The sequence below is a fragment of the Oncorhynchus nerka genome, linkage group LG17, assembly GCF_034236695.1.
Source record: "Oncorhynchus nerka isolate Pitt River linkage group LG17, Oner_Uvic_2.0, whole genome shotgun sequence".
Classification (NCBI taxonomy): domain Eukaryota; kingdom Metazoa; phylum Chordata; class Actinopteri; order Salmoniformes; family Salmonidae; genus Oncorhynchus; species Oncorhynchus nerka.
The window spans coordinates 9,712,637-9,851,657 of record NC_088412.1 but is presented as its reverse complement, the minus strand read 5'-3'; the positions used below and the strand labels follow the sequence as shown (position 1 = coordinate 9,851,657).

General features: G+C 44.3%; 5 protein-coding genes across 13 annotated transcripts; 3 read left to right on the top strand and 2 right to left on the bottom strand.

Annotated features, from left to right (window-relative positions):
- Positions 1 to 18,600: 18,600 nt before the first annotated feature.
- On the top strand, positions 18,601 to 55,238 carry LOC115144679 (caseinolytic mitochondrial matrix peptidase chaperone subunit X). 4 transcript variants are annotated; one of them, XM_065002937.1, is made up of 15 exons: positions 18,601 to 18,925; positions 19,384 to 19,452; positions 21,839 to 22,005; positions 23,200 to 23,317; positions 23,485 to 23,639; positions 25,869 to 26,025; positions 31,216 to 31,257; positions 34,942 to 35,118; positions 36,348 to 36,512; positions 37,631 to 37,719; positions 44,722 to 44,886; positions 45,714 to 46,013; positions 51,047 to 51,139; positions 51,391 to 51,497; positions 53,126 to 55,238. In XM_065002937.1, the coding sequence occupies exons 2-15, from the start codon at positions 19,398 to 19,400 to the stop codon at positions 53,205 to 53,207; spliced, it is 1,872 nt and encodes a 623-aa protein (XP_064859009.1). In that variant the 5' UTR covers positions 18,601 to 18,925; positions 19,384 to 19,397; the 3' UTR covers positions 53,208 to 55,238. The 4 variants fall into 4 exon arrangements, with proteins under 4 accessions (XP_064859009.1, XP_064859011.1, XP_064859012.1 ...); XM_065002939.1 differs by having other exon boundaries at positions 18,601 to 18,938; XM_065002940.1 differs by lacking the exon at positions 18,601 to 18,925 and adding an exon at positions 18,976 to 19,224.
- A 1,606-nt stretch (positions 55,239 to 56,844) lies between these two features.
- Positions 56,845 to 81,519, top strand: LOC115144678 (filaggrin-2-like). The gene is made up of 7 exons (XM_029685688.2): positions 56,845 to 56,919; positions 57,309 to 57,454; positions 57,930 to 58,066; positions 58,238 to 59,216; positions 59,594 to 59,764; positions 62,302 to 62,403; positions 81,292 to 81,519. Exons 2-7 carry the CDS (start codon positions 57,314 to 57,316, stop codon positions 81,424 to 81,426), a joined length of 1,665 nt encoding a protein of 554 aa, XP_029541548.1. The 5' UTR covers positions 56,845 to 56,919; positions 57,309 to 57,313; the 3' UTR covers positions 81,427 to 81,519.
- Positions 81,520 to 83,712: 2,193 nt separating this feature from the next.
- Positions 83,713 to 103,339, bottom strand: LOC115144676 (protein regulator of cytokinesis 1-like). Of its 5 annotated transcripts, XM_029685685.2 has the most exons (16): positions 103,162 to 103,339; positions 102,323 to 102,455; positions 100,596 to 100,718; positions 99,938 to 100,171; positions 95,093 to 95,263; positions 91,637 to 91,786; positions 91,047 to 91,194; positions 90,620 to 90,756; positions 90,329 to 90,424; positions 89,988 to 90,134; positions 89,348 to 89,458; positions 88,852 to 88,965; positions 87,488 to 87,646; positions 84,296 to 84,333; positions 84,133 to 84,190; positions 83,713 to 83,802 (listed from the first exon to the last, which is right to left on the bottom strand). In XM_029685685.2, the coding sequence occupies exons 1-15, from the start codon at positions 103,170 to 103,172 to the stop codon at positions 84,181 to 84,183; spliced, it is 1,782 nt and encodes a 593-aa protein (XP_029541545.1). In that variant the 5' UTR covers positions 103,173 to 103,339; the 3' UTR covers positions 83,713 to 83,802; positions 84,133 to 84,180. The 5 variants fall into 5 exon arrangements, with proteins under 5 accessions (XP_029541545.1, XP_029541544.1, XP_029541543.1 ...); XM_029685683.2 differs by lacking the exon at positions 84,133 to 84,190 and having other exon boundaries at positions 83,716 to 83,802; XM_029685684.2 differs by lacking the exons at positions 84,133 to 84,190; positions 84,296 to 84,333 and having other exon boundaries at positions 83,714 to 83,802; positions 103,162 to 103,337.
- A 1,255-nt stretch (positions 103,340 to 104,594) lies between these two features.
- On the bottom strand, positions 104,595 to 113,869 carry LOC115144675 (transcription factor PU.1-like). 2 transcript variants are annotated; one of them, XM_029685681.2, is made up of 5 exons: positions 113,578 to 113,869; positions 110,635 to 110,728; positions 110,131 to 110,378; positions 107,320 to 107,482; positions 104,595 to 106,208 (listed from the first exon to the last, which is right to left on the bottom strand). In XM_029685681.2, the coding sequence occupies exons 1-5, from the start codon at positions 113,608 to 113,610 to the stop codon at positions 105,889 to 105,891; spliced, it is 858 nt and encodes a 285-aa protein (XP_029541541.1). In that variant the 5' UTR covers positions 113,611 to 113,869; the 3' UTR covers positions 104,595 to 105,888. The 2 variants fall into 2 exon arrangements, with proteins under 2 accessions (XP_029541541.1, XP_029541542.1); XM_029685682.2 differs by having other exon boundaries at positions 110,179 to 110,378; positions 113,578 to 113,866.
- A 3,351-nt stretch (positions 113,870 to 117,220) lies between these two features.
- On the top strand, positions 117,221 to 124,490 carry LOC115144674 (transmembrane protein 178B-like). Its single transcript, XM_029685680.2, has 4 exons — positions 117,221 to 118,315; positions 119,155 to 119,268; positions 120,671 to 120,808; positions 123,427 to 124,490. Exons 1-4 carry the CDS (start codon positions 117,919 to 117,921, stop codon positions 123,687 to 123,689), a joined length of 912 nt encoding a protein of 303 aa, XP_029541540.1. The 5' UTR covers positions 117,221 to 117,918; the 3' UTR covers positions 123,690 to 124,490.
- The last annotated feature ends 14,531 nt before the right edge of the window (positions 124,491 to 139,021 follow it).

Sequence of the window (139,021 nt, the reverse complement as noted above, 5' to 3'; positions counted from 1 at the left end):
CATTGTATAATACAGATTTTTAGTTTTATGTTTAAAATTGTACAAATTTCAATGATATTCTGTTATAGGCTTTATAGGCCTCTTTTCAAGAATATCCCTCTTGACACTTCTTGTTCCTCAGAGAGAAAACAATTCCCTCTAGTTAGTTAGAACATACAGACAAAAAGTTCCCCCTTATTTATAGAATTGTCATGATGTAGGAAAAGGATAATACCCACCGCTCTCATCCTGGACTGCCCCAGAGTAGTCTGCCGCTAGCCTGGCTACAGTTTGTGTCCGTCTCCTGTGTAGCCACTCCTGTGCCCCTGTTTCTGCTCCTGGTTGGTTTTAAAGATGATCAGTATTCTTTTATCTGATAAATCACAGGCATCCAAGCTGTTGAATATCAACTTACCGGTTGCTTGGTTACACTACCAATTTAAGCCCTCAAGTGCCGTTAAATGCATGAACCTCTCACCAAAAAGACTGCCAAAGCAAAACAATAGAGCTATAGTGAAGGGCCTGGCTACCTTTTAACTGGAAAAGTATACCCCAAAGTGAACACAAAAAAAAGACTTCATGTTGGAGATTATAGAGTAGACCTGGTCTCTCAAGTATGACCGTAGGTCTTTCATTTTGATTGAAACAGGCTCACTTAACCTTCAAAAGAAAGCGAACCACCGTATAATTCATCAACTGAAGAAAGAAATAAATTAAACAGGTCAGACTGACCCAGCTAATTTGAGGATAACAATAGGGTTTTTATCCAGCAAATTTACAACAGAAGAAATGTTAATACATTTGCCCCTGTCTGTCAATAAGTTGGAGAAGGGAAAGACCTACCTAGTCAGTTATACAACTGAATGCGTCTTGCGCATTTAACCCAAACCCTGTGGGTTTGAAAGGTGCATGAGGCTGTCTTTCAGCACCCAGAGAACAGTCGGTTAACTACAGAACTACAGATTTTTTACCTTGTCAGCTCAGGGATTTGATCCAGCAACCTTTCAGTTACAGGCCCCAATGCTCTAACCACTAGGCTACCTGCCGCCCTTAGATGTTGATAGTTACTCAGCGGTGATATACAAGCTATATACAGCAGGGCACAGAGACAGTCAATTGAAAGTAAAACACAGTTAAACAGAGAGCGAGAGAGACAGAGAAATCCATGTAGTCTAACCTGCAGGGTCATTCCAGTTCACTCCCTCTGAATGCCTGATTCTGTCACTGATTAAGACATGGTCTTAATGATGCTGGAGGCTTTTGTGTCATGGCCAGACATGGCACAATGGTGGAGAGGGAAAAGGTATTTGGCATCTTCCTGGTTGCCATAGAGACTAGGCATCAACTTAGAGAGGGCTTCTTGAGAGAATACACTTAAGAATGTTCCTATAGTTCTTGGCCCGTATTCACAAAGCTTCTCAAAGGTAGGAGTGCTGATATAATCGTATTTAATATAATCTGAGGCTAAATTGATCATATCACATATCATATTTTGTGATATAACAAAATAGAACTTCTACAATCCAGTCAGGATAACCAAATTGCTTCAGAAGATAGTCATTTTTTTTCACAACTTGTTTCTATGACTTTCTAGCATGTCAAGCTAACTTACAGAGTAGCTATAGCTAACTAGCCAGCTAGCTTTCTAGCCGTTCACCTTACATTGTTTAGCTTAGTAGCTAGCTGGTTGATGTTTTCCTTTGGTAACCAGAGCAGATGAAATCAACATTCACCTCCACAATTGCTGTTTACATTGATATCCATGCTGAATGAAGGAGTTCTGGGACCTCATTGGCACCCTTAACTTTTTCATTTAATTTAAGAGGGAATTTCACATCAAAATGCTTTGTGCAACTGACTTAGAGTTAAGGAAACTTTAAGGGAAAAGATGAGAGGAAAATGAACTTACGGTGTTTCATGCAACCTGGGCCATGATCCTGTATTGATGTCACTTTTTAAATCCACTTCAATCCGTGTTGATGAAGGGGAGGAGACATGTTAAAGAAGTATTTTTAAGCCTTGAGAAAGTTGAGACATGGATTGTGGTGGGGGGGGGGGGGGGCATTCAGAGGGTGAATGGACAAGACAAAAGATTTAAGTGCCTTTGAACGGGGTATGGTAGTAAGTGCCAGGCGCACTTTTTTTTCACGGTCAACAGTGTATCAAGAATGGTCAACCATCCAAAGGACATTCAGCCAACTTGACACAACTGTGGGAAGCATTGGAGTCAACATGGGCCAGTATTCCTGTGGAACACCTTGTAGAGTCAACATGGGCCAGTATTCCTGTGGAACACCTTGTAGAGTCAACATGGGCCAGTATTCCGGTGGAACGCTTTCGACAACAGCGTCCATGCCCTGACAAATTGAGGCTGTTCAGAGGGCAAAAAAGTGGGTGGGTGCAACTCAATATTAGGAAGGTGTTCCTAATGTTTTGTACATTCAGTGTAGCATACTAGACAACACAAATCATCTAAAAACACTGAGAAGGTGTTCAAATACAGCAAACACGTGTTCCAACCATTACTATGAGCCGTCTTTCCATCAGCAGCCTCCACTGATATATATGTATATATATATATATATACCAGTCTAAAGTTTGGACACACCTACTCATTCAAGGGGTTTTCTTTATTTTATCATATTTTCTACATTGTAGAATAATAGTGAAGACATCAAACCTATGAAATAATAACACACATGGAATCATGTAGTAACCAAAAAAAGTGTTAAAGAAATCATCATATATTTTATATTTGAGATTCTTCAAAGAAGCTACCCTTTGCCTTGATGACAGCTTTGCACACTCTTGGCATTCTCTCAACCAGCTTCATGAGGTAGTCACCTGGAATGCATTTCAATTAACAGGTGTGTGTAACGCTCGAAGAGTGATGGGTGTGGAGTCAGGCGCAGAGGGCAGAGGAAACGCTTTATTCTCCGTACAGTAACAGCGCACAAACGGGTGACGCCGAAACACAGGCGCAAAACACTCCAACAATGTACTAACTGGTACGTACGCTGTACAGCGACAATCCCAACAAAAACCAGGAACACTCCTTGACAAAACAGCAAACAAGCCCGCACGTACCCAGGCGGGCTAATCGAACTTAAATAACCCCAACCCCAAAAAAAACAACAAGGAACAGGTGAAACCAATTAGACTAAACAAAACGAAAAGGGGAGAAAGGGATCGGTAGCAGCTAGTAGACCGGCGACGATGACCGCTGAGTGCCACCCGAACGGGAAGGGGGAGCCACCTTCGGTAGCAGCTAGTAGACCGGCGACGACGAGCGCCGAGCGCCACCCGAACGGGAAGGGGGAGCCACCTTCGGTAGCAGCTAGTAGACCAGCGACAACGACCGCCGAGCGCCACTCGAACGGGAAGGGGGAGCCACCTTCGGTGATATTCGTGACAGTGTGCCTTGTTAAAAGTTAAACAGTGCAATTCCTTCCCTTTTTAATGGGTTTAAGCAAATCAGTTGTGACCAGGTGGGTATACAGGTAGGGGTGGTATACAGGTAGGTATACAGGTAGGGTTGGTATACAGGTAGGGGGGGTATACAGGTAGGTATACAGGTAGGTATACAGGTAGGTATACAGGTAGGGGTGGTATACAGGTAGGTATACAGGTAGGTATACAGGTAGGGGTGGTATACAGGTAGGGGTGGTATACAGGTAGGGGTGGTATACAGGTAGGGGGTGGTATACAGGTAGGGGGTATACAGGTAGGGGGTATACAGGTAGGTATACAGGTAGGGGTGGTATACAGGTAGGGGTGGTATACAGGTAAGGGTGGTATACAGGTAGGTATACAGGTAGGGGTGGTATACAGGTAGGTATACAGGTAGGGTGGTATACAGGTAGGGGTGGTATACAGGTAGGTATACAGGTAGGTATACAGGTAGGGGTGGTATACAGGTAGGGGTGGTATACAGGTAGGTATACAGGTAGGGGGTGGTATACAGGTAGGTATACAGGTAGGGGTGGTATACAGGTAGGGGTGGTATACAGGTAGGGGGTGGTATACAGGTAGGGGTGGTATACAGGTAGGGGGTGGTATACAGGTAGGTATACAGGTAGGGGTGGTATACAGGTAGGTATACAGGTAGGGGTGGTATACAGGTAGGTATACAGGTAGGGGTGGTATACAGGTAGGTATACAAATAGGTATACAGGTAGGGGTGGTATACATGTAGGGATGGTACACAGGTAGGGGTGGTATACAGGTAGGGGTGGTATACAGGTAGGGGTGGTATGTATACAGGTAGGGGTGGTATACAGGTAGGGGTGGTATGTATACAGGTAGGGGTGGTATGTATACAGGTAGGGGTGGTATACATACAGGTAGGGGTGGTATACAGGTAGGGGTGGTATACAGGTAGGGGTGGTATACAGGTAGGGTGGTATACAGGTAGGGGTGGTATGTATACAGGTAGGGGTGGTATACATACAGGTAGGGGTGGTATACAGGTAGGGGTGGTATACAGGTAGGGGTGGTATGTATACAGGTAGGGGTGGTATACATACAGGTAGGGGTGGTATACAGGTAGGGGGTGGTATACAGGTAGGGATGGTATACAGGTAGGGATGGTATACAGGTAGGGGTGGTATACAGGTAGGGGTGGTATACAGGTAGGGGTGGTATACAGGTAGGGGTGGTATACAGGTAGGGGTGGTATGTATACAGGTAGGGGTGGTATACATACAGGTAGGGGTGGTATACAGGTAGGGGTGGTATACAGGTAGGGATGGTATACAGGTAGGGATGGTATACAGGTAGGGATGGTATACAGGTAGGGGTGGTATACAGGTAGGGGTGGTATACAGGTAGGGGTGGTATACAGGTAGGGGTGGTATACAGGTAGGGATGGTATACAGGTAGGGGTGGTATACAGGTAGGGGTGGTATACAGGTAGGGTGGTATACAGGTAGGGGTGGTATACAGGTAGGGTGGTATACAGGTAGGGTGGTATACAGGTAGGGATGGTATACAGGTAGGGGTGGTATACAGGTAGGGGTGGTATACAGGTAGGGGTGGTATACAGGTAGGGGTGGTATACAGGTAGGGGTGGTATGTATACAGGTAGGGGTGGTATACATACAGGTAGGGGTGGTATACAGGTAGGGGTGGTATACAGGTAGGGGTGGTATGTATACAGGTAGGGGTGGTATACATACAGGTAGGGGTGGTATACAGGTAGGGGTGGTATACAGGTAGGGATGGTATACAGGTAGGGATGGTATACAGGTAGGGGTGGTATACAGGTAGGGGTGGTATACAGGTAGGGGTGGTATGTATACAGGTAGGGGTGGTATACATACAGGTAGGGGTGGTATACAGGTAGGGGTGGTATACAGGTAGGGATGGTATACAGGTAGGGATGGTATACAGGTAGGGGTGGTATACAGGTAGGGGTGGTATACAGGTAGGGGTGGTATACAGGTAGGGGTGGTATACAGGTAGGGGTGGTATACAGGTAGGGGTGGTATACAGGTAGGGGGGTATACAGGTAGGGGTGGTATACAGGTAGGGGTGGTATGTATACAGGTAGGGGTGGTATACATACAGGTAGGGGTGGTATACAGGTAGGGGTGGTATACAGGTAGGGATGGTATACAGAAGACAGCCCTATTTGGTAAAAGACCAAGACCATATTATGACAAGAACAGCTCAAATAAGCAAAGAGAGACAACAGTCCATCGTTACTTTAAGACATGAAGGTCAGTCAATACAAAACATTTCAAGAACTTTGAAAGTTTAATCAAGTGCAGTTGCAAAAACCATCAAGCACTACTATGATGAAATTGGCTCTCATGAGGACCGCCACAGGAAAGGAAGACCCAGAGTGACCTCTGTTGCGAAGGATAAGTTCATTAGAGTTACCAGTCTCAGAATTTGCAGCCCAAATAAATGCTTCACAGAGTTCAAGTAACAGACACATCTCAACATAAACTGTTCAGAGGAGACTGTGTGAATCAGGTCTTCATGGTCGAATAGCTGCAAAGAAACCACTACTAAAGGACACCAATAATAAGAAGAGACTTGCTTCGGCCAAGAAACACGAGCAATGAACATTAGACTGGCGTGAGCTTTGCTGGTGACACTGTCTGTGATTGATTTAGAATTCAAGGCACACTTAACCAGCATGGCTACCACAGCATTCTCCAGCAATACGCCATCCCAACTGGTTTGCACTTAGTGGGACTATCATTTGTTTTTCACCAGGACAACGAGCCAACACACCTCCAGGCTGTGTAAATGCTATTTGACCAAGAAGGAGAGTGATGAAGTGCTGCATCAGATGACCTAGCCTCCACAATCACCCAATCTAAACCCAATTGAGATGGTTTGGGATGAGTTAGACCACAGAGTGAAGGAAAAGCCGCCAACAAGTGCTCAGCATATGTGGGAACTCCTTCAAGACTGTTGGAAAAGCATTCCAGGTAAAGCTGGTTGAGAGAATACAATGAGTGTGCAAAGCTGTCATCAAGGCAAAGGGTGGCTACTTTGAAGAATCTAAAATCTAAAATATATTCTGACACTTTTTTGGGGTTACACCATGATTACATGTGTGTTATTTCACAGTTTTGATGTCTTCACTATTATTCTACGGTGTAGAACATAGTAAAAAATTAAGAAAACCCCTTGAATGAGTAGGCCTGTCCAAACTTTTGACTGGTACTGTATATACAGTATCTTCGGAAAGTATTCAGACCCCTTTGAGTTTTTCACATTTTGTTAGGTTACAGCATTTTCTAAAATGGATTAAATTGTTTTCTTTCCTCATCAATCTACACACAATACCCCATAATGACAAAGCAAAAACAGAATTTTGGACATTTTTGCTGATTTATTACCAAATAACCTTGGAAATATTACATTTACATAAGTATTCAGATCCTTTACTCAGTACTTTGTTGAAGCACATTTAGCATTGATTACAGCCTTGAGTCTTCTAGGGTATGACGCTACAAGCTTGGTACACCTGTATTTGGGGAGTTTCCCCCGTTCTTCTCTGCAAATCCTCTCAAGCTCTGTCAGGCTGGATGGGGAGCGATGCTGCACAGCTATTTTCAGGTCTCACCAGAGATTATCGATCGGGTTCAAGTCCAGACTCTGGCTGGGCCACTCATGGACATTCAGAGACTTGTCCCGAAGCCACTCCTGCGTTGTCTTGGCTGTGTGCTTAGGGTCGTTGTCCCATTGGAAGGTGAACTTTCACACCAGTTTGAGGTCCTGATCGCTCTGGAGCAGATTTTCATCAAATATCTCTCTGTACTTTGCTCAATCTTGGTTTCATCAGACCAGAGAATCTTGTTTCTCATGGTCTGAAACTCCAAGAGCACTGTCATGTGCCTTTTACTGAGGATTGGCTTTCAATTTGTTATTATGGTGTATTGTGTGTAGATTGCTGAGATTTTTTCAAATAAGGCTGTAGCTTAACAAAATGTGGGAAAAGGCAAGGGGTCTGAATACTTCCTGAATGCACTGTATATATATATATATATATATATATATAATGGTGTGTATAGACAGTATATGAATAGGAAAGGTGTGTACAGTACAGAAGTAGTATTTATATAGGATGAGCCTTGACTAGAATACAGTACATATGAAGTGGGTAAACCAGTACAGTGGGGCAAAAAAGTATTTAGTCAGCCACCAATTGTGCAAGTTCTCCCACTTAAAAAGATGAGAGAGGCCTGTAATTTTCATCATAGGTACACTTCAACTATGACAGACAAAATTAGAAAAAAAATCCAGAAAATCACGTTGTAGGATTTTTTATGAATTTATTTGCAAATTATGGTGGAAAATAAGTATAGTTGAAGTGTACCTATGATGAAAATTATAGGCCTCTCTCATCTTTTTAAGTGGGAGAACTTGCACAATTGGTGGCTGACTAAATACTTTTTTGCCCCACTGTATGTAAACATTATTAAAGTGACTAGTGTTCAATGACTATGCAAATAGGTCAGCAGTCTCTAAGGTGCAGGGTAGAGTACCGTGTGGTAGCCGTCTAGTAACAGTGACTAAGGTTCAGGGCAGGGTACTGTGTGATAGCAGGCTAGTAACAGTGACTAAGGTTCTGGGCAGGGTACTGGGTGGTAGCTGGTCAGTAACAGTGACTAAGGTTCAGGGCAGTATACTGGGTGGTAGCTGGTCAGTAACAGTGACTAAGGTTCAGGGCAGGGTACTGGGTGATAGCAGACTAGTAACAGTGACTAAGGTTCTGGGCAGTATACTGGGTGATAGCAGACTAGTAACAGTGACTAAGGTTCTGGGCAGTATACTGGGTGGTAGCAGACTAGTAACAGTGACTAAGGTTCTGGGCAGGGTGACTGTTTAACTGTCTGATTGGCCTAGAGATAGAAGCTGTTTATCAGTCCGAGCTTTAAAGCACCTGGACTGTCTCCCCCTTCTAGATGGCAGCAGGGTGAACAGTCCGTGGCTCGGGTGGGTTCTTGATGAAGCTTCTTGGCCTTCCTGTGACATCGGGTGCTAAAGATGTCCTGGAGGGCAGGCAGTGTCCTTGGCACAACTACAGAGGGACCTACTTGGCTGAAGAAATGTAAAATGACTCAGGAAATTAAAGTCAAACCACTAATTGGGTTTAGATTAAAAGCTCAATGAAAGAAAGACAAAATTCCCTTACGTTGATTACTTTTTGCAAATCTAATCAGTGTTCCACATTGATTCAACGTCAATGTGTTAGATTTTTGGGGTTGAAATGACGTGGAAACAACATTGATTCAACGTCATCACATAGATTTTTGGGGGTTGAAATGATGTGGAAACAACATTGATTCAACGTCATCACACAGATTTTTGGGGGTTGAAATGATGTGGAAACAACATTGATTCAACGTCATCACATAGATTTTGGGGGGTTGAAATGACGTGGAAACAACATTGATTCAACCAGTTTTTCCCGAGTGGGAACTGATTACCCTTAGAAAGTGAACTGAAGCTAATGGTTAAGTTGTTATTGTAATTTGATCCCACTTTTCCTCTTTTCTTTCTGTCTTTTAGCTCAAGTTCCTGTTGGATCTACAGAATGCAACAGAACAAAATGAATTGGGTCCTGTTGGATCTACAGAATGCAACAGAACAAAATGAAGTGGGTCCTGTTGGATCTACAGTATGTTATTGGGTAATTTGATCTACAGTATGTAACAGAACAAATGAATTTCCTCTTTCTACAGTATGTAACAGAACAAAATGAATTCTGTCTGTTTTATGTAACAGAACAAAATGAATTTCCTGTTGGATCAACAGAATGCAACAGAACAAAATGAATTGGGTCCTGTTGGATCTACAGAATGCAACAGAACAAAATGAATTGGGTCCTGTTGGATCTACAGAATGCAACAGAACAAAATGAATTGGGTCCTGTTGGATCTACAGAATGCAACAGAACAAAATGAATTGGGTCCTGTTGGATCTACAGAATGCAACAGAACAAAATGAATTGGGTCCTGTTGGATCTACAGAATGCAACAGAACAAAATGAATTGGATCTACAGTATGTAACAGAACCAAATTAATTGGGTCCTGTTTGGAATCAACAGAACCAAATGAATTGGGTCCTGTTGGATCTACAGAATGCAACAGAACAAAATGAATTGGGTCCTGTTGGATCTACAGAATGCAACAGAACAAAATGAATTGGGTCCTGTTGGATCTACAGTATGTAACAGAACCAAATGAATTGGGTCCTGTTGGATCTACAGTATGTAACAGAACAAAATGAATTGGGTCCTGTTGGATCTACAGTATGTAACAGAACAATAGGAATTGGGTCCTGTTGGATCTACAGTATGTAACAGAACAAAAAAGTTTATTTCTCATTGGACAGCTGGTGTTAAAAAATAAAAATATTCACATCGCCCCAGAAATAAATTTCCCTATTTTCATCAGATACCTTATCCAACATTTCACAAATTCCATCAAAATATTTAACATCAGCACTAGGTGGCCTATAGCAGAAACCAACTAGTATTGGTTTCGAATGTGGTCAATGCACCTATACCCATAGCGCCTCTAATCCATTCAACATTAAGTCCTTACATTGTTTAGCTGGAGTATGACTCTGGATGTAAACTGCAACTCCATCCCCCATATCTATTTCTGTCCCTCCTGAACAAATTATATCCATGTATAGAGATCTCAGCATCGTCAAAAGAGTCCAAGCGAGTCTCTGATATTGCCAATACATGAATATTTTTTGACTGCACTAGACAGCATATGTCATGTATTTTGTTCCTTAAACTGCATATATTCAAGTGAGTAATGAACAGACCTTTCTTTGGTAAATATAAGTATTTATATATCTAAACAAGAATCGGCAGTTGTAATCTGAGAGAGACAAACTCAGGCTGTGTGTGTGTGTGTGGGGGGGGGGGGGGGGTCGCACCTCCTTACTCCTTGGGAGGGACAGTGAACAATCAATTTGTCATACCTCATATATACTATGTCACCTCGTTCTCTTGTAGCCTTCTTGGCCGATATTAGTTCCTTTCTTCTTTGACGGACTGAATCAGAGAAATCCTCATTGATGAAGAGGAAAGACCCTTTTAAGGCGATTGGATTTTTCAAGGACTGCAAGCTTATCCTTGAACCTGAAGAATTTCACTACAATTGACCCGGGTCTGGTTCCATTGGCACCACTATTGCCCCCTGGTTTCCCAGACCGGTGAGAACATTCCAGCTCAACCTGTCGATCCAATTGTAGCTCCTCAGAAAACAGCTTTCGAACTTTGTCCTCTGATTCAGTACGTCTCACTATTGGCTCTCCTAGATACCATCTATTACAAGATTATTTCTCATTGATTCTCCATCCAGGTAATCAGTCTTCCCAGACATGTTCTGTAGGCCCTCCCTGACTGTGGTGACCTTGTTCAGTAGGCCCTCCCTGACTGTGGTGACCTTGTTCTGTAGGCCCTCCCTGACTGTGGTGACCTAGTTCTGTAGGCCCTCCCTGACTGTGGTGACCTTGTTCAGTAGGCCCTCCCTGACTGTGGTGACCTTGTTCAGTAGGCCCTCCCTGACTGTGGTGACCTTGTTCTGGAGGCCCTCCCTGACTGTGGTGACCTTGTTCTGTAGGCCCTCCCTGACTGTGGTGACCTTGTTCTGTAGGCCCTCCCTGACTGTGGTGACCTAGTTCTGTAGGCCCTCCCTGACTGTGGTGACCTTGTTCAGTAGGCCCTCCCTGACTGTGGTGACCTTGTTCAGTAGGCCCTCCCTGACTGTGGTGACCTTGTTCTGTAGGCCCTCCCTGACTGTGGTGACCTAGTTCTGTAGGCCCTCCCTGACTGTGGTGACCTTGTTCAGTAGGCCCTCCCTGACTGTGGTGACCTTGTTCAGTAGGCCCTCCCTGACTGTGGTGACCTTGTTCAGTAGGCCCTCCCTGACTGTGGTGACCTTGTTCAGTAGGCCCTCCCTGACTGTGGTGACCTTGTTCAGTAGGCCCTCCCTGACTGTGGTGACCTTGTTCTGTAGGCCCTCCCTGACTGTGGTGACCTTGTTCTGTAGGCCCTCCCTGACTGTGGTGACCTTGTTCAGTAGGCCCTCCCTGACTGTGGTGACCTTGTTCAGTAGGCCCTCCCTGACTGTGGTGACCTTGTTCTGTAGGCCCTCCCTGACTCTAGTGACCTTGTTCTGTAGGCCCTCCCTGACTGTGGTGACCTAGTTCTGTAGGCCCTCCCTGACTGTGGTGACCTTGTTCAGTAGGCCCTCCCTGACTCTAGTGACCTTGTTCTGTAGGCCCTCCCTGACTGTGGTGACCTAGTTCTGTAGGCCCTCCCTGACTGTGGTGACCTTGTTCAGTAGGCCCTCCCTGACTGTGGTGACCTAATTCTGTAGGCCCTCCCTGACTGTGGTGACCTTGTTCTGTAGGCCCTCCCTGACTCTGGTGACCTTGTTCTGGAGGCCCTCCCTGACTGTGGTGACCTTGTTCTGTAGGCCCTCCCTGACTGTGGTGACCTTGTTCTGTAGGCCCTCCCTGACTGTGGTGACCTTGTTCTGTAGGCCCTCCCTGACTGTGGTGACCTTGTTCTGTAGGCCCTCCCTGACTGTGGTGACCTTGTTCTGTAGGCCCTCCCTGACTGTGGTGACCTTGTTCAGTAGGCCCTCCCTGACTGCACTAGTTTGTGTTTACCTTGAAACTTTTGGTCACGAGCACCCCCCCCCCTCAGCAGAAAATATTGAAGTGTATATTTAAAGGTGTTTCATGCCATTTCAAACATTGCATCTAAATTGTAGTTCTATTCTATCCATATTTTCATTTCATACCCATAGAATGCATTATAAAAAACATAACATGCTCTAGAAATGTAACTAAAATGGAAACTACATTTGGGTGTTTGGATGCAAGATGCAGTCCAGGTGAATGATTACTATATTTGGATGGCTGAACACTGTTGAGGTACCTTTGGCAAATCTTAATTTAGATATTTTTTTTTTTGGGGGGGGGGGGGGTGGGGGGGGAATATAGTGATATACTGTAAATGTGTTATTTAGTGCCATTTATCCATTTGCATATGTGCTTCAGGTCGGGTTGTCCAAGAGTACAAGAGCATTACATCCTTACCGAGCAGCAAGACCATTGACATCAGGAAATTCTGCCAGGGCTGTGGACCTACCGTTTACAATGTGGATCAATGTATTGCCACAATGCAAGGAACTCCAAAGTTATGTAATCGCTTCTTTTTAGATGTTGTCAATGTTGACATAACATGTATAAAGCATTATAACTTGTTAAGTTGTTATAACTGGACCTATATATATATATTTAAAAAAAAAACATTTTACCCCCTTTTTCTCCCCAATTTCGTGGTATCCAATTGTTAGAAGCTACTATCTTGTCGCTACAACTCCCGTACGGGCTCGGGAGAGACGAAGGTTGAAAGTCATGCGTCCTCCGATACACAACCCAACCAAGCCGCACTTAACACAGCGAGCATCCAACCCGGAAGCCAGCCGCACCAATGTGTCGGAGGAAACACCGTGCACCTGGCAACCTTGGCTAGCGTGAACTGCGCCCGGGCCCGCCACAGGAGTCGCTGGTGCGCAATGAGACAAGGATATCCCTACCGGCCAAGCCCTCCCTAACCCGGACGACGCTAGGCCAATTGTGCGTCGCCCCACGGACCTCCCGGTCGCGGCCGGTTACGACAGAGCCTGGGCGCGAACCCAGAGTCTCTGGTGGCACAGCTGGCGCTGCAGTACAGCTGCAGTACAGCGCCCACTGCGCCACCCGGGAGGCCCCTCTGGACCTATATTTTATTCATTTTATTTGGTAGATGTAAGTTGAAAACTAAGATCTTACAGGCACTGGCCATTGAGAATGCCCTCTACCACAATCTGACACATCTCTTTCAATAACTCCAAGATATATTTCAAGTTTGCCGCAGACGAGAATGAAGTGTGGGTCAAAATGTCTTCGTATAGCGATGAAACCATTATGTTTGCCAAGTTAGACCATAACAGATGATCTGTGTTTGTTATTAACGCGTCCTATCTTATACTAAAAGCTGGGACCTCGTCTTGAATCCATCAATAACCTTGGCCTTGTTGTCTGGAGGAGACACACATATTGTACGATATGAGGAGGAAATTACAGTCCTAAAAAAGCTTTAAAGTTCGATGGTGATGGATGTGGAGATCAGGGCTGTGGACAACGATGTCGTCCAGATTAGACTGCCACCCCAGCGAGGATGGTGCTCATCACCTTCTGGAAGCAGCTGGGGGCGGAGCTAAGTCCAAAAGGGATGCGTGTGTATCTGAACACACCAGCATGTTTTGACAAAGGCTGTGAGGTCTCTGCTGGCTGGGTGGAGGGGCACCTGAAGATAACCCTGAAGCAGGTCGAGCTTCGCGGAGACTGTGGAGCCATGAAATTGTGAGGTCAGCTCCTCGGCTGTAGGCAAGGGGGACTTATCTGGGACAACAGCCTTGTTCACGGCACAGAGATCCAGACAGGTCCGGATTCCACCAGACTTTTTTGGTTGCGATGACCAAGTTTGTAATTCAGGGGGCAGCGTTGACTGATGCCTGCCTCCAACTGTGACTGGAGATATTTTGAGCCGATCCAAGCGCTCTGAAAATCCTCTGTATGAGGCAGTGAAGGAGCAGCACTGTCCTCCGGCATGTCGGAGATTCTAGAAAAGTGTTAAAACGTTCAAGACAGTTATTCCTGGACTGGAGGTTTCGCCAGACATGGCGAGGAATGGCGCTGGTGGTGGTAAAGCTGAATTCAGCCATCTTCGTCACCAATGTTATATCTTGCTTAGCTGTCAAAGGCACATCTGCACAGTTTCACATTGTACATCACACTGTCATTAAATGACATCTGACACTCATTCTGACAACCCATTCGTTCATCCATAAAGCTGCACACTGTCGTAAACCATAACAACGTACAGTACGACGAACAGCACGTCGTTCCATACATAACAGGTAGTATTGTGGAGTAACTACAATGTTGTTGATCTCAGTGTTCTCCTATCCAAGCCATTAAACTCTGTAACTGTTTTAAAGTCACCATTGTCCTCATGGTGAAATCCCTGAGCCGGTTTCCTTCCTCTCTGGCAACTAAGTTAGGAAGGACGCCTGTATCTTTGTAGTGACTGGGTGTATTTATACACCATCCAAAGTATTATTCATAACTTCACCCTGCTCAAAGGGCTAAAAGTGTTTTACCCATCTACCCTTCTTTGAGAGGCATCGGAAAACCTTCCTGTTTTTTTGTGGTTGAATCTGTGTTTGAAATTGACTTCTCGACTTACAGATAATTTTATGTGTGGGGTACAGAGATGAGATAGTCATTTAAAAATCATGTTATACACTATTATTGCCCACATAGTGCAACTTATTATGTGACTTGTTAAGCATATTGTTACTCTTGAACTTATTTAGGCTTGCCATAACAAAGGGGTTGAATACTTATTGACTCAAGACATTTCAGCTTTTCATTTATTATTCATTTGTAAAAAATCTCGAAAAACATAATTCCACTTTGACATTATGATTATGGGGTATTGTGTGTAGGCCAGTGACGCAAAATCTCAATTGAATCCATTTTAAATTCAGGCTGTAACACAACAAAATGTGGAGAATGTCAAGGTGTGTGAATACTTTCTGAAGGCACTGTACATTTGGATCTCAGACCAGCCAATGAATGGAATTATGGGAATTATATTATCATAAAAACAAAACGTATAGTCATAAACCTAATGGTATTAAAGAAACTACCCAAATTGTTTAATGGCTGTGGTAGAAAAATATGAAGCATTCTGCCTATGCCTTGTGCTTATTAATGATGTGATCTGTTTATTTGTCATGAAATATATATATTTTTGTACAATATGTAGCATCCAATGTGATATGTTTTCTCATTCATGTTGTACAATTACCAATAACCATGTTTTTGTATTTTTCATCTTTTACTGTAAACCTCTAATTTGTACAGCTGTAAATCCACCCCTCATTACCTTTCAAGGTTTGACAATGCAATACTAAGACTGTATCAGGTCAAGAATGACATAATGCATGATTTTATTTCACCTTTATTTAACCAGGTAGGCAAGTCGAGAACAAGTTCTCATTTACAATTGCGACCTGGCCAAGATAAAGAAAAGCAGTTCGACACATACAACGACACAGAGTTACACATGGAGTAAAACAAACATACAGTCAATAATACAGTAGAAGAAGCCAATTCTAGATTTAACTTTGGCTAGGAGATGTTTGATGTGGGTCTGGAAGGAGAGTTTACAGTCTAACCAGACACCTAGGTATTTGTAGTGGTCCACGTATTCTAAGTCAGAGCCGTCCAGAGTAGTGATGTTGGACAGGCGGACAGGTGCAGGCAGCGATCGGTTGAAGAGCATGCATTTAGTTTTACTTGTATTTAAGAGAAATTGAACGCCACGGAAGGAGAGTTATATGGCATTGAAGCTTGCCTTGAGGGTTGTTAAACACAGTGTCCAAAGAAGGGACAGAAGTATACAGAATGGTGTCGTCTGCGTAGAGGTGGATCAGAGACTCACCAGCAGCAAGAGCAACATCATTGATGTATACAGAGAAGAGAGTCGGTCCAAGAATTGAACCCTGTGGCACCCCCATAGAGACTGCCAGAGGTCCGGACAGCAGACCCTCCGATTTGACACACTGAACTCTATCAGAGAAGTAGTTGGTGAACCAGGCGAGGCAACTTCTACAGATGCACCAAACTTCTACAGATGCACAATCGAGAGCATCCTGGCGGGCTGTATCACCGCCTGGTACGGCAACTGCTCCGCCCTCAACCGTAAGGCTCTCCAGAGGGTAGTGAGGTATGCACAACGCATCACCGGGGGCAAACTACCTGCCCTCCAGGACACCTACACCACCCGATGTTACAGGAAGGCCATAAAGATCATCAAGGACATCAACCACCCGAGCCACTGCCTGTTCACCCCGCTATCATCCAGAAGGCGAGGTCAGTACAGGTGCATCAAAGCTGGGGCCGAGAGACTGAAAAACAGCTTCTATCTCAAGGCCATCAGACTGTTAAACAGCCACCACTAACATTGAGTGGCTGCTGCCAACACACTGACACTGACTCAACTCCAGCCACTTTAATAATGGGAATTGATGGGAAATTATGTAAATATATCACTAGCCACTTTAAACAATGCTACCTTATATAATGTTACTTACCCTACATTATTCATCTCATATGCATACGTATATACTGTACTCTATATCATCGACTGCATTCTTATGTAATACATGTATCACTAGCCACTTTAACTATGCCACTTTGTTTACATACTCATCTCATATGTATATACTGTACTCGATACCATCTACTGTATCTTGCCTATGCTGCTCTGTACCATCACTCATTCATATATCTTTATGTACATATTCTTTATCCCCTTACACTGTATATAAGACAGTAGTTTAGGAATTGTTAGTTAGATTACTTGTTGGTTATTACTGCATTGTCGGAACTAGAAGCACAAGCATTTCGCTACACTCGCATTAACATCTGCTAACCATGTGTATGTGACAAATCAAATTTGATTTGATTTGAACCCGGCGAGGCAATCATTTGAGAAACCAAGGCTGTCGAGTCTGCTGATGAGGATGTGGTGATTGACAGAGTCGAAAGCCTTGAACAGATCAATGAATACGGCTGCAAAATGTTTCTTATCGATGGCGGTTAAGATATCATTTAGGACCTTGAGCGTGGCTGAGGTGCACCCATGACCAGCTCTGAAACCAGATTGCATAGCAGAGAAGGTATGGTGAGATTCAAAATGGTTGGTAATCTGTTTGTTGACTTTGCTTTCGAAGACCTTAGAAAGGCAGGGTAGGATAGATATAGGTCTGTAGCAGTTTGGGTCAAGAGTGTCCCCCCCTTTGAAGAGGGGGATGACCGCAGCTGCTTTCCAATCTTTGGGAATCTCAGACGACACGAAAGAGAGGTTGAACAGGCTAGTAATAGGGGTGGCAACAATTTCGGCAGATAATTTTAGAAAGACAGGGTCCAGATTGTCTAGCCCGGCTGATTTGTAGGGGTCCAGATTTTGCAGCTCTTTCAGAACATCAGCTGACTGGATTTGGGAGAAGGAGAAATGGGGAAGGCTTGGGCGAGTTGCTATGGGGGGTGCAGTGCTGTTGACCTTGGTAGGGGTAGCCAGGTGGAAAGCATGGCCAGCCGTAGAAAAATGCTTATTGAAATTCTCAATTATAGTGGATTTATCAGTGGTGACAGTGTTTCCTATCTTCAGTGCAGTGGGCAGCTGGGAGGAGGTGCTCTTATTCTCCATGGATTTTACAGTGTCCCAGAACTTTTTTGAGTTAGTGTTGCAGGAAGCAAATTTCTGCCTTGGCTTTTCTAACTGCCTGTGTATAATGGTTTCTAGCTTCCCTGAACAGCTGCATATCACAGGGGCTGTTCTATGCTAATGCAGAACGCCATAGGACGTTTTTGTGTTGGTTAAGGGCAGTCAGGTCTGGGGAGAACCAAGGGCTATTTCTGTTCCTGGTTCTAAATTTCTTGAATGGGGCATGCTTATTTAAGATGGTTAGGAAGGCATTTAAAAAAAATAACCAGGCATCCTCTACTGACGGGATGAGATCAATATCCTTCCAGGATACCCCGGCCAGGTCGATTAGAAAGGCCTGCTCGCTGAAGTGTTTCAGGGAGCGTTTGACAGTGATGAGTGGAGGTCGTTTGACCGCTGACCCATTACGGATGCAGGCAATGAGGCAGTGATCGCTGAGATCTTGATTGAAGACAGCAGAGGTGTAATGACAAATGAGAAATGTCACCATAAGCATGTTTCATGCAGACAGAGTACTACAATCCCTTTAGGCTCAGCTGATAGTGTGCACCACAACAGCACAGTAGTCTTCCACATTTATTTCCTCTACAATTCAGAATAGAACACACTACATACAGTACATTATAGAAGAGAGCAGGCCTAGAATTGGTGACGGTCCCGTCCTGAAACTGGTTTAGTAAGTTAATAATCACCTTCACGGTAGATGGCAGCAGATGACCCTATGTGACGAAATGACCTCAAACCAATCCAAGGGAATAATCATTTTACACTTCCCCTCGACTTGGATTTATCTGACGCAGACAGACAACAACACTGTTCTGAAATACGTAATAACACAGGGGGTTGCTGGCCTCGGTCTTGCAATTTGCCTGACCTACTAACATCAAACGTTATATCACACAGGGGTCCAGTCGTCCAACCTGTATCGGGACGGGGGGTAATATCGGTCCGAGTTGAAGCGGGTTACACATGCTATCTGGACAGTGACATTGGTATGACACCGTTGACCTGCGACCATACACAGTTACAGTGTCAAAGGAATTGTACTCCGGAAGAAACTGTCAAGACTTGTTTTGGTTCCATCGTGCTCTTTTACGAGTCGACAGGTAACGTTAGCTGGTTAGCAAACCATATATTTTTTTAAATTGTCAAGACACATTTTTTTGCGTCTTAAACATGTCAAATAGTTTGCCAGTTTAACGGTTTAGTTCTCTTTGACCTGTTAACTATACCTCTCTTCCGGAATGCTCACTTGTTTTTCTATCGCTAGCCCCGTTTGCTAAGTTGCTAGCTGCCCCACTCCAATCCAAATCAGACATTGCCAGGCCTACCAGCTCTAGGGGGTGTTCATTTTGTTTAATAAATAGCTAGTTAGCACGTATCTACGTCAGCTACCTGTCGACAGGTGAATTTGAATGGCTAGCTAACTGTATTGTAAGTAAGGAGTTTAGTTTGTCAGATTTGTTTAACTTTGCTAGGTACTGTAGCTGTGGCCTGTGAAATTTAGCAGCTGTCCGAGATGATCCATGCTAGCTAATCCTGCTTCATTGTTTTTATTTGCTAGACCTTGACTAAAGTATGTCTTGCCCATGCACATCGGCCGCGAGGATATTCTTGAATTCAGCACAGAGAGGTAAGAACAGATTACAATCTTGAGAAGTTGTAATAACTACAGCTACTTATTCGCATTACATTTTAAACGCTTCTGCTAGCTAGCTAGCTAACTTGCTAACCTGCAAATGACAGTGCCTTCGCAAAGTATTCACACCACTTGACTTGTTCCACAATCTGTTGTTACAATGTGAGATTAAAATTGATTGAATTGTCAGTTTTTTTGTTGTCAACTATCTACACAAAATAGAAAGAACAATTCTAACTAATTCTAATTCTATTATTTAAATTAAACACTAACCTTGATTAGATTCAAGTATTCAACCCCCTTAGTCAATACGTGTTAGAATCACCTTTGACAGCGATTACAGCTGTGTGTCTTTCTGGGTAAGTCTCCAAGAGCTTTTCACACCTGGATTGTGCAATATTTGTCCATTATTCTTTAAAAAAATATTTAAGCTCTGTCAAGTAGGTTGTTTATTATTTCTAGACAGCCATTTTCATGTATTGCCATAGATTTTAAAGACCGTTTAAGTCTAAACTGTAACTAGGCCCCTCAAACATTGGTAAGCAACTCCAGTGTATATTTGGCCTTGTGTTTTAGGTTATTGTCCTGCTGAAAGTTGAATTTGTCTCCCAGTGTCTGTTTGCCTGTGCTTAGCTCTATTCTGTTTCTTTTTATCCTGAAAAAAAAACTCCCTAGTCCTTGCTGATGACAAGCATACCCATAACATGATGCAGCTACCACCAGGCTTGAAAATATGAAGAGTGGATGTGTTGTGTTGGATTTGCCCCAAACATGATGCTTTGTATTCAGGACATGAAGTTAATTTCTTTGCTACATGTTTTTGCAGTTTTACCTTAATGCATTATGTTTGCAAAAAGGCACTCTTTATTTTCACTCTGTCATTTATGTTAGTATTGTGGAGTAACTACAGTGTTTTTGTTACATCCTCAGTTATCTCATATTTGGGTATATTGATGCACCATCCAAAGTGTAATTAATAACTTCACCATGCTCAAAAAGGACATTCAATGTGTGCTTATTTTTTTTGCGAACCTTTGGAAAAGCTCCCTGGTCTTTGTAGTTGAATCTGTGCTTGAAATTCACTGCTGGACTGAGGGTCCTTACAGATAATTGTATGTGTGGGGTATAGAGATGGGGATGTCATTTAAAAATCATGTTAAACACTATTATTGCACACAAGAGTGGGCCCATGCAACTTATGTTACTTGTTAAGCACGTTTTTACTCCTGAACTTATTTAGGTTTGCCATAACAAAGGGGTTGAATACTGATTGACTCAAGACATTTCAGCTTTACATTTTTTAAATAAAAATGTCTAAACTTAATTCCACCCTGACATTGTGGGGTATTGAGTGTATATCAGTGACACAAAATATCAATGTAATCGATTTTCAATTCATGCTGTAACAACAATGTGGAAAAAGTTATGGCGTGATGGCACTGTAGCTAGCTCTATATCAGTGGATAAGCTAAAGTGATGGCACTGTAGCTAACTCTATATCAGTGGATAAGCTAAAGTTATGGCGTGATGGCACTGTAGCTAGCTCTATATCAGTGGATAAGCTAAAGTTATAGCGTGATGGCACTGTAGCTAGCTCTATATCAGTGGATAAGCTAAAGTTATGGCGTGATGGCACTGTAGCTAGCTCTATATCAGTGGATAAGCTAAAGTTATAGCGTGATGGCACTGTAGCTAGCTCTATATCAGTGGATAAGCTAAAGTTATGGCGTGATGGCACTGTAGCTAGCTCTATATCAGTGGATAAGCTAAAGTTATGGCGTGATGGCGCTGTAGCTAGCTCTATATCAGTGGATAAGCTAAAGTTATAGCGTGATGGCACTGTAGCTAGCTCTATATCAGTGGATAAGCTAAAGTTATAGCGTGATGGCACTGTAGCTAGCTCTATATCAGTGGATAAGCTAAAGTTATGGCGTGATGGCACTGTAGCTAGCTCTATATCAGTGGATAAGCTAAAGCTATGTGACGTTGACCTCGTGAACTACGCCGTGTTCATGTGATAGTCGGGAACTCGTGAACTGAATTCTCCCGACTTGATAACTGGTTGAACACGGCACGTTGCATAACTACAACCAGTTAGCAAGTCGGAAATGTCAGACTTTCCTAGTTCCGACTAGCACGTGGACGCAGCACAAGTTTTGAAAACGGGTCACCTGTTGCATCCATTTATGATACATGGTGGTGTGAGAAAATTTTGTGCGATGTCACAAATGCAGCGTTCATGAGGTGGCAGCTAGCTATATTTCCATTATACCAATGGTTGATGTTGACATTTGGGGAGAGTTTGTTTTTTGAAATGTCAAAGTTAATGGATTATAACACCGGCCAAAACATTTGGTTGCATGGTGTTTCTGTTGTACAGGGCTGTCTTGTTCTCGGGTTCAGCTCTATGCTTTGAGCAGACCTGGTTGGGGTTTTCGTGAAGCTCCTCTACCTCGCATAGTCCGAGTGAGATCCTTCCATGAAACTGCAGTATGTTTTGCCTCTAAAGATGGAACCACTAAGGATGGATCCGGCGATGGGGGAAAGGTAAACCTGATTCCACTGGATTGTGATGTCATGTCTGTTTGACACCTTTTTCTTTCTTTCTTTAAAAAAAAAAAAAGTATGAATCACACACTGGTGACTAGCTTGGACCCAGATCAGTTTGTGCTGTGTTTCGTACTGCTATGGTCATTGCCAAACATGGCATAACAACGTGGAAGGACGGCATAAACAGATCTGGGAACAAGCTAAGTGATGACAGCCATAATTTTAATGACTGAACTGAAATGGAATTAAACCCTAAACCCTGACAAGACACAAGAATAGACTTTCTCATAAATCAAAATGTGCCGAATACAACAACTGTAGACTTTAGGGTGAAATCCTTACTTAGGAGTCTTTTCCCAACAATGCAGTGTTTAAAAGTAAGAATATTAGTAAAATAAAAAAGGAAATAGGAACATAATAACAAGGTAATATACAAGGAGTACCAGTACCGAGTCAATGGGCAGGGACACAAAGTGATTGCGGTAATATGTAAATGTAGGTAGGAGTAGAAATGACTATCAGGATAGATAATAAAGAGAAGTAGCAGCGGAATTTGAAGATTGTTCGAGTGTCAGTGTAGTGTATCGGTGTGTCGGGAGAGTCGGCGCGGTGTGTCGGGAGAGTCGGCGCGGTGTGTCGGGAGAGTCGGCGCGGTGTCGGGAGAGTCGCGCGGTGTGTCGGGAGAGTCGGCGCGGTGTGTCGGAGAGTCGGCGCGGTGTGTCGGAGAGTCGTCGCGGTGTGTCGGAGAGTCGTCGCGGTGTGTCGGAGAGTCGTCGCGGTGTGTCGGAGAGTCGTCGCGGTGTGTCCGGAGAGTCGGCGCGGTGTGTCCGGAGAGTCGGCGCGGTGTGTCCGGAGAGTCGGCGCGGTGTGTCGGGAGAGTCGGCGCGGTGTGTCGGGAGAGTCGGCGCGGTGTGTCGGAGAGTCTGCGCGGTGTGTCGGAGAGTCGGTGCGGTGTGGCGAGTCAGCGCGGTGTGTCGGGTCGGTGTGGTGTGTTGGCGAGTCAGTGTAGTGTGTTGGAGTGTGCATAGAGTCAGTGTAATACATGCTATAACCCCAGTGGTTTCAGTAAGTGATAGCTACTGTACATAGAAACAAGTTTCCTCTGTGTCTAAATTATGTTTTTCTGCTGTGTTGCATTCATGATACAATCTCTCTCGCTCTCTCTCTCCTTTGTGTCCATCATATATGCAGAAGAGCATCAGTGAAGGAAAGAGATTGGCGGGCTCTTCTGGTGGATCAGGGAAGGGGGGTAACCAGCTGCACTGTCCCAAATGTGGAGACCCATGTACACATGTGGAGACCTTTGTATGTGAGGACCTAAAAATACTCCATTCACATGGGCTGTGTTTTCTAAAGACTCCAGTTGCAGAAAAAGCAGCCGTATAAAATGATTGACTTGTCACTACTGTTTTTATTAAATCAGAAACGCGATAAAGAAACATTTCAATATTCTCACTTTTGTTTGTTTCTCTTCAGCGTCAACACGTTTTGTGAAGTGTGAGAAATGCCATCACTTCTTCGTGGTTCTTTCTGAGACGGACTCTAAGAGGGGCCTGAATAAAGAAGCAGAGTCGCCCGCTGAGGCTGTCAAAATGGCCTTCGCACAGAAACCTCCCCCGCCACCCAAAAAGGTACGAGCACAGAAACCTCCCTCCGCCACACAGAAACCTCCCCTCGCTGCACAGAAACCTCCCCTCGCCGCACAGAAACCTCCCCCGCCACCCAAAAAGGTACGAGCACAGAAACCTCCCTCCACCACACAGAAACCTCCCTCCACCACACAGAAACCTCCCCCGCCACACAGAAACTCCCCCGCCACACAGAAACCCCCCGCCACACAGAAACCTCCCCCACCACACAGAAACCTCCCCCGCCGCACAGAAACCTCCCCCGCACAGAAACCTCCCCCGCCACACAGAAACCTCCCCGCCGCACAGAAACCCCCTCCGCCACACAGAAACCTCCCCCGCCGCACAGAAACCCCCTCCGCCACACAGAAACCTCCCCCCCCACAGAAACCCCCCCCCCCCCCGCCACACAGAAACCCCCCCGCCACACAGAAACCTCCCCGCCACACAGAAACCCCCCCCACACAGAAACCTCCCGCCACACAGAAACCCCCACAGAAACCCCCCCACACAGAAACCAGAAACCCCCGCCACACAGAAACCTCCCCCACCACACAGAAACCTCCCCGCCACACAGAAACCTCCCCCTGCCACACAGAAACCTCCCCCACCACACAGAAACCTCCCCACCGCACAGAAACCTCCCCACCACACAGAAACCTCCCCCTGCCGCACAGAAACCTCCCCCACACGCCACACAGAAACCTCCCCCACCACACAGAAACCTCCCCCGCCACACAGAAACCTCCCCCTGCCACACAGAAACCTCCCCCTGCCACACAGAAACCTCCCCCTGCCGCACAGAAACCTCCCCCACCACACAGAAACCTCCCCCTGCCACACAGAAACCTCCCCCGCCACACAGAAACCTCCCCCTCCCCCGCCACACAGAAACCTCCCCCGCCACACAGAAACCTCCCCCGCCACACAGAAACCTCCCCCGCCACACAGAAACCTCCCCCGCCACACAGAAACCTCCCCCGCCACACAGAAATCTCCCCACCACACAGAAACCTCCCCCGCCACACAGAAACCTCCCCCGCCACACAGAAATCTCCCCCGCCACACAGAAATCTCCCCCGCCACACAGAAACCTCCCCCCCACACAGAAACCTCCCCCGCCACACAGAAATCTCCCCCGCCACACAGAAACCTCCCCCACCACACAGAAACCTCCCCACCGCACAGAAACCTCCCCACCACACAGAAACCTCCCCCTGCCAGAAACCTCCCTCGCCACACAGAAACCTCTCCCCACACAGAAACCTCCCCCCCGCCACACAGAAACCTCCCCCTGCCACACAGAAACCTCCCCCACACAGCCTGCCACACAGAAACCTCCCCCGCCACACAGAAACCTCCCCCCCACACAGAAACCTCCCCCGCCACACAGAAACCTCCCCCGCCACACAGAAACCTCCCCCGCCACACAGAAACCTCCCCCGCCACACAGAAACCTCCCCCCCCAGAAATCTCCCCCCGCCACACAGAAACCTCCCCCACACAGAAACCTCCCCCGCCACACAGAAACCTCCCCCGCCACACAGAAACCTCCCCCGCCACACAGAAACCTCCCCCCCCAGAAACCTCCCCACACAGAAACCTCCCCCTGCCACACAGAAACCTCCCCTGCCACACAGAAACCTCCCCCTGCCACACAGAAACCTCCCCCTGCCACACAGAAACCTCCCCCTGCCACACAGAAACCTCCCCGCCACACAGAAACCTCCCCCTGCCACACAGAAACCTCCCCGCCACTCAAAAAAGGTACGAGCACCAACGACAACAAACAACAACTGGTTCTAGTTTCTATGATGTAATGATTATCCTTAAACAGAAACTACTATGGTAATGCTGCAGGTATACCTGGTGCTGTCATTAAGCAATATGTTCCAAGTAGGTGTGGTATATGGCCAATATACCACGGCTAAGGGCTGTTCTTAGGCACGACGACGCAAAGTGGAGTACATTGGCCATATACCACAAACCCCCGAGGTGCCTTATTGCTATTATTAACTGGTTACCAACTTAATTAGAGCAGTAAAAATAAATGTTTTGTCATACCCGTGGTATACGGTCTGATATACCACAGCAGTCAGCCAATCAGCATTCAGTGCTCGAACCACCCAGTTTATAACGCATTATGATACAGTTAATGTATTGTTAGACTTGTCATGAAGAGCAAGTATGACCACGTAATATTGTCTTATAGTCGATGAACCTGCCTTTCAGATCTATGCCTACCTGGACAAGTACGTAGTGGGTCAGTCCTATGCAAAGAAAGTGCTGGCGGTAGCTGTGTATAATCACTACAAGAGAATCTACAACAACATCCCTGCTGGGAGCAGACAGGTGGAGGTGGAGAAACAGGCCTCGCTCACTCCACGAGGTCAGTAGTACAGTCTACTGTTAGTTAGAAACAGGCCTCGCTCACTCCACGAGGTCAGTAGTACAATCTACTGTTAGTTAGAAACATGCCTCGTTCACACGAGGTCAGTAGTACAGTCTACTGTTAGTTAGAAACAGGCCTCGTTCACCCCGAGGTCAGTAGTACAGTCTACTGTTAGTTAGAAACAGGCCTCGTTCACCCCGAGGTCAGTAGTACAGTCTACTGTTAGTTAGAAACAGGCCTCGTTCACCCCGAGGTCAGTAGTACAGTCTACTGTTAGTTAGAAACAGGCCTCGTTCACCCGAGGTCAGTAGTACAGTCTACTGTTAGTTAGAAACAGGCCTCGTTCACAGGCCCGAGGTCAGTAGTACAGTCTACTGTTAGTTAGAAACAGGCCTCGTTCACCCCGAGGTCAGTAGTACAGTCTACTGTTAGTTAGAAACAGGCCTCGTTCACCCCGAGGTCAGTAGTACAGTCTACTGTTAGTTAGAAACAGGCCTCGTTCACCCCGAGGTCAGTAGTACAGTCTACTGTTAGTTAGAAACAGGGCCTAGTACAGTCTACTGTTAGTTAGAAACAGGCCTCGTTCAGGTCAGTAGTACAGTCTACTGTTAGTTAGAAACAGGCCTCGTTCACCCCGAGGTCAGTAGTACAGTCTACTGTTAGTTAGAAACAGGCCTCGTTCACCCCGAGGTCAGTAGTACAGTCTACTGTTAGTTAGAAACAGGCCTCGTTCACCCGAGGTCAGTAGTACAGTCTACTGTTAGTTAGAAACAGGCCTCGTTCACCCGAGGTCAGTAGTACAGTCTACTGTTAGTTAGAAACAGGCCTCGTTCACCCCGAGGTCAGTAGTACAGTCTACTGTTAGTTAGAAACAGGCCTCGTTCACCCCGAGGTCAGTAGTACAGTCTACTGTTAGTTAGAAACAGGCCTCGTTCACCCCGAGGTCAGTAGTACAGTCTACTGTTAGTTAGAAACAGGCCTCGTTCACCCCGAGGTCAGTAGTACAGTCTACTGTTAGTTAGAAACAGGCCTCGTTCACCCCGAGGTCAGGTCAGTAGTCACCCGAGGGTCAGTAGTACAGTCTACAGTCTAGAAACAGGCCTGTTCACCCCGAGGTTAGTACAGTCTACTGTTAGTTAGAAACCTCGTTCACCCCGAGGTCAGTAGTACAGTCTAGTTAGAAACAGGCCTGTTAGTTAGAAACAGGCCTCGTTCACCCCGAGGTCAGTAGTACAGTCTACTGTTAGTTAGAAACAGGCCTCGTTCACCCCGAGGTCAGTAGTACAGTCTACTGTTAGTTAGAAACAGGCCTCGTTCACCCGAGGTCAGTAGTACAGTCTACTGTTAGTTAGAAACAGGCCTCGTTCACCCCGAGGTCAGTAGTACAGTCTACTGTTAGTTAGAAACAGGCCTCGTTCACCCCGAGGTCAGTAGTACAGTCTACTGTTAGTTAGAAACAGGCCTCGTTCACCCCGAGGTCAGTAGTACAGTCTACTGTTAGTTAGAAACAGGCCTCGTTCACCCCGAGGTCAGTAGTACAGTCTACTGTTAGTTAGAAACAGGCCTCGTTCACCCCGAGGTCAGTAGTACTGTTAGTTAGAAACAGGCCTCGTTCACCCCAGTCAGTAGTACAGTCTACTGTTAGTTAGAAACAGGCCTCGTTCACCCCGAGGTCAGTAGTACAGTCTACTGTTAGTTAGAAACAGGCCTCGTTCACCCCGAGGTCAGTAGTCACTGTTAGTTAGAAACAGGCCTCTCACCCGAGGTCAGTAGTACAGTCTAGTTAGAAACAGGCCTCGTTCACCCGAGGTCAGTAGTACAGTCTACTGTTAGTTAGAAACAGGCCTCGTTCACCCCGAGGTCAGTAGTACAGTCTACTGTTAGTTAGAAACAGGCCTCGTTCACCCCGAGGTCAGTAGTACAGTCTACTGTTAGTTAGAAACAGGCCTCGTTCACCCGAGGTCAGTAGTACAGTCTACTGTTAGTTAGAAACAGGCCTCGTTCACCCCGAGGTCAGTAGTACAGTCTACTGTTAGTTAGAAACAGGCCTCGTTCACCCCGAGGTCAGTAGTACAGTCTACTGTTAGTTAGAAACAGGCCTCGTTCACCCCGAGGTCAGTAGTACAGTCTACTGTTAGTTAGAAACAGGCCTCGTTCACCCCGAGGTCAGTAGTACAGTCTACTGTTAGTTAGAAACAGGCCTCGTTCACCCGAGGTCACCCGAGGTAGCTGGTCAGTAGTACAGTCTACTGTTAGTTAGAAACAGGCCTCGTTAGGTCAGTAGTACAGTCTAGTTAGAAACAGGCCTCGTTCACCCGAGGTCAGTAGTACAGTCTACTGTTAGTTAGAAACAGGCCTCGTTCACCCCGAGGTCAGTAGTACAGTCTACTGTTAGTTAGAAACAGGCCTCGTTCACCCCGAGGTCAGTAGTACAGTCTACTGTTAGTTAGAAACAGGCCTCGTTCAGTTAGAAACAGGCCTCGTTCCCGAGGTCAGTAGTACAGTCTACTGTTAGTTAGAAACAGGCCTCGTTCACCCCGAGGTCAGTAGTACAGTCTACTGTTAGTTAGAAACAGGCCTCGTTCACCCCGAGGTCAGTAGTACAGTCTACTGTTAGTTAGAAACAGGCCTCGTTCACCCCGAGGTCAGTAGTACAGTCTACTGTTAGTTAGAAACAGGCCTCGTTCACCCCGAGGTCAGTAGTACAGTCTACTGTTAGTTAGAAACAGGCCTCGTTCACCCGAGGTCAGTAGTACAGTCTACTGTTAGTTAGAAACAGGCCTCGTTCACCCCGAGGTCAGTAGTACAGTCTACTGTTAGTTAGAAACAGGCCTCGTTCACCCCGAGGTCAGTAGTACAGTCTACTGTTAGTTAGAAACAGGCCTCGTTCACAGTAGTACCCGAGGTCAGTCAGTAGTACAGTCTACTGTTAGTTAGAAACAGGCCTCGTTCACCCCGAGGTCAGTAGTACAGTCTACTGTTAGTTAGAAACAGGCCTCGTTCACCCCGAGGTCAGTAGTACAGTCTACTGTTAGTTAGAAACAGGCCTCGTTCACCCCGAGGTCAGTAGTACAGTCTACTGTTAGTTAGAAACAGGCCTCGTTCACCCCGAGGTCAGTAGTACAGTCTACTGTTAGTTAGAAACAGGCCTCGTTCACCCCGGGGTCAGTAGTACAGTCTACTGTTAGTTAGAAACAGGCCTCGTTCACGAGGTCAGTAGTACCCGAAACAGGTCAGTAGTACAGTCTACTGTTAGTTAGAAACAGGCCTCGTTCACCCCGAGGTCAGTAGTACAGTCTACTGTTAGTTAGAAACAGGCCTCGTTCACCCCGAGGTCAGTAGTACAGTCTACTGTTAGTTAGAAACAGGCCTCGTTCACCCCGAGGTCAGTAGTACAGTCTACTGTTAGTTAGAAACAGGCCTCGTTCGTTCCCGAGGTCAGTAGTACAGTCTACTGTTAGTTAGAAACAGGCCTCGTTCACCCCGAGGTCAGTAGTACAGTCTACTGTTAGTTAGAAACAGGCCTCGTTCACCCGAGGTCAGAGGTCAGTAGTACAGTACAGTCTACTGTTAGTTAGAAACAGGCCTCGTTCACCCCGAGGTCAGTAGTACAGTCTACTGTTAGTTAGAAACAGGCCTCGTTCACCCCGAGGTCAGTAGTACAGTCTACTGTTAGTTAGAAACAGGCCTCGTTCACCCCGAGGTCAGTAGTACAGTCTACTGTTAGTTAGAAACAGTTAGTAGTACAGTCTACTGTTAGTTAGAAACAGGCCTCGTTCACCCGAGGTCAGTAGTACAGTCTACTGTTAGTTAGAAACAGGCCTCGTTCAGGCCCGTTCCGAGGTCAGTAGTACAGTCTACTGTTAGTTAGAAACAGGCCTCGTTCACCCCGAGGTCAGTAGGTCACTGTTAGTAGAAACAGCCTCTACTGTTAGTTAGAAACAGGCCTCGTTCACCCCGAGGTCAGTAGTACAGTCTACTGTTAGTTAGAAAAACCCCGAGGTCAGGCCTACTGTTAGTTAGAAACAGGCCTCGTTCCGAGGTCAGTAGTACAGTCTACTGTTAGTTAGAACAACAGGTCAGTAGTACAGTCTACTGTTAGGTTAGAAACAGGCCTCACCGAGGTCAGTAGTACAGTCTACTGTTAGTTAGAAACAGGTTAGTTAGAAACAGGTTCACCCGAGGTCAGTAGTACAGTCTACTGTTAGTTAGAGGTCAGTAGTACAGTCTACTGTTAGTTAGAAACAGGCCTCGTTCACCCCGAGGTCAGTAGTACAGTCTACTGTTAGTTAGAAACAGGCCTCGTTCACCCCGAGGTCAGTAGTACAGTCTACTGTTAGTTAGAAACAGGCCTCGTTCACCCCGAGGTCAGTAGTACAGTCTACTGTTAGTTAGAAACAGGGCACCCGAGGTCAGTAGTACAGTCTCTGTTAGTTAGAAACAGGCCTCGTTCAGAGGTCAGTAGTACAGTCTACTGTTAGTTAGAAACAGGCCTCGTTCACCCGAGGTCAGTAGTACAGTCCACTGTTAGTTAGAAACAGGTTCACCCCGAGGTCAGTAGTACAGTCTACTGTTAGTTAGAAACAGGCCTCGTTCACCCCGAGGTCAGTAGTACAGTCTACTGTTAGTTAGAAACAGGCCTCGTTCACCCCGAGGTCAGTAGTACAGTCTACTGTTAGTTAGAAACAGGCCTCGTTCACCCCGAGGTCAGTACATTTAGTCATTTGGTTGAACACTTTTTATTTATTTATTAAAGTTTGCTTACTTCAGAATAGTAGAATTTCATTCGGCAACAGTGTTATACTTTCATTATTATGAACAAATAACTAACCACTGTTTACTAGAATGTTCTGAAACTCCTGTTCAGATGTCAGTCACCTCCAAGGTGCTCTCGTCTGTATCATTTGGCATTTGCTCAATGATTTACTTTTACCCCCACGATCAACATCTTAAATGGACGATGATAATGGATTTCAACAAGATGATAATGGATTTCAACAAGATGATAATGGATAAGATGATAATGGATTTCAACAAGATGATAATGGATTTCAACAAGATGATAATAGATTTCAACAAGATGATAATGGATTTCAACAAGATGATAATGACAAGAATCAACAGTGGAATGTGATACTCTCTTACAAGGCTGCAGTGATAATAATGATGATGTCATCCTCTCTATAGAACTAGAGACGAGAAGACGGGAGGATGAGTACAGATTCACAAGTAAGTGATTTGATTGGTCCTCCTTGCATAGCTTTCTCCGTATCATTGGCTATTTTAAACATGTCACTTTTTTTTGATTTTCAAGAATTGCTCAAATACCAAAGTTTACCGACAAAACTCATAGTATTTATGATTTTAAGTGTAATAAATAGTGGTTGTGGAAACAATCGATAGTTACATATCGGGATATTATTTTGATGATATACTACATCTTATTGTTTTTTTTTTTTTTTTACAAAATCACAATATTATTTTTGCAGGAGTTGGCTGTACCTGCACCAACACTTCATCATTTGTTCTCCATCTTTTGAAATAGGGAGCCAATTAGATTTCAGCACTTTTATTTCCCATGACTGATCAAAACTCGGTCTTCTCATGACTCTCTCTTGTCTCTCTGCAGCAGACATAATATGATGACCAATATGTTTGCAACATCGAATCACAGTAAAATCACAGTGTCGAATCGAAATACATATAGAATGGTGTGGTGAGGTCCCTCAGTATGGTGATAATATGGTATGGTGATAATATGGTATGGTGATAATATGGTATGGTGAGGTCCCTCAGTATGGTGATAATATGGTATGGTGATAATATGGTATGGTGAGGTCCCTCAGTATGGTGATAATATGGTATGGTGATAATATGGTATGGTGAGGTCCCTCAGTATGGTGATAATATGGTATGGTGATAATATGTATGTTGTGAGGTCCCTCAGTATGGTGATAATATGGTATGGTGATCAGTATGGTGATAATATGGTATGGTGATCATGGTATGGTGATAATATGGTATGGTGATAATATGGTATGGTGAGGTCCTCAGTATGGTGATATGGTGGTGAGGTCCCTCAGTATGGTGATAATATGGTATGGTGATAATATGGTATGGTGAGGTCCCTCAGTATGGTGATAATATGGTATGGTGATCAATGGTGATAGTGTTGTGAGGTCCCTCAGTATGGTGATAATATGGTATGGTGATAATATGGTATGGTGATAATATAGTGTTGTGAGGTCCCTCAGTATGGTGATAATATAGTGTTGTGAGGTCCCTCAGTATGGTGATAATATGGTATGGTGAGGTCCCTCAGTATGGTGATAATATGGTATGGTGAGGTCCCTCAGTATGGTGATAATATGGTATGGTGAGGTCCCTCAGTATGGTGATAATATAGTGTTGTGAGGTCCCTCAGTATGGTGATAATATGGTGTTGTGAGGTCCCTCAGTATGGTGATAATATGGTATGGTGATAATATAGTGTTGTGAGGTCCCTCAGTATGGTGATAATATGGTATGGTGATAATATAGTGTTGTGAGGTCCCTCAGTATGGTGATAATATGGTATGGTGAGGTCCCTCAGTATGGTGATAATATGGTGTTGTGAGGTCCCTCAGTATGGTGATAATATGGTATGGTGAGGTCCCTCAGTATGGTGATAATATAGTGTGGTGAGGTCCCTCAGTATGGTGATAATATAGTGTTGTGAGGTCCCTCAGTATGGTGATAATATGGTATGGTGATAATATGGTATGGTGAGGTCCCTCAGTATGGTGATAATATGGTATGGTGAGGTCCCTCAGTATGGTGATAATATGGTGTTGTGAGGTCCCTCAGTATGGTGATAATATGGTATGGTGATGAGGTCCCTCAGTATGGTGATAATATGGCATGGTGAGGTCCCTCAGTATGGTGATAATATGGTATGGTGAGGTCCCTCAGTATGGTGATAATATGGTATGGTGATAATATGGTGTTGTGAGGTCCCTCAGTATGGTGATAATATGGTATGGTGAGGTCCCTCAGTATGGTGATAATATGGTATGGTGAGGTCCCTCAGTATGGTGATAATATGGTATGGTGAGGTCCCTCAGTATGGTGATAATATAGTGTTGTGAGGTCCCTCAGTATGGTGATAATATGGTGTGTTGTGAGGTCCCTCAGTATGGTGATAATATAGTGTTGTGAGGTCCCTCAGTATGGTGATAATATGGTGTTGTGAGGTCCCTCAGTATGGTGATAATATGGTATGGTGAGGTCCCTCAGTATGGTGATAATATGGTGTTGTGAGGTCCCTCAGTATGGTGATAATATGGTATGGTGATAATATAGTGTTGTGAGGTCCCTCAGTATGGTGATAATATGGTATGGTGAGGTCCCTCAGTATGGTGATAATATGGTGTTGTGAGGTCCCTCAGTATGGTGATAATATGGTATGGTGATAATATAGTGTTGTGAGGTCCCTCAGTATGGTGATAATATGGTATGGTGAGGTCCCTCAGTATGGTGATAATATGGTATGGTGATAATATGGTATGGTGATAATATGGTGTGGTGAGGTCCCTCAGTATGGTGATAATATAGTGTTGTGAGGTCCCTCAGTATGGTGATAATATGGTATGGTGATAATATGGTATGGTGAGGTCCCTCAGTATGGTGATAATATAGTGTTGTGAGGTCCCTCAGTATGGTGATAATATAGTGTTGTGAGGTCCCTCAGTATGGTGATAATATAGTGTGGTGAGGTCCCTCAGTATGGTGATAATATAGTGTTGTGAGGTCCCTCAGTATGGTGATAATATAGTGTTGTGAGGTCCCTCAGTATGGTGATAATATAGTGTTGTGAGGTCCCTGGCAATTCCCAGCCCCAGTAATAAATAATCTGTGTGCACGTTGTGAACTCGGTGTAGCTAGTCTCCATGTTGGACAGATAAGGTGTCCCAATGACCCAGAAAATACATTTGTAGTCAAATCAAATCAAATGTATTTATATAGCCCTTCGTACATCAGCTGATATCTCAAAGTGCTGTACAGAAACCCAGCCTAAAACCCCAAACAGCAAGCAATGCAGGTGTAGAAGCACGGTGGCTAGTCTTGTTATCTATCCCAGCCTTCGGCCCTGCTCTCCTCATTCACACCAGGGTTCAAATATTATTTTGAAATCTTTCAAATACTTTGAGCAGTTGCTTTAGCCTACCTCGAGTGCCAGATGGGAGGGGTTTGCACTTTTTACGACTATTCTATTGGTTCCATTGCACCAGGCAAGCTCAATCAAGCACATATAAAGTATTTGAAATGATTTTGAATACTATTTGAACCCAGGTCTGCTTTTCTTCATTTCGGTAACTCCACACTGGTTCCCAGTTCAGTTTAGCAGTGCTGGGTGCATGTATTTTTAGATTGAACTTGGACCTATTGCTGCAATGGCAGCAGGCAGCACCACAGATACTGATACTTCACATTATAACTAGAGAGCCTAGATTATGCAATATCATGCCTGGGGAAAAAAACAAGACACAAACTTGTTATAAATATATAACACAATTCATTAATACATTACATACTTTTAATACAACTCAAGTTGCCAGATCACAGAGAGTAGGCCAACATTGCATAGCCTGTTCGGGAAAAGTTACGTTTTATTGCCTGGTCATTGCTATGAGGGATGGGAAACATTGACCCAAAATGGATTCCCCTAGCCTGGGTGCCAGTCTTAATTCCTGCCCTCTCGCCAACTCCTTTATGGAATCAGTCGTGTCGAAGAAGCTTGACAACGATGGCAGTGAAGTTGACAAGAGAACAAACCGATCTGGGACCAGGTTAGAATTCACCACTGTCCTGCTGTCCAAATCTGAACCCAAATATACAATACCACTGTTTTTTTGTTTACATTTGTCATTATAGAACTCCTTCAAATAGCAGGGATCAGTCCCCATGGCAACGCCCTGGGAGCCTCCATGCAGCAACAGGCCACTCAGCAGGCTCCTCAGGAGAGGAGGGGCGGAGACGTGTTAGACTCCACACACACCGACATCAAACTGGAGAAGAGCAACATCGTGCTGCTAGGCCCCACCGGATCAGGTTAGTAGACTACTCGTGACGTCATCAAACCGGTTCTGGCATCACTCGTGACGTCATCAAACCGGTTCTGGCATCACTCGTGACGTCATCAAACCGGTTCTGGCATCACTCGTGACGTTGTGGCTCGTACCTTCAATATCCTGGGACAAAAAGCCAAGGCACTTCTAATTCATTTTTGGTACCATTTATTTTAGTTATAAACAGGGTACATTTGTATATACTGTACTCTATACCATCTAATGCATCTTGTCTATGCTGTTTGGCCATCGCTCATCCATATATTTATATGTACATATTCTCATTCCCCCCTTCAGATTTGTGTGAAATTAGGTAGTTGTTGTGAAATTGTTAGATTACTTGTTAGATATTACTGCACGGTCGGAACTAGAAGCACAAGCATTTCGCTACACGCATTAACATCTGCTAACCATGTGTATGTGACCAATAACATTTGATTTTATTTGGATAGTGTTCAGCATTTTGAGGGCCTTAAGCGAGATTTGGTTGGGGGGGGGGGGTCTGTCACAGACTAAGGCAGGACAGTTGAAACTGGATCAGCAGCGCGACCAGGTGGACTGGGGACAGCCATGAGTCGTCAGACCAGGTAGTCCTGAGACATGGTCCTAGGGAGAGAGAGAGAATTAGAGCGAGCATACTTAAATTCACACAGGACACCAGATAAGACAGGAGAATTTCAACAGATGTATCGGTCTGACCCTAGCCCCCTGGCACATAGGCTATTGCAGCATAGATACTGGAGGCTGAGACAGGGGGAGTCAGGGGACATAGTGGCCACGTCCAAAGATACCCCTGGACAGGGCCAACCAGGCCGGAGGTTATATGTGTAATCTGCTTGAAACATTAAAGTGACTTACCTTACAGATACAAGGCAGCCATTTTCCACTCCATTCAAATGCAAATCATTTGATTCATGCACTCTGGCTGTCGTGGTTTTATTTAAACCTGTCCTTCCCTCATCTACACTGATATTATTTCAGTAGAACTCGATTATGATTTTTTTTTTTAAAAATCTCTCCCATAGCCATCTATATACCTATTCTGTGTTGTTATTCATAACATCATAGAATATTAAAACCTTTATTGACATGGATGAAGGAAAATAAGAAGCAGAATAAATGCATTGTGTCAGACCTGTGATTTACAAATAAATAAACTGCAGTGAAATACATCCTTACTGTCCTTACACATTCTTTACTGTACTTTCCCAGGCAAGACGTTGTTGGCCCAGACCCTGGCCAAGTGTCTAGATGTACCTTTTGCCATCTGTGATTGTACCACCCTGACCCAGGCTGGCTACGTGGGGGAGGACATCGAGTCTGTTATCGCCAAGCTGCTGCAGGATGCAAACTACTCTGTGGATAAAGCACAGCAAGGTGGGTGAATCACAAACTCTGTGTTCTGGGTTATTTTAGGACTGTTTAAAGACATGCTCCGGTACTATGGCGACTAAGAAAATATTTTGCTTTTGGGGCTGGATGTGTCAATGTGCAGTTCATGGATAATCTATGAGGAGAATTACTGTTTTACCTCAATTAGCCACCAAATCAGTTAGTGACTGTATTCTTGAAGATGTGCCGTGCCATTTTCCCTACATTTCCCACCGCATGGGCCAGCCCCCTAACAATTCAAGTTCTAGCCAATGAGCTTCAGCCCTTCGCATTTGAGTGAGCAAGAGGCCTGTGTTATCCAATATATATATATATATATATATAGAGAGAGAGAGAGACACACATGACGTGACGTGGTGCATTTTTCTGCACATGATGTGACGTAGTACACCCTTTTGGGGGACCACTTTTGGCTCATGAGCACTACTTTCAGAACTACTGGCAAAAAACTATACAAAAGTACCGGAGAATCTCTTTAATAGACCTGTTTTACAAGCCCCAGTATTATGAAAAAGGAACTACATTTGGACTGTGTTCTGTAATTTTATTATGCAACTTCCTAATAAGCCCCTTTGAACAATATATGGTTTTGTCCTTTTACCTCTGAAAGGCACCCAGGTTGGAGAGCTTCTGGGTGCCCAGTTTCTGGGTGGAGCAGTTGTTGTGGTGGGTGCCTTGCTCAATGGGCACAATGGCAGGCAATGGCATCTATGAGTTGATAGCAGCAACCCTTCGGTTGCCAGCTCACTTCCCGACAGATTTTTGCATGTCATACCCGGGATTCGGACTGGCAACCGTCCGGTTGCTGGCTCATCTCTCTCTAACCGCTCATTTGGCTTTTTTGGAACAGTATGCAAAAAGCTCTTTCAACTGAACATCACAACTACTTTTTTACTGAGCTAACCTGCTCCAGCGTGTTGTTCCACAGCTGACCCTGTGTTGTTTCCTGCCTATTGTACTCTCTCTGTGTCTCTGTCTCTGTGTCTCTGTGTGTGATGTATAGAGAGGGTTTGGGAATAACCTAGGACAGAAAAAAAGACCCATTTCTGATTCCCATTAGACGATAAAGTTGTCATTTTTTCTGTGGTTTCCCTGTACAATAGGCATAGTGTTTCTCGATGAGGTGGACAAGATCGGCAGTGTTCCTGGGATCCACCAGCTCAGAGACGTAGGAGGAGAGGGTGTACAACAGGTCAGTACTGTTCTACACTGTCCACAAGTCTAGTAGATGCCTCTAGTGTGTAGAGGGGAGGTATTCAACTCTATCTTTAACACTACATACCTCTAATAATGACACTTTAGTTAATGTTCAAACACTCGCCCTGTCATCTACATACCTCTAATAATGACACTCACCCTGTCATCTACATACCTCTAATAATGACACTCACCCTGTCATCTACGTACCTCTAATAATAACACTCACCCTGTCATCTACGTACCTCTAATAATAACACTCACCCTGTCATCTACATACCTCTAATAATGACACTCACCCTGTCATCTACATACCTCTAATAATGACACTTTAGTTAATGTTCAAACACTCACCCTGTCATCTACATACCTCTAATAATGACACTCACCCTGTCATCTACGTACCTCTAATAATGACACTCACCCTGTCATCTACATACCTCTAATAATGACACTCGCCCTGTCATCTACGTACCTCTAATAATAACACTCACCCTGTCATCTACGTACCTCTAATAATGACACTCACCCTGTCATCTACATACCTCTAATAATGACACTCGCCCTGTTCATGTTCAAACACTCACCCTGTCATCTACGTACCTCTAATAATGACACTTTAGTTCATGTTCAAACACTCACCCTGTCATCTACGTACCTCTAATAATGACACTTTAGTTCATGTTCAAACACTCACCCTGTCATCTACGTACCTCTAATAATGACACTCACCCTGTCATCTACGTACCTCTAATAATAACACTCACCCTGTCATCTACGTACCTCTAATAATAACACTCACCCTGTCATCTACGTACCTCTGATAATAACACTCACCCTGTCATCTACGTACCTCTAATAATAACACTCACCCTGTCATCTACATACCTCTAATAATGACACTCGCCCTGTCATCTACATACCTCTAATAATGACACTCACCCTGTCATCTACATACCTCTAATAATGACACTCGCCCTGTCATCTACGTACCACTAATAATGACACTCACCCTGTCATCTACATACCTCTAATAATGACACTTTAGTTAATGTTCAAACACTCACCCTGTCATCTACATACCTCTAATAATGACACTCACCCTGTCATCTACGTACCTCTAATAATAACACTCACCCTGTCATCTACGTACCTCTAATAATAACACTCACCCTGTCATCTACGTACCTCTAATAATAACACTCACCCTGTCATCTACGTACCTCTAATAATGACACTTTAGTTCATGTTCAAACACTCACCCTGTCATCTACGTACCTCTAATAATGACACTTTAGTTCATGTTCAAACACTCACCCTGTCATCTACGTACCTCTAATAATAACACTCACCCTGTCATCTACGTACCTCTAATAATAACACTCACCCTGTCATCTACGTACCTCTAATAATAACACTCACCCTGTCATCTACGTACCTCTAATAATGACACTCACCCTGTCATCTACGTACCTCTAATAATAACACTCACCCTGTCATCTACGTACCTCTAATAATGACACTCACCCTGTCATCTACGTACCTCTAATAATAACACTCACCCTGTCATCTACGTACCTCTAATAATAACACTCACCCTGTCATCTACGTACCTCTAATAATAACACTCACCCTGTCATCTACGTACCTCTAATAATAACACTCACCCTGTCATCTACGTACCTCTAATAATAACACTCACCCTGTCATCTACACCTCTAATAATGACACTCACCCTGTCATCTACGTACCTCTAATAATAACACTCACCCTGTCATCTACGTACCTCTAATAATAACACTCACCCTGTCATCTACATACCTCTAATAATAACACTCACCCTGTCATCTACACCCTGTCACCTCTAATAATAACACTCACCCTGTCATCTACGTACCTCTAATAATGACACTCACCCTGTCATCTACGTACCTCTAATAATAACACTCACCCTGTCATCTACGTACCTCTAATAATAACACTCACCCTGTCATCTACGTACCTCTAATAATGACACTCACCCTGTCATCTACATACCTCTAATAATGACACTTTAGTTAATGTTCAAACACTCACCCTGTCATCTACGTACCTCTAATAATAACACTCGCCCTGTCATCTACGTACCTCTAATAATGACACTCACCCTGTCATCTACGTACCTCTAATAACGATCAGGGATGCAAACTAGTCACCTTTAGGAGAAATTTGACATTTTTAATCCAAAATAGGTGACCTACCTGATTCGTGTAGATCCGATGGGGGTGCTTTGGATCACTACTGGCTGTAAGTGAACAAGTGATGCGCGTTTACCGCTATACTGTCTGTATCCAAGTCTCAGCCAATCGTCCACATAACAACAGAATGCAGCACGCTGCTGAAGAGAGAAGAGACAACCAATTTGCTAGTTACAGCATCAGCGTGCACCCTGGGAAGACAGCAGAGAGTAGAAAGGCAGTTTGCTAGTTACAGCATCAGCGTGCACCCTGGGAAGACAGCAGAGAGTAGAAAGGCAGTTTGCTAGTTACAGCATCAGCGTGCACCCTGGGAAGACAGCAGAGAGTAGAAAGGCAGTTTGCTAGTTACAGCATCAGCGTGCACCCTGGGAAGACAGCAGAGAGTAGAAAGGCAGTTTGACAGTTACAGCATCAGCGTGCACCCTGGGAAGACAGCAGACAGTAGAAAGGCAGTTTGACAGTTACAGCAGCGCGTCCCCTGGACTGTAACGAAGAGGTAGGTGAGAAGCCTGACCACGGATCTGGGGGTGAGAAGGTGAGGAAGCGTACTTCATGAGCCGTAACCGGGAAAAAAATGGCATTTGGAAAGTTTGATGTGAGGGAGAAAGTGTGGTGGAACAAGTATTGTTAGCATTTTTAATTAAGTAACGTTATCTTGTTAGATGGATCAAATTCTCCATTAGCTAGCCAGAGAAATGTTGAGCAACATCTGATCAAATAACTTAAATAATTTAGTTTATAGTGTGAAAATGAACTGGCTAATAAAGTCACAGCTAACGTTAGCTAGCTATCGTTACAACACCAGATAAGCTAACATTAATAACCTAACCAATTCACTATAGTGTTAACTGGTATACGACTCCTTGCCCTTCCAAGTTATAACGCGTTAGTTGCTTACTGGACCCTGGCAATCTGTGTGAAATGTTAACATGGTTAACTACTAGCTAACAAACTAACTACTATCTGTGAACCAATGTTTTCCCTCTACAGTATGTGGTTAATTTTCAGAATGAGAGAATTAGGTGAAAATGAGGCGTTGCTTGTTAAACAAGTGGATTCAGGGATGAAGTGTAGCTGTAGCTGGGCCTGGCTTAAGCTGGTTGCCACTATAGAGGTGAAAAGAACACCACACACTTTCCCTCTTGCTCACTTCTTCAATACAGTGGATAAAAATGGGTATGTCAGATGTTACTCTCTGCCTGAAAGAGATCAATTATACCACAAAGGGTATCATGCTCTGCTGGCACGTTGTAGAACAGATGTCCACAGGCAGAAAGTGTACAGTGTAATAATGTGCAGTGTGTAGCCCTAAGATATTGCTTTTGTTGTGTTGAACTTGACAGTAACACTTGTCTGTGAGTGAGGGGGAACTATTACATTTTTAACTTGGTGAATGTTATTTTTGCACACATGTAGCCTTGTGCACTTGATCGATGTCTACTATAGTGGCCAAATATTTTGAGTTAAAAATCGAATGCCTGTTTGTTTTATTCTATTTCTACTTTAAGATGAGCCCCCCCCCAGTGCAATATTTAGATGTGTGTGGCCACAAGCCTTCTATTGTAAAGGCTGTCATGGCTAACTGCAATATTAGTGTATTGTTTGGCTAACTGCAATATGAGTGTATTGTTTGGCTAACTGCAATATGAGTGTATTGTTTGGCTAACTGCAATATGAGTGTATTGTTTGGCTAACTGCAATATGAGTGTATTGTTTGGCTAACTGCAATATGAGTGTATTGTTTGGCTAACTGCAATATGAGTGTATTGTTTGGCTAACTGCAATATGAGTGTATTGTTTGGCTAACTGCAATATGAGTGTATTGTTTGGCTAACTGCAGTATGAGTGTATTGTTTGGCTAACTGCAGTATGAGTGTATTGTTTGGCTAACTGCAATATGAGTGTATTGTTTGGCTAACTGCAATATGAGTGTATTGTTTGGCTAACTGCAATATGAGTGTATTGTTTGGCTAATTGCAATATGAGTGTATTGTTGGGCTAACTGCAGTATGAGTGTATTGTTGGGCTAACTGCAGTATGAGTGTATTGTTGGGCTAACTGCAGTATAAGTGTATTGTTTGGCTAACTGCAATATGAGTGTATTGTTTGGCTAACTGCAATATGAGTGTATTGTTTGGCTAACTGCAGTATGAGTGTATTGTTTGGCTAACTGCAATATGAGTGTATTGTTGGGCTAACTGCAGTATGAGTGTATTGTTTGGCTAACTGCAATATGAGTGTATTGTTGGGCTAACTGCAGTATGAGTGTATTGTTTGGCTAACTGCAATATGAGTGTATTGTTTGGCTAACTGCAGTATGAGTGTATTGTTTGGCTAACTGCAATATGAGTGTATTGTTTGGCTAACTGCAATATGAGTGTATTGTTTGGCTAACTGCAATATGAGTGTATTGTTTGGCTAACTGCAATATGAGTGTATTGTTTGGCTAACTGCAGTATGAGTGTATTGTTTGGCTAACTGCAATATGAGTGTATTGTTTGGCTAACTGCAGTATGAGTGTATTGTTTGGCTAACTGCAATATGAGTGTATTGTTGGGCTAACTGCAGTATGAGTGTATTGTTGGGCTAACTGCAATATGAGTGTATTGTTTGGCTAACTGCAGTATGAGTGTATTGTGTGATTTGAGTGTCGTTTGCAGTAAAGTCTTGGCACCAAATAACATTGGATTGCTTTCTTAATATTTTTTTTAGCTGTGAGTTAGGTTCTCATGAAGTTAGGTTCTCATGAAGTTAGGTTCTCGTGAAGTTAGGTTCTCGTGAAGTTAGGTTCTCGTGAAGTTAGGTTCTCATGAAGTTAGGTTCTCATGAAGTTAGGTTCTCATGAACCACTGTTTATTTTTACACAGTCTGATCATGTAGATCATATTCTGTGTTGTTTAATTAGTTAAAGCTCACATTTCCGCCTAGCGGGGATTTTTTTTGCGTGTTTTGAAGCTACAAAAACGTTTTTAGGCCCTCACCATTTTGCATCCCTGTATGAAAGTTTATTTAATGTTCAAACACCTGCCGTCTGATACATACCTCAAATGATTTAGGCAGGTAGCCTAGTGGTTAGAGGGTAGGGGCGGCAGGTAGCCTAGTGGTTAGAGGGTGGGGGCGGCAGGTAGCCTAGTGGTGGTTAGAGGGTGGGGGCGGCAGGTAGCCTAGTGGTTAGAGGGTGGGGGCGGCAGGTAGCCTACTGGTTAGAGGGTGGGGGCGGCAGGTAGCCTAGTGGTTAGAGGGTGGGGGCGGCAGGTAGCCTAGTGGTTAGAGGGTAGGGGCGGCAGGTAGCCTAGTGGTTAGAGGGTGGGGGCGGCAGGTAGCCTAGTGGTTAGAGGGTAGGGGCGGCAGGTAGCCTAGTGGTTAGAGGGTGGGGGCGGAAGGGAGGGTGGGGGCGGCAGGTAGCCTACTGGTTAGAGGGTGGGGGCGGCAGGTAGCCTAGTGGTTAGAGGGTGGGGGCGGCAGGTAGCCTAGTGGTTAGAGGGTAGGGGCGGCAGGTAGCCTAGTGGTTAGAGGGTGGGGCGGCAGGTAGCCTACTGGTTAGAGGCTGGGGGCGGCAGGTAGCCTAGTGGTTAGAGGGTAGGGGCGGCAGGTAGCCTAGTGGTTAGAGGGTGGGGCGGCAGGTAGCCTAGTGGTTAGAGGGTGGGGGCGGCAGGTAGCCTAGTGGTTAGAGGGTGGGGGCGGCAGGTAGCCTAGTGGTTAGAGGGTGGGGGCGGCAGGTAGCCTAGAGAGTGGGGGTGGCAGGTAGCCTAGTGGTTAGAGGGTGGGGCGGCAGGCAGCCTAGTGGTTAGAGGGTGGGGGCGGCAGGCAGCCTAGTGGTTAGAGGGTGGGGGCGGCAGGTAGGCTAGTGGTTAGAGGGTAGAGGGCGGCAGGTAGCCTAGTGGTTAGAGGGTGGGGGCGGCAGGTAGCCTAGTGGTTAGAGGGTAGGGCGGCAGGTAGCCTAGTGGTTAGAGGGTGGGGCGGAAGGTAGCCTAGTGGTTAGAGGGTGGGGGCGGCAGGTAGCCTACTGGTTAGAGGGTGGGCGGCAGGTAGCCAGGTAGCCTAGTGGTTAGAGGGTGGGGGCGGCAGGTAGCCTAGAGAGTGGGGGTGGCAGGTAGCCTAGTGGTTAGAGGGTGGGGGCGGCAGGCAGCCTAGTGGTGGTTAGAGGGTGGGGCGGCAGGCAGCCTAGTGGTTAGAGGGTGGGGGCGGCAGGTAGGCTAGTGGTTAGAGGGTGGGGGCGGCAGGTAGCCTAGTGGTTAGAGGGTGGGGGTGGCAGGTAGCCTAGTGGTTAGAGGGTGGGGGCGGCAGGTAGCCTAGAGGGTGGGGGCGGCAGGTAGCCTACTGGTTAGCGGGTGGGGGCGGCAGGTAGCCTAGTGGTTAGAGGGTGGGGGCGGCAGGTAGCCTAGTGGTTAGAGGGTTGGACTTGGAACCGAAAGGTTGCAAGATCGTATCGCCCGAGCTGACAAGTTACAAATCTGTCGTCCTGCCTTTATTTAACTAGGCAAGTCAGTTAAGAACAAATTCTTATTTTCAATGACATGTATTGAATACTTATCTAATCAAGATATGAGTTTTTTTTTTTTTCCCCATTCATTAAAAAAAATATATATATAATAATATATACTTTTGTTGATAGTTGACAACAACAAAAAAATTACAAATCCATTTGAATCTCCTCACTTTGGTAACATAACATAAAGACAAGAGGTGTGAAATGCTTTCTGAATGCATTGTGTATGGTATGGGAGGCGTTAAGTGTTTGACAAGCGTTTTGTTTGTAGGGTCTGCTCAAACTCCTGGAGGGCACGATAGTGAACGTTCCAGAGAAGAACTCCAGGAAGTTGAGGGGAGAGACGGTGCAGGTGGACACCACTAACATCCTGTTCGTAGCGTCAGGGGCCTTCAACGGACTCGACAGAATCGTCAGCAGACGGAAGAATGAAAAGGTGAGTAAGAAATATTATTATTATTTTCCCTCTGTGTATCCACCCAGACCTGTAATAAGGCTATAGACCTCTGTGTATCTACCAGACCTGTAATAAGGCTATAGTCCTCTGTGTATCCACCCAGACCTGTAATAAGGCTGTAGTCCTCTGTGTATCCACCCAGACCTGTAATAAGGCTGTAGTCCTCTGTGTATCCACCCAGACCTGTAATAAGGCTGTAGTCCTCTGTGTATCCACCCAGACCTGTAATAAGGCTATAGTCCTCTGTGTATCCACCCAGACCTGTAATAAGGCTGTAGTCCTCTGTGTATCCACCCAGACCTGTAAAAGGCTGTAGTCCCCCCAGACCTGTAAAAGGCTGTAGTCCTCTGTGTATCCACCCAGACCTGTAATAAGGCTATAGTCCTCTGTGTATCCACCCAAGACCTGTAAAAGGCTATAGTCCTCTGTGTATCCACCCAGACCTGTAATAAGGCTGTAGTCCTCTGTGTATCCACCCAGACCTGTAATAAGGCTGTAGTCCTCTGTGTATCCACCCAGACCTGTAATAAGGCTATAGTCCTCTGTGTATCCACCCAGACCTGTAATAAGGCTATAGACCTCTGTGTATCCACCCAGACCTGTAATAAGGCTATAGACCTCTGTGTATCCACCCAGACCTGTAAAGGGGCTGTAGTCCTCTGTGTATCCACCCAGACCTGTAATAAGGCTATAGACTTCTGTGTAACGACCCAGACCTGTAATACGGCTGTAGTCCTCTGTGTAACCACCCAGACCTGTAATAGCTGGACTTCAAACACACCCGCTAATCTTCTTCTCCTTTATAGTACCTGGGCTTTGGCACACCCTCCAACATGGGTAAGGGTCGTCGTGCGGCGGCGGCAGCCGACCTGGCTAACAGTAGTGAACAGACCGACATGGTGGCAGAGATGGAGGAGAAGGACCGGCTGCTGAAGCTCGTGGAGGCCCGGGACCTCATTGAGTTTGGGATGATCCCGGAGTTTGTCGGGCGTCTGCCTGTGGTGGTGCCTCTACACAGTCTGGATGAAGAGACGCTGGTCCGCATCCTGACAGAACCACGCAATGCCGTCATACCACAGTACCAGGCCCTGTTCAGCATGGACAAGGTAATTATTAGTAGAACCACCCAACACCGTCATACCACAGTACCAGGCCCTGTTCAGCATGGACAAGGTAATTATTAGTAGAACCACCCAACACTGTCATACCACAGTACCAGGCCCTGTTCAGCATGGACAAGGTAATTATTAGTAGAACCACCCAACACCGTCATACCACAGTACCAGGCCCAGTTCAGTATGGACAAGGTAATTATTAGTAGAACCACACACTACTGTCATACCACAGTACCAGGCCCTGTTCAGCATGGACAAGGTAATTATTAGTAGAACCACCCAACACTGTCATACCACAGTACCAGGCCCGGTTCAGTATGGACAAGGTAATTATTAGTAGAACCACCCAACACTGTCATACCACAGTACCAGGCCCGGTTCAGCATGGACAAGGTAATTATTAGTAGAACCACCCAACACTGTCATATCACAGTACCAGGCCCGGTTCAGCATGGACAAGGTAATTAGTAGTAGAACCACCCAACACTGTCATACCACAGTACCAGGCCCAGTTCAGCATGGACAAGGTAATTATTAGTAGAACCACCCAACACTGTCATACCACAGTACCAGGCCCGGTTCAGCATGGACAAGGTAATTAGTAGTAGAACCACCCAACACTGTCATACCACAGTACCAGGCCCAGTTCAGCATGGACAAGGTAATTAGTAGTAGAACCACCCAACACTGTCATACCACAGTACCAGGCCCGGTTCAGCATGGACAAGGTAATTAGTAGTAGAACCACCCAACACTGTCATACCACAGTACCAGGCCCGGTTCAGCATGGACAAGGTAATTAGTAGTAGAACCACCCAACACTGTCATACCACAGTACCAGGCCCAGTTCAGCATGGACAAGGTAATTAGTAGTAGAACCACCCAACACTGTCATACCACAGTACCAGGCCCGGTTCAGCATGGACAAGGTAATTAGTAGTAGAACCACCCAACACTGTCATACCACAGTACCAGGCCCGGTTCAGCATGGACAAGGTAATTAGTAGTAGAACCACCCAACACTGTCATACCACAGTACCAGGCCCGGTTCAGCATGGACAAGGTAATTAGTAGTAGTTAGGGCTGGCACAATTAACATATAACTGTGTAACCCATGATTAGGGATGAAGACTGTCATGAAACTAAAATAACTGTCATAACCGTTAAAGAAAATATACTCAAATGTATCTGGGCACCCCTTTCAAATGAGTGGATTCGGCTATTTCAGGTCTCGAGCACATACAGCCATGCAATGTCCGTAAACACTGGCAGTAAAATGGCCTTACTGAAGAGCTCAGTGACTTTTCAACGTGCCACCATCACCAACAAGTCAGTTTGTCAAATTTCTGCCCTGCTAGAGCTGCCCTGGTCAGCTGTAAGTGCTGTCATTGTGAAGTGGAAACGTCTAGGAGCAACAACGGCTCAGCCGCGAAGTGGTAGGCCACACGAGCTCACAGAAAGGGACCGCCGAGTGCTGAAGCGTAGCATAGCGCGCCGAAATCATCTGTCCTCGGTTGCAACACTCACTACCGAGTTCCAAACTGTCTCTGGAAGCAACACTCACTACCGAGTTCCAAACTGTCTCTGGAAGCAACACTCACTACCGAGTTCCAAACTGTCTCTGGAAGCAACGCTCACTACCGAGTTCCACACTGTCTCTGGAAGCAACGCTCACTACCGAGTTCCAAACTGTCTCTGCTGCAACACTCACTACCGAGTTCCAAACTGTCTCTGTTGCAACACTCACTACCGAGTTCCAAACTGTCTCTGCTGCAACACTCACTACCGAGTTCCAAACTGTCTCTGCTGCAACACTCACTACCGAGTTCCAAACTGTCTCTGCTGCAACACTCACTACCGAGTTCCAAACTGTCTCTGCTGCAACACTCACTACCGAGTTCCAAACTGTCTCTGGAAGCAACGTCAGCACAACAACTGTTCGTCGGGAGCTTCCACACAGAAGCCTAAGATCACCATGCGCAATGCCAAGTGTCAGTTAAAGTGGTGTAAAGCTCACCGCTATTGGACTCTGGAGCAGTGGAAATCTGTTCTCTGGAGTGATGAATCACGCTTCACCATCTGGCAGTCCGACGGCCGAATCTGGATTTGGCGGATACCAAGAGAACGCTACCTGCCCGGATGCATAGTGCAAAATGTAAAGTTTGGTGGAGGTCTGGGGCTGTTTTTTCATAGTTTGGGCTTGTGTAAAAGCTTTGCTTCCGTCCCTCTCCTCGCCCCTACCTGAGCTCGAACCAGGGACCCTCTGCACACATCAACAACAGTCACCCTCGAAGCACCGTTACCCATCGCTCCACAAAAGCCGCAGCCCTTGAACAGCAAGGGGAACAACTACACTATCATTCAAAAGTTTGGGGTCACTTAGAAATGTCCTTGTTTTAGAAAGAAAAGCACATTTCTTTGTCCAATAAAATAACATCAAATAGATCAGAAATACAGTGTAGACATTGTTAATGTTGTAAATGACTATTGTAGCTGGAAACGGCATATTGTTTTTAATGGAATATCTACGTAGGTGTACAAAGACCCATTATCAGCAACCATCACTCCTGTGTTCCAATGGCACGTTGTGTTAGCTAATTCAAGTTGGTCATTTTTAAAAGGCTAATTGATCATTAGAAAACCCTTTTTTTTGTGCAATTATGTTAGCACAGCTAAAAACTGATTTTAAAGAAGCATTAAAACTGGCCTTCTTTAGACTAGTTGAGTATCTGGAGCATCAGTATTTGTGTGTGTCTTTTGGAAGGGGGAAAAGGTATTATAATTGTTAACCCTGCATTATAATTATATAAAAGCCCCTTAGATATTCTGTTTTTATTTACAGTAGTGATGGACAGCTGGAGGCATTTTGTTAAACTCATCCAGCGAGGGTATCGTTTTCTTAGCAAGTGAGGAGAATTCCCCACCTGGGCGGACTGTGAAATGCTCACGTTCAAACACAATGATATCCTTGGGCAGACATGCTGTAGTCTTCCAATCTGGTGGAGAAGATGTCCCTCAGCTGCTTGATGAAATGTTCCATCACCTCTGTGACGATGCTGCGGCCTGGTCCCTCCGCCTGTCGTTTCTTCAGTGTGCTGAAGTCTTCCATCAGCTCTGTGACGATGCTACGGCCTGGTCCCTCCGCCTGTCGTTTCTTCAGTGTGCTGAAGTGCAGTAACCTTCCAGAGGACAAGTCCAAATCCAACAACTCAAGTTTCCTAGTAAAGGCCTTTCCACCATGTCCACGACTGTTTTCCCTCTTCCTTGTAACTGCAGATTTAACCCGTTTAAGTTACGGAATATGTCCGCAAAAAAAGTGGTGTGTGCAGCTCTCAATTACCAATTCAAAGTTTCTGCGTCGGGCCTCTATATGGGGAAGAACACTGAATGTTTCTGCGTCGGGCCTCTGTATGGGACGGGAAGGCCACTGAATGTTTCTGCGTCGGGCCTCTATATGGGGAAGAACACTGAATGTTTCTGCGCCGGGCCTCTATATGGGGCGGGAAGGCCACTGAATGTTTCTGCGTCGGGCCTCTATATGGGATGGGAAAAACACTGAATGTTTCTGCGTCGGGCCTCTATATGGGACGGGAAGGCCACTGAATGTTTCTGCGCCGGGCCTCTATATGGGGCGGGAAGGCCACTGAATGTTTCTGCGTCGGGCCTCTATATGGGACGGGAAGGCCACTGAATGTTTCTGCGTCAGGCCTCTATATGGGACGGGAAGGCCACTGAAAGTTCTATGCTTCGATTTCATAATTAGTTTGAGATTGGAATTGTTTGCAAACAGCGATATTTTCATTGCTAATAAGACGCACTGGCTTGGCATTGGGAAAAGATGGAGAGATGAACGCATATCTCTATACATTCTTCTCTGAAACTTCGGTTTTCATTATCCGCCTTTCTTCTTGATACTTTTGGAGAGCGACATGTTCTCTTGCTATCAAGCTAATTGTTCTGAACGAATGTTGACATTAGCCTACTGTAGTCCACTACTTTTTTTTATGTAGACTTGTTTTTCCCCACCAATTAACGCACAGAGAAATAAACAAAAAAATTATAATAATTTGATAGAGACAGTGGTTTTATGAGCGTAATCAGATAAATTATCTTATTGTCACTGAATTTATTATGTACCAATCATATGTGTTAAATCAATGAGATTGTTATTTTCACTGAATCTTCATTTGGGTATTGGTATTGCCTACAATTGGAGTTTGGAAACGGTCATGTTGTACAGCGCCATATTTTCCTAACAGAAACCCCGAGAGTTTTGTTTTTCTAGAAACACCATAATATTAATCAAATTAATTAAGCTACATTTCTTAATCAATCCCATATACTATGTTCTTACTAAAAAAGGTTTTAATTCTCTAGTAGTACAGCCAATATTACAAAAAGTCAAATGCTTCTCAAAGATGCCCTCTGGTGGTCAAACTAGCACTAACGGCAACAATGGCTGACAATTAAATAACGTGCAATAGAATTCTGAGGCAGCCCGCAAGGTGTGCTGTAGTATGACGCAACTTTTACAGGAAGAACCACTGTAGTAGTAACACAAGGTAGTAGCAGCAGCAGGCCCTGTTCAGCATGGACAAGGTGAGGAAGGAAAGGCCTTCTTTCTCGGGACTGGAACCACATCTCCCCTGCTGAGAATCTACTGGCTACCTACAGCTCACATACAAGTACTGCTGTCATGTTTAGTCTAGTGTGGCAGGTATCCTAGTGGTTAGAGCATTGGACCAGTAACTGAACGGTCGCTGGTTCGAATACCCAAGGTGACAAGATGAAAAATCAGCCGATGCACCGTTGAGCAAGGCACTTAACCCTAATTTGCTCCAGGGGTGCCGTACTACTATGACTGACGCTGTAAAACAACACATTTCATTGCACCTGTCCAGTGTATGTGACAATGAAACAATCTTTTTTTTTGTCTTTAGATGTGCGTATCACATTGACTCTTCCTGTGTCTCGGTTCCTGTTTTAACCTCCAGTGTGTTCCTCTCTCTGTCATTGTGTTCCAGTGTGAACTGAACGTAACGACAGATGCTCTGAGGGCCATCGCCAGGCTGGCTCTGGAGAGAAAGACTGGAGCCCGAGGCCTGAGGTCCATCATGGTCAGTCAGTACAGAACATGATGCACGATGACAATGTGCTCAATTCCTATAAGTTGGGTTATTTGAGTCTTTTATCAGCAGTCACAACACACACACAATGGCTTCAATTGATGACGATAAATATAAGTGGATATTTCTATTATGGTGAGTGATTTCTGTGACCATGAAGGTTAAATTAATTAATTAATATCCATGTCCTGTTTCAGTTTGCTGTGTGAAATGTCTCTCTTCTTCTTCTTTTTTTATTACAGGAGAAGCTTCTTCTGGAGCCCATGTTCGAGGTGCCATGTTCAGACATCATGTCTGTGGAGTTAACCAAGGACGTCGTCTTGGGCAAATCAGAACCACAATACGTCAGGTTAGTCAGCACCTGTTTGGTTCTAATTCTCACTTCTCAAATCATATTATACAATGGCAAGTGTTTTATTAGTGTTAGGCTGAAAAAAGAAGAGAGAAACACACTTTACACTAAAGAACGTAGGGAAAAAACAGGCCGTCATTGGAAATAACAATGACTTGTTCACTGACTCGCCTGGTGGAAGAAGAAGTATACAACAACCCCATCAGTCATGCAGGTCCTACCTGCTGGTTTCATCATGTCAGAGGTATATTAAGAACAGAACCCTGACCTGAAGTTCCCGTGTTATGGTCCTACCTGTTGGTTTCATCATGTCAGAGGTATATTAAGAACAGAACCCTGACCTGAAGTTCCCGTGTTATGGTCCTACCTGTTGGTTTCATCATGTCAGAGGTATATTAAGAACAGCACCCTGACCTGAAGTTCCCATGTTATGGTCCTACCTGTTGGTTTCATCATGTCAGAGGTATATTAAGAACAGAACCCTGGCCTGAAGTTCCCGTGTTATGGTCCTACCTGTTGGTTTCATCATGTCAGAGGTATATTAAGAACAGAACCCTGACCTGAAGTTCCCGTGTTATGGTCCTGGCGTTGCAAGCACCATGCTCTACCAACTGAGCCACACAGGACCAAATAACTAACCCTGCCACTAATCCTGACCCTGCCACTAATCCTGACCCTGCCACTAATACTAACCCTGCCACTAATACTAACCCTGCCACTAATCCTGACCCTGCCACTAATCCTGACCCTGCCACTAATACTAATCCTGACCATAATACTGACCCTGCCACTAATCCTGACCCTGCCACTAATCCTGACCATAATCCTGACCCTGCCACTAATCCTGACCCTGCCACTAATCCTGACCCTGCCACTAATCCTGACCCTGCCACTAATACTAACCCTGCCACTAATCCTGACCCTGCCACTAATCCTGACCCTGCCACTAATACTAACCCTGCCACTAATCCTGCCACTAATCCTGACGCTGCCACTAATACTAACCCTGCCACTAATACTAACCCTGCCACTAATACTAACCCTGCCACTAATCCTGACCCTGCCACTAATCCTGACCCTGCCACTAATACTAACCCTGCCACTAATCCTGACAATAATACTGACCCTGCCACTAATCCTGACCCTGCCACTAATCCTGACCATAATCCTGACCCTGCCACTAATCCTGACCCTGCCACTAATACTGACCCTCTCTCTCTCTCTCTGCATAACTGACCCTGCCACTAATACTGACCCTGCCACTAATCCTGACCCTGCCACTAATCCTGACCCTCTCTCTCTCTCTGCATAACTGACCCTGCCACTAATCCTGACCCTCTCTCTCTCTCTGCATAACTGACTCTGCCACTAATCCTGACCCTGCCACTAATACTGACCCTCTCTCTCTCTCTGCATAACTGACCCTGCCACTAATCCTGACCCTGCCACTAATACTGACCCTCTTTCTCTCTCTGCATAACTAACCCTGCCACTAATCCTGACCCTGCCACTAATACTGACCCTCTTTCTCTCTCTGCATAACTAACCCTACCTCTCGCTCTCAGTTTTAGTTATGCGCAGAGAATCTCCTAAATGACTCAAATGTGATGTAAATATATTTCCAGGGCTCCAGCAGAGGAGGACTACGACTCTGGTATTGAAGAGGAGAACTGGCCCAGACAGGTGGATGCGGCAGCTAACAACTGATCGGATCTCCCTCCCCCTGTCCAGTCATTCATTTCAACAACTGTCACATCTACAATCATTTAGAACACCTTCTAGAACATTTGGAAGCCAACTGTAGGTTCCTGGAATTCCAGCCCCTGAGCCATCTAAACAGACCTCCGTCAGGCTCTGTAGACCACTACTAAAACCACACCATAAAACCGTTTCTCTGGGGAAGTGTTTTCATAATGAACAACACGGATTTGAGCTCTAGAAGTATCTCTTTTTTTTTTTGGTCCTGTGAATTGGACAGTAGGCTAATTCTTTAAGTTGTTAGAAAATGAAAATGGACCTGCTATAGTGTATATATTTAAAAATGGTTGGGGTAGGTAGTGTAATTTGTCTGTTCTCTCTCCTCTTGTGTTGTGGTGATGTCAGATTGAAATGACAATGGAAACAAACAACATGACTGGGATCATATTTTACACTTGAAGACTTAACCAGGGCTAAGGAATGTTCTGTTTTACTATCAAATCAAAGTGGATTTGTCACGTGCGCTGAATACAACACAATACAGTGACATGCTTACTTACAGGCTCTAACCAATAGTGCAGAAAAAGGTATTAGGTGATCAATAGGTAAGTAAAGAAATAAAACGACAGTAAAAAGACAGGCTGTATACAGTAGCGAGACTATAAAAGTAGCGAGGCTACATACAGACACCGGTTAGTCAGGCTGATTGAGGTAGTATGTACATGTAGATATGGTTATCGTCAATGTTACATAACAATATACAACTAATGCCCTGACTGTCACCAGCAGACCGGGGTTCAAATACTATTTGAAATTGTTCACATGCATGCATGCATACATACATACATACATACTTTGGAGTGTTTTCTGTGGCCTGCTTAAGAGTGCCAGGTGGGTGGGATTTGTACTTTTGGTAATATGCTGTTAGTTCCATTGCAACAGTGAAGTTCAATTGAGCCCAGCTAAAGTATTTGATATGATTTCAAGTAGTATTTGAACCCAGCTCTCTAGATGTATGATATTCCATAATGAGCACATCATCATTGTGATGTTTTTTCTTCTTCTATGGAGTTAAATTGGTGCCAAAAGTTTTCTGTCAGTAATTTAACTCCGTATTTCGTCCCGTATCTACTATTTTAACGGAACATAACTGGCCTGTAAAATTGTCTGTGTTAAAGCTTCAGTTTAGAATCCGTTTGTATCACAGCAACACACCTGTCGTTAGGGGAAACATCATAACAGCGTACTACACCCTACTCCAGCACACTAAACAGAGTGGCGATGCGTTCAAAATGGCACCCTATTCGACCAGGACATCTGGTTAAAAATAGGGCACTATATAAGGAATAGGCTGCTTTTTCAGACGCTGACCATTTGACTTTTTAGTGACTAGTGACCTTTTTTTCTTCTTTCTTTTTTTACGTTGAGAATGTTTATTTCTGCAGTGTTGTACCCCCCTTCTAGAAACCCACTCTCTAGGGAGTGTACCTGTCAGCTCTCTTTAACCTCACAGGGTTACTTACTGTTAGATCGATATCAAGCGAGGCAAGGGCTTGATATTCAAAAAGGTTTCAGAGTTGCTGACCTAGGATCAGGTGCTCCTGGTCCATATAATCGTATTCATTCTAATCTAAGAAGGATAAACTGATCCTAGATTCTTACTCTGATATTCTTTCTGAATGTTTTACTTTGCTCTGTCCGGGTCAAGCTTCACCCCCCGCGCCACCTCAACCCACCACCCCCGCGCCACCTCACGCCCCCCTCACCTGTAGTAATGCTCCAGTATGTCGTATTACTAAAATGGTCCCTCAATCACTAGGCACTTCTTCTGCAATTAAGCCTTTGAACTATTTCTATCCACACTGAACCATGGCTGTTCTATGTCGTGTAATGCTGGTATGTGCTATTATAATACAATCACCATAATAATACAATTGTTTGTGTTCCTTTTATGCTTCTCTTCTCAACAGTCAATCATAATAACATGTAAAAATCTCCATTTATTGATATTATAAATAAAATGTATATCTCTGTACAGAATGATTTGTTGTCTTACATGTTTATAACACTCTCAATGTAGATTGTGTCAAAGCTTCTTTGCGTTGTTTTGTTCAAACTCCATTTTGCAATGCAATGTGATACCACTGAGGGGCACCATGACTACCATCGTTTACCTCCATGTTAGAGAGCAGAACTGGCCGTGTAGTCCCATGACTACCATCACTATGGCACCACTGAGGGGCACCATGACTACCATCGTTTACCTCCATGTTAGAGAGCAGAACTGGCCGTGTAGTCCCATGACTACCATCACTATGGCACCACTGAGGGGCACCATGACTACCATCGCTATGGCACCACTGAGGGGCACCGTGACTACCATCGCTATGGCACCACTGAGGGGCACCATGACTACCATTGTTTACCTCTACGTTAGAGAGCAGAACTGGCGGTGTAGTCCCATGACTACCATTGTTTACCTCTACGTTAGAGAGCAGAACTGGCGGTGTAGTCCCATGACTACCATCACTATGGCACCACTGAGGGGCACCATGACTACCATCGCTATGGCACCACTGAGGGGCACCATGACTACCATCGCTATGGCACCACTGAGGGGCACCATGACTACCATTGTTTACCTCTACGTTAGAGAGCAGAACTGGCCATGTAGCTCATAAGCAGCTCATGTGTAATCTCTGTGTTGAAAGTGTGTTGTACAACATGTTCCTGTTTCTCAACACATCAGCATTTCTCTAATCCTCTCCTTCCCTCGGACTCCCTGTTACTTTCCAGGAAGACATTGCCAAGAACTGGAGGTTGGGTAAATCAATGGGGTTGGTTTCCCAGACTTGCCTTTTAGTTCTAGACTAAACAGCATGTTAAATGGAGATTACAGGAAACCGGGCTATAGTGTGAAAATGGTGTTTTGCTGAGAAGGAATTCAAAATCCCTTTTTAAACTATGTTGAATTCCAGGAAATGTTGATAAATCTCTCAAATGTCACATAATGCACACATACTGTTACCAGGCTGGTTAAATAAGAATAGTTAAAGAGATCCTGTATACCCCCCCAGGCCAACGTCATGACACCCCTCCCTGGAAAATAAACCATCATAGATATATACATCCTGGGTTCCATCCCAAAACTATCTGAATACTTATATAAATATGATTTTTTAAATAAATTAGCAATTAAAAAAAAAAACATCTAAACCTGTTTTTGCTTTGTCATAATGGGGTATTGTGTGTAGATTGATGAGGGGGGAAAAAACAATTGAATCCATTTTAGAATAAGGCTGCAACGTAGCAAAATGTGTAAAAAGGGAAGGAGTCTGAATACTTTCCAAATGCTCTGTACATCATTAAAGGTAGCCCCCCCCCAGGTACCCTCCCCCCCCTCTCTGATTCAGAGGGGTTGGGTTAAATGTGGAAGACACATTTCAGTTGAATACGTTCAGGTTTACAACTGACTAGGTATCCTCATTTCCCTTCATGGTTTCCACTCCATCCAAGGGTAGCTCTCAGTAATGAGGGTGTCAACAACAGCACATCTGATGATGTCAGACAGGACAGGGGCTTATAAGTGATCAAGAGAATTAGCTTGTGTGTTGATACTTAGGCTATTTATCCAGATATAAGTCATTCAGCGTACACCTGTCCTGTCAACACTTTACACACACACGGTGGACTGGCGAGACAACACTATTCAAAAGGGGAGGTGAGTGAGTACTGCCTGTGAAAAATGCAAAAAAAATTGTGTGATCAATTTAAGATAACTGCCATCGATTACTATTGATTGCTGCCTTCACTGGCATCATAACATTCACCTGACAGAATTTGTTTTTTTCAATTAATTTCGCCAAGGAATTGAGTACTACTCTAGCTTTGTCCTATGCTGTGTGTGTGTGTGTGCGCTCGCGCATCTTTGTGTGCGTGCGTGCCTGTGACTGTGTGTGTTGTTTTCTTTAAATGTGTGTTTGTGTGTTGTATATTTAAATGTGTGTGTGTTGTTTATTTAAATGTACGTGCGCGTGTGCCTTCATGTTGTTCCCTGAGTTTTCTGTGTAAATGTATGGGTGTGTGGGTTTTCTTGTTCTGGGTATACAGACAGGATGACCAGTCTAGAGGAGGTTCCCTTTAAGAGCCCTCTGGGGCCACTACAGGAGCTGGGGCCCCTGGGAGGAGAGATAGAGCTGGTTACGGCCCCAGAGTTCACCATACCAGACCACCTCCAGATACTACAAGACACTGAGGTTAGTTACATGGCTATGGCAGGCTATGCGATATTGTTTTGTGATAATGCTGGCAGGTACCCTAGATATGGGGCTCCCCAATGGCGCAGCGGTCTAAGGCACTGCATCTCAGTGCTAGAGGCGTGATTACAGACCCTGGTTCGGCTGTATCACAACCGGCCGAAATTGGGAGTCCCATAGTGTGGCACACAATTTGCCCAGTGTCGTTCGGGTTCGGGTTTTGCCGGGGTAGGCTGTCATTGTAAATAAGAATTTGTTCTTACCTGAGTTGCCTAGTTAAATCAATAAAAATAAATCAATAAAAAATATTATAGTTGGGCCAGCAACTGAAGCGCAGGGTTCGATTGCCGAGTCCAACAAAAACATATTTGGTGGGATTCTAGGTAGCCTATTTTTTTTAAATCCTGCCATTGTACCTTTTGAGCAAGACACTTAAACTGACAACAATGGACCAAAAAAAAGTGTTCTTCTTCAGTATGAGTTCACCTTAGAGAACTGGGTGATGTCTGCGCTCCATGGAGGATGCTACCGACCCTGGGATGCCCCGCCCCCATCCTGTCCTCCGTACTGGCTCATGTTCTCCAGTCCCCAGGAGAGTCGCTCGGCCAGCAGGTGTTTTTGTGTTCTTCTTTTATCTCTTTTATTCTCTAAAATAATTAAATGTTTAATCACACGAATTTAGCCTGGGTCCCAGATTTGTTTGTGCTGTCTTAATTTCTATCGTTTTACTGTAAAGTGTTGTAGTTTTAAATGCACTGTAAATAAAGTTTGATTTTATTTAAGGTGGAACAGTGATCTGCGGGGCTCTGCCCTCCGACCAAGGAGCCACAGCCTAAGCTCTGTGGACACACGTCACCTTAACCACCACCCTCAACCCCACCCCCACCACCGCTGCCAGCATAGCCACCGAAAAATCAAGTTAATGGTCTCCGACTCGGAAGACGAAGCTGGCTACTCAGAAGACGACGAGGGCTCCTCCACTGAAGATAACGCCTCAGACTCAAAGACACAACGTGGAGCCTATCACGGTGGTGAACGGCCTCGGTCGCAAAGCTCTGCACCAAAACACCCATTTTCCAGAGTCAAAGACCACCATCTTGGATCTTCAGGATCTTCCTCGGCTCATCACCACTCTAACCAGCCTTCCACTGGTGGTGAACGGCCATGGTCGCAAAGCTCTGCACCAAAACACCCATTATCCAGAGTCAAAGACCACCATCTTGGATCTTCAGGCTCTTCGTTGGCTCATCACCACTCTAACCAGCCTTCCACTGGAGGTCGAGGCTACCAGGGTCGCAACAGGAGGGCCAACTCTTCCTCCGTCCTGGACTGCAGGAGGCAAGGGTCATTCACCGGGCTCAAACAGGAGCAGGGGTGTACCATCAGCCCACTTTGCCATGGTCAGGCCAGCAGTCCCCAGTGCCATGGTCAGGCCAGCAGTCCCCAGTGCCATGGTCAGGCTAGCAGTCCCCAGTGCCATAGCGATCAGAGGCCCTGCAGGAAGGCTTTCAGAAGCCAGCAGCAGGTGTCATCGTCCTCTGGCCTGGAAGAGTCTTTTGTGCGGGCCAGTAGCCCTCAGTGCCATGGTCAGGCCAGCAGTCCCCAGTGCCATGGCGAGGCTAGCAGTCCCCAGTGCCATGGCGATCAGAGGCACTATAGCAGAAAGAGACAGCGTTCTTTGTGGTCAACGGGAAAAAAAAACTCTGTGACCCCACAACGACCCTCTTCAGCTGGCCCTGAAATCAAGAACAACAGGCAGACTGTAAGTATAGCCTATTCCCAGGTCTGTGTGGCTAGTGTTGTTGTTATGTCAAAACATGACATCCCTCTGCTCTGTGATAGACTGGACAGACACCTTATACGGTTGTAATGTGGGGATGGGATCAATTCCATTTCAATTACACCTTGGGCTACATTTGACATTTTATCCAGATCAACTTAGTTGGTTATCAACATACATGTAACATTTCACACTTATAGTAAGTACTTTTCCCCTCAATAAAATAGTTAACATCAGTCAGTGCTACTATGGAAAGACAAGTGTGAGTGTTTTGTTTTGTTGGTCAATTCAGGAAGTAAACTAAAACCCAACCCAGGCTACTTAACCTTACTCTAGCCTGTCACTATTCTTCCTGTTAGACTCTGCGTCCGCGTAGCTCACACGGCATTGGCTGTGACTCATCTGCAGAGTTGCTGACGGCCCTAAGTCAGGAAGAGAGAGAGCTACTGGAGGCCATCACTGAGCAGGGCTACCCTCTACACACTGCCATCCTGGCTTTGCAGAAGACTGGCCACCGCAACCCACAACAGGTAGTTTTACTTACCCATCCTGTGACATGACGACAACCCCTACCTGTTGCCCTATTGCGGTCCTACCTACCTACCTATTGCCCTATTGCGGTCCTACCTACCTACCTACCTATTGCCCTATTGCGGTCCTACCTACCTACCTACCTATTGCGGTCCTACCTACCTACCTATTGCCCTATTGCGGTCCTACCTACCTATTGCCCTATTGCGGTCCTACCTACCTATTGCCCTATTGCGGTCCTACCTACCTATTGCCCTATTGCGGTCCTACCTACCTACCTACCTATTGCCCTATTGCGGTCCTACCTACCTATTGCCCTATTGCGGTCCTACCTACCTACCTACCTACCTATTGCCCTATTGCGGTCCTACCTACCTACCTATTGCCCTATTCCGGTACCACCTACCTACCTATTACCCATCCACCTACCTACCCACCTACCCATCCACCTACCTACCCGCCTACACACCCACCCACCTACCTACACACCTACCTACCTACCTACCCATCCACCTACTTACCCGCCTACCCACCCACCTACCCACCTACCTACACACCCACCCACCTACCACACCCACCCACCCACCACCTACCTACCTACCTACCCACCCACCTACCTACCTACCCACCCACCTACCCACCTATTGCGGTGCCACCTACCCACCCACCCACCTACCTACCTACCTACCTACTGCGGTGCCGCCTACCTACCCATTCACCTACCTACCTATTGCCCTACTGCGGTGCCACCTACCTACCCATTCACCTACCTACCTACCTACTGCGGTGCCACCTACCTACCCATTCACCTACCTACCTACCTACTGCGGTGCCACCTACCTACCTATTGCCCTACTGCGGTGCCACCTACCTACCCATTCACCTACCTACTGCGGTGCCACCTACCTACCCATTCACCTACCTACCTACCTACCTACCCACTCACCCACCTACCTACCTATTGCCCTATTGCGGTGCCACCTACCTACCTATTGCCCTATTGCGGTGCCACCTACCTACCTACCTACCCACCCACCTACCTACCTACCCACCCACCCACCTACCTACCTACCTACCTACCTACCTACCTACCTACCTACCTATTGCGGTACCACCTACCTACCTATTACCCATCCACCTACCTACCTACCTACCCATCCACCTACTTACCCGCCTACCCACCTACCACCCACCCACCTACCCACCCACCCACCTACCTACCCACCTACCTACACACCCACCCACCCACCTACCTACCTACCTACCTACCTACCTACCTACCTACCCACCCACCCACCTACCCACCTATTGCGGTGCCACCTACCCACCCACCCACCTACCTACCTATTGCCCTACTGCGGTGCCACCTACCTACCCACCCACCCACCTACCTACCTATTGCGGTGCCACCTACCTACATATTGCCCTACTGCGGTGCCACCTACCTACCTATTTCCCTACTGCGGTGCCACCTACCTACCCATTCATCTACCTACCTACCTACTGCGGTGCCACCTACCTACCCATTCACCTACCTACCTATTGCCCTACTGCGGTGCCACCTACCTACCCATTCACCTACCTACCTACCTACCTACTGCGGTGCCACCTACCTACCCATTCACCTACCTACCCATTCACCTACCTACCTATTGCCCCATCGGTGCCACCCACCTACCCTCATTGCCCTACTGCGGTGCCACCTACCTACCCATTCACCTACCTACCTACCTACCTACCTACCTACCTACTGCGGTGCCACCTACCTACCCATTCACCTACCTACCTATTGCCCTACTGCGGTGCCACCTACCTACCCATTCACCTACCTACCTACCTACCTACCTACTGCGGTGCCACCTACCTACCCATTCACCTACCTACCTACCTACCTACTGCGGTGCCACCTACCTACCCATTCACCTACCTACCTACCTACCTACTGCGGTGCCACCTACCTACCTATTGCCCTACTGCGGTGCCACCTACCTACCTACCTACCTACTGCGGTGCCACCTACCTACCCATTCACCTACCTACCTACCCTCCTACCTACTGCGGTGCCACCTACCTACCCATTCACCTACCCACCTACCTACCTACCTATTGCGGTGCCACCTACCTACCTACCTATTGCCCTATTGCGGTGCCACCTACCTACCTATTGCCCTATTGCGGTGCCACCTACCTACCTATTGCCCTATTGCGGTGCCACCTACCTACCTACCTATTGCCCTATTGCGGTGCCACCTACCTACCTACCTATTGCCGTATTGCGGTGCCACCTACCTACCTACCTATTGCCGTATTGCGGTGCCACCTACCTACCTACCTATTGCCGTATTGCGGTGCCACCTACCTATTGCCGTATTGCGGTGCCACCTACCTACCTACCTACCTATTGCCCTATTGCGGTGCCACCTACCTACCTACTGCATTTAACCCAGAGATGTAAATAGATTTAACAAGACCATGTTTTTATATTGTACTTGTTCACCACTTCTGTCATATTCACCTCTAAGGTTTTCCTTCACAGATCCTGAGTTACCTGGTTGCCAGCGACCGTCTGTGTGCGCTGGGCTACGAAGAGGCTCAGGTGGAGGAGGCCATGGAGATGTTCCAGAACTGTGAGAGCAAGGTGAGCTTGTCAATACGCAGAGCAAGGTGAGCTTGTCAATACGTAGAGCAAGGTGAGCTTGTCAATACGCAGAGCAAGGTGAGCTTGTCAATACGCAGAGCAAGGTGAGCTTGTCAATACGTAGAACAAGGTGAGCTTGTCAATACGTAGAACAAGGTGAGCTTGTCAATACGTAGTGGAGCAAGGTGAGCTTGTCAATACGTAGAGCAAGGTGAGCTTGTCAATACATATTCTAAATGATTGAATTTGAATTCCATTTCTGTTGCTGCTAATATCACTCCATAATATCAAAGCAACTGCAATTTTTTGCTGTGAAAGTATTGGGCCAGGTTTCCCTGACACAGACGAAGGGCTCTATTTATTATAATTTTTTATTTTTTTTACCTTTATTTGACTAGACAGGTCAGTTAAGAATAAATTCTTATTTTCAATGACGGCCTAGAAAAAGTGGGTTAACTGCCATGTTCAGGGGGAGAACGACAGATTTTTACCTTGTCAGCTGGGGGGATTCGATCTTGCAGCCTTTCGGTTACTTGTCCAACGCTCTAACCACTAGGCTACTTGCCGCCCCTACACTCTAACCACTAGGCTACTTGCCGCCCCTACACTCTAACCACTAGGCTACCTGCCGCCTCTACACTGTAACCACTAGGCTACTTGCCGCCCCTACACTCTAACCACTAGGCTACTTGCCGCCCCTACACTCTAACCACTAGGCTACTTGCCGCCCCTACACTCTAACCACTAGGCTACTTGCCGCCCCTACACTCTAACCACTAGGCTACTTGCCGCCCTACACTCTAACCACTAGGCCCTGCCGCCCCCCTACACTCTAACCACTAGGCTACTTGCCGCCCCTACACTCTAACCACTAGGCTACTTGCCCCCTACACTCTAACCACTAGGCTACTTGCCACCCCTACACTCTAACCACTAGGCTACTTGCCGCCCCTACACTCTAACCACTAGGCTACCTGCCGCCCTACACTGTAACCACTAGGCTACTTGCCGCCCTACACTCTAACCACTAGGCTACTTGCCGCCCTACACTCTAACCACTAGGCTACCCTGCCGCACCTACACTCTAACCACTAGGCTACTTGCCGCCCCTACACTCTAACCACTAGGCTACCTGCCGCTCTACACTGTAACCACTAGGCTACTTGCCGCCCTACACTCTAACCACCAGGCTACTTGCCGCCCCTACACTCTAACCACTAGGCTACTTGCCGCCCCTACACTCTAACCACTAGGCTACTTGCCGCCCCTACACTCTAACCACCAGGCTACTTGCCGCCCTACACTCTAACCACTAGGCTACTTGCCGCCCCTACACTCTAACCACTAGGCTACTTGCCGCCCCTACACTCTAACCACTAGGCTACTTGCCGCCCTACACTCTAACCACTAGGCTACTTGCCGCCCCTACACTCTAACCACTAGGCTACCTGCCGCCTCTACACTGTAACCACAGGCTACTTGCCGCCCTACACTCTAACCACCAGGCTACTTGCCGCCCTACACTCTAACCACCAGGCTACTTGCCGCCCTACACTCTAACCACTAGGCTACTTGCCGCCCCTACACTCTAACCACTAGGCTACCTGCCGCCTCTACACTGTAACCACTAGGCTACTTGCCGCCCCTACACTCTAACCACTAGGCTACTTGCCGCCCCTACACTCTAACCACTAGGCTACTTGCCGCCCCTACACTCTAACCACTAGGCTACTTGCCGCCCCTACACTCTAACCACTAGGCTACTTGCCGCCCCTACACTCTAACCACTAGGCTACTTGCCGCCCCTACACTCTAACCACTAGGCTACCTGCCGCCTCTACACTGTAACCACTAGGCTACTTGCCGCCCCTACACTCTAACCACTAGGCTACTTGCCGCCCCTACACTCTAACCACTAGGCTACTTGCCGCCCCTACACTCTAACCACTAGGCTACTTGCCGCCCCTACACTCTAACCACTAGGCTACTTGCCGTCTCTACACTCTAACCACTAGGCTACTTGCCGCCCTACACTCTAACCACTAGGCTACTTGCCGCCCCTACACTCTAACCACCAGGCTACTTGCCGCCCCTACACTCTAACCACTAGGCTACCTGCCGCCCTCTACACTGTAACCACCAGGCTACTTGCCGCCCCTACACTCTAACCACTAGGCTACTTGCCGCCCCTACACTCTAACCACTAGGCTACTTGCCGCCCTACACTCTAACCACTAGGCTACTTGCCGCCCCTACACTCTAACCACTAGGCTACTTGCCGCCCCTACACTCTAACCACTAGGCTACTTGCCGCCCCTACACTCTAACCACTAGGCTACCTGCCGCCTCTACACTGTAACCACTAGGCTACTTGCCGCCCCTACACTCTAACCACTAGGCTACTTGCCGCCCCTACACTCTAACCACTAGGCTACCTGCCGCCCCTACACTCTAACCACTAGGCTACTTGCCGCCCCTACACTCTAACCACTAGGCTACTTGCCGCCCCTACACTCTATCCACTAGGCTACCCTGCCGCCCCTACACTCTAACCACTAGGCTACTTGCCTCCCCTACACTCTAACCACTAGGCTACCCTGCCGCCCCTACACTCTAACCACTAGGCTACTTGCCGCCCCTACACTCTAACCACTAGGCTACCCTGCCGCCCCTACACTCTAACCACTAGGCTACTTGCCGCCCCTACACTCTAACCACTAGGCTACCCTGCCGCCCCTACACTCTAACCACTAGGCTACTTGCCGCCCCTACACTCTAACCACTAGGCTACCCTGCAGCCCCTACACTCTAACCACTAGGCTACTTGCCTCCCCTACACTCTAACCACTAGGCTACTTGCCTCCCCTACACTCTAACCACTAGGCTACTTGCCTCCCCTACACTCTAACCACTAGGCTACTTGCCGCCCCTACACTCTAACCACTAGGCTACTTGCCTCCCCTACACTCTAACCACTAGGCTACTTGCCTCCCCTACACTCTAACCACTAGGCTACTTGCCGCCCCTACACTCTAACCACTAGGCTACTTGCCGCCCCTATTCAAGCTGACGCATTACAGATTCCATTATATAAATGTAAAGGTATTTTTCCGATTGCGCGCCGACATAAGCAGCGTTTACCTTGAATGCAGTCTCCGCTAAAGCCTTTCCATTTCCAACACGCCGTAGAGCTGAACGTCTGTGATGTGGATTGAATAGGGCTTGATTCAATCAAATCAAATTGTATTTTGTCACATGCTCTGAATACCGTGAAATGCTTACTGTACAAGCCCTTAACCAACAATGCTTAAAGAAGTTTTAAGAAAAAATAAGTGTTAAGTACAAAATTTGAAATAAAAGTAACAAATAATTAAACAGCAGTAGTACAATAACAATAGCGAGGCTATATACAGTCGTGGCCAAAAGTTTTGAGAATGACACAAATATTAATTTTCACAAAGTGTGCTGCTTCAAGTGTCTTTAGATATTTTTGTCAGATGTTACTATGGAATACTGAAGTATAATTACAAGCATTTCATAAGTGTCAAAGGCTTTTATTGACAATTACATGAAGTTGATGCAAAGAGTCAATATTTGCAGTGTTTTCAAGACCTCTGCAATCTGCCCTGGCATGCTGTCAATTAACTTCTGGGCCACATCCTGACTGATGGCAGCCCATTCTTGCATAATGCTTGGAGTTTTTCAGAGTTTGTGGGTTTTTGTTTGTCCACCCGCCTCCTGAAGATTGACCACAAGTTCTCAATGGGATTAAGGTCTGGGGAGTTTCCTGGCCATGGACCCAAAATATCGATGTTTTGTTCCCCGAGCCACTTCGTTATCACTTTTGCCTTATGGCAAGGTGCTCCATCATGCTGGAAAAGGCATTGTTCGTTCTTTAAGAGGAGCCTCTTAAAGAAGAAGTTACAGGTCTGTGAGAGCCAGAAATCTTGCTTGTTTGTAGGTGACCAAATACTTATTTTCCACCATAATTTGCAAATAAATTCATTAAAAATCCTACAATGTGATTTTCTGGATTTTTTTTCTCATTTTGTCTGTCATAGTTGAAGTGTACCTATGATGAAAATTACAGGCCTCTATCATCTTTTTAAGTGGGAGAACTTGCACAATTGGTGGCTGACTAAATACTTTTTTGCACTAATGTACATGTAGGTAGAGATATTAAAGTCACTTTTGCATAGATAATAACAGAGAGTAGCAGCAGCGTAAAGGGGGGGTCAATGCAAATAGTCTGGGTAGTCATTTGATTAGATGTACAGGAGTCTTATGGCTTGTGGGTATATGCTGTTTAGAAGCCTCTTGGACCTAGACTTGGCACTCTGGTACCGCTTGCCGTGCTGTAGCAGAGAGAACAGTCTGTGACTAGAGTGGCTGGAGTCTTTGACAATTTTTAGGGCCTTCCTCTGACACCGCCTAGTATAGAGGTCCGGGATAGCAGGAAGCTTGGCCCCAGTGATGTACTGGGCCGTTCGCACTACCCTCTGTAGTGCCTTGGTGCAGTTGTAGAACCTTTTGAGGATCTGAGGACCCATGCCAAATCTTTTCAGTCTCCTGAGGAGGAATAGGTTTTTTTTTTTTTTGTTGTGCCCTCTTCATGACTGTCTTTGTGTGCTTGGACTATGTTAGTTTGTTGGTGATGTGGACACCAAGGAACTTGAAGCTCTCAACCTGCTCCACTACAGCCCTGTCGATAAAAATGGGGATGTGCTCTGTCCTCTTTTTCCTGTAGTCCACAATCATCTCCTTAGTCTTGATCACGTTGAGGGAGAGGTTGTTGTCCTGGCACCCCTTGGCCAGGTCTCTGACCTCCTCATTTAATGCTGTCTCGTCGTTGTTGGTGATCAGGCCTACCACTATTGTGTCATCAAACTTAATGATGGTGTTGGAGTCTAGCCATACCTGGCTGTGCATTCATGCGTGAACAGGGAGTACAGGAGGGGACTGAGCACACACCCCTGAGGGGCCCCCGTGTTGAGGCAGATGTGTTGTTACCTACCCTTACCACCTGGGGGTGGCCCGTCAGGAAGTCCAGGATCCAGTTGCAGAGGGAGGTGTTTCATCCCAGGGTCTTTAGCTTAGTTATGAGCTTTGAGGGCACTATGGTGTTGAACGCTGAGCTGTAGTCAATGAATAGCATTCTCACATAGGTGTTTATTTTGTCCAGGTGTGACAGGGTAGTGTGGAGTGCAATATAGATTGCATCATCTGTGGATCTGTTGGGGCGGTATGCAAATTGGAGTGGGTCTAGGGTTTCTGGGATAATGGTGTTGATGTTAGCCATGACCAGCCTTTCTAAGCACTTCATGGCTACAGATGTGAGTGATACGGGTTGGTAGTCATTTAGGCAGGTTACCTTAGTGTTCTTGGGCAAAGGGACGATGGTGGTCTGCTTAAAACATGTTGGTAGCCAATGTAGCGAGTCAAATCTTTTGGTTCTTGTCAAGATTCTAGCCGCCGTACTTAGCACTAACTGAAGTTTATTTAGTGCTTTATCCAGGTAGCCCAGAGAGTATAGCATTGTAGTAGTCTAATCTAAAAGTGATAATAGCATTGATTAGCTTTTCTGCATCAAAACGTTTCAGGTTTTTGCAATTTTACGAAGATGGAAAAAAACTGCCCTTGAAATATTATTGATATGTTCGTTAAAATATAGATCAGGGTCCAGAGTAACGCTGAGGTCCTTCAAAGTTTTATTTGAAACGACTGCATAACCATCAAGATTAATTGTCAGATCAAACAGCAGATCTCTTTGTTTCTTGGAACCTAGAACTAACATCTCTGTTTTGTCCGAGTTTAAAAGTAAAACATTTGCCACCATCCACTTCCTTATGTCTGAAACACAGGCTTCCAGGGCAGGCAATTTTGGGGCTTCACCATGTTTCATCGAAATCCACAGCTGTGTGTCGTCCAAATAGCTGTGAAAGTTTACATTGTGTTTCCGAATGACATCACCAAGAGGTAGAATGTATAGTGAAGACAATAGTGTTCCTAAAACAGAACTTTGTCAGAAGACAAACCATCCACAGAGACAAACTGATAACTTTCTGACAGATAAAGATCTAAACCAGGCAAGAACTTGTCTGTGTAGACCAATTAAGGTTTCTAATCTCTCCAAAAGAATGTGGTGATCGATGGTATCAAAAGCAGCACTAAGGTCTAGGAGCACGAGGACAGATGCAGAGCCTCGGTCTGATGCCATTAAAAGGTCATTTACCACCTTCACGAGTGTGGTCTCAGTACTATGATGAGGTCTAAAACCAGACTGTAGCGTTTCGTATACATTAGTTGTCTTCAGGAAGGCAGTGAGTTGCTGCGCAACAGCCTTTTCAAAACCTTTTGAGAGGAATGGGAGATTCGATATAGGCCAATAGTTTGAAAAAAGATCTGGGTCAAGGTTTGGCTTTTTCAGGAGAGGCTTTTATTACTTCCACTTTTAGTGAGTTTGGTACACATCCAGAGGACAGGGAGCCGTTTATTATGTTCAACATATGAGGGCCAAGCACAGGAAGCAGCTCTTTCAGTAGTTTAGTTGGAATAGGGTTCAGTAGGCAGCAAAAAATACATGTTGGATTGTTTTTATCCTCCATCAGGTTGGAAAAGTAGGCTGATCGAGCAGCAGTGAGGGCTCTTCGATATTGCACAGAACTGTCTTTCCAAGCTAGTCAGAAGACTTCCATTTTGGTGGAGCGCAATTTCCAGTCCAATTTTTTGGAAGCTTGCTTCAGTGCTCGGGTATTTTCTGTATAGGAGGGAGGTAATTTCTTTTGACAAATGTTTTTTGTTTTTAGAAGTGCGACTGCATCTAGGGTATTATGCAAAGTTGAATTGAGATACTCTGTTAGGTGATTAACAGATTTTTGTACTCCGACGTCCTTGGGTAGGTGGTGGAAGTCTGGAACGGCATCTCGGAATCTTAGTGTTGTCTGAGAATTTATAGCTCAGCTTTTGATAATCTTGGTTGGGGTCTGAGCAGATTATTTGTTGCGATTGCAAACATAAGAAGATGGTGGTCCAGGATTATGAGGAAAAACATTTATATCGACAATATTTCATCCACCTCTCAAAACTAGATCCAGCGTGATGACTGTGTTAATGCGTAGGTCCGGAGACATGTTGGACAAAACCCACTGAGTCAGTGGTGACGCCCAAAGCCTTTTGGAGTGGGTCTGTGGAATTTTCCATGTGAAAATTGAAGTCACCAAAAATGTTAATATGATCTCATATTTACTACAAGATCCAATCGGAATTCAAAGTGATTAAGTATGCTAAATAGATTTCATGACTAGAAGCTTAAAAGATGAAAGTATTTTTTTTGTCAATTGAAATTTTCTTTCAGAAATATTAGCTACACCTCCGACTGCGGGATGCATAGGGATCACTAGTGTAACCAGGAGGAGAGGCCTCATTAAACACAGTAAATTCATCAGGCTTAAGCCATGTTTCAGTCAGGCCAATCACATCAAGGTTATGGTCAGTGATTATGACTGACTATAACTACCTTGGCAGTGAGTGATCTAACGTTAAGTAGAAGTCAGGGATCTAACATTAATTTGTCCTATTTTGAAATGTGAGATATTATCACAATCTCTTTCAATAATGACAGGAAATGGAGGTCTTTATTCCAGTGAGATTTCTAAGGTGAACACCGCCATGTTAAGTTTTGACCGACCTAGATCGAAGCACAGACACGGTCTCAATGGTGATAGCTGAGCTGACTACACTGACTGTGCTAGTGGTAGACTCCACTAAGCTGGCAGGCTGGCTAACAGCCTGCTGCCTGGCCTGCACCCTATCTCATTGTGGAACTATAGGAGTTAGAGTCCTGTTTATGTTGATAAATAAGATGAGAAAGGCCCTTGACCTTGGATGGAGTCCGTCAGTCCTGAGCAGGCCAGACTTGGTCCTGTTTGTGGGGGAATCCCAGAAAGAGGGCAGGTAATCTACACATTCTATCTTTTGGGAGGGTCAGAAAACAGTTTTCAACCAGCGATTGAGTTGTGAGACTGCTGTAGAGCTCATCACTCCCCCTAAATGGGAGGGGGCCAGAGACAATTACTTGATGCCAACACATCTTTCTAGCTAAGTTACACTCTGAAGTTATGTTGCGCTTGGTGACCTCTGACTGTTTCATCCAAACATTGTTGGTGTTGACGTGGATAACAATATCCCTGTACCATCAACACCGCCAGTTTTAGCCTCAGCCAACACCATCTTCAGATTAGCCTTTACGTTGGTAGCCTTGCCCCCTGGTAAACAATGTATGATATTTTTGTATTCTCATATTGCGGGCAATGGAGTTGTCAATGACTAGTGTTTTCAATTAGTCAGAGCTAGTGGTGGGAGGCTTCGGAGGCTCAGACCCCGTAGCCGGTGGAGTAGAGACCTCAGAGAGCTAGGGAGAAGGTATAATGTGACTTAGCTTTTTCTTATTTGGGGGGAGGTGTAGGGCGGAGGAGGTCCTGCCAGGGTTGCCAGGTCTAGCTAAAAATTCTCACCTAATGACCGCTCAAACGCCGCCCAAAAGACTTGAAAAGTAGCCCCATTTTTTTTTCACAGCAAGAGAGTTGCCAAATTTAGCCAATAAAGCCTTTTTCCATAGCATTATTGAGCCAATTATAGAAGGAATATCGTAGTAACTCGTAACGGCGTTAGAAGCAAAATGAGGTTATCCTCAAAATAATAATTATTGCGAGTTATGACATGAGAAAAGATCATGTGCCCTTATTAAACTCGCCAGATCATTTGCCCTTATTAAACTCGCCAGATCATTTGCCCTTATTAAACTCGCCAGATCATTTGGCCTTATTAAACTCGCCAGATCAATTTGCCCTTATTAAACTCACCAGATCATTTGGCCTTATTAAACTCGCCAGATCAATTTGCCCTTATTAAACTCGCCAGATCATGTGCCCTTATTAAACTCGCCAGATCAATTTGCCCTTATTAAACTTGCCAGATCATGTGCCCTTATTAAACTCGCCAGATCATTTGCCCTTATTAAACTCGCCAGATCATGTGCCCTTATTAAACTCGCCAGATCAATTTGCCCTTATTAAACTCGCCAGATCATGTGCCCTTATTAAACTCGCCAGATCAATTTGCCCTTATTAAACTCGCCAGATCAATTTGCCCTTATTAAACTCGCCAGATCAATTTGCCCTTATTAAACTCGCCAGATCATTTGCCCTTATTAAACTCGCCAGATCAATTTGCCCTTATTAAACTCGCCAGATCATTTGCCCTTATTAAACTCGCCAGATCATTTGCCCTTATTAAACTCGCCAGATCATGTGCCCTTATTAAACTCGCCAGATCAATTTGCCCTTATTAAACTCGCCAGATCATTTGCCCTTATTAAACTCGCCAGATCATTTGCCCTTATTAAACTCGCCAGATCATTTGCCCTTATTAAACTCGCCAGATCATTTGCCCTTATTAAACTCGCCAGATCATTTGCCCTTATTAAACTCGCCAGATCATTTGCCCTTATTAAACTCGCCAGATCATGTGCCCTTATTAAACTCGCCAGATCAATTTGCCCTTATTAAACTCGCCAGATCATGTGCCCTTATTAAACTCGCCAGATCAATTTGCCCTTATTAAACTCGCCAGATAATTTGCCCTTATTAAACTCGCCAGATCAATTTGCCCTTATTAAACTCGCCAGATCATTTGCCCTTATTAAACTCGCCAGATCATTTGCCCTTATTAAACTCGCCAGATCATTTGCCCTTATTAAACTCGCCAGATCATTTGCCCTTATTAAACTCGCCAGATCATGTGCCCTTATTAAACTCGCCAGATCATTTGCCCTTATTAAACTCGCCAGATCATGTGCCCTTATTAAACTCGCCAGATCATTTGCCCTTATTAAACTCGCCAGATCATGTGCCCTTATTAAACTCGCCAGATCATGTGCCCTTATTAAATCGCCAGATCATTTGCCCCTTATTAAACTCGCCAGATCATGTGCCCTTATTAAACTCGCCAGATCATGTGCCCTTATTAAACTCGCCAGATCATGTGCCCTTATTAAACTCGCCAGATCATTTGCCCTTATTAAACTCGCCAGATCATTTGCCCTTATTAAACTCGCCAGCTCATGTGCCCTTATTAAACTCGCCAGATCAATTTGCCCTTATTAAACTCGCCAGATCATTTGCCCTTATTAAACTCGCCAGATCATGTGCCCTTATTAAACTCGCCAGATCAATTTGCCCTTATTAAACTCGCCAGATCATTTGCCCTTATTAAACTCGCCAGATCATTTGCCCTTATTAAACTCGCCAGATCATTTGCCCTTATTAAACTCGCCAGATCATGTGCCCTTATTAAACTCGCCAGATCAATTTGCCCTTATTAAACTCGCCAGATCATTTGCCCTTATTAAACTCGCCAGATCAATTTGCCCTTATTAAACTCGCCAGATAATTTGCCCTTATTAAACTCGCCAGATAATTTGCCCTTATTAAACTCGCCAGATCAATTTGCCCTTATTAAACTCGCCAGATCATTTGCCCTTATTAAACTCGCCAGATCATTTGCCCTTATTAAACTCGCCAGATCATTTGCCCTTATTAAACTCGCCAGATCATTTGCCCTTATTAAACTCGCCAGATCATTTGCCCTTATTAAACTCGCCAGATCATGTGCCCTTATTAAACTCGCCAGATCATGTGCCCTTATTAAACTCGCCAGATCATGTGCCCTTATTAAACTCGCCAGATCATTTGCCCTTATTAAACTCGCCAGATCATGTGCCTTTATTAAACTCGCCAGATCATGTGCCTTTATTAAACTCGCCAGATCATTTGCCCTTATTAAACTCGCCAGATCATGTGCCCTTATTAAACTCGCCAGATCATGTGCCCTTATTAAACTCGCCAGATCATTTGCCCTTATTAAACTCGCCAGATCATTTGCCCTTATTAAACTCGCCAGATCATGTGCCCTTATTAAACTCGCCAGATCATGTGCCCTTATTAAACTCGCCAGATCAATTTGCCCTTATTAAACTCGCCAGATCATTTTCCCTTATTAAACTCGCCAGATCATGTGCCCTTATTAAACTCGCCAGATCAATTTGCCCTTATTAAACTCGCCAGATCAATTTGCCCTTATTAAACTCGCCAGATCATTTGCCCTTATTAAACTCGCCAGATCATTTGCCCTTATTAAACTCGCCAGATCATTTTCCCTTATTAAACTCGCCCGATCATGTGCCCTTATTAAACTCGCCAGATCATGTGCCCTTATTAAACTCGCCAGATCAATTTGCCCTTATTAAACTCGCCAGATCATGTGCCCTTATTAAACTCGCCAGATCATGTGCCCTTATTAAACTCGCCAGATCAATTTGCCCTTATTAAACTCGCCAGATCATGTGCCCTTATTAAACTCGCCAGATCATTTGCCCTTATTAAACTCGCCAGATCATGTGCCCTAATTAAACTCGCCAGATCATTTGCCCTTATTAAACTCGCCAGATCATTTGCACTTATTAAACTCGCCAGATCATTTGCCCTTATTAAACTCGCCAGATCATTTGCCCTTATTAAACTCGCCAGATCATTTGCCCTTATTAAACTCGCCAGATCATGTGCCCTTATTAAACTCGCCAGATCAATTTGCCCTTATTAAACTCGCCAGATCATTTGCCCTTATTAAACTCGCCAGATCATGTGCCCTTATTAAACTCGCCAGATCATGTGCCCTTATTAAACTCGCCAGATCAATATGCCCTTATTAAACTCGCCAGATCATGTGCCCTTATTAAACTCGCCAGATCATTTGCCCTTATTAAACTCGCCAGATCATTTGCCCTAATTAAACTCGCCAGATCATTTGCCCTTATTAAACTCGCCAGATCATTTGCCCTTATTAAACTCGCCAGATCATTTGCCCTTATTAAACTCGCCAGATCATTTGCCCTTATTAAACTCGCCAGATCATTTGCCCTTATTAAACTCGCCAGATCATGTGCCCTTATTAAACTCGCCAGATCAATTTGCCCTTATTAAACTCGCCAGATCATGTGCCTTTATTAAACTCGCCAGATCATGTGCCCTTATTAAACTCGCCAGATCATGTGCCCTTATTAAACTCGCCAGATCAATATGCCCTTATTAAACTCGCCAGATCATTTGCCCTTATTAAACTCACCAGATCATTTTCCCTTATTAAACTCGCCAGATCATGTGCCCTTATTAAACTCGCCAGATCAATTTGCCCTTATTAAACTCGCCAGATCATTTGCCCTTATTAAACTCGCCAGATCATTTGCCCTTATTAAACTCGCCAGATCATTTGCCCTTATTAAACTCGCCAGATCAATTTGCCCTTATTAAACTCGCCAGATCATTTGCCCTTATTAAACTCGCCAGATCATGTGCCCTTATTAAACTCGCCAGATCAATTTGCCCTTATTAAACTCGCCAGATCATTTGCCCTTATTAAACTCGCCAGATCATTTGCCCTTATTAAACTCGCCAGATCATGTGCCCTTATTAAACTCGCCAGATCATGTGCCCTTATTAAACTCGCCAGATCAATTTGCCCTTATTAAACTCGCCAGATCATGTGCCCTTATTAAACTCGCCAGATCATTTGCCCTTATTAAACTCGCCAGATCATTTGCCCTTATTAAACTCGCCAGATCATTTGCCCTTATTAAACTCGCCAGATCATTTGCCCTTATTAAACTCGCCAGATCAATTTGCCCTTATTAAACTCACCAGATCATTTTCCCTTATTAAACTCGCCAGATCATGTGCCCTTATTAAACTCGCCAGATCAATTTGCCCTTATTAAACTCGCCAGATCATTTGCCCTTATTAAACTCGCCAGATCATTTGCCCTTATTAAACTCGCCAGATCATGTGCCCTTATTAAACTCGCCAGATCATGTGCCCTTATTAAACTCGCCAGATCAATTTGCCCTTATTAAACTCGCCAGATCATGTGCCCTTATTAAACTCGCCAGATCATTTGCCCTTATTAAACTCGCCAGATCATTTGCCCTTATTAAACTCGCCAGATCAATTTGCCCTTATTAAACTCGCCAGATCATTTGCCCTTATTAAACTCGCCAGATCATTTGCCCTTATTAAACTCGCCAGATCATTTTCCATCAAAGGAGGGCGATTTAACTCACTTGACTGCTATGATTAAGCAATAAGGCACACAGGGGTATGGTATATGGCCAATATACCACAGGCTTTGTAAATACATTTGATTGATTGATCCAGGCACTTTGCTAAGGGCTGTTCTTATGCATGACACAACACGGAGTGCCTGGATACAGCCGTTAGCCGTGGTATATTGGCCATATACTACAACCCCCCGGGGTGCCTTATCGCTATTATAAACTGGTTACCAATGTAAAGAGAACAATAAGAAGTCATTTTTTTGTCATACCCCTGGTATATGGTCTCATATACCACAGCCTTCAACCAATCAGCATTCAGGGCTCGAACCAGGTTTATAATTGTAAATAAATCCCCTTTGCGCATGTGCATAACTATATATATATATATATATATATATATATCCAACAGAGTTTGAGTGATAAAAGTTGGACAGAGAATTTCTAAATCTCTGAAATGTTTGCTATTTTCTGGCAATTGTGCTTTATTATGTTCCAGATGTTAAGATTGCAAACCGTTGTAAATGTCCCATTTGCAAGATGGACTTCTTATTTCAATAGGCTACAGATAAAAAAATCTGGGTTTATGATTGTAATTCAATTTTGCCATGGCTTGCTTAGATAAAGGCAGGGAACCTATAGCCCCTGATAGGACTCTACATCTAACTTCAGATAGCCTGCAGTGGCCTAGACAAGATTTAGGCTAGATGTGAACTGAAAAGATTTAGCAGCTTGCTTAGTTCAAATGAACATAATCATTTATTCAACATGAATAGCTAGGCTAGGCGATTGAAGTGCTGCTGGAATAGGCTACTGATGGGGTCATAATTTCAATCACTGAATAAAATATTAATGATATGTATATGAACTGAATATGCTTGTCAACAACAGCCAGTGTTTAAATTTGGTTTTTTAAATAAGTTTTTACCTGTAGCCTAATCTGACTACTGTTACCTTCGATCTAATGCGTTCTAACAACTGATCGGCAAATGTGATTAAGCTTGGATAACTTCCCATGTAATTAACTAAACATGCCATTAATTATTGCATAATAACACAAGGCTACAACAACAAACTGAAGTTATAGGCTATTTATTCAAGTGTTTTGCCAACTCAAGGTAGGCTACACAAATTGATTTGCAATGACTCCAGTGATATCTTCATTTCAACATATGTATTGTATCAAATGGTAGCCTACAATGGCATATAAATGAATAAGCTACTTGATGGCCAACGGAGGCAAATGTGTCATTCTCCACATTTAATGTCAGTTTCGTTCAGCACTTTTCCCCATAAAAAGAACCAAGCGTGGGAGTTCCATAACTTCAATTTAAAAAAATTCCACTCGGAAAGCCCCCAAAACCCAAGAACGGAGCATAAATAAAACACTTCGCTTGATACCGTTTTCTTTAAGCAAAGTCAACATTAGAATGCTGTTTAATCCACCTCAGAGGGAATTTATGTACTGCGCCCAGTCGTTTTCCAGCGCTCTGTCTCCATTATTTGTTGATGTGCGTCAGTTCTAGCGTATTAATATGTTTTATGGAAAAAGGGTTGTAAATAGGAGTCTCCATAATGACAATCTAAATAGCCTAATTACCTACAACTGGTAAAAAGTTGTCACGGCGTGCTTCTCCCTCTCCTCTCGCTCAAATGACTCAAGTGCTCTCTCAACACACACACACATTCACCCCATCACTTACGCACTCTGCAACAGCCTGCCTCACTGCCTGACAGTCAGCAGCAGGTGACAGTGAATTATATATATTTTTAAAGAGAAATGACATGGCGGCCGCGGTGCAATTTAGAAATAACCCCGCAACCATCGACCAATACATTTTCACCAGCGACTTCGTTTTCTAAGCAGCTCAAATTCCAGGAAAACCACACTGGGTCCTGCAAATGTCTAGATAATGTGTTCGGGGTGTAACAGTTTAATAATTAAAAAAACAAAGTGGCGTGTGAGGACAAAACTAAGACCTTGGTCAACTTGTTAAATACAGAGTTTAATTAAATAGTTAAGAGTAAAAAGCATAGCGAATGTTTCGGCGGGATGGCAATTGTCAAATCCATACCGAAAGCAGACATTGGCTGCCATGAGTCGCATTAACATAAATCCCATGCAGCCTTGTTTACACGTTTGAACACTGGAATGTGAGATGTGATCCATGACTCGATTAGGATGATACAAATCCTCATCATTTAATTTCATGATTTTTCAATTTGAGAATATTTATATAGCCTACACTGGGGCGGGTGTGGCTTCGTGACAATGACATAATAGCAGCTGCTCACCGATTTGATAGTTCCACATCCTACATCACAACATCCATTATGCAGGTGTCTGCTATTGCTTGATCCGATTAAATCTAGAAGCCTAAACCTGGTCTTGGACAAAAAGCACTTTCAATAGAAAAGGCTACTCTCCTCGATGTTATCTTCACAAATAATCCTGATAGGTATCAGTCTGGTGTTTTCTGTAATGACCTTAGTGATCACTGTTTTACAGCCTGTGTTCTCTAACAGCTGCTCAGTGAAACGACCTGTCCTGATTTGTCATAGACACTTGCTAAACAACTTTAATGAGCAAGCCTTCCTTCATGAACTGGCCTCTGTAAAATGGTATAGAATCAGCTTGATCCCCTCTGTCGAAGACCCTTGGACCTTATTTTTATTTATTTTCAGTGGTATTGTTAACAAACACGCCCCCATGAAGAAAATGAGAGTTAAAAACAGGTTCAGCCCCTGGTTCGACCATGATCTTGCAGAGTTACTCCACCTTAAGAATTACATTTGGCGAAAGGCTCGGCACACACGTACTCAGAATGAGTATGAGAAATAAGTGCACTCAGGCTATCGGAAGGCCAAAGTTAGTTACTTTAAGGAGCAGTTCTCTCTCTGTGGGTCGAACCCCAAGAAGTTCTGGAAAATGGTTAAAGACCTGGAGAATAAACCCTCCTCCTCACAGCTGCCTGTGTCCCTTAATGTTGATGATGTGGTTGTTATTGACAAGAAGCACATGGCTGAGCCCTTTAATCACCACTTAATTAAGTCAGGATTCCTACATGACTCAGCCATGCCTCCTTGCCCATCCAACATTTCCTCATCTCCCACCCCTTCTAATGTGGCTATCCCCGATGCTCCTCCCTCTTTTCCCCTTCTAATGCGACTATCCCCGATGCTCCTCCCTCTTTTCCCCTGCCCCGCTACAAAGTTTCTCCCTGCAGTCACTGAGACCGAGGGGCTAAAGGAGCTCCTCAAACTTGACCCCAAAAAACATCTTCTTTAAGGTTGCTGCCCCTATCGTCGCCAAGTCTACCTCCAACCTTTTAACCCGTCTCTCCTCTCTGGGGAGGTTCCCATTGCTTGAAAGGCAGCCACAATTCATCCTTTATTTAAAGGGGGAGATCAAGCTGATCCTAACTGTTATAGGCCAATTTCTATTTTGCCCTGTTTATCAAAAGTGTTGGAAAAACTTGTCAATAATCAACTGACTGGCTTTCTTGATGTCTATAATATTCTCTCTGGTATGCAATCTGGTTTCCGCTCAGGTTATGGATGTGTCACTGCAACCTTAAAGGTCCTCAGTCATGTCACCACGATTCTAATCGATGTTGTGCTGATATTTTTATTGACTTGGCCAAAGCTTTTAATAGTGTCTCTGAGGGGTCTTTGGCTGGTTTGCTAACTACCTCTCTCAAAGAGCGCAGTGTATAAAGTCAGAAAATCTGCTGTCTCAGCCACTGCCTGTCACCAAGGGAGTACCCCAAGAATCGATCCTAGACCCCACGCTCTTCTCAATTTACATCAACAACATAGCTCAGGCAGTAGGAAGCTCTCTCGTCCATTTATATGCAGATGATAAGAGTCTTATACTCGGTTGGCCCCTACCTGGATTTTGTGTTTAATGCTGTACAACATCTCCTGCCATGTCACTGATGCGTCGTGAAACAGTGTTGTTTGACGAAGACATTGTCTGTATAGTTTTTTTGGAGCCTTTTCCCCCAGCATCGTCCCAGCCATATCTGCGGTAGCAGGAAGAATTAAGTCTTCCACAGTAGTATGGGGCTTGCCTGTCCTAGCCACTCGGTAGCTCACCATATAAAACACTTCTAGCCCCTTCTTATTAATGGCATCTGTTGCTTTTATACAGGTCTTACTACTCGGAACTCGTCTTAATTCTCACTCAAACAACTCCCGTGGCTTATTTTTCAAATTGGCATGTTTTCTTTCTAAATGTCTGGTTTCATTGAGTTGTGGAGATAGTACTTTTGCACATATAACACACTGTGGCTGAGGAAAGACACTGTTCCCAATATAAGTGAACCCCAAATAAATGTAGTTCTCATCATATTTGCGCCTCTTCGACGATGGTCCAACATCCCTGTCTGTTGTCCGGTGCTTTCCCGGGTAAGGGGGCAGTATAGCTCTTCGACTGCATCAGATTCACAACTGTCAGTGTCCATGCTAGCTGGGCTAACAACAAATGTACAATTACTGATGCTAGCATTGGATGTTCTCGTGGAAGCATAACAACTTGTGTCGTTGACAGGTGCAGGTGTAGTACTAGTAGCAGTGCTACCAGTAGAGCTGTTATGTGTCTCTATGGACGCGGGCCTTACCTTTTATCAATTTTAGAGTACACGGAACGAGCAGTAGCTATGTTTGGCTACACACGGACCATTAGTGAAAATCCCGCGAGAGAGTAACGGTTAATGTGATTGGATGTTAATTATTTGACAACACTAGTTGGTTTTAATTTTATTTTTGGCAGTGAAACGAGGCTACTCAGGCGAGCGGGAAAAAAACTCACGAAAATGTAAAAAAATAAATATATATATTATTTTTACACTTAAAAATAAATGTGAATCACATTTTTATTTGGTGTACCCCCGACGACATTGTGAAACCCCAGTTTGAGAATACCTGCTCTATCGTAATCGCTCCAGCTGCCAAACTAACCCTGATTCAGATGACCATCCTACCCATGCTAGATTATGGAGACATAATTTATAGATCAGCAGGTAATGGTGCTCTCGAGCCGCTAGATGTTCTTTACAATTCGGCCATCAGATTTGCCACCAATGCTTCTTATAGGACACATCACTGCACTCTATACTCCTCTGTAAACTGGTCATCTCTGTATACCCATCGCAAGACCCACTGGTTGATGCTTATCTATAAAAAAAACCTTAGGCCTCACTCTCCCCTATCTGAGATATCTACTGCAGATCTCATCCTCCACATACAACACCCGTTCTGCCAGTCACATTCTGTTAAAGGTCCCCAAAGCACACACGTCCCTGGCTCGCTCCTCCAAACACTCAAACTGGACAGTTTTATCTCCATCTCTTCATTCAAAGACTCAATCATGGACACTCTTACTGACAGTTGTGGCTGCTTTGCGTGAAGTATTGTCTCCTCTACCTTCTTGCCCTTTGTGCTGTTGACTGTACCATATAATGTGTTGTCTCTCTTGTTGTGATGTGTGTTTGATTTATTTTTAATCCCAGCCCCCGTCCCCGAAGGAGGCCTTTTGGTAGGCCCGTCATTGTGAATAAGAATTTGTTCTTAATAAGTGACTTGCCTAGTTAAAGGTTAAATAATCGTTTTTCCATTGAGGATCTTTATTGCAAGACTAGGGGAAACCAGCCCATAAATGCAAAATGTTGCAAACGTTAATGACATTTTGTTTAATACCACTCCATAATGAATTGTTATTCCAGGCTGGTGAATTCCTGCAGCTCCTGGCTCAGTTCAATGAGATGGGCTTCCAGCAGAGTGCCATCAAAGAGGTTCTACTGGTCCACGAGAACCACAGGGAGAGGGCCCTGGAGGATCTAATGACACAGCACAACTAATGGCGGTTCTACTGGTCCACGAGAACCACAGGGAGAGGGCCCTGGGGGATCTCATGACTGATATACAAGAGGTTCTACTGGTCCACGAGAACCACAGGGAGAAGGCCCTGGAGGATCTCATGGCTGTTCTACAAGAGGTTCTACTGGTCCACGAGAACCACAGGGAGAAGGCCCTGGAGGATCTCATGGCTGTTCTACAAGAGGTTCTACTGGTCCACGAGAACCACAGGGAGAAGGCCCTGGAGGATCTCATGACTGATATACAAGAGGTTCTACTGGTCCACGAGAACCACAGGGAGAAGGCCCTGGAGGATCTCATGGCTGTTCTACAAGAGGTTCTACTGGTCCACGAGAACCACAGGGAGAAGGCCCTGGAGGATCTCATGACTGATATACAAGAGGTTCTACTGGTCCACGAGAACCACAGGGAGAAGGCCCTGGAGGATCTCATGGCTGTTCTACAAGAGGTTCTACTGGTCCACGAGAACCACAGGGAGAAGGCCCTGGAGGATCTCATGGCTGTTCTACAAGAGGTTCTACTGGTCCACGAGAACTACAGGGAGAAGGCCCTGGAGGATCTCATGGCTGTTCTACAAGAGGTTCTACTGGTCCACGAGAACTACAGGGAGAGGGCCCTGGAGGATCTCATGACACAGCACAACTAATGGCTGTTCTACTGGTCCACGAGAACCACAGGGAGAAGGCCCTGGAGGATCTCATGACACAGCACAACTAATGGCTGTTCTACTGGTCCACGAGAACCACAGGGAGAAGGCCCTGGAGGATCTCATGGCTGTTCTACAAGAGGTTCTACTGGTCCACGAGAACCACAGGGAGAAGGCCCTGGAGGATCTCATGACTGATATACAAGAGGTTCTACTGGTCCACGAGAACCACAGGGAGAAGGCCCTGGAGGATCTCATGGCTGTTCTACAAGAGGTTCTACTGGTCCACGAGAACCACAGGGAGAAGGCCCTGGAGGATCTCATGGCTGTTCTACAAGAGGTTCTACTGGTCCACGAGAACTACAGGGAGAAGGCCCTGGAGGATCTCATGGCTGTTCTACAAGAGGTTCTACTGGTCCACGAGAACCACAGGGAGAAGGCCCTGGATGTTGAGGGCAATGTTCCCACATTCACGGTAAACGCTGCAGATTGTCGGCTTAATAGGAAAATACCGTGAAATAATGCTTCAGTGATACAGATTAAATAGAGCCCATTATACCGCAATATAGTTACCTTTTAATGGGTCATGTTCATTAGGGCACACTGTAGCAGAACATTTTGAAACACAAAACTAAAGTGTGTGTGTGGCAGTCCTTTTATGAACACAGCCATGGGGTTTTTACTCCCTCAGAATATAGATATGATGGATTATTGATTTGCGAGTAAACATTTATTTTCACCCCACTGCCTTGACTTTTTCCACTTGCATTCACAATACTGTAAAAACATTTAAGACAACAGAAATGGATGCTCATTTGGAAATATTTAATTACAGTTTGCAAATCACCAACAGTCAAGGAGTATGCCTTTGCGATGTCACAGTGGTACCCCCCCCCCCCCCGCCCGCCCCAAAATGGAAAAGGTGACTGAAAATGTAGTGTAAAGCCAATGTTTATATGGCAGAATGATCATTTGCTACAAGCCCCCCATAAGAAGTACAAAAATGTACTCTACTACCAACATGGATGATTAAAAAAATAATAAATTGGAGTATTATATAGAGGATGTTAAAAGTTGAATGAAAACTGTTTTTCCCATAGGTCTAGCAAGTCCTCCCAATGTTTCATTCAGCTCATAGATCAGAGAAGCTTAAAAATCGAGAAGAATGAATATAATACAAATCTTCGGACAAATGAGTAGAGTTCAGTACATTCAGTAGGTGTTGACATCTCCATGTAGAAATGGGACACAGACTATATAAACTGGGAAGACCTGAGGCCAGAAAGTATAGTTCAGAGCCCTCAGAGAGATGGAGGATTCAGGATCGCGGTAGTCGTTCAGAGCCCTCAGAGAGATGGAAGATCACGGCAGTAGTTCAGAGCCCTCAGAGAGATGGAGGATCGCGGTAGTAGTTCCGAGCCCTCGGAGATGACGACAAGTGAAACCCTTTGCAGTGCTAGAAGAACATTTAAGCTGAGAGACTCAGTGAGGGGTGCAAGTTCCTGTTCTCATTGCAGTTACATTCAGTAGGTGTTAACAGATTCCCTTCATCTGGACATGCAGAAATGGACCCGGACAGAAACCGTGAAATTCAGTCAAATGATTCAGGGTCAGGTGTGGTTCTGTCTGATCCTTCAGCTCAGAGACGAGTGCCAGTAGAGTTCAGATGTCCTGTCTTGACATTAGATTTGGAAGCTTTTGAGAGATCTCGCTGGAGGAGGAGAATAAAAAGTCACTAATACAAAAACATACATGCGGTACATACTGGTCCTGTACGTTACATGAAGACAAAACACAGGAAGGAAAATCTGTCTTGGAGAAGGTGAGTGGAACATCCCTTTAACTTCCTGTGCAGTGTGCAACAACACAACCCCCCAGAAGGTTATTATAAATGTGAAGAGAGATAGAAGACACAGAATAACATGGCTGCGTGACAATAGTTTAACCAAAAACCTTGTGATAAAAGTCAATATGAAAACCCAGCAACACAGCCCAGTTCAACAGTGTACGTTTGATCTTCAATGTGAATATTGTTCCTCACAAGGTGGTTAGGCCAACCGAACCGGACCAGGCTCTCGGTTGCACTCCGTTAGTCAAAGCTGAAAAGTAGGCATAACTTCAGCATGCAACCTTGGTTAGCAACTTAGCATGGTGAGCCTCACTGATTGTTACGGTGTTAAGTAAAAATGGCCATTCATACAAACCTGGTAATGGCGGTGGATTCAATGTTGACAAAATCCTTCTAAAATAGAATGTAGAGTTAGACGGTCAGAGGAAATCTATTCATGACAGCTTGCTTTCACTTAAAGGAAAGATTCACCTAAATTCACCTATTTACAATGACGGCCTACCCCGGCAACGCTGGGCCAATTGTGCGGCCGCCCTATGGGACTCCCAATCACGGCCGGATGTGATACAGCCTGGATTCAAACCAGGGACTGTAGTGACACCTCTGAGATGCAGTACATTAGACAGCTGCACCACTCGGGAGCCCGATAAAGAATATGATTCTCTCATTGGAGAGAAGACATCCTACCGAGTTACGACATCAGCCAGTATTGAAATCTGACATGTATGATAGACGTTTTAATGATCTAAACATTGTATTCCTATTAACTTCCTGTGTAGAGAGAGAGAGACTTCCTATTAACTTCCAGTGTAGTGAGAGAGAGACTTCCTATTAACTTCCTGTGTAGAGAGAGAGAGACTTCCTATTAACTTCCAGTGTAGAGAGAGAGTCTTCCTATTAACTTCCTCTGTAGAGAGAGAGAGACTTCCTATTAACTTCCTCTGTAGAGAGAGAGATACTTCCTATTAACTTCCTCTGTAGAGAGAGAGATACTTCCTATTAACTTCCTCTGTAGAGAGAGAGATACTTCCTATTAACTTCCTCTGTAGAGAGAGAGAGACTTCCTATTAACTTCCAGTGTAGAGAGAGAGAGACTTCCTATTAACTTCCAGTGTAGAGAGAGAGAGACTTCCTATTAACTTCCAGTGTAGAGAGAGAGAGACTTCCTATTAACTTCCAGTGTAGAGAGAGAGACTTCCTATTAACTTCCAGTGTAGAGAGAGACTTCCTATTAACTTCCAGTGTAGAGAGAGACTTCCTATTAACTTCCAGTGTAGAGAGAGAGAGACTTCCTATTAACTTCCAGTGTAGAGAGAGAGAGACTTCCTATTAACTTCCAGTGTAGAGAGAGAGAGACACTTCCTATTAACTTCCTGTGTAGAGAGAGAGACTTCCTATTAACTTCCAGTGTAGAGAGAGACTTCCTATTAACTTCCAGTGTAGAGAGAGACTTCCTATTAACTTCCTGTGTAGAGAGAGAGACTTTCTCTACACTGGAAGTTAATAGGAAGTCTCTCTCTCTACACTGGAAGTTAATAGGGAGAGACTTCCTATTAACTTCCAGTGTAGCGAGAGAGACTTCCTATTAACTTCCTGTGTAGAGAGAGAGACTTCCTATTAACTTCCTGTGTAGAGAGAGACTTCCTATTAACTTCCAGTGTAGTGAGAGAGAGTCTTCCTATTAACTTCCTGTGTAGTGAGAGAGAGAGACTTCCTATTAACTTCCTGTGTAGAGAGAGAGTCTTCCTATTAACTTCCTGTGTATGGAGAGAGAGACTTCCTGTTAACTTCCTGTGTAGGGAGAGAGAGAGACTTCCTATTAACTTCCTCTGTAGAGAGAGAGAGACTTCCTATTAACTTCCAGTGTAGAGAGAGAGAGACTTCCTATTAACTTCCTGTGTAGAGAGAGACTTCCTATTAACTTCCAGTGTAGAGAGAGACTTCCTATTAACTTCCTGTGGAGAGAGAGACTTCCTATTAACTTCCTGTGTATGGAGAGAGACTTCCTATTAACTTCCAGTGTAGAGAGAGAGACTTCCTATTAACTTCCTGTGTAGAGAGAGACTTCCTATTAACTTCCTGTGTAGAGAGAGAGACTTCCTATTAACTTCCAGTGTAGAGAGAGAGACTTCCTATTAACTTCCAGTGTTGAGAGAGAGACTTCCTATTAACTTCCTGTGTAGAGAGAGACTTCCTATTAACTTCCTGTGTATGGAGAGAGACTTCCTGTTAACTTCCTGTGTAGGGAGAGAGAGAGACTTCCTATTAACTTCCTCTGTAGATAGAGAGAGACTTCCTATTAACTTCCAGTGTAGAGAGAGAGACTTCCTATTAACTTCCTGTGTAGAGAGAGAGAGAGACTTCCTATTAACTTCCAGTGTAGAGAGAGAGAGACTTCCTATTAACTTCCTGTGTAGAGAGAGAGAGACTTCCTATTAACTTCCTGTGTAGAGAGAGAGAGACTTCCTATTAACTTCCTATTAACTTCCTGTGTAGAGAGTCTTCCTATTAACTTCCTGTGTAGAGAGAGAGACTTCCTATTAACTTCCAGTGTAGAGAGAGAGAGACTTCCTATTAACTTCCAGTGTAGAGAGAGAGAGACTTCCTATTAACTTCCAGTGTAGAGACTTCCTATTAACTTCCTGTGTAGAGAGAGATACTTCCTATTAACTTCCAGTGTAGAGAGAGACTTCCTATTAACTTCCAGTGTAGAGAGAGACTTCCTATTAACTTCCAGTGTAGAGAGAGAGACTTCCTATTAACTTCCTGTGTAGAGAGAGAGAGACTTCCTATTAACTTCCTGTGTAGAGAGAGACTTCCTATTAACTTCCAGTGTAGTGAGAGAGAGTCTTCCTATTAACTTCCTGTGTAGTGAGAGAGAGACTTCCTATTAACTTCCTGTGTAGAGAGAGAGTCTTCCTATTAACTTCCTGTGTAGAGAGAGACTTCCTATTAACTTCCTGTGTAGAGAGAGAGACTTCCTATTAACTTCCTGTGTAAAGAGAGACTTCCTATTAACTTCCTGTGTAGTGAGAGAGACTTCCTATTTTTTTATTTTACCTTTATTTTACTAGGCAAGTCAGTTAAGAACAAATTCTTATTTTCAATGACGGCCTAGGAACAGTGGGTTAACTGCCTGTTCAGGGGCAGAACGACAGATTTTGTACCTTGTCAGCTCGGGGATTTGAACTTGCAACCTTTCGGTTACTAGTCCAATGCTCTAACCACTAGGCTACCCTGCCGCCTTAACTTCCTGTCTAGAGAGAGAGACTTCCTATTAACTTCCTGTGTAGTGAGACTATGACTGTGGTACGTTAATACAGGACAGATTTCTACCTGCTTGAACACCGATACCCAGGTAATCGATAGAACATCAACTCTGAGATGCACAAAAACAATATAACATCGAAAAATGGGTGAATCTTTCCTTTAAGTGTATAAGACTGGTGCAATTCTCTCACTGTACAGACATGTATAGCCACGTATCTCTGACTGGATTGTGTGTTGCTGGGTTTATGATTGGCCGGTAGGTGATGACCTAAATTACCGAAAATTCAGAATAGGTGCTGGCCACAGAGTTAACGGTGATGTTGCAGCGCGAGGCAGGGGTTCTCAGCGCCGTGCCGTTCAGGTGGGAGACGTTCTCCTTGTTGCGTTCCACTGTGTGGGGGGTTCTTCCAACACGACCAGGGGTCCTCAGAGGAATCTGGGAGGGAGGGAGGGGGGGGGGGGGGGGGGGGTGTTAGTGTTCTCTAACACTTCATGTGAAGCAGACGGGTATAAAAGGGTCTGTTACTCGTTTTAAGCATGCTATGAGTCATGTCGTTACCATGTTTCCCCTCTTCAACTGACTCAACATGGCTGTTATTGAGACCGGATCCTTATGAGATGACAAGGACAAACAAACACTGTCGGTGATGATCATAAGGGACCATGCTGGGACTCTGTGTACTAACCATGCTGACAGTCTGGTCTGAGGACCGGGGACTCAGTGTACTAACCATGCTGACAGTCTGGTCTGAGGACCGGGGACTCTCTGTACTAACCATGCTGACAGTCGTAGGTGGTCTGAGGACCGGGGACTCTCTGTACTAACCATGCTGACAGTCGTAGGTGGTCTGAGGACCGGGGACTCTCTGTACTAACCATGCTGACAGTCGTAGGTGGTCTGAGGACCGGGGACTCTCTGTACTAACCATGCTGACAGTCTGGTCTGAGGACCGGGGACTCTCTGTACAAACCATGCTGACAGTCTGGTCTGAGGACCGGGGACTCTCTGTACTAACCATGCTGACAGTCTGGTCTGAGGACCGGGGACTCTCTGTACTAACCATGCTGACAGTCTGGTCTGAGGACCGGGGACTCTCTGTACTAACCATGCTGACAGTCTGGTCTGAGGACCGGGGACTCTCTGTACTAACCATGCTGACAGTCTGGTCTGCGGACCGGGACTCTCTGTACTAACCATGCTGACAGTCTGGTCTGAGGACCGGGGACTCTCTGTACTAACCATGCTGACAGTCTGGTCTGAGGACCGGGGACTCTCTGTACTAACCATGCTGACAGTCTGGTCTGAGGACCGGGGACTCTCTGTACTAACCATGCTGACAGTCTGGTCTGAGGACTGGGGACTCTCTGTACTAACCATGCTGACAGTCGTAGGTGGTCTGAGGACCGGGACTCTGTGTGTGTGTGTGTGTGTGTACTAACCATGCTGAAAGTCTGGTCTGAGGACCAGGGACTCTGTGTACTAACCATGCTGACAGTCTGGTCTGAGGACTGGGGACTCTCTGTACTAACCATGCTGACAGTCGTAGGTGGTCTGAGGACCGGGGACTCTCTGTACTAACCATGCTGACAGTCGTAGGTGGTCTGAGGACCGGGACTCTGTGTGTGTGTGTGTGTACTAACCTTGCTGGCAGACATAGGTGGTCTGAGGACGGGCGACTGGCACATGGTTCCGCCGAAGGCAGAGCGGAAGGTGCTGTTAGGAGTAGAACTGGAGATACTGCTAGTGGCATTCAGCTGGGGAAAGGAGAAAACGACAATTCACACATTGCTCCGTTTTTAACCCAGACTAGACATTCCGGGTCGTGGTTTTTAACCCAGACTAGACATTATGGTTGTTGAGGAGGAACTGCCCCTCACTACCGTTAGGCTCTGCTCAAACCCAACATCCCAAGCCAATCAATGATCTCTTTGCCCTCCCACCCATCCCTACGTGCAGCCAGTCAGCCCAGTCCAAGCGCTTCCCTGTCTTGTCACCCCAATAGTGTAACCAGCTTCCCCCTGAAGCTAGGACAGCAGTCTCTTCCCATCTTCCAAAAACATCTGAAACCCTACCTCTTCAAAAATTAAAATTTGATCACAAAAACAACCCCATTGGTGTTGAATCAACTGGTTTTACCTTTCTTGCTTTGCCAGGCGTAGGGGTCTCTGCAAGGCGTCTTTTGGAGGGGGTTCGTTGAGCAGTACCATACAGCATGTCTTGTTCTATCTGCTGGTTCTTCTTCAGTTGCTGTTTGTTTCACAGATCACACTCAGTATTTGTCATGGGAACCAGATTCACTATATACTAGGAAAACACTGGAAATAGTCCGCAGTTAAGGTGTGTGTGTTTGTCATCGCAACCCCCCCCCCCCCACTTCCTAGAATATATCACTGATCTGATTATGACATGGTAGGGGAAAGCTGTGTTGAGGAGACAGACATTGATGAGATTGAAGTCAATCTAATCAAGTGAGATCAGTGATTGCCTCAAAGGGAGGAAGGAAGCACATTAAAAAGCGCCCAAACAGGGCCGTTTGTCTCATCTAAAACAGGGCCGTTTTGTCTCATCTAAAATCATTGAAACGGGCCGTTTTGTCTCATCTAAAATCATTGAAACGGGGCCGTTTTGTCTCATCTAAAATCATTGAAACGGGGCCGTTTTGTCTCATCTAAAATCATTGAAACGGGGCCGTTTTGTCTCATCTAAAAACCATTGAAACAGGGCCGTTTGGTCTAATCTAAAATCATTGAAACGGGGCCGTTTGGTCTCATCTTACTCTCTCATTCTTCTCTCTCTCCTTCTCCAGACGCAGTAGTTCCCACTGCTCCTGTACATACTGGAGGAACCGTTGTCCGTTAACCAGGAACTCTCTGTACTGCTCCTCCTCCCAGAGGTCTATCTGGGTCTTCAGGCTCTTCTCCAACTGGAACACACGAGAGAACATGTTTCAAGTTAATGGGCCCCTCTTTAATGGCCCCTGAGGTGTCACAATAAATAAATAAAAACACAGAAATATAGAACACAAAGAAAAACAGGCCAGTTATTCAGGTCAGAGAGCCTGTGGGTAGAGAAATAACCAATTAACATGACAATCTGAAGAACACTACTTAGCCTCACCTTCGGCAGGCTTTTCTGCAGCTCGGCCCTCTGTTTCTCCTCTTTAAGAAGGTTCCCTCCTCGGTTGTTGAATCTAGAAGGATCCGTTGCCTTTTTCTGTGGAGAATTCAACCATGATCTTGACAAATACAGTCACTTGAGAAACACACCCGAAACTCGTGAGTCAGTGGAAAAGTGAAGGGTTGGGGTTCAGCATGATGACAGATGGAAGGTGATGTCACGGACACAATATACACAAAACAGACTGAGATTAAATATTTGAAATCATATTCCTCACTAAAAAGTGCTCACCTCCAGTTGTAAGAACAGAGTCCAGCTGTCTTGCCACCTGGTTACTCCTTCAAACAGCTCCCTGTGGTCCTCGTAGTGCTTCTTCAGACTCAGGAGCTCCTCCTGGTGTAGGTTCAGCATCTCCTCAGTGTAGTCATCTGAGGGAATAAAGTATCAGTGTGTTATTTATCAATCTCAGTCGGACAACCAGGGTTGTGTTCATTGGTCACCAAAATGGAAGACAACTGGCAAACAAGGTGGGGACGACCTGGACTATTGTCTAATAAGAAACACCATATTCATTTGCACAACGTTTCTCTGTGATGTACCAAATGAACACCACCCGGGACATTAGTCATAACAGGGACCAGGTTTCATATGAGCAACCCAGTAGTACATTCCAATCAAAATACATACTACGATACTCTATTTACAAACAACAACTGACCACCATAGTAGGGTGTGAAGGCTTGTCTCTGCTCCAGGCTGTAGAAACACCTCTCCCAGAACAGAGCCACCTCGGCCCTGATGGCTTCTACCACATTGCTCATGTTCTTGATCTTTAGCTGCTCCAGACGCCGGCACTCAGCTTGTAACTGGGGAGCGGGGGGGGTACAAAACCTACTGATTCATTCAATTCAGAACATTCACTCAGGTGAGTAATATTACCCAACGTATTCATTACTCATGGTAAATACAGTTGGGCCTAGGGTTTGTCATAGGCATTCTGAAAGGCAGTCCTTGCAAATGCAAAACGTTAAAAATAAAAAAAAAAGTGTAATAAGGGTCTGGATAGGTATAGCATAGTGCTGGAGGTTCCTCCACTTTGTTTCCACTTTACAGGACCCACCAAACAAGAATTATGTAGGGTTGCAAAATTCCAGTAACTTTCCCATAATTCCATAGGTTCCCAGAAATCCTGGTGAGAAGATTCCTGGAATAAGGAGGGAATAAGCAGGAAAACCTGAATTCAACCTTAAAATGTATGTCAGAACACATGGTCCAGTCCAGGAATTCAACCTTAAATGTTAAACTCACAGCATCCATGTTCTTCGTCCTGGACTGGACCATGTGTTCTGACATGCCATCTCTCTCCTCCTGGGGCACCTGCAGCCTCTCCCACAGCTCCTGGATCTTAGTGCGGTAGGAGCTACACACCAGCTCGTTCTCAGTCTTGCGATCCTCCAGCTGAGAATAACACAACAATAAGTATGGTCAGGGGCGGCAGGGTAGCCTAGTGGTTACAGCGTTGGACTAGTAACCGGAAGGTTGCAAGTTCAAATCCCCGAGCTGACAAGGTACAAATCTGTCATTCTGCCCCTGAACAGGCAGTTAACCCACTGTTCCCCGGTAGGCTGTCATTGAAAATTAGAATGTGTGTAGAAACTGACTTGCCTAGTTAAATAAAAGGTAAACAATTTAAAGTGTTGTTTTGATGGACAAATGGGCTTCTGTGTTACATTTGTAAACATTTATCTGATCGCTATGTAGATGTATCAAATACCACCCAACAAGAGTGAAACCATCCCAAGAGAAAGTTTAAACTAAAATGCAAGCCTAAAAACAGTCAGAAATTGCTCTTACAATAGCAAATTTTATTAGTCACAAGTGTAGACCTTACAGTGAAATGCTTACTTACGAGCCCCTAACCAACAATGCAGTTAAAAAAATATGGATAAGAATAAAAAATAAAAGTAACAAGTAATTAAAAAGCAGCAGTAAAATAACAATAGCGAGACTATACACAGGGGGTACCGCTACAGAGTCAATGTGCGGGGGCACCGGTTAGTTGAGGTAATTGAGGTAATATGTACATGTAGGTAGAGTTATTAAAGTGACTATGCATAGATGACAACAACAGAGAGTAGCAGAGGTGTAAAAGAGGGGGTGAGGGGGGGCAATGAAAATAGTCTGGGTAGCCATTTGATTAGATGTTCAGGAGTCTTATGGCTTGGGGGGGGGTAGAAGCTGTTTAGAAGCGTCTTTGCGATCCGGTACCACTTGCCATGTTGTAGCAGAGAGAAAAGTCTATGAGTAGGGCGACTGGAGTCTGACAATTTTTAGGGCCTTCCTCTGACACCGCCTGGTATAGAGGTCCTGGATGGCAGGAAACTTGGCCCCAGTGATGTACTGGGCCGTTCTCACTACCCTCTGTAGTAGAGGTCGACCGATTAATTAGGGCCGATTTCAAGTTTTCTGTTGCCTTGTTCAGGGGCAGAACGACAGATGTTTACCTTGTCAGCTCGGGGATTCAATCTTGCAACCTTACGGTTAACTAGTCAAACGCTCTAACCTCCTGCCTCACGAGGAGCCTGCCTGTTACGCGAATGCAGTAAGAAGCCAAGGTAAGTTGCTAGCTAGCATTAAACTTATCGTATAAAAAACAATCAATCATAATCACTAGTTATCACTACACATGGTTGATGATATTACTAGTTTATCTAGCGTGTCCTGCGTTGCATATAATCGATGCGGTGCGCATTCGCGAAAAAGGACTGTCGTTGCTCCAACGTGTACCGAACCATAAACATAAATGCCTTTCTTAAAATCAATACACAGAAGTATATATTTTTAAACCTGCATATTTAGCTAAAAGAAGGTTAGCAGGCAATATTAACCAGGTGAAATTGTGTCACTTCTCTTGCGTTCATTGCACGCAGAGTCAGGGTATATGCAACAGTCTGGGCCGCCTGGCTCTTCACGAACTAATTTGCCAGCATTTTACGTAATTATGACATAACATTGAAAGTTGTGCAATGTAACAAGAATATTTAGACTTATGGATGCCACCCGTTAGATAAAATACGGAACGGTTCCGTATTTCACTGAAAGAAAAAAACATCTTGTTTTCGAGATGATAGTTTCGGATTCGACCACATTAATGACCTACGGCTCGTGTTTCTGTGTGTTATTATGTTATAACTAAGTCTATGATTTGATAGAGCAGCCTGACTGAGCGATGGTAGGCACCAGCAGGCTTGTAAGCATTCATTCAAACAGCACTTTCGTGCGTTTTGCCAGCAGCTCTTCGCAATACTCCAAGCATTGAGCTGTTTATAACTTCAAGCCTATCAACTCCCGAGATGAGGCTGGTGTAACCGATGTGAAATGGCTAGCTAGTCAGTGGGGTGCGCGCTAATAGCGTTTCAAACGTCACTCGCTCTGAGACTTGGAGTAGTTGTTCCCCTTGCTCTGCATGGGTAACGCTGCTTTGAGGGTGGCTGTTGTCGATGTGTTCCTGGTTCGAGCCCAGGGAGGAGCGAGGAGAGAGATGGAAGCTATACTGTTACACCGGCAATACTAAAGTGCCTATAAGAACATCCAATAGTCAAAAGGTATATGAAATACAAATCGTATAGAGAGAAATAGTCCTATAATAACTACAACCTAAAACTTCTTACCTGGGAATATTGAAGTCTCATGTTAAAAGGAACCACCAGCTTTCATATGTTCTCATGTTCTGAGCAAGGAACTGAAACGTTCGCTTTCTTACATGGCACATATTGCACTTTTACTTTCTTCTCCAACACTTTGTTTTTGCATTATTTCAACCAAATTTCATTATTTATTTGAGGCTAAATTGATTTTATTGATGTATTATATTAAGTTAAAATAAGTGTTCATTCGGTATTGTTGCAATTGTCATTATTACAAATATATAAAAATAAATAATCTGATTAATCGGTATTGGCTTTTTTTGGTCCGTCCAGTCATGAGTGAACAGGGAATACAGGAGGGGACTGAGAACGCACCCCCGAGGGGCCCGTGTTGAGGATCCCCTCGTCTTACCAGACACCGCTGTTCTATCCTGCCGGTACAGCGTATAACCAGCCAGCTATATGTTGATAGTGTCGTCATTCAGGCACCACTCCGTGAAGCATAAGATATTACAGTTTTGAATGTCCAGTTGGTAGTTTAATCTTCCTCGTTGGTCATTGATTTTATTCTCCAAACATTGCATGTTTGCTAGCAGAATGGAAGGAAGTGGGGGTTTATTCGATCGCCTACAAATTCTCCAAAGGCAGCCTGCCCTCTGGACCCCTTTTCTCCGCCTCCTCTTCATGCAAATCACGGGGATTTGGGCCTGTTCCCGAGAAAGCAGTATATCGTTCACGTCGGACTCGTTAAAGGAAAAAAAAGGACTCTGCCAGTGATGAGCACTGGATGTCATAAGGTGAATGCACCAATTTGTAAGTCGCTCTGGATAAGAGCGTCTGCTAAATGACTTAAATGTAAATGAGTAAATCGCAGTCCTGATGTCCAGAAGTTATTTTTGGTCATAAGAAACGGTAGCGGCAACATTATGCACAAAATAAGTTATTAACAACGCAAACAAAAAAAAACACAATAGGTTGGGGACACGTGGAACATCAGCCTCTTCTTCTGTGCCATTGTAATCAATATGGCACATCTTTAAATAAATGAAGCATTCTGAAAAGAAAATAACAGAAAATGGTGAATGTACATGAAAAGGGCTGTATGCCCTGGTCTCACCTGTCCCAGCAGCAGTTGGAGAGCTGTGATGTTGTCGCTGGACAGACAGAAGGCCTCCTCGTCCTCACATACCACGTCCCTCTCAAAGCTGGTGTCTGGCAGCTGGTCCAGCTCCTCCATACACACAATGATCTGACGCTTGATACCCACAAACTCACCGTGGCGACGATCCTGGAACATACAATGAAGAGCATAAATCTCAACTTACACAAAGATTGTCTGAATGAACATGTAAAATGCAACATTTAAAGTGTTGGTCGCGTGTTTCAAGAGCTGAAAATAAAAGATCACAGAAATGTTCCATACACACAAAAAGCTTATTTCTCTCAAATGTTGTGCGCAAATGTATTTACATTCCTGTTAGTGAGCATTTCTCCTTTGCCAAGATAATCCATCCACCTGACAGGTGTGGCATATCAATAAGCTGATTAAAACAGCATGATCATTACACAGGTGCACCTTGTGCTGGGGGACAATAAAAAGGCCACTCTTAACATGTTCAGTTGTCACACAACACAATGCCACAGATGTCTAAAGTTTTGAGGGAGTGTGCAATTGGCATGATGACTGCAGGAATGTCCACCAGAGCTGTTGCCAGAGAATATAATGTTAATTTCTCTACCATAAGCCTCCTCCAAAGTCATTTTAGAGAATTTGGCAGTACGTCCAACCGGCCTCACAACCGCAGACCATTTGTAACCATGCCAACCCAGAAAAACTAAGCTCATAGAAAAAAAATATAACAAAATGGAATTAAAATAATTGAACCCATGTCAGTCAATTTGTTGTTTAAAACTTCTTAGGGCTGAGATCCCGCTAACGGGATCGATATGACAACAGCCAGTGAAAGTGCAGGGCGCCAAAATCAAAAACAGAAATCCCATAATTAAAATTCCTCAAATATAGAAGTATTTCACATCATTTTAAAGATACCCTTCTTGTTAATCCCACCAGTGTCCGATTTCAAATCGTCTTTACGGCGAAAGCACCAAACGATTATGTTAGGTCAGAGCCAAGTCACAGAAAAACACAGCCATTTTTCCAGCCAAAGAGAAGAGTCACAAAAATCAGAAATAGAAAGAGAATTCACCACTAACCTTTGATGATCTTCATCAGATGACACTCGTAGGAATGTGTTACACAATACATGTATGTTTTGTTCGATAAAGTTCATATTTATATATTTTAAGAAAAATACTATGGCGCGTTATATGTTCAATAGTTCCAAAAACATCCGGTGATTTTGCAGAGAGCCACATCAATTTACAGAAATTCTCATAATAAATGTTGATGAAAATACAAATGTTATGCATGGAACTTTAGATACACTTCTCCTTAATGCAACCGCTGTGTCAGATTTCAAAAAAGTACGGCACTCAGAGACCAAACAAGCCAAAAAGATATCCGCCATATTGTGCAGTCAACAGAAGTCAGAAATAACATTATAAATATTCACTTACCTTTGATGATTTTCATCAGAATGCACTCCCAGGAATCCCAGTTCCACAATAAATGTTTGTTTTGTTCAATAATGTCCATCATTTATGTCCAAATAGCTACTTATGTTAGCACGTTTTGTAAACAAATCCAACCTCACGAAGCGCGTTCACTAGGAGCCCACGAAATGTCAAAATGTTCCATTACAGTCTGGAGAAACATGTCAAACGATGTATAGAATCAATCTTTAGGATGTTTTTAACATAAATCTTCAATAATGTTCCAACCGGAGAATTCCTTTGTCTGTAGAAAAACAATGGAACGCGAGCTACCTCTCACGTGAACGAGCATCACGAGCATCACTCTGCCAGACCACTGACTCAAAGAGCCTGTATGAGCCCCTCCTTTACAGTAGAAGCCTCAAACAAGTTTCTAAAGACTGTTGACATCTAGTGGAAGCCTTAGGAAGTGCAACATGACCAATATCCCACTGTATCTTCAATAGGGAATGAGTTGAAAAACAACTAACCTCAGATTTCACACTTCCTGGTTGGATTTTTTTCTAAGGTTTTTGCCTGCCATATGAGTTATGTTATACTCACAGACATCATTCAAACAGTTTTAGAAACTTCAGAGTGTTTTCTATCCAAATATACTAATAATATGCATATATTGTTCTGAAAGAGCTGCAAAACCTAGACCCGTACAAATCAGCTGGGCTTGACAATCTGGACCCTCTATTTCTGAAACTATCTGCCGCCATTGTCGCAACCCCTATTACCAGCCTGTTCAACCTCTCTTTCATATCGTCTGAGATCCCCAAGGATTGGAAAGCTGCCGCAGTCATCCCCCTCTTCAAAGGGGGAGACACCCTGGACCCAAACTGCTATAGACCTATATCCATCCTGCCCTGCCTATCTAAGGTCTTCGAAAGCCAAGTCAACAAACAGGTCACTGACCATCTCGAATCCCACCGTACCTTCTCCGCTGTGCAATCTGGTTTCCGAGCCGGTCACGGGTGCACCTCAGCCACGCTCAAGGTACTAAACGATATCATAACCGCCATCGATAAAAGACAGTACTGTGCAGCCGTCTTCATCGACCTCGCCAAGGCTTTCGACTCTGTCAATCACCATATTCTTATCGGCAGACTCAATAGCCTCGGTTTCTCGGATGACTGCCTTGCCTGGTTCACCAATTACTTTGCAGACAGAGTTCAGTGTGTCAAATCGGAGGGCATGCTGTCCGGTCCTCTGGCAGTCTCTATGGGGGTGCCACAGGGTTCAATTCTCGGGCCGACTCTTTTCTCTGTATATATCAATGATGTTGCTCTTGCTGCGGGCGATTCCCTGATCCACCTCTACGCAGACGACACCATTCTGGTGGAACAAACTCCCTCACGACGCCAGGACAGCGGAGTCAATCACCACCTTCCGGAGACACCTGAAACCCCACCTCTTTAAGGAATACCTAGGATAGGATAAAGTAATCCTTCTCACCCCCTTAAAAGACCTAGATGCACTATTGTAAAGTGGCTGTTCCACTGGATGTCATAAGGTGAAAGCACCAATTTGTAAGTCGCTCTGGATAAGAGCGTCTGCTAAATGACTTAAATGTAAAAAATGTAATTCTATATACTTTAGGCCCGCCATTGGACACTGTGCTATCTAACCTCCAAACGAGCTTCAATGCCATACAGCACTCCTTCCGTGGCCTCCAACTGCTCTTAAACGCGAGTAAAACCAAATGCATGCTTTTCAACCGATCGCTGCCTGCACCCGCATGCCCGACTAGCATCACCACCCTGGATGGTTCCGACCTTGAATATGTGGACATCTATAAGTACCTAGGTGTCTGGCTAGACTGCAAACTCTCCTTCCAGACTCACATCAAACATCTCCAATCGAAAATCAAATCAAGAGTCGGCTTTCTATTCCGCAACAAAGCCTCCTTCACTCACGCCGCCAAGCTTACCCTAGTAAAACTGACTATCCTACCGATCCTCGATTTCGGCGATGTCATCTACAAAATGGCTTCCAACACTCTACTCAGCAAACTGGATGCAGTCTATCACAGTGCCATCCGTTTTGTCACCAAAGCACCTTATACCACCCACCACTGCGACTTGTATGCTCTAGTCGGCTGGCCCTCGCTACATATTTGTCGCCAGACCCACTGGCTACAGGTCATCTACAAGTCCATGCTAGGTAAAGCTCCGCCTTATCTCAGTTCACTGGTCACGATGGCAACACCCATCCGTAGCACACGCTCCAGCAGGTGTATCTCACTGATCATCCCTAAAGCCAACACCTCATTTGGCCGCCTTTCGTTCCAGTACTCTGCTGCCTGTGACTGGAACGAACTGCAAAAATCGCTGAAGTTGGAGACTTTTATCTCCTCACCAACTTCAAACATCAGCTATCCGAGCAGCTAACCGATCGCTGCAGCTGTACATAGTCTATTGGTAAATAGCCCACCCATTTTCACCTACCTCATTCCCATACTGTTTTTATACTGTTTTTTTTATTTTTTTATTTACTTTTCTGCTCTTTTGCACACCAATATCTCTACCTGTACATGACCATCTGATCATTTATCACCCTAGTGTTAATCTGCAAAATTGTATTATTCGCCTACCTCCTCATGCCTTTTGCACACATTGTATATAGACTGCCCATTTTTTTTCTACTGTGTTATTGACTTGTTAATTGTTTACTCCATGTGTAACTCTGTGTTGTCTGTTCACACTGCTATGCTTTATCTTGGCCAGGTCGCAGTTGCAAATGAGAACTTGTTCTCAACTAGCCTACCTGGTTAAATAAAGGTGAAATAAAAATAAAAAATATTAGCAACTGGGACTGAGTAGCAGGCAGTTCACTCTGGGCACCTTATTCATCCAAGCTACTCAATACTGCCCCCAGCCATAAGAAGTTAAAAAACAAAAAATTACAGAAATGTTGGTTAAACGCTCAGCACTATTAAATATGCATCCGAATTGTATCACTTCATGCCTCTTCAAACATACAGCGCTGCAATTCTCAAATTAATCTATAAGAAATCTGTGTATATTGGGTTTGCTGTGCTTAAGTGACAGGCCCACTTTCCTATGTCTATTGTACATCATACTATTCTTAGGGCCATAAATTGTTCATTTTACTTTTATATTTTAGTCATTTAGCAGACGTTCTTATCCAGAGCGACTTACATGAGCAATTATGGTTTAGTGCCTTACTCAAGGACACAGACAGATTTTTAACCTAGTCAGCTCGGTGATTCAAAACAGTAACCGTTCAGCTACTGGCCCAACGCCATTAACCACTAGGCTACCTTCGGCTAACCACAAACTGACCAAGAACCCCCCCCCAAAATTGACATGTATGAATACCATGAAGGATGATGCAGACGCACCTTCTCTTTAGTGAGATCATTCAGGTAGGAGTGGTAGCTGTCCAGCTGTTCCAGGGATGGGACAGAGTCCATGTCGATACAGAAGGGAACTGAACACATGATGTCACACAGCTCCCGGTCCTGCTTGTACAGAGTCTTCAGGTCTTTAACCCTCTGACTCTTCTGTTTCATCATCACCTCCAGCCGTGACCGGATGTCCTTCTCCAGCTGCAGCATCGTCCTCCCCTCGTCCTCCTATAGACACATCGAGACGGGTTGAAAGGAACATCAACAAGCTGACACATTAGGATAATGAAGTAACACATGGCTCTACACTGACCTTTTTCTACGAGGAGCACATGTGAGCCTAATTTGGAAGATGTAGGCGCACACAAAGTAATTCAGGAGCACAATGAAAAATATTTGAGGTAATAAAGCTAGAATCCTTCATTTCTATAGTTTAAAAAAAATCCAGGTCACATAGCAAAAGATACAAGTAAAATATCTTTACTGTAACAACATTGCGTGTACCAACTTGGATTCTAAAGACAGAAAAATGCATATTTTTCACGAGTTTGTTACCTCAAAATACAAAAATCTGGAGATGCACTCCTTAGGCTCATTGCTCCACTAGTAGCTAGAAGGAATAAGCTTAACTCAAGTCAAGAGAGAAGTGGACCTCAAAGGGGGATAGTTGAAGCTCAGTGCACAGAACATCCAGCTCTTTGCGACAGGACTCTATGCTGCTCATCAATCTCTTCCTTAAACAGTCCTCCTCTGCGATCATCATGTCCAGCAAGCCCTAGTAGAATAGAACACACACAGGTCAAAATACACTCCATTGGTTAATAAGTTTACCGTCCTGGCTCCATTGGTTAATAAGTGAATTTACCGTCCTGGCTCCATTGGTTAATAAGTTTACCGTCCTGGCTCCATTGGTTAATAAGTGAATTTACCGTCCTGGCTCCATTGGTTAATAAGTGCATTTACCGTCCTGGCTCCATTGGTTAATAAGTGAATTTACCGTCCTGGCTCCATTGGTTAATAAGTGAATTTACCGTCCTGGCTCCATTGGTTAATAAGTGAGTTTACCGTCCTGGCTCCATTGGTTAATAAGTGAGTTTACCGTCCTGGCTCCATTGGTTAATAAGTGAGTTTACCGTCCTGGCTCCATTGGTTAATAAGTGAGTTTACCGTCCTGGCTCCATTGGTTAATAAGTGAATTTACCGTCCTGGCTCCATTGGTTAATAAGTGAATTTACCGTCCTGGCTCCATTGGTTAATAAGTGAGTTTACCGTCCTGGCTCCATTGGTTAATAAGTGAGTTTACCGTCCTGGCTCCATTGGTTAATAAGTGAGTTTACCGTCCTGGCTCCATTGGTTAATAAGTGAATTTACCGTCCTGGCTCCATTGGTTAATAAGTGCATTTACCGTCCTGGCTCCATTGGTTAATAAGTGCATTTACCGTCCTGGCTCCATTGGTTAATAAGTGCATTTACCGTCCTGGCTCCATTGGTTAATAAGTGCATTTACCGTCCTGGCTCCATTGGTTAATACGTTTACCGTCCTGGCTCCATTGGTTAATAAGTTTACCGTCCTGGCTCCATTGGTTAATAAGTTTACCGTCCTGGCTCCATTGGTTAATACATTTACCGTCCTGGCTCCATTGGTTAATACATTTACCGTCCTGGCTCCATTGGTTAATAAGTTTACCGTCCTGGCTCCATTGGTTAATAAGTTTACCGTCCTGGCTCCATTGGTTAATACATTTACCGTCCTGGCTCCAGCTCATTTTGTACTGTCTTGCCATTTGTCAACTACTATGGTCATTGTCACAACAATGCATGGCAATGACCAAGGGAGTTTAGTAAGCCACAAGACAGCACAAACAGATCTGGTAGCAGGCTAGCAAACTACCTTAATCATCTTTTGGAAAGAACCCCAAACTCACTTTGATATGTTTCTTGACTACATCAAACTACCTTAATCATCTTTTGGAATGAACCCCAACTCACTTTGATATGTTTCTTGACTACATCAAACTACCTTAATCATCTTTTGGAATGAACCCCAAACTCACTTTGATATGTTTCTTGACTACATCAAACTACCTTAATCATCTTTTGGAATGAACCCCAAACTCACTTTGATATGTTTCTTGACTACATCAAACTACCTTAATCATCTTTTGGAAAGAACCCCAAACTCACTTTGATATGTTTCTTGACTACATCAAACTACCTTAATCATCTTTTGGAATGAACCCCAAACTCACTTTGATATGTTTCTTGACTACATCAAACTACCTTAATCATCTTTTGGAATGAACCCCAGACTCACTTTGATATGTTTCTTGACTACATCAAACTACCTTAATCATCTTTTGGAATGAACCCCAGACTCACTTTGATATGTTTCTTGACTACATCAGTCCTCTGTATTCGCTGGTCCTCTGGAATGCCTATTTCTTCCCAGATGTCCTTCAACTGGTGCAGGGCTCGATTCAGACATGCCACAGATTCTGCAGCATGGACTTCACTGTAGAGGAACATTTTAAGTAGGTGAAAGCATGTCACATAAATGTGTTATGAATGCTGCAGCCTGCAACTATAGGAAAGATTACAGATTAGGTTCACACTCTCCATATATTATTTTGTGTGCATTGCAGAGCTTGTTGTTGATCAACAGAGTAACTGAGCAGGTTCTCGACGGTGTCAGGTGACACGTAGCTACTGTAGCCAAGTAGTTATGGACATTTTGTCTGATCAGTAGCTGGTTGACATTCCTCTTGGCAGGCTAAACAGGTTAGTCGACTACGTTAATTGAGTTGCCAAAACAGTCCATCTAGTTAAACTATCCATTGTATTTAAAAACATATGTTTAGCTAACGTTAGCTCATCTTTACATACTTTACAGTAACGTTAGCAGTTAGTTATGGCAGCTTATCATTTTAATATCAAGTTAAGGCGATTACCAAACGGTTAGTTAGCCGTGTAGCCCAATTTAGCTAGCCAGATAAAGTTAACTAGTTAGGTACTACAGTAGTAACGGTAGCGTAACTAATGTTAGTTATTACCGACGGGATAACGTTAGCTACTGAAGTACTGTGTGCCAACATTCATCTATTTAACGTTGTTTAGTATGCTATGCTAGCTCTCATTATTAGTTAGCTAGCTAACGTTAACAACAGTCAAGGACATCATTTAAACACAGCAACCCACACACACAATTTTGGGGGACTAACCTTCTCCTCATGGTTACGCTCCACCGGGGATTTTTTTAAAAAACGTGTTACCTTAACTAAATACGTCTCTTTTAACACAATACAACAAATGAAAGGTTGCTATCTGTGTCCAAGCGTCGTTTTGCCGTCTGCGACTCTGTTCAAATTCTGCACCGAAACGTGGCCTCGGTTTCTATTGGCCGATATGGAGAATACGTCAATAAACTGCTTTCTGTGGGCGTGGCCACAGCGTTTGACGACTTGAAGAGCTCACCTTTGATTTTTATTATTGAGGGGACAGCAATCATAGCTGAATATTTTATTACCTGAAAATAACATATATTAGCTGCTATAGTTATAATATGAATAGTCATTTTTACTTGAATATATGTCTATAAGCCTGTGCATTACTGTTGAGGCACTAACTAACTACTGTAATTTACACTCTAAATTAAACTAAAAGAGATTAATCGTACCCTTTGTTTCAGAACTGTTTCCAAACCAGTATCGGCATACACCCCAAAACTGACCTGAGATTGGTTCCCTTTTTATCATCTATTGAAGTGATCAGACCGAGGAGGAGATTGAAGGTAGAGCATGATAACAGAGGAAAATAATGATTGCTGCCACTCCTCTGCTCCTTCTTTACTCATGATAGACTAGTGTTTCAATTGTCTATACTTATGATAGACTAGTGTTTCCATTCTTTACTCATGATAGACTAGTGTTTCCATTCTTTACTCATGATAGACTAGTGTTTCCATTCTTTACTCATGATAGACTAGTGTTTCCATTCTTTACTCATGATAGACTAGTGTTTCCATTGTCTTTACTCATGATAGATTAGGGTTTCCATTGTCTATACTCATGATAGACTAGTTGTCACGTTCTGACCTTTATTTCATTTGTTTTGTCGTTATTTAGTATGGTCAGGGCGTGAGTTGGGGTGGGCAGTCTATGTTTGCTTTTCTATGATTTTGGGATTTGTATGTTTCGGCCTAGTATGGTTCTCAATCAGAGGCAGGTGTCATTAGTTGTCTCTGATTGAGAATCATACTTAGGTAGCCTGGGTTTCACTGTTTGTTTGTGGGTGATTGTCTATGTTAGTTGCTTGTGTCAGCACAGGTCTTATGATAGCTTCACGGTCGTTTATTATTTTTGTACAGTTTACGTTGTGTTTTTTGTCATCTATTAAATGATGCATTCACACCACGCTGCGCTTTGGTCCGCTTCTTACGACGATCGTGACACTAGTGTTTCCATTGTTTGGGTTTAAGATCCATCTTCCATTCCACTCACTGACTTTCTAAGAAGTGCACCATTTGCAAAGCATATAGTTTATTGCTTTTTTCCTTCACAGCACCAAAGATAGAGAGTCAGGAGCAAGATGATGCAACGCAGAATGTGACGATTAAGTTCAATTAAGTCGAAACATAAACACGTTTAAGGCTACCTGATTTTCTATGGAGTATCATTTTAATTGTGATGACATAGAATTACAGACAGTCAAATCAAATCAAACTGTATTTGCCACAGGCGTCAAATACAACAAGTGTAGACTCTACCGTGAAATGCTGACTTACAAGCCCTTAACCAACAGTGCAGTTCAAGAAGAAGAAAATATTTACCAAGTAGATTAAAATAAAAAGTAATAATAAAAAGTAACACAATAAGAATAACAATAACGCAGCTATATACAGGGGCACAGGTCCCGCGTCGGGGGGGGGGGTCAATGTAAATTGTCCGGGGGCGATTTTAAAAAATTGTTCAGCAGTCTAATGGCTTGGGGGTAGAAGTTGTTGAGGAGCCTTTTGGTCGTAGACTTGGTGCTCCGGTACTGCTTGCCGTGCGGTAGCAGAGAAAACAGTCTATAACTTGGGGGACTGGACTCTCTGACAATGGTATGGGCTTTCCTCTGACACCGTCTATTATATATAAATGTAAATGTAAATATAGGTCCTGGATGGCAGGAAGCTTGGCCCCAGTGATGTACTGGGCCCTTCGCACTACCCTCTGTAGCGCCTTACGGTCAGATGCCGAGCAGTTGCCATACCAGGCGGTGATGCAACCGGTCAGGATGCTCTAGATGGTGCAGCTGTAGAACCTTTTGAGGATCTGGGGGCCCAAGTCAAATCTTTTCAGTCTCCTGAGGGGGAAAAGGTTTTGTCCTGCCCTCTTCACGACTGTCTTGGTGTGTTTGGACCATGAGAGTTCGTTGGTGATGTGAACACCAAGGAACCTGAAACTCTCAACCCGCTCCACTACAGCCCCGTCGATGTGAATGGGGGCCTGTTCGGCCTTTTCCTGTAGTCCACGATCAGCTCCTTTGTCTTGCTCACATTGAGGGAGAGGTTGTTGTCCTGGCACAACACTGCCAGTTCTCTGACCTCCTCCCTATAGGCCGTCTCATCGTTGTCGATGACCAGGCCTACCACTGTTGTGTCGTCAGAAAGGTTAATGATGGTGTTGGAGTCGTGTTTGGCCACGCAGTCGTGGGTGAACAGGGAAAAGTCATAATAACCTTTAGGTTTGTGTGTATTTTTGTGTATCGTTAGATATGACTGCACTGTTGGAGCTAAGAACACAAGCATTTAGCTACACCCGCAATAACATCTGTTAAACATGTTTATGTGACCAATCAAATTAGATTTTTGATTTGATTGTCCTATTTGCAATGCATATCAGTGAGGGTAGACCTAAACCCAAAGCCTGTATAAAGAGGCATTACGTAAACAATCTCTGGTATCCTTAGTGAGGGAAGTGCCTCCTCTCTGTAGTTGAGACTTTCCTCAGTACCTCTGAACTGAACTGGTAGGTCAGTTTCTTCTTGACTTTTTTTATTTCTCCCGTCTTGCTGTAGTTCCGCAGGGCCCTGGCCATCTTCTGGTAGGTCATCTTCTTCCTGTTTCCTTTCTGCATGCCCCATCGATTGGCCAGAGTCTCCTTGTGTTTAGAAGAGAACTGGAAGATTCCTTTCTCTCTTTCCACCCACCACACGCTATCCTTCATGTCTCCTTTCTTCAGCAGATCCAGGAGGAACTGGTACAGCCGGATCTTCCTCTTGCTACCTGGATAGGGAGATATCGTTGGGATATTGGAGATAAGGAATAAGGAATTCATATGGGATTCCATTTTCTCATAATTTCTCCATTTTCAACTAAGGGTACCTGCACCCTGGAGTAGTGGACGTGTGGAAAGGAGTGGGTGTGTCAAAAGCGCTCTGCTATAGGTTAGAGGTTTTGACTAGATGGTATACAGTTTATGTCAGAATTGACTTTTTGTAGCTGGTTAGGAGAACTTCCGAAGCAGGTTAGGATAATTAGGGTAAGGTTAGGAAAAGTTTTAGGGTTAGCTAAAAGGCAGATTGGTTAGGCAGAGCAGTAATATCTGACCAATTAGCTGCTTGCTTTTGAAACACCCACTCCTTTCGACACACCCACTCGTTTCCACATGCCCATACTCCGGTTAAAATGTATTGTTGGTTATTTTTGGATTATAATTATTATAGTAAATCTTCTGCATTGACAGTGATCCCTGTACGGAATAGGACACTACCCAGACAACAAAACTATTATGGCCCAAATCCAGCCCACATCTACCAGGTATTACGGCCCAGTAAGAATTATGGTCCAGAAGTGGGCCAGATTAGCCATATCAGTCAATCAGTCAGTCAGTCAGACAATTAGTCAGTCAGCCAGATCAGTCAATCAGACAATTAGTCAGTCAATCAGTCAGACAATCAGTCAGTCAGACAATTAGTCAGTCCATCAGTCAGTCAGCCAGATCAGTCAATCAGTCAGTCAATCAGTCAGACAATTAGTCAGTCAGCCAGATCAGTCAATCAGTCAGTCAGACAATTAGTCAGTCCATCAGTCAGTAATCCAGATCAGTCAGTCAATCAGTCAGACAATCAGTCAGTCAGACAATTAGTCAGTCAATCAGTCAGTCAGTCAGCCAATCAGTCAGTCAGCCAATCAGTCAGTCAGACAATTAGTTAGTCAGTCAGTCAGCCAATCAGTCAGTCAATCAGTCAGTCAGACAATTAGTCAGTCAATCCGTCAGTCAGTCAGTCAGACAATCAGTCAGATCAGTCAGTCAACCAGACAGTCAGCCAGATCAGTCAGTCACTCCGTCAATCAGTCAGACAGTCAATCAGTCAGTCAGTTAGTCAGGATTTACTGGAGTCTCCCCCAGAGGGGATATGGTCTCCGTAGTCCTCCTCTCCCTCAGACACCTCCAGGGTGGGGCTATGGCCCCCAGGTCCCTCTTCCTCTGAGCAGTAGCGGCTAGGGGACACGGGAGCCTGCTGATGGTAGTACACTGTACGGCTGCAATAAGGCATCTGTGGAGAAGAAATGGACAGATCATTTGATGGATGGTTGTACTGTATGCTTTATTTAGCATCTATATGACATATAACACATTGGGGAGCCATTTTGAGCACAAGTTCTGGATGAAAGTACGGAAACCCTCTTTATCTAGGCAGGCCCACTGAAATAGAAATATTTCAAATAAAATTGTATTTGTCACATGCGCCGAACACAACGGATGTAGACTTAACCGTGAAATGCTTGCTTATGTGCCCAACAATGCAGAGTAAAAAAAAAAACAAGACCTTGAATCTGTTAGGCTTAGTATTGTGTTTGCTTTTATTACTCTGTGATTTGGTGATCAACTACACACCTCCTGTATAAATAACCGTTGCTTAGTAGACTGGCCTGAGAGACTGTTGGATTGTGTTACTTTGAAAATGACAAAATGGGCCGGCTACTCACTGAAAGAGGAAGTAGTGGAAGGTCAACTAAATATAATCTAAAAGCACAATGGACAGACAGTCGTAACTGAAAAATACCCTTAAAAGTCCAGGCCAAATGCTTTAGAGACGGATTTCTTTTTTACGTCATTCTGTGGGGATTCACTTCTTATCACAAATGCAAAGCCATTCTCCTATAGCCTCCAAAGCCAATTCTCCTATAGCCTCCAAAGCCATTCTTCTATAGCCTCCAAAGCCATTCTTCTCTAGCCTCCAAAGCCAATTCTCCTATAGCCTCCAAAGCCAATTCTCCTATAGCCTCCAAAGCCATTCTCCTATAGCCTCCAAAGCCAATTCTCCTATAGCCTCCAAAGCCAATTCTCCTATAGCCTCCAAAGCCAATTCTCCTATAGCCTCCAAAGCCAATTCTCCTATAGCCTCCAAAGCCAATTCTCCTATACATATTTGATTTAACGGTTGCATTGTACAGTTGTATTTGATCAGGTTTTCCTCCCCCACTCACTGCAGTGCCTCAGATGATGTCTCAATAAGGAGGTTGAGTAACTGAGGTGTAGCCTAGACTATTCACAGCCCAGCGATTCTATTCTGCTGCTCTTTCCCCTGCTAGGCTAGTGGTCGTGGCTAAACGTACCCTCGCTCAGAAAAAAAGCGTATCTTTGAGCAACCCACTGTCAGCACAGACAACTGTGTAGACTATCACATAACATCCAGTCCCCTTTCTGTACTCCCTCTCAAATACAGAGAGTGTTATGTCTAGATATTGTACATTGTTGATAGTAATCATGTATACCACTATACTAACATCTCTAGATATTGTACATTGTTGATAGTAATCATGTATACCACTATACTAACCTCTCTAGATATTGTACATTGTTGATAGTAATCATGTATACCACTATACTAACCTCTCTAGATATTGTACATTGTTGATAGTAATCATGTATACCACTATACTAACCTCTCTAGATATTGTACATTGTTGATAGTAATCATGTATACCACTATACCATAAAAGGCCTTGGAATCTTTCATCATGGGCTGCATGTTAGGTCATCTGTCAGAGTTGCTTTATGCGAATACCTATTTTACTTTGACACTGTTCTCCTCTGAAATGCTAATTTTATTATACATACAGCATAAGTTGCCAAGACAATCAGAGACAGAGTTGGACTAACCTGTGGGGAGATGGGTAAGGGTCCCATTCCTGGGTCTACTAGACTTGGACTAACCTGTGGGGTTTGGGGTCCCATTCCTGGGTCTACTAGACTTGGACTAACCTGTGGGGTTAGGGGTTCCAGTCCTGGGTCTACTAGAGTTGGACTAACCTGTGGGGTTAGGGGTCCCATTCCTGGGTCTACTAGAGTTGGACTAACCTGTGGGGTTAGGGGTCCCAGTCCTGGGTCTACTAGAGTTGAACTAACCTGTGGGGTTCGGGGTCCCAGTCATGGGTTTACTAGAGTTGGACTAACCTGTGGGGTTCGGGGTCCCAGTCCTGGGTTTACTAGAGTTGGACTAACCTGTGGGGTTTGGGGTCCCAGTCCTGGGTTTACTAGAGTTGGACTAACCTGTGGGGTTAGGGGTTCCAGTCCTGGGTCTACTAGAGTTGAACTAACCTGTGGGGTTAGGGGTTCCAGTCCTGGGTTTACTAGAGTTGAACTAACCTGTGGGGTTAGGGGTCCCAGTCCTGGGTCTACTAGAGTTGGACTAACCTGTGGGGTTAGGGGTCCCAGTCCTGGGTCTACTAGAGTTGGACTAACCTGTGGGGTTTGGGGTCCCAGTCCTGGGTTTACTAGAGTTGAACTAACCTGTGGGGTCAGGGGTCCCAGTCCTGTGCCTACTAGAGTTGATCTAACCTGTGGGGTTAGGGGTCCCAGTCTTGGGTCTACTAGAGTTGGACTAACCTGTGGGGAGATGGGTAAGGGTCCCAGTCCTGGGTCTACTAGACTTGGACTAACCTGTGGGGAGATGGGTAAGGGTCCCAGTCCTGGGTCTACTAGAGTTTAACTAACCTGTGGAGTTAGGGGTCCCAGTCCTGTGCCTACTAGAGTTGATCTAACCTGTGGGGTTAGGGGTCCCAGTCTTGGGTCTACTATAGTTGGACTAACCTGTGGGGAGATGGGTAAGGGTCCCAGTCCTGGGTCTACTAGACTTGGAGTAACCTGTGGGGAGATGGGTAAGGGTCCCAGTCCTGGGTCTACTAGAGTTTAACTAACCTGTGGAGTTAGGGGTCCAAGTCCTGGGTCAACTAGAGTTGAACTAACCTGTGAGGTTAGGGTTAGGGGTCCCAGTCCTGGGTCTACTAGTGGCAGATGGAGGGTGTCGGTATCGGGGTAGCGATAGGGGTGGAGGAGTTGTTGGGAATGGACACTCTGGAGCTCTGTCAGGTGACTCTCTTGTGAGGAAGTTTCCAACAAGTCACTCTGATGCATGCCTCTGTCAGAGTGGTAGTCCCAACCGTTTTCTAAACCATAAGAGAGACATAACATATTATAAGCATTGATATGAGACATTATAAAGGCTCATACATGCTTACAACTAGTTAAAAAGCATTTTACTGTCAGGCTTTAAGTAACGTGTTACTGTAATTTCTTTTCAATGAGGACAATTGGAATTTCAATTGTTTACTTGCTAAACTGACTGAATTGAATTGATCGCAACCTTATCGGACAGCTATTCAGTATTTAACGCGTGAATCTTTGTGTGTTTTTGCCACCCACCGTCGTGAAGTTCTCCAACATTGGTGAGATATGAGTATATCTCTACTGGTGATCTATAATTCTCGGGTTCATATGAGATTATTTCTTCGGATGCCTTTGGGAAAGAAAGATCTCATACATGTCAAAAATTAAGGTAGATTGCAAAAGATCGTGTTTCAAAGAATGGGTAATTCTATATACTGTAGGCTGAGTACATATCTTACTAGTGAGATATATACTGTATATATACACTACCACCACATTTTCTGTCCATTAAAATAACATCAAACGGATCAGAAATACAGTGTAGACATTGTTAATGTTGTAAATGACTATTGTAGCTGGAAACGGCTGATTTAAAAAAAATGGAATATCTACATAGGTGGACAGAGGCCTATTATCAGCAACCATCACTCCTGTGTTCCAATGGTACGTTGTGTTAGCTAATCCAAGTTTATCATTTTAAAAGGCTAATTGATCATTAGAAAACCGTTTTGCAATTATGTTAGCACAGCTGAAAACTGTTGTTCTGATTAAAGAAGCAATAAAACTGGACTAGTTGAGTATCTGGAGCATCGGCAGTTGTGGGTTCAATTACAGGCTCAAAATGGCCAGAAACAAATATCTTTCTTCTGAAACTCGTCAGTCTATTCTTGTTCTGAGAAATGAAGGCTATTCCATGCGAGAAATTGCCAAGAAACTGAAGATCTCGTACAATGCTGTGCACTACTCCCTTCACAGAACAGCGCAAACTGCCTCTAACCAGAATAGAAAGAGGAGTGGGAGGCCCCGGTGCACAACTGAGCAAGAGGACAAGTACATTGGATTGTCTAATTTGAGAAACAGACACCTCACAAGTCCTCAACTGGCAGCTTCATTACATAATACCCGCAAAACACCAGTCTCAACGGCACACCAGTCTCAACGTCAACCGTGAAGAGGCGACTCCGGGATGCCGGCCTTCTAGGCAGAGTTCCTCTGTCCAGTCTCAACGTCAACCGTGAAGAGGCGACTCCGGGATGCCGGCCTTCTAGGCAGAGTTCCTCTGTCCAGTCTCAACGTCAACAGTGAAGAGGCGACTCCGGGATGCCGGCCTTCTAGGCAGAGTTCCTCTGTCCAGTCTCAACGTCAACCGTGAAGAGGCAACTCCGGGATGCTGGCCTTCTAGGCAGAGTTCCTCTGTCCAGTCTCAACGTCAACCGTGAAGAGGCAACTCCGGGATGCTGGCCTTCTAGGCAGAGTTCCTCTGTCCAGTCTCAATGTCAACCGTGAAGAGGCAACTCCGGGATGCTGTCCTTCTAGGCAGAGTTCCTCTGTCCAGTCTCAACGTCAACCGTGAAGAGGCGACTCCGGGATGCTGGCCTTCTAGGCAGAGTTCCTCTGTCCAGTCTCAACGTCAACCGTGAAGAGGCGACTCCGGGATGCTGGCCTTCTAGGCAGAGTTCCTCTGTCCAGTCTCAACGTCAACCGTGAAGAGGCGACTCCGGGATGCTGGCCTTCTAGGCAGAGTTCCTCTGTCCAGTCTCAACGTCAACCGTGAAGAGGCGACTCCGGGATGCTGGCCTTCTAGGCAGAGTTCCTCTGTCCAGTCTCAACGTCAACCGTGAAGAGGCGACTCCGGGATGCTGGCCTTCTAGGCAGAGTTCCTCTGTCCAGTCTCAATGTCAACCGTGAAGAGGCGACTCCGGGATGCTGTCCTTCTAGGCAGAGTTCCTCTGTCCAGTCTTTTCTTTGCAACCGTGAAGAGGCGACCGGGATGCTGTCCTTCAGGCAGAGTTCCTCTGTCCAGTCTCAACGCCAACCGTGAAGAGGCGACTCCGGGATGCTGGCCTTCTAGGCAGAGTTCCTCTGTCCAGTCTCAATGTCAACCGTGAAGAGGCGACTCCGGGATGCTGGCCTTCTAGGCAGAGTTCCTCTGTCCAGTCTCAACGTCAACCGTGAAGAGGCGACTCCGGGATGCTGTCCTTCTAGGCAGAGTTCCTCTGTCCAGTGTCTGGGTTCTTTTGCCGTGTTAATCTTTTCTTCTTATTGGCCAGTTCGAAATGTGGCTTTTTCTTTGCTACTCTGCCTAGAAGGCCAGCATCCCAGAGTCACCTCTTCACGGTTGACGTTGAGACTGGTGTTTTGCGGGTCTGTTTCTCAAGCTGTGCTAACATAATTGCAAAAGGGTTTTCTAATGATCAATTAGCCTTTCAAAATGATAAACTTGGATTAGCTAACACAACGTGCCATTGAAACACAGGAGTGATGGTTGCTGATAATGGGCCTCTGTACACCTATGTAGATATTCCATTAAAAATCAGCCGTTTCCAGCTACAATAGTCATTTACAACATTAACAATGTCTACACTGTATTTCTGATCAATTTGATGTTATTTTAATGGACAGAAAATTATTACATTTTTTCAAAAACAAGAACATTTCTAAGTGGTGGTAGTTTATATATACAGTATATATCTCACTAGTAAGATATAAGACTCAGCCTACAGGATATAGAATTACCCATTCTTTGAAACACAATCTTTTGCAATCTGTGTTTCTGATCAATTTGATGTTATTTTTAGTGGACTGAAAATGTGCTCTTCTTTCAAAAACAAGGACATTTCTAAGTGACCCCAAACTTTTGAACGGTAGTGTGTATATATAATTTATTTATTTAAACTTTATTTAACTAGGCAAGTCAGTTAAGAATAAATTCATATATACAATGACTGCCTAACACGGGCGACGCTGGGCCAATTGTATAATGTAATACACATCTCATTGGATATAAATACAAAGTTTATTATATATTTAACAAAATCATAAAGAACAGCTTGTAAATTGACAATTTACCCACATTTTGGCATATTCCACATGTACTTTTAACACATTTCTCAGCCACATTTTGGCATATTCCACATGTACTTTTAACACATTTCTCAGCCACATTTGCAACAAACAAAATACACACAAAATACTTACAGATGATATGATGTAGCTTTCCATCATATGCATGAAGATGACTTTAGAAAAGCCTTGTGAGTTTAGCGCTTAAAAAACACACAGTTACAATTACATGAACTAACTGAGAAATATCCTTCAGATTTAATTCCCTTCAATTTCTGATTGAATTCCTTTTTTTTACAGTTTGAATACAAAATGTTGACAGTTGACCACTATCAGATCAAACAGAGCTGAAAAACAATGCCGAGAGCATTAAAACCGACACCATTACTCTACTTCCACTTCTATCACCTTTATCTCATTCCTGACAGTTGCTGATTTGTCAGAGGATGTGAACCAATCATATTCACATTCATGGGTTTGGTCTCACTGCTTTTCTGACAAGATTTTAAACAATGACTCAACCTATCTTTCAGGATTTTAACTATTATATCTGGTAAATGCACTAACTGAACATAAAAAAAACATGTTTTTACTCGTGGGAGAGTTATAGCTACTGTATATAACAGTGATATGGTTTGTAATGGTATTGTCAGTAAATACTTCAAAACATTGACTTAGATAAGAGGTTATTGTTGAAGAGTTTTGAGAGAAGTCTGAAACAAAAGTGAAGTTGGGAAAAGCGCTTGTTCCCTTTTTTAAAATTAAAGGTCCTGTCCTATATAATACATTGGAGGAAGTGACACAGTGACACATAGAGCTACAGAGAAATAGATTGAATGAACACAGTGAATAAATAAATATAAATAGTCATTTACAACATTAACAATGTCTACACTGTATTTCTAAACAATTTGATGTTATTTTAATGGACAGAAAATGTTGCTTTTCTTTCAAAAACAAGGACATTTCTAAGTGACCCTAAACTTTTGAATGGTAGTGTACATACACACACACACACACACACACATACATACACACACACACACACACACACAAACACACACACACACACACACACACACACACACACACACACACACACACACACACACACACACACACACACACACACACACACACACACACACACACACACACACACACACACTCTTAAATGAGGAACTGTGATTGAACTAACAGATTCAATTCCTTATTAGATACATGAGTCATGACAATGAGAAAAACAACTGCAAGCCACCACAACACAAAGATGCCTGGGAACCAAGATGCATGGATTGAATTGTATAGTTATGTACGTGATGGTACAGAAAGACATCATTATTCTCATGATTGGTGGAAACACAGTTTTGTTTTGGCATCATATTGCTGGCCTCAGACCTGTTGTTACGTTGGTTGGTGGAAACACAGTTTTGTTTTGGCATCATATTGCTGGCCTCAGACCTGTTGTTACGTTGGTTGGTGGAAACACAGTTTTGTTTGGCATCATATTGCTGGCCTCAGACCTGTTGTTACGTTGGTTGGTGGAAACACAGTTTTGTTTTGGCATCATATTGCTGGCCTCAGACCTGTTGTTACGTTGGTTGGTGGAAACACAGTTTTGTTTTGGCATCATATTGCTGGCCTCAGACCTGTTGTTACGTTGGTTGGTGGAAACACAGTTTTGTTTTGGCATCATATTGCTGGCCTCAGACCTGTTGTTACGTTGGTTGTTTTTGGACCCCAGATTATTATTATTTTTTAAAACTATATTTTTTGTCTAAATCTGCTTTATTAAACAAGAGGCTAGTATCATCAGTAACAGAACCTCCTATTAAGGCCAATGTGTGAAGATTCTTGTGTTTTTTCCCCAACATGTTAGAGTGTATATTCTTGTCCCTGCAGGAAGGTTGTTAGATCTGCAGGAAACACTGTCTCTCTCTTACACAACTCTCAAAGCATCTCCACAGCAACTGTCTCTCAGTACTCAATGGCACCCTATTCCCTATTACAGTGCACTACCTTAAACCAGAGCCCTATAGAACCCTATTCCCTATACAGTGCACTACTTTAAACCAGAGCCCTATGGAACCCTATTCCCTATACAGTGCACTACTTTAGACCAGAGCCCTATTCCCTATATAGTGCACTACTTTAAACCAGAGCCCTATAGAACCCTATTCCCTATACAGTGCACTACTTTAAACCAGAGCCCTATGGAACCCTATTCCCTATACAGTGCACTACTTTAAACCAGAGCCCTATAGAACCCTATTCCCTATACAGTGCACTACTTTAGACCAGAGCCCTATGGAACCCTATTCCCTAACAGTGCATTACTTTAGACCAGGGCCCTATTCCCTATATAGTGCACTACTTTAGACCAGAGCCCTATGGAACCCTATTCCCTATATAGTGCACTACTTTAGACCAGAGCCCTACAGAACCCTATTCCCTATACAGTGCACTACTTTAGACCAGAGCCCTATGGAACCCTATTCCCTATGTAGTGCACTACTTTTGACCAGAACCCATAGGCACTCTTAGAGGGCTACGTTTGACCAGGGCCCTGACTCAGTCCCCAATGGCTACCGTTTCCCTGTACAGATGTAGGATCTTAATTTGGTCACGTTGCAGGAGAACCTTCCTGCAATGCAGGACATTTTAAAACTTGTAGTGTATTTGAGGTTTAAAAAAGCTTCTGAAATGTGGGAATTTCCACTTTAAAATTTCAGACTTTAATTTTCCTTACAAAAAAATGTATCAACCCCTACAAATATGTCCAATAATTATAATTCACATAATAATTCACATTTCCTGTTGCTGCAGGATTATTATCCTTTTGTAGCAAACTGGCTCAAATTAAGATCCTACGTCTGTAAAAGGCACTACTTTTGACCACGAGCAATAGGGCATTGGTCAAAAGTAGTGCACTATATAGATAATAGGGTGCCATTTTGGATGAATAATTTGTCTCAGCTAAACTATTCTTAAATGATGGGAAAACACAAGATGAGGTCAGTTCGAGAAAACCCCTATATGTCTCTCTCTTTCTCTCATGACTCAAAGACACAAGGGTTGCAGCAGCCATTCCAACCAGACTCACCAACCACCAAACAAACTCAACACAGCTCATCTCCAGCCGGCCCCACAGAAACAAACATGGCTACCTGAAGGGTAGAGAGAGACAAACATGGCTACCTGAAGGGTGGAGAGAGACAAACATGGCTACCTGAAGGGTGGAGAGAAACAAACATGGCTACCTGAAGGGTAGAGAGAGACAAACATGGCTACCTGAAGGGTAGAGAGAGACAAACATGGCTACCTATAGGGTGGAGAGAAACAAACATGGCTACCTGAAGGGTGGAGAGAAACAAACATGGCTACCTGAAGGGTGGAGAGAAACAAACATGGCTACCTAAAGGGTGGAGAGAAACAAACATGGCTACCTGAAGGGTGGAGAGAAACAAACATGGCTACCTGAAGGGTGGAAAGAAACAAACATGGCTACCTGAAGGGTAGAGAGAAACAAACATGGCTACCTGAAGGGTGGAGAGAAACAAACATGGCTACCTGAAGGGTGGAGAGAAACAAACATGGCTACCTGAAGGGTGGAGAGAAACAAACATGGCTACCTGAAGGGTGGAGAGAAACAAACATGGCTACCTGAAGGGTAGAGAGAAACAAACATGGCTACCTGAAGGGTGGAGAGAAACAAACATGGCTACCTGAAGGGTGGAGAGAAACAAACATGGCTACCTGAAGGGTGGAGAGAAACAAACATGGCTACCTGAAGGGTGGAGAGAAACAAACATGGCTACCTGAAGGGTGGAGAGAAACAAACATGGCTACCTGAAGGGTAGAGAGAAACAAACATGGCTACCTGAAAGGTAGAGAGAAACATACATAGCTGTCTGAAGGGTGGCAATGTGCTGAGTTGTTTAGGTATCAGTCCTAACACTATTCTGTTAAATGTACTGTAAACTCTATCTCGTACTTTATTTATTTGACTATATGAACAGTGAACATACAATTATATTGTGTTGGCCCATGCATTATCAAATGTTTGCTCTGTCTCCACCTGCTGGCATCGACTAGTGGACTCGCTAATAAATCCCTCGAGCAATATTGGACAGACCCACAGCAAGAGAGAAATGAACCAAAATACAGGCCCGTCCTGATATAAATCACCGAATGCTTTTAAAAAAAAACAATTTTATATAACGTAATGTTTACTGGTATTTGGTCGTGCTGGGACAATTAACGATAGTATTTGTGATCTGTTGTCAATAATGGCCTAGGATTATATCGTTATACGGTCATCACAGTATTATAATCTTGATGCTGCGGCAGAGAGCGACGACATCCCTCCTCACGAACCATTGATTGCCGTCCAGGGGAAGGAATTATCCAGGCGGCTGGAACCCTCCCGGCGTAGAACAGGAGGCATCTCTTCTAAACGGCGCGTCGTGGAACATCATGTCTGCTATGAGGATATTGACGGTGGCGGGACTGTTTTTGTCTTTTTGCGCCTTGGGGCTCATAGCAGTCGCAATATGTACTGACAATTGGTACGAGACGGATGCGAGGAGGCACAAGGAACGTTGTAAGAATTATTCCAACAAAAGAAACGACCCTGGATTCATCTATATCTCCAACCAGAATCTCCCACTACGTATGTTACCGAAAGAGAATAACGTGGAGAGGAAGGGGTCGAGTGGGGGAGTTCTCCTGCGGGCTAAGCGGCACTTCTTGCCCCCTGCCCCGGCCATGGAGTCCCTCTGCAGTCGGCAGTACAACTCCACCATCTCCGGGCTGTGGAGGAAATGCCATCGAGAGGGATTCGACCTGGAGACAGAGGATCTTATCTTTAAAGGTGTCATCATTTGATCACGTCACACACAATATATTGTTTATATATAATGTCAGTGGCATTGTAGTCTGTTTACAAGGCGTATTCATGCTCATTGATGTGGTGAATAGAGCGAATCACCATCGGAATTTGAGCTCTGCATGAGGTGCTATCCGAGGTGCTGATCTAGCGGTTAGCGGTCCGCCCACATTCAAGGCCTACGCAGCAACAACAACAGCACGGCATTTCAGCCATCATTTCATAAAACAGTGACTTTCATTTATTTTTAACTAGGCAAGTCAGTTAAGTACAAATTATTATTTACAATGACGGCCTACCGGGGAACAGTGTTGTAACTGCCTTGTTCAGAACAACAGCTTTTTACCTTGTCAGCTCGGGGATTCGAACCAGCAACCAACCTCTCGGTTCTAACCACTAGGCCCCCAAACACACCAATGTGACACAAATGTTGACGTTTGATTTATTTGTGTCATCTCAACATTGTGTCAGTGTGTTCATGGGGTCATATTGTACTAGAATAGGCCCCACTTGTCTGTTTGGTATTTATGGATTAAAACCTATAGGCTACAGAGCTGAAACTAAGACCAATGTAAAAACACTGCATATTAACACTGACACTGTATGTGAGTATATGTGGTGAAACTATGGTTCATGCTGCTAGTCATTCAAATAAAATAATCAGGTAGGCTACATATGCCAAAAAATGTGTCATTTCAATATGGCCTCTCCATTTTTAATTGAACCTTTATTTAAACAGGGAGTCACATTGAGATTTAAAAAACATCTATTTTCCAAGAGACACATTGAAACTACATGTTGTTGTTTCTGTTCCTTCTCTGCAGGTTTGGTTCAACGCTGCACCCCAATCAAATACTACTACTCTTCTTTAGCCCTCCCCAGACATCTGAGCATCAATATAACCAAGACTATTGGTCAGGATGAGTGGCATGCACTCCGTAAGTTACCATCATAACCCCTTTTTCAATCTAGGTCTGGGGGAATTAGAAAGTGCTTACAAAATGGCGCCTGGTTGGTTGGAAACACAGTGGGGTTAAAGGGTGGCAGGGAAACACCCAGAACACACCTGGGTTGGTTGGAAACACAGTGGGGTTAAAGGGTGGCAGGGAAACACCCAGAACACACCTGGGTTGGTTGGAAACACAGTGGGGTTAAAGGGTGGCAGGGAAACCCCCAGAACACACCTGGGTTGGTTGGAAACACAGTGGGGTTAAAGGGTGGCAGGGAAACACCCAGAACACACCTGGGTTGGTTGGAAACACAGTGGGGTTAAAGGGTGGCAGGGAAACCCCAGAACACACCTGGGTTGGTTGGAAACACAGTGGGGTTAAAGGGTGGCAGGGAAACACCCAGAACACACCTGGGTTGGTTGGAAACACAGTGGGGTTAAAGGGTGGCAGGGAAACACCCAGAACACACCTGGGTTGGTTGGAAACACAGTGGGGTTAAAGGGTGGCAGGGAAACCCCCAGAACACACCTGGGTTGGTTGGAAACACAGTGGGGTTAAAGAGTGGCAGGGAAACACCCAGAACACACCTGGGTTGGTTGGAAACACAGTGGGGTTAAAGGGTGGCAGGGAAACCCCCAGAACACACCTGGGTTGGTTGGAAACACAGTGGGGTTAAAGGGTGGCAGGGAAACACCCAGAACACACCTGGGTTGGTTGGAAACACAGTGGGGTTAAAGGGTGGCAGGGAAACACCCAGAACACACCTGGGTTGGTTGGAAACACAGTGGGGTTAAAGGGTGGCAGGGAAACACCCAGAACACACCTGGGTTGGTTGGAAACACAGTGGGGTTAAAGGGTGGCAGGGAAACACCCAGAACACACCTGGGTCACACTTTATTTACAGAGTTTGTTGATAGTCCGGATAGCCATCTGTTTATAAGCAACTGCTTACTAAGGTTAGGGTTGGGTTTAGAATATGGGTATGGGTTAGGGTTAGTAGATAGTCATACTATCTGTTTATAAGCAACTGCTAACTAAGGTTAGGGTTGGGTTTAGAATATGGTAAGGGTTAGGGTTAGTAGATAGTTATTTTAAATTTTACTGCTATTCTGTAGAGCATCTACAGATGGACTATCCAAATAATGTGTTATCCAAATCAGCCCTTCCCCCATCCATTAGAATTGAAATATCAATGTGGGCCCTCCCACAATTGTCAAAGATTATTGACATCAATTACTCCCAAGAGACAATGAGCACCCTCAACAGTCAATGTGTAATTCCAACCCTTCAGTCGAAACTAAATTGCCACCACCAGAGCAAAATAAATTATTTTAATACTATGTCAACGTCTTGATTTCTTCATCCCAAATTCCTCTCTCCCTTTGTGTAGACCTGCAGAGAATGACAGCCAGCTTCATCGGCATGGCGGTGTCCATCATCCTGTTCGGCTGGGTGATCGGAGCTCTGGGCTGCTGTCAGCAGCATGACCTGATGCAGTACGTAGCTGGACTCCTGTTTCTCATGGGAGGTAAGTTCTGAGAGAACACGCGCACACTATGGACTGCTCTTCCTCATAGGAGGTGAATGACAAATGATGTTTTCAGAATACATAGCAATACCATAAAGTACCACTGGGGGGGGGGGGGGTACAGTGTTTGTTATGGAGAGTAAGGCATTGTCCTACTGGGCAGACATATTCTGAATCTACCTCTGTTTTAGCCCCTATACTCACATCAGATAGGTGCAGTTAAATGTGTTGTTTTACAGGGTCAGCCATAGTAGTACGGCACCCCTGGAGCAAATTAGGGTTAAGTGCCTTGCTCAAGGGCACATCGACAGACTTTTCACGTTGTCTGCTCAGGTATTTGAACTAGCAACATTTTGGTTACTTGCCCAACGCTCTAAATGCTAGGATAGGCTAGGCTACCTGCCCTGCCCTCTGATTGGCTTGGTGGGAATGTCACCATATTGCTTCCACCTATCAAATCCTCTCAGATCTGCAAGAGTGGTTAGGGAGTAGGGACTAGGGTTCGATTTGGAATTCAGAAGTCACTCTAATATCAAATCAAATTTATTTCTATAGCCCTTCTTACATCAGCTGATATCTCAAAGTGCTGTACAGAAGCCCAGCCTAAAACCCCAAACAGCAAGCAATGCAGGTGTAGCAGCACGGTGGCTAGGAAAAACTCCCTAGAAAGGCCAAAACCTAGGAAGGAACCTAGAGAGGAACCAGGCTATGAGGGGTGGCCAGTCCTCTTCTGGCTGTGCCGGGTGGAGATTATAACAGAACATGGCCAAGATGTTCAAATGTTCATAAATGACCAGCATGGTCAAATAATAATAATCACAGTAGTTGTCGAGGGTGCAGCAAGTCAGCACCTCAGGAGTAAATGTCAGTTGGCTTTTCATTGCCGATCATTAAGAATATCTCTACCTCTCCTGCTGTCTCTAGAGAGTTGAAAACAGCAGGTCTGGGACAGGTAGCACGTCCAGTGAACAGGTCAGGGTTCCATAGCCGCAGGCAGAACAGTTGAAACTGGAGCAGCAGCACGGCCAGGTGGACTGGGGACAGCAAGGAGTCATCATGCCAGGTAGTCCTGAGGCATGGTCCCGGGTCCCCCGAGAGAGAGAAAGAAAGAGAGAATTACAGAGAGCATACTTAAATTCACACAGGACACCGGATAGGCCAGGAGAAGTACTCCAGATATAACAAACTGACCCTAGCCCCCCGACACATAAACTACTGCAGCATAAATACTGGAGGCTGAGACAGGAGGGGTCAGGAGACACTGTGGCCCCATCCGATGATACCCCCAGACAGGGCCAAACAGGAAGGATATAACCCCACCCACTTTGCCAAAGCACAGCCCCCACACCACTAGAGGGATATCTTCAACCACCAACTTACCATCCTGAGACAAGGCCGAGTATAGCCCACAAAGATCTCCGCCACGGCACAACCCAAGGGGGGGCGCCAACCCAGACAGGAAGATCACGTCAGTGACTCAACCCACTCAAGTGACACACCCCTCCTAGGGACGGCATGAATGAGCACCAGTAAGTCAGGTCCTCAGCCCCTGTAATAGAGTTAGAGGCAGAGAATCCCAGTGGAAAGAGGGGAACCGGCCAGGCAGAGACAGTAAGGGTGGTTTGTTGCTCCAGAGCCTTTCCGTTCACCTTCACACTCCTGGGCCAGACTGCACTCAATCATAGGACCTACTGAAAAGATGAGTTTTCAATATAGACTTAAAGGTTGAGACCGAGTCTGCGTCTCTCACATGGGTATGCAGACCATTCCATAAAAATGGAACTCTATAGGAGGTAGCCCTGCCTCCAGCTGTTTGCTTAGAAATTCTAGGGACAATTAGGAGGCCTGCGTCTTGTGACCGTAGCGTACGTGTAGGTATGTACGGCAGGACCAAATCAGAGAGATGGGTAGGAGCAAGCCCATGTAATGCTTTGTAGGTTAGCAGTAAAAACCTTGAAACGGTCTTGTAATACCATTGATACATTCATGAAACAGTCTTGTATATACTCTCTCTCTCCCTCTCTCTGTCTCTCTCTCTCCCTCTCTCTGTCTCTCTTCCTCTCTCTCACCCTCTCTCTGTCTCTCTCTCCCTCTCTCTGTCTCTCTTCCTCTCTCTGTCTCTCTCCCTCTCTCTCATCCTCTCTCTGTCTCTCTCCCTCTCTCTGTCTCTCACCTTCTCTCTCTCTCTCTCTCTCTCTCTCTCTCTCTCTCTCTCTCTCTCTCTCTCTCTCTCTCCCTCTCTCTGTCTCTCTTCCTCTCTCACCCTCTCTCTGTCTCTCTCTCTCACCCTCTCTCTGTCTCTCTCTCTGTATCTCTTCCTCTCTCTCACCCTCTCTCTGTCTCTCCTCCTCTCTCACCCTCTCTCTGTCTCTCCTTCTCTCTCTCACCCTCTCTGTCTCTCCTCCTCTCTCTCACCCTCTCTCTGTCTCTCTCACCTCTCTCTGTCTCTCTCACCCTCTCTCTCTCACTCTCTCCGTCTCTCTCTCTCTCACCCTCTCTCTGTTTCTCTCACCCTCTCTCTCACCCTCTCTGTCTCTCTCACCCTCTCTCTGTCTCTTTCTCTCTCTCTCTCTGTCTCTCTTGATCTCTCTCACCCTCTTCTCTCTCTGTCCCATCAGGAACGTGCTGTATCATCTCTCTGTGTACATGTGTATCAGGGATCAACTTCCAACTGTCCCGTTATCCTCGCTACATGTATGGGATACCAGAGGACATCAGTCACGGATACGGTTGGTCCATGTTCTGCGCATGGGGGGGCCTAGGTCTCACCCTATTGGCCGGCTTCCTGTGCACCCTGGCTCCTTCCCTATACCCCCCCGTCCCTCACACTATGGTAGAGAGGCTGCAACGCAAGCCCCGACATGAGAACGGCTGTGTGTGACCCCATAGAAATCAACTACTATCTGAGTTGAATACAGGAGTTTGTGTGTGACATTCAGTGTCTGCCAGAATTTCCAGTGACTCTCATTCCTCTTAAGTCTTGTTTCTTCTATGAAAAAGAGATGCTTCTCTGTTCTGACTGGACAGGAGACGTTCCCCAGGGACTAAGAACTAAGATCTGTCAGTGCTGTGTGTCTGACTGCACAAAGAAAGAAACAGACAGAAAGACATTGGCTCTGGTTCTCCAGCTGGAGGGGGTCGGATGGTGACTGTTTACTGTGGAGGAATTCAGTTCTTCTTGTCTTCGGTCCTCCTCTTCCTCCTTCTTCCTCCAAAATGTCAACAGTTACAGAATTATCTTTTTTGTCCCAATAATGAATTGTTCGGTGTTATTGCTTGCTATCTTCCTGTACCTTTGACCTTTTGATGCTGGATCTAAAAAATAAATAAAAGAACACAGAAGAACAATAATAGCCAAACTTTAAGGGATGAATTCTAACTTCTACTTAAGTCTATCTTTCACTGACTCTCCCATTGACGTCAATGCATGGCCAAGTGAAAATTCGACATGAGTCCCAAGTTAGGATATACCCCAAGCTAAGATGTAATACATTAAAATAATAAGGATTTTCAAAGAGCAATCGTGTAGTAGTTTTACTGTTTGTATCCATTAAAAACAAAATAATATGTAAATGTCGATTTAGAAAATGTATGTATGTATGTATGTATGTATGTATGTATGTATGTATTGTATGTATGTATGTATGTATGTATGTATGTACTGTATGTACTGTATGTACTGTATGTACTGTATGTATGTATGTATGTATTGTATGTATGTATGTATGTATTGTATGTATGTATGTATGTATATATGTATGTATGTATGTATGTATGTATATATGTATATATGTATGTATGTATGTATGTATGTATGTATGTATGTATGTATGTATGTATGTATGTATGTATGTATGTATGTATGTATGTATGTATGTATGTATATATGTATATATGTATGTATGTATGTATGTATGTATGTATGTATGTATGTATGTATGTATGTATGTATATATGTATATATGTATGTATGTACTGTATGTATGTATGTATGTATGTATGTATGTATGTATGTATGTATGTATGTATGTATGTACTGTATGTATGTATGTATGTATGTATGTATGCAGGTTTGCTTTTGTGTGTATTAAAAAAACAACATGAGCATTAAGATACAAGATTGTATTTGATGGGAAATGTTTTGATGTTCTTGAAGTTTACTGATCATGATAGTACCATCAAGATATTTTTGAAAAAATAAAATGATGATAAAAACCGTTGCTCTTGTGGTTGTGACCCTCTGTGAGAGGAGACAGTGATACTGGCAGTGGCAGATCTATGCATCGTATAGATCTGGGCTCCCGAGTGGTGTAGCGGTCTAAAACACTACATCTCAGTGCTAGAGGCGTCACTACAGACCCTGGGTCAGCGGTCTAAAACACTGCATCTCAGTGCTAGAGGCGTCACTACAGACCCTGGTTCAGAGGTCTAAAGGCACTGCATCTCAGTGCTAGAGGCGTCACTACAGACCCTGGTTCAGAGGTCTAAAGGCACTGCATCTCAGTGCTAGAGGCGTCACTACAGACCCTGGTTCAGAGGTCTAAAGGCACTGCATCTCAGTGCTAGAGGCGTCACTACAGACCCTGGTTCAGAGGTCTAAAGGCACTGCACCTCAGTGCTAGAGGCATCACTACAGACCCTGGTTCAGAGGTCTAAAACACTGCATCTCAGTGCTAGAGGCGTCACTACAGACCCTGGTTCAGCAGTCTAAAACACTGCATCTCAGTGCTAGAGGCGTCACTACAGACCCTGGTTCAGAGGTCTAAAACACTGCATCTCAGTGCTAAAGGCGTCACTACAGACTCCCTGGTTTGAATCCAGGCTGTATCACAACCGGCTGTGATTTGGAGTTCCATAGGGCGGAGCACAATTGGCCCATCGTCGTTAGAGTTGGCCGGTGTTGTCACACCCTAATCTGTTTCACCTGTCTTTGTAATTGTCTCCACCCCCCTCCAGGTGTCACCCATTATCCCCTGTGTATTTATACCTGTGTTGTCTGTTGCCAGTTCGTTATGTTCGTCAGACCTACCAGTGGTTTTTCCCTTTGCCTCTGGCTTTGCTATAGTTCCTGTTGTCTAGTTTCCCGGTTTTGACCATTCCTATTTGTCTTGAGCCCGCCTGCCATCCTGTACCTTCGCCCCACCTATCTGAATTACTGACCTCTGCCTGACCTGACCCTGAACCTGCCTGCCATCCTGTAACTTTGCCCCACCTATCTGAATTACTGACCTCTGCCTGACCTGACCCTGAACCTGCCTGCCATCCTGTAACTTTGCCCCACCTATCTGAATTACTGACCTCTGCCTGACCTCTGCCTGTAACACATAATCATTTGGTTCAAACATAATGCATAACCTTTAGCATCATCAACGAAGGGAACATCTTGGGAGCACACTGATAAGCTGTGGAAATAATATGTTAGTTTAGAAGACTAAGCTGTGCAAATAATATGTTAATTTGGAAGACTAAGCTGTGGAAAGGACATGTTCATTCAGAAGACTAAGCTGTGGAAATAATATGTTAATTTAGAAGACTAAGCTGTGGAAATAATATGTAAATTTGGAAGACTAAGCTGTGGAAATAATATGTTAATTTGGAAGACTAAGCTGTGGAAATAATATGTTAATTTAGAAGACTAAGCTGTGGAAATAATATGTTAATTTAGAAGACTAAGCTGTGGAAATAATATGTTAATTTGGAAGACTAAGCTGTGGAAATAATATGTTAATTTAGAAGACTAAGCTGTGGAAATAATATGTTAATTTAGAAGACTAAGCTGTGGAAAGGACATGTTCATTCAGAAGACTAAGCTGTGGAAATAATATGTTAATTCAGAAGACTAAGCTGTGGAAATAATATGTTAATTTAGAAGACTAAGCTGTGGAAATAATATGTTAATTTGGAAGACTAAGCTGTGGAAATAATATGTTAATTTGGAAGACTAAGCTGTGGAAATAATATGTTAATTTAGAAGACTAAGCTGTGGAAATAATATGTTAATTTGGAAGACTAAGCTGTGGAAATAATATGTTAATTTGGAAGACTAAGCTGTGGAAATAATATGTTAATTTAGAAGACTAAGCTGTGGAAATAATATGTTAATTTAGAAGACTAAGCTGTGGAAATAATATGTAAATTTGGAAGACTAAGCTGTGGAAATAATATGTAAATTTGGAAGACTAAGCTGTGGAAATAATATGTTAATTTAGAAGACTAAGCTGTGGAAATAATATGTTAATTTAGAAGACTAAGCTGTGGAAATAATATGTTAATTTGGAAGACTAAGCTGTGGAAATAATATGGTAATTTAGAAATGTATAAAAAGAGCATGAGATCAAAGTCAATTATCAGACCACTAGGGGTCAGTGTTTTTTAGATGAGATGTGTTGTCTAGTATGATACACTAAATGCACAAAACATTTGGAACACCTTCCTAATATTGAGTTGCACACGCCTTTTTCTGCCCTGTGAACCGCCTCAACTTGTCAGGGCTTGGGACTCTACAAGGTGTTGAAAGCCCTCTACAGGGATGCTGGTCCATGTTGACTCTACAAGGTGTTGAAAGCCTTCTACAGGGATGCTGGTCCATGTTGACTCTACAAGGTGTTGAAAGCCTTCTACAGGGATGCTGGTCCATGTTGACTCTACAAGGTGTCGAAAACCTTCTACAGGGATGCTGGCCCATGTTGACTCTACAAGGTGTTGAAAGCCTTCTACAGGGATGCTGGTCCATGTTGACTCTACAAGGTGTTGAAAGCCTTCTACAGGGATGCTGGTCCATGTTGACTCTACAAGGTGTTGAAAGCCTTCTACAGGGATGCTGGTCCATGTTGACTCTACAAGGTGTTGAAAGCATTCTACAGAGATGCTGGCCCATGTTTACTCTACAAGGTGTTGAAAGCCTTCTACAGGGATGCTGGTCCATGTTGACTCTACAAGGTGTTGAAAGCATTCTACAGAGATGCTGGCCCATGTTTACTCTACAAGGTGTTGAAAGCCTTCTACAGGGATGCTGGTCCATGTTGACTCTACAAGGTGTTGAAAGCCTTCTACAGGGATGCTGGTCCATGTTGACTCTACAAGGTGTTGAAAGCCTTCTACAGGGATGCTGGTCCATGTTGACTCTACAAGGTGTTGAAAGCCTTCTACAGGGATGCTGGCCCATGTTTAATCTACAAGGTGTTGAAAGCCTTCTACAGGGATGCTGGTCCATGTTGACTCTACAAGGTGTTGAAAGCCTTCCACAGGGATGCTGGTCCATGTTGACTCTACAAGGTGTTGAAAGCCTTCTACAGGGATGCTGGTCCATGTTGACTCTACAAGGTGTTGAAAGCCTTCCACAGGGATGCTGGTCCATGTTGACTCTACAAGGTGTTGAAAGCCTTCTACAGGGATGCTGGCCCATGTGGACTCTACAAGGTGTTAAAAGCCTTCTACAGGGATGCTGGCCCATGTGGACTCTACAAGGTGTTGAAAGCCTTCTACAGGGATGCTGGCCCATGTGGACTCTACAAGGTGTCGAAAGCCTTCTACGGGGATGCTGGTCCATGTTGACTCTACAAGGTGTCGAAAGCCTTCTACGGGGATGCTGGTCCATGTGGACTCTACAAGGTGTCGAAAGCCTTCTACAGGGATGCTGGTCCATGTTGACTCTACAAGGTGTCGAAAACCTTCTACAGGGATGCTGGTCCATGTTGACTCTACAAGGTGTCGAACGCCTTCCACAGGGATGCTGGCCCTTGTTGACTCTACAAGGTGTCGAAAGCCTTCCACAGGGATGCTGGCCCTTGTGGACTCCAATGCTTCCCACAGTTGTGTCAAGTTGGCTGGATGTCCTTTAGGTGGTGGACCATTCTTGATACACACAGGAAACTATTGAGCATGAAATACCCAGGAGGGTTTCAGTTCTTGACTCAAACCGGTGGGCCTGGCACCTACTACCATACCCTGTTCAAAGGCACTTAAATATTTTGTCTTGCCCCATTCACCCTCTGAATGGCACACATACACAATCCATGTCTCAAGGATAATAAATCTTTCTTTAACCCGTCTCCTCCCCTTCATCTACACTGATTGAAGTGGATTGAACAGGTGACATCAATAAGGGATCATAGCTTTCACCTGGATTCACCTGGTCAGTCTGTTATGGAATGTTCCTAATGTTTTGTCCACTCATTGTATCTCGTTGGTCTGCAGTGCAGCACAGCCACCTTGGGAGAGACATTCATCGACAGGATGAGATCAGAGATAGCAGGATAATTGGCTGCCGTCTGATAACAGGGAAAGTGGACACACTGTGGTTCCAGGACTTCCAGTACTCCCTAACCCCGTTTAAACCTGGTTCTATGTCCACATTCTGATTGTGCCCACCTTTATAGACAGGTGTAGATGATGAAAAGACGCATTGTGATCCGATTTCAATCAGATCTTATAAGTGTAAACGGACAGGATCAGGAGGAAGGACACGGCGTGTTAGGCAGGTATAAACAGGGCATTTGTGTCATCAAATTCCCTGTCAACACATGGGCAGCAGGGTAGCCTAGTGGTTAGAATGTTGGGCTAGTAACCGGAAGGTTGCAAGTTCAAATCCCCGAGCTGTCGTTTTGGCCCTGACCCACTGTTCCTAGGCCGTCATTGGAAATAAGAATTTGTTCTTAACTGACTTGCCTAGTAAAATAAATAGTCCAACACATACTGATGGATGGATGCATTCAACTAGAACTGCCATTTAATATGGCCCAATGCATGTGGTACTTTACAATCACACTAAGGCCATTTAGACAACCATTGATTATATGTACAGCTTCAGTGAGAAACACAACGTTAATAATGAAGTCATTACTGAATGACCTGGGAAGGAAAGTCTGCTTGGCAGACGTGCTACATGGTGTGCCATGTATTTACTGCAGTGGGTCTAACTTGTGGTCAGTATATCCAGCCCCGTCTCATAGACTAGAACCAACATAGTAAACGTACAGATGGTTATTTAATGCAAAAATGAATATAGGGTGGCTAGTCGTGGTGGATGGGTAGGCAGATAATGCCAGCATCTAGCAAACCTCATCACAGACAACTTGCTACTTTGCAACTACATAGCATGCGTGCTTCTACACCTGCATTGTTTGCTGTTTGGGGTTTTAGGCTGGGTTTCTGTACAGCACTTTGAGATATCAGCTGATGTACGAAGGGCTATATAAATTGATTTGATTTGAGCTAACCCTTCTCATAACCCTAGCCCTGTTAGCTAACCCTTCTCATAACCCTAACCCTGTTAGCTAACCCTTCTCATAACCCTAACCCTGTTAACTAACCCTTCTTATAACCCTTACCCTGTTAGCTAACCCTTCCCCTAACCGTAATCCTTTTAGCTAACCCTTCTCATAACCGTAATCCTTTTAGCTAACCCTTCTCATAACCGTAATCCTTTTAGCTAACCCTTTCCCTAACCTTATTAAAACAAAGATGATTAGTGACTACGTGATAAGAGCAGTAACTCCCGTCTTCTACTCACTCCCAGTCTAGTTCACTCTATTAAAACAAAGATGATTAGTGACTACATGATAAGAGCAGTAACTTCTGTCTTCTACTCACTCCCAGTCTAGTTCACTCTATTAAAACAAAGATGATTAGTGACTACATGATAAGAGCAGTAACTTCTGTCTTCTACTCACTCCCAGTCTAGTTCACTCTATTAAAACAAAGATGATTAGTGACTACATGATAAGAGCAGTAACTCCCGTCTTCTACTCACTCCCAGTCTAGTTCACTCTATTAAAACAAAGATGATTAGTGACTACATGATAAGAGCAGTAACTTCTGTCTTCTACTCACCACCAGTCTAGTTCACTCTATTAAAACAAAGATGATTAGTGACTACGTGATAAGAGCAGTAACTTCTGTCTTCTACTCACTCCCAGTCTAGTTCACTCTATTAAAACAAAGATGATTAGTGACTACATGATAAGAGCAGTAACTCCCGTCTTCTACTCACTCCCAGTCTAGTTCACTCTATTAAAACAAAGATGATTAATGACTACATGATAAGAGCAGTAACTCTCGTCTTCTACTCACTCCCAGTCTAGTTCACTCTATTAAAACAAAGATGATTAGTGACTACATGATAAGAGCAGTAACTCTCGTCTCCTACTCACCACCAGTCTAGTTCACTCTATTAAAACAAAGATGATTAATGACTACATGATAAGAGCAGTAACTTCTGTCTTCTACTCACCACCAGTCTAGTTCACTCTGTAAAACAAGTGCCACAGAGCCAATTCTTTTCATTTGCTTCGTTGATTTTGTATTCCAAGCACCTAGAGTGCAAAATGAGGTGTGTGAATATGAAGTAACACATAATAACATCCTGAGAAGCAGTTGATTTAAAAGAGCCATGATTTATTACAGAAAAAGGGTGATAATCCAAATCGGATTATGTTACATCACACGATCATTGTCTTTGTACATATTCTGGTATGTTTTTCCATAGGGATGAAGTGATAACAGTGTTCAGTATTGACATACCTCATGTTAGAAAAACGGATGACATCGTATAGATAGTAAATCTATGGTCTTACTGTGCTTCCTCATCAAACACCTTTAGGGGCCGTTTCAGGGTTTAAGACTAAAACAGATTAAGACTAATCCTAATCCATAGTTTTATGGAGATTCTCCATTGATCTTGGTATTCAGTCCAGGACTAGTTTTATTAATCTGTGTCCTGGAAACTGTCCCTTGAAATCTTGTTTTATGTGCTTTCCATGTGACCCACCAGATTATTTGATCTTTGTTTTTTATATATTTTTATTCATAATCTTTTAACCAGGTGAGTTCTAAAATAATATCAACAAAAACAATATTTCCACCCAGATTCCAATGGACAGTTTTAGGACGTTATTTAATCCGCATCGTTGGAAATTCATCTCAAATTCAGCTTTACAGCGACACCTCCAAAACATCGGCTATGCGGGTGTTGGCAGCGACACCTCCAAAACATCGGCTATGCGGGTGTTGGCAGCGACACCTCCAAAACATTGGCTATGCGGGTGTTGGCAGCGACACCTCCAAAACATTGGCTATGCGGGTGTTTACAGCGACACCTCCAAAACATTGGCTATGCGGGTGTTTACAGCGACACCTCCAAAACATCGGCTATGCGGGTGTTTACAGCGACACCTCCAAAACATTGGCTATGCGGGTGTTGGCAGCGACACCTCCAAAACATCGGCTATGCGGGTGTTTACAGCGACACCTCCAAAACATTGGCTATGCGGGTGTTGGCAGCGACACCTCCAAAACATTGGCTATGCGGGTGTTGGCAGCGACACCTCCAAAACATCGGCTATGCGGGTGTTTACAGCGACACCTCCAAAACATCGGCTATGCGGGTGTTTACAGCGACACCTCCAAAACATCGGCTATGCGGGTGTTGGCTATCGGCACCTCCAAAACATCGGCTATGCGGGTGTTTACAGCGACACCTCCAAAACATCGGCTATGCGGGTGTTGGCTATCGGCACCTCCAAAACATCGGCTATGCGGGTGTTGGCAGCGACACCTCCAAAACATCGGCTATGCGGGTGTTGGCTATCGGCACCTCCAAAATATCGGCTATGCGGGTGTTTACAGCGACACCTCCAAAACATCGGCTATGCGGGTGTTGGCAGCGACACCTCCAAAACATCGGCTATGCGGGTGTTGGCAGCGACACCTCCAAAACATCGGCTATGCGGGTGTTGGCAGCGACACCTCCAAAACATCGGCTATGCGGGTGTTGGCAGCGACACCTCCAAAACATCGGCTATGCGGGTGTTGGCTATCGACACCTCCAAAACATCGGCTATGCGGATGTTGGCAGCGACACCTCCAAAACATCGGCTATGCGGGTGTTGACACCTCCAAAACATCGGCTAGCTATCGACACCTCCAAAACATCGGCTATGCGGGTGTTGGCAGCGACACCTCCAAAACATCGGCTATGCGGGTGTTGGCAGCGACACCTCCAAAACATCGGCTATGCGGGTGTTTACAGCGACACCTCCAAAACATCGGCTATGCGGGTGTTGGCAGCGACACCTCCAAAACATCGGCTATGCGGGTGTTGGCAGCGACACCTCCAAAACATCGGCTATGCGGGTGTTGGCAGCGACACCTCCAAAACATCGGCTATGCGGGTGTTGGCAGCGACACCTCCAAAACATCGGCTATGCGGGTGTTGGCTATCGGCCGTTAACTCCTGGTCTGATTGGATCTAGGCCTGAAGCTTCAACCAAGGAAGGTTTCGTTGTGTCCGTCCCAGAAACACTAATAAACATTATGATGACATATGAAAACACAATGCAACAAAATGCTCTTCTTCACAAAATGTCTCGGGAAGAAACATCAGCTTTGTACATCAATCAGGGTATTAAACAATCAATCAACAATCCATTATCTTGACTGACAAACATCATGTATGATCAATCATGATGAAATAAGATTTTTTTTTTTTGTAGGACAGAATAGTGACATGTTTTTCCAAGACACTAATCATTGACTTATAGACTTAACACAAGTAAGCTCTATTTAATGCAGACTCAACACTAAAAAACACTAATAATAAATATCTCCTTTGGACACTGTTCAAGATGGATGCTGTAGTCATGGTTACGACATGCATAGATTTCAAATGACCAACCACATCGAAGGGAAGGTGTTTTTCAGTCCAATCACATCAAAGGAAAAATGTTTGACCATCACCTCAGCCAATCAGTCCCAAAACAAAACAATCCTCAAAATAATGATCAAATGTGTAAATGTATGATGAGACTGTGTCTTGTACTTACAGAGTCTTCAGAAAGTAATGACAAAGTGAAAACATGTTTTCTAGACATTTTCACAAATGTATTGAAAATGAAATACAGAAATATCTCATTTACATATGTATTCACACCCCTCAGTCAATACATGTTAGAATCACCTTTGGCAGAGATTACAGAGTCTTTCTGGGTAAGTCTCTACGAGTGATTACAGCTGTGAGTCTTTCTGGGTAAGTCTCTACGAGTGATTACAGCTGTGAGTCTTTCTGGGTAAGTCTCTACGAGTGATTACAGCTGTGAGTCTTTCTGGGTAAGTCTCTACGAGTGATTACAGCTGTGAGTCTTTCTGGGTAAGTCTCTACGAGTGATTACAGCTGTGAGTCTTTCTGGGTAAGTCTCTACGAGTGATTACAGCTGTGACTCTTTCTGGGTAAGTCTCTACGAGTGATTACAGCTGTGAGTCTTTCTGGGTAAGTCTCTACGAGTGATTACAGCTGTGAGTCTTTCTGGGTAAGTCTCTACGAGTGATTACAGCTGTGAGTCTTTCTGGGTAAGTCTCTACGAGTGATTACAGCTGTGAGTCTTTCTGGGTAAGTCTCTACGAGTGATTACAGCTGTGAGTCTTTCTGGGTAAGTCTCTACTGGGTAAGAGTGATTACAGCTGTGAGTCTTTCTGGGTAAGTCTCTACGAGTGATTACAGCTGTGAGTCTTTCTGGGTAAGTCTCTACGAGTGATTACAGCTGTGAGTCTTTCTGGGTAAGTCTCTACGAGTGATTACAGCTGTGAGTCTTTCTGGGTAAGTCTCTACGAGTGATTACAGCTGTGAGTCTTTCTGGGTAAGTCTCTACGAGTGATTACAGCTGTGAGTCTTTCTGGGTAAGTCTCTACGAGTGATTACAGCTGTGAGTCTTTCTGGGTAAGTCTCTACGAGTGATTACAGCTGTGAGTCTTTCTGGGTAAGTCTCTACGAGATTTGCACAGCTGGATAGTACAATTTTTTTATTTATTTTTTAAATGCTTAAATTATTTGAGCTCTTTCAAGTTGGTTGTTAATCATTGCTATACAGCCATTTTCAAGTGTTGCCATAGATATTAAGGCAGATTTAAGTCAAAATTATAACTGGGCCACTCAGGAACATTCAATGTTGTCTTGGTAAGCAACTTCAGTGTATATTTGGCTTTGTGTTTTAGGTTATTGTCCTGCTGAAAAGTGCATTTGTCTCCACTGTCTGTTGGAAAGCAGACTTGAACCAGGTTTTCCTCTAAGATTTTGCCTCTGCTTAGCTCTATTCTGCCTCTTTTATTCTGTACAGGCTTCCTTCTTTTCACTCAGTCCTTTAGGTCAGTATTGTGGAGTTAACTACAATGTTGTTGATCCATCTTCAGTTTTCTCTTATCCACATCCTTTAAATCTGTAACTGTTTACAGTCACCATTGGCCTCATGGTGAAATCGCTGAGCAGTTTTCCTTCCTCTCCAGGTAACTGAAGGAAGCGTGGATATTTGTAGTGACTGGGTGTATTGATACACCATCCAAAGTGTAATTAATAACTTCACCATCCTCAAAGGGATATTCAATGTCTGCTTTTATAGTTTTACCCAGATACCAATAGGTGCCCTTCTTTGCGAGGAATTGGAAAACCTCCCTGGTCTTTGTGGTTGAATTGATGTTTGAAATTCTCTGCTGGACTGAGGGAAATTAGAGATAATTGTATGTGTGGGGTATAGAGATGAGGTAGTCATTTAACAATCATGTTAAACACTATTATTGCACACAGTGAGTCCATGCAACTTAGGTGACTTGTTAAGCAAATGTTTACTCATGAACTTATTTAGGTTTGCCATTACAAAGGGGTTGAATAGTTATTGACTCAAGACATTTCAGCTTTTCATTTTTAATTTAATTTGTAAAAAAAAATAATCTAAAAACATAATTCCACTTAGAATATTATGGGGGTATTGAGTGTAGATCAGTGACACAACATCTACATTTGATCCATGTTTAGTTCATGCTGTAACACAACAGAATGTGGGAAAAAGTCTATTGCTTTCAGAATGCTTTCAGAATGCTTTCAGAATGCTTTCAGAAGGCTTTCAGAAGGCTTTCAGAATGCTTTCAGAATGCTTTCAGAAGGCTTTCAGAAGGCTTTCAGAATGCTTTCAGAAGGCTTTCAGAAGGCTTTCAGAATGCTTTCAGAATGCTTTCAGAATGCTTTCAGAAGGCTTTCAGAATGCTTTCAGAATGCTTTCAGAACGCTTTCAGAATGCTTTCAGAATGCTTTTAGAATGCTTTCAGAAGGCTTTCAGAATGCTTTCAGAATGCTTTCAGAAGGCTTTCAGAATGCTTTCAGAATGCTTTTAGAAGGCACTGTATCAATTATTATTGAGCAAATAATGTTGGACTGATATGTTGGACAGTTTATTCTGACAATAGCAACAGTGATATGTATAAAAAAAATAAAAAATAAAAGTATTCTTGACTATACGTGGATGTACTGACTGATTGGGGTTATTTTCGGATGATTATGATAATATCAACTCTGGTTCTCTATATGTGTTCATTTGATACAATAAATTAACAGCTTCTTTACTTTAATTTACTTTAATTTATAAGCAACTGACTTATAAATGTTGGTGCATCATAGTCATGCAAATGCAGGAGTGCAAATATCTATATTTTTAAATAGCAGATGAATGTCTTATTGATAGCAGCTAAGAAAATATGATACTTAGTTATATCACCTGCCAAACATTCAGAGGACAGCTGAGGAAAAGTGGATTTTTTTTTCTCTTTAACATTCATAGATATATGATTTCTAGATTTCGGGGGAAAAAAGCCCATTAGAACAAGGGAGAATGAACAGGAATACTGTTCTTGTAATTATATTTCTATGGTTACATTTCCGCGATTGCAGGGTACAGAGAGGTGAACGTCATGCTGGTCGGTTGCATTCAGAATCGCTAAAAAAAATATTATACACAATCATAGATAATAATAATAATACGTTTGAAAAGAATATACATTGCAAAGTAAACTGGAAAAAAATAACACATTTATAGAAAGTAAACAGTATATACAATACATAGAAAAGTACATTGGAAAATGATAACAGTTTAACATTAAAGTAATTTACAATAAATTCAAATTTAAATAATTAACAATAAAAGTTAGTTAAATAATTTACGATAAAGTACAATTTAATTAATAAAAGTAAGATTTTAATCATTTACAATAAAAATGAAAAGTTAATTCATTTACAATAAAAGTAACAGAGACTCTAAGTTCTCTAAGTTCAACTTTTGTTTATAATGGAATAGGGCTAGGTCACCTATAGACAGAGGTTGTTTATAATGGAATAGGGCTAGGTCACCTCTAGACAGAGGTTGTTTATAATGGAATAGGGCTAGGTCACCTCTAGACAGAGGTTGTTTATAATGGAATAGGGCTAGGTCACCTCTAGACAGAGGTTGTTTATAATGGAATAGGGCTAGGTCACCTCTAGACAGAGGTTGTTTATAATGGAATAGGGCTAGGTCACCTCTAGACAGAGGTTGTTTATAATGGAATAGGGCTAGGTCACCTCTAGACAGAGGTTGTTTATAATGGAATAGGGCTAGGTCACCTCTAGACAGAGGTTGTTTATAATGGAATAGGGCTAGGTCACCTCTAGACAGAGGTTGTTTATAATGGAATAGGGCTAGGTCACCTCTAGACAGAGGTTGTTTATAATGGAATAGGGCTAGTTCACCTCTAGACAGAGGTTGTTTATAATGGAATAGGGCTAGGTCACCTCTAGACAGAGGTTGTTTATAATGGAATAGGGCTAGTTCACCTCTAGACAGAGGTTGTTTATAATGGAATAGGGCTAGGTCACCTCTAGACAGAGGTTGTTTATAATGGAATAGGGCTAGTTCACCTCTAGACAGAGGTTGTTTATAATGGAATAGGGCTAGGTCACCTCTAGACAGAGGTTGTTTATAATGGAATAGGGCTAGGTCACCTCTAGACAGAGGTTGTTTATAATGGAATAGGGCTAGGTCACCTATAGACAGAGGTTGTTTATAATGGAATAGGGCTAGGTCACCTCTAGACAGAGGTTGTTTATAATGGAATAGGGCTAGGTCACCTCTAGACAGAGGTTGTTTATAATGGAATAGGGCTAGGTCACCTCTAGACAGAGGTTGTTTATAATGGAATAGGGCTAGGTCACCTCTAGACAGAGGTTGTTTATAATGGAATAGGGCTAGGTCACCTCTAAACAGAGTTATATTGTTGTTCATAATGATATAGGGCTAGGTCACCTCTAGACAGAGGTTGTTTATAATGGAATAGGGCTAGGTCACCTCTAGACAGAGGTTGTTTATAATGGAATAGGGCTAGGTCACCTCTAGACAGAGGTTGTTTATAATGGAATAGGGCTAGGTCACCTCTAGACAGAGGTTGTTTATAATGGAATAGGGCTAGGTCACCTCTAAACAGAGTTATATTGTTGTTCATAATGATATAGGGCTAGGTCACCTCTAGACAGAGGTTGTTTATAATGGAATAGGGCTAGGTCACCTCTAGACAGAGGTTGTTTATAATGGAATAGGGCTAGGTTACCTCTAGACAGAGGTTGTTTATAATGGAATAGGGCTAGGTCACCTCTAGACAGAGGTTGTTTATAATGGAATAGGGCTAGGTCACCTCTAGACAGAGGTTGTTTATAATGGAATAGGGCTAGGTCACCTCTAGACAGAGGTTGTTTATAATGGAATAGGGCTAGGTCACCTCTAGACAGAGGTTGTTTATAATGGAATAGGGCTAGTTCACCTCTAGACAGAGGTTGTTTATAATGGAATAGGGCTAGGTCACCTCTAGACAGAGGTTGTTTATAATGGAATAGGGCTAGGTCACCTCTAGACAGAGGTTGTTTATAATGGAATAGGGCTAGATCACCTCTAAACAGAGTTATATTGTTGTTTATAATGAAACTCTAAACTACCAAACCAAAGTAATCAAAATCCCATTTCCTAAATCTATCATATTTTGTATATCTCCAAAGTGCCGAATCCAAAAGGAAAGAGAACGTGTGATTGAATATTTAAACTGGTTGGACAAGGGAATGTGATCTTGTGGTCCTGTATGACTCAGTTGGTAGAGTACGGTTCTTTTAATGTCAGGATTGTGGGTTCGTTTCCCTGCTAAATATTATTATATTATCTTAGCCTACTGGCACTTTCACAGATGGTATGTGTCTGTCATGCTCCTGAAATGCTTGTCCTGGAAATCCTCAGGGTCAAAACCGTGCTGCTATCTATATTCCAGATCTTTCAGAACATTTCAGAATATCAGAATCGAACACCAAGAAAGGCGGCATCACAAAAGTCAGTCTAGAAAACGTTACATTTGTGACGTCCTCATGATTTTCGTTAACGT

What these genes read in the sequence shown, in the direction of transcription:
- LOC115144679 (XM_065002937.1), top strand. Translation starts at nt 19,398, where the DNA reads ATGTCTTGCCCATGCACATCGGCCGCGAGGATATTCTTGAATTCAGCA. An exon ending in GGATGAGTACAGATTCACAA is followed by an intron (nt 31,258 to 34,941) that starts GTAAGTGATTTG and finishes TTGTCATTATAG; the next exon opens with AACTCCTTCAAATAGCAGGG. An exon ending in GAGGCCTGAGGTCCATCATG is followed by an intron (nt 51,140 to 51,390) that starts GTCAGTCAGTAC and finishes TTTTTATTACAG; the next exon opens with GAGAAGCTTCTTCTGGAGCC.
- LOC115144675 (XM_029685681.2), bottom strand. Translation starts at nt 113,610, where the DNA reads ATGCATATGATGGAAAGCTACATCATATCATCT. An exon ending in TTGGACCCCTAACTCCACAG is followed by an intron (nt 107,483 to 110,130) that starts GTTAGTTAAACT and finishes TCTTCTCCACAG; the next exon opens with ATGCCTTATTGCAGCCGTAC. An exon ending in CCCCTCTGGGGGAGACTCCA is followed by an intron (nt 106,209 to 107,319) that starts GTAAATCCTGAC and finishes CTCCCTATCCAG; the next exon opens with GTAGCAAGAGGAAGATCCGG.
- LOC115144678 (XM_029685688.2), top strand. Translation starts at nt 57,314, where the DNA reads ATGACCAGTCTAGAGGAGGTTCCCTTTAAGAGCCCTCTGGGGCCACTA. An exon ending in GAGAGTCGCTCGGCCAGCAG is followed by an intron (nt 58,067 to 58,237) that starts GTGTTTTTGTGT and finishes ATTTTATTTAAG; the next exon opens with GTGGAACAGTGATCTGCGGG. An exon ending in TCAAGAACAACAGGCAGACT is followed by an intron (nt 59,217 to 59,593) that starts GTAAGTATAGCC and finishes TCTTCCTGTTAG; the next exon opens with ACTCTGCGTCCGCGTAGCTC.
- LOC115144676 (XM_029685683.2), bottom strand. An exon ending in CTTCACACCCTACTATGGTG is followed by an intron (nt 90,757 to 91,046) that starts GTCAGTTGTTGT and finishes TTATTCCCTCAG; the next exon opens with ATGACTACACTGAGGAGATG. An exon ending in CTCTGTTCTTACAACTGGAG is followed by an intron (nt 90,425 to 90,619) that starts GTGAGCACTTTT and finishes AATTCTCCACAG; the next exon opens with AAAAAGGCAACGGATCCTTC.
- LOC115144674 (XM_029685680.2), top strand. Translation starts at nt 117,919, where the DNA reads ATGTCTGCTATGAGGATATTGACGGTGGCGGGACTGTTTTTGTCTTTT. An exon ending in GGATGAGTGGCATGCACTCC is followed by an intron (nt 119,269 to 120,670) that starts GTAAGTTACCAT and finishes CCCTTTGTGTAG; the next exon opens with ACCTGCAGAGAATGACAGCC. An exon ending in ACTCCTGTTTCTCATGGGAG is followed by an intron (nt 120,809 to 123,426) that starts GTAAGTTCTGAG and finishes CTGTCCCATCAG; the next exon opens with GAACGTGCTGTATCATCTCT.